The sequence below is a fragment of the Manis javanica genome, chromosome X (genome assembly GCF_040802235.1).
Source record: "Manis javanica isolate MJ-LG chromosome X, MJ_LKY, whole genome shotgun sequence".
In the NCBI taxonomy this organism is placed as follows: Eukaryota; Metazoa; Chordata; class Mammalia; order Pholidota; family Manidae; genus Manis; species Manis javanica.
In genome coordinates, this window is record NC_133174.1 from 40,471,286 (window position 1) to 40,615,464 (window position 144,179).

The following is a 144,179-nucleotide window of genomic DNA, read 5'->3' on the forward strand; positions in this document are numbered from 1 at the left end:
ATTGGTGGCCAAATATATTGGGAAATTGAGTTAAAGACTTTTCAGGATATAATACTAGGAGAAAATGAGTGTCTTGAGAAAGAACTGGATTTAGCTAATCTTCAACTAATTTCTATACTAAATAGTTCTTCACAAGTTTATCATAAGGCACACAGAGAGGTAGATTAAAGGGGAAGAGTAATTGAATAAGTATAAAATATAAAAATGTATAGATAATGGCTTTATAGGATGGATTCATTCTTTACTATTGCAGTATATCATATAAATGCTATAGTAAAAGTAGATGCCCAAATGTATTTTGCTGTACAAAAGCCTTGGCCAAAGGCCAGGGGTGGCCTGTGTAGTAAAGAATTTAACCTTACCCAAGAGAAGTCTGGCCTTTGCCTACAGCTTCACAGAGTAGGTAATCTTCAGGCCCTTGATGTCATGCCTGACCGGAATGTCTTTATCTGGGGCCTTGTGCCATCCGGATAGTAACTGTGATTTAGGGTGGGGGCTCTGAGTCACATCAACAACATAATACAGAGTGGGGCTTTGGCTTATGGATCTTGGACTCTTATGGGTTGGAAACTGAAATCAGCCATGGGAGCAGTCAGCCTGCCTATATGATGGAGCCATATTGAAGCTTCTGGTCACCAAGGCTCAGGTGCGTTTCTCTGGTTGCCACTGTTCTGTGCTGCTGTCACTCATCAACGTCAGGAGAGTAATGCTGTTTTAATTCCATGGGGAGAAGCTCTGCAATTATTGTCTTCCTGGACTTTGCCCTATGTGCTTCTTCACTTGGCTGATTTTAATCTCTATCCTTAGCTGCTTTTAATCTCTATACTTAGCTGCAGTAAAATGTAACTATGAGTATAATAGCTTTCAGTGGGTTCTGTGAGTCTAAGTGAATTATTGAACTTGAAGGTGGTCTTGGACACCCTTGAATTCGCAATTGGTTTCAGAAATGAGGGCAATCTTATGCAGGGACTGTTCCTTCTAACTTCTGCAGAATACAAACAATTAACCATCAGTTCACTTTTCTATATACCAGTAATTAACAATAAAAAATTGAAACTAAAAACCAGTACTACACAATAAAGTGGAAACAAGTCAACACCAAGTAAAATAGCATCAAAGGGAATAATTTGTCAGATGTGAAAGACCTGTCCACTGAAAACTAAAAATTAAATAAAATATTGTAACATTAAAGAATAAAGAAATAGAGATATACCTTATTTATGAGTCAGAAACCCAATATTGTTAAGATTTCAATTCCCCCTTATTGATCTATAGATTCAAACCAATCCCAGTAAAAAATCACAGCGGCTTTTTTTGTTGCTGAAATGGACTTTATTCTACAATTCATATGAAATGTAAAGGACCTAGAATAGCCAAAATAACTCTGAAAAAGAAAACAACTTTGAGATATAATTTACATTCCATATTTAAATTGTACAGTTCAATGACTTTTTTTTTGAGAGGGCATCTCTCATATTTATTGATCAAATGGTTGTTAACAACAATAAAATTCTGTATAGGGGGGTCAATGCTCAATGCACAATCATTAATCCATCTCAAGCCTAATTCTCATCAATGACTTTTTTTTTAAACTAAAGTTTATTCTTAAATGTACAACAGGCTCCAAGACAACACTTCATTCTAGCTCTAGGTGGCATCAGGTGTTACAGCAGGGAATACAGATGTTAAAACAGGATTGGAATCAAGGATCACCTTAATGACCTTTATTAAATTTACCTAGTTGTGCAACCATCATGACAATCAAGTTCTAGAACATTTATATCACCCCAATAAGATCCCTTGTACTAATTTACAGTTAATAACTGTCCCCCTTTTCACCCTTGGACAGCCACTAATCTATAGGTCTCTTATTTGCTTTTTATGGACATTTCACATAAATATAATACACAAATACAATATTTGATCTTTTGTGTCTCACTTCACTCGCTTAGCATTATATTTTTGAGGTTCATCCATGTTGTAGTTTTTATTAGTACTTGTACTTTTTTATTGCTGAATACATTGTGTATCCATTCACCAAGTTGATGGACATTTGGATTGTCTCTACTTTCTGCCTCGTATGAATAATGCTGTTATGAATATTCAAGTGCAAGTGTTTGTGTGAATACGTTATATATCTTTTAGGTAGATACTAGGAGTGACATTGCTCGGTCCTATGGTAAATCTATGGTAAACTTTTTAAGAAACTGCCAAAGTTTTCCATAGTGGCTATATCATTTTGAAGTATTCACACCAGGAATGTGTGGAAGTTCCTAATTCTCTATATCCTTGCCAACATTTATTAGAATCGTTTTGTCTTTTTTATTGAAGTATCATTGATATATAATTGTCTTTTTATTGTAGTCATTTTAGTGCATGTAAAGTGGCATTTCACTGTGGTTTTAATAAGAGTTTCCCTAATGACTGATGATATTGGGCATCTCTTTGATTTGTGTATCTTTTGTGAAATGTCTCTTCACATCTTTTGCCCATTTTAAACTGGGTTGTTTGTGTAGGAGAGTCAAGGGGAAGGCAGTATAGCAAAGAGAAGACAATGACTATACCATCTTACTACGCTGATGGACAGTGAGTGCATTGGGGTTGGCGGGGGGGACTTGGTAATATGGGTGAATGTTGTAAGCACAATGTTGCTCATGTGAAACCTTCATAAGATTGTATATCAATGACACCTTAATAAAATAAAATAAAATAAACTGGGTTGTTTGCTTTCTTTTTATTGAGTTGTAAGAATTCTTTATATTTATTCTGGATGTAAGTCCTTTATCAGATACATGATTTACAAGTGTTTTTTCCCAGTCTCTGTTTTGTGTTTTCATTTTCTTAATGGTGTCTTTTGAAGCACAAACCTTTTTTTGGCTTTTGGTTTGATGAAGTCCAATTTATCATTTTTTCTTTATGGGTCATGCTCTTGGTATCCTAAGAATTCCTTGCCTACTATGAGGTCACAGAAATTTTCTCGTATGTCTTCTATTAAAACTTATATAGTTTTAGCTTCTGTGTCTCTGATCCATTTGAGTTAATTTTTAGTGTGGTGTGAAGTAAAATTTAATCTTTTTGTGTATGGACATTCAGTTATCCCTGCCAAATGTTGAAAATACTTTTCTTTCCCCCATTGTATTACCTTCACACTTTTGTACAAGATATTCACCATAAATATGAGGGTTTATTCCTGGACTTTGTTCTATTCTACTGTCCCCATGCCAGTACCATACTGTCTTAATTATTGTGGCTTTATAGTAACTTTGAAATTGGAAGATAAATGTCCTCCCACTTTGTTCTTTGGCAAATTCCTTTTTGCTATTCTTGATCCTTTCTATTTCTGTGTAAATTTTAGAGCTAGTTTATCAATTTTGGGGGAAGAAAGACTGCTGGAAGTTTAGTAAAGTTGAGTTGAATCTGTAGATGATATGATTTTTCTTCTTTAGCCTGTTAATATGGTAGATTATACTGGTTTTTGAATGTTGAAGCAGTCTTGCATCACTGGAAGAAACCCCACTTGGTCATGATGTATAATCATTTTATGTTACTAGGTTCAATTTGCTAATATTTTGTTGAAGATTTTTATGTCTATATTCATGAGGAATATTGGTCTGTAGTTTTCTTTTCTTGTGATGTGTTTGTATGGCTTAAGGATCAGGGTAATACTGGCCTCACAGAGTTTGGGAATGTTCCTCTTCTGTTTTTTTATAATGATTATAATATTTGTTCATATTATTTCTCCTGTAAATATTAAATGCAATTGACCAGTTAAACCATCTGGCTTTGGGGTTTTTTTGTGTGTGGGAAGATTTAAACTTACTAAATGCTTACTATGGCTGGTGGGATGTAAAATGGTACAGCCACATGAAGACCATGCTTGGGTCTCAGATCTCATATATCAGTAAACCACCTTGTGGAGACACTATGGTGGGATTGGAGGACAAAGAAATAAAAATTAAAACCACACCAAGATATAACTGTATACCCACCATAGGGGCTAAAGTGAAAAAGGTGGAAATTACCAAGTTGGCAAGGATGTGGAGCAACCACAACTCATGTGCTGTGCTGATGGGAGTGCATGCTGGTATAGCCACTTTAGAAAACTAGTTTAAAAACTAAAGCTGAGCATATGGATACTCTATGACCTGGCAGTTCAACTCCTAGAGATAGACCTAACAGAAATGCATAAATATGTTCATCAATAGACAGGTACTGAAATATTTAAAGTAGTACTATTCCTAATAGCCCCAAGCTGCAAACAACCCAAATGTCCATCAACAGTAGAATGGATAAATATATTGCAGCATATTCACACAATGGAATGTAACATGACAGTGAGAATGAATTACCTGCCACTACATTCAACAATATGGGTGAATCTCACATATATATGAGTGAAAGACACTAATGAGTATATTACTAAAATATGAAATTGTTTGACTGAACTATAATAGCAGATAGACAAAACTAATCTATGCTGTTAGAAGTCAGGATAGTGTTCACCTTGGGTTCAGGGAAGGGCCTAGAAAGGGGTACAGGGAGTGCTTCTGGGGTGTTAGTCATCTTCTGTTTCTTGACCTGAGTATGCAGTTTGTGAGAATTCATTGACCTGTATGCTTATGATATGTGCATTTTCTCTATGTATTATACTTTAATAAAAAGGTTTGAAAATAAAATTGAATGGTAGAAAGAATGCCCCTTTTCTTAAGAGTGTTTAACGGAAAATGAGAAAGTGTATATCAGTGTTCAACAAAAGACCAGTGCTCTTTCTAGAGAAGTCTTCCAGTTATTCAACTATAATAAAGTCATTTTTTAGCTACGTAACTAAATACAGTGTAACTTTAAAACTTCACAGCAATCTAAACAAAACTACTCAATGTGTGTGTAGAAAATTATATCTTAACCAAACTGGGAGAAAAACAGAATTGAAACTTTTTGTATTGAAACCCAATTTCTCAACCATTCTTTTTCAACCGGGAATCCCAAAGAGACCAGAAGCTCCAGTGCACAAGGCTAGAGGTCCAGAGTGCTGTGGCTCAGTTCCACTGTCTTGGGTTACTCAAGCTATGGGATGCAGATTATATAAATGATAGCTGTTGGGGCATAGGTTAGAAGGTATGCAGGTATGCATACTTTTTGGGTGTGATTCACCTGCTGCCACAGCATGAAATTAATAAGGGAGCAATTGCCACCTTTAGGTATCTGTAACATTTAATAACTATATTCCTGTAATGCAGGCTAGAGCTATGCCTAATTTGCAGATGCATAGTCAGACTTTAAGTTTAAAAATTAAATTTTTACCATGGTGACTTCTCAAAGGGAAGAGAAAGAATGTTCCTCATGGTAATCCTTTCTGTGCCTTAAATGTCAATGATCACAAAGACTTCTAGCTTCTACTCACAGATCTGCATTCCCAAATAGCTTTTTGGCTCGACTTCAGTGCCTTGCATGTGTTTGGACAATGAAAACTCTTCTCCCCACTCTAGTGATTTGAAAATATTTTGCCCAATATTTAGTACTTTTACATCATCTCAGGGTATGAAGAACTAATAAGAGCTGAATTTATAAAGTTCTTTATCCAAAAAGTGAAACATAAGAGATAAGTTACCTACTGAGGTCTCTCTTTCTACCATTTGCAGGAGTTTGAGAGTCTCTTTATGAGTCTTGAAATCAAATAGTACTATTGCTCAAATGCTTTATCAAAGTGCCTCTCTACACATATAATTGCATATCAGCTGTGGTGATGCAGGTACTTTTATTTCCAACAACTGAGGGATACTTAGCTTTTTTTGCTTTCTGTTCACTTACGCTGTAGTCTGTCTTACCTACTTCCCTCTGAACAATGATCATAGCATCAGGCACTCCTCTTCCCCATTTGGACACATCTGATTTATACCCAGTTGTCAATTCCCCCTGAAGGCTTTTTCAGTCATTGGCCTTATAGAGTTTTTCTCCACTATGAGTTTTCTGATGTTTAATGAGATTTGATCAGTCAGTGAAGGCCTTCTGACATTCTGTACAAGCATAGGGTTTATTGCCTGTATGAGTTATCTGATGCATACTTAGTGTTGCTTTCTGGATAAAAGCTTTCCCACATTTACTGAATTCATAGTGTCTCTCTCCAGTATGTGATTTCTGATGCATAGTGAGGCGTGACTTCCATGTGAAAGTTTTTCCACAATCATTGCATTTATAGGGTTTCTCTCTAGTATGTATTTTCTGGTGTGTTATGAGATTTGACCTGTCAGTGAAGGCCTTCCCACATTCAGCACATACATTAGGTTTCTCACCTGTGTGAATTTTCTGATGTACATGGAGTTGTGACTTCTTAGTGAAGCATTTTCCACAGTCACTGCATTCATAAGGCTTCTCTCCGGTGTGAATTCTATAATGTGCAATGAAGTGTGATTTCTGGATGAAGGCCTTTCCACATTCAGGACAAATGTAGGGCTTCTCTCCTGTATGGATTCTCTGATGCACGCTTAGTGTTGATTTCTGGATAAAGGCTTTCCCACATTCATTGCATTCATAGTGTCTCTCTCCAATATGGGATTTCTGATGTATTTTGAGGCGTGACTTCCATATGAAGGCTTTTCCACAGCCATTGCATTTATAGGGCTTTTCTCCAGTATGAGTTTTCTGGTGTTTAATGAGATTTGACTGATCACTGAAAGCCTTCCCACATTCAGCACACATATAGGGTTTCTCTCCAGTATGAGTTTTCTGATGTGTAGTGAGATTTGTCCTATGAGTGAAGACCTTTCCACATTCTGTACATATATAGGGTTTTTCTCCTGTGTGAATTCTTTGATGCACATGGAGTTGCGACTTCTTAGTGAATGATTTCCCACAGTCACTGCATTCATAAGGCTTTTCTCCAGTATGAATTCTCTGATGTGTATTGAAATGTGATTTCTGGATGAAGGCCTTTCCACATTCGGTACATACATAGGGTTTCTCTCCTGTGTGAATTCGTTGATGCATCCTGAGTGCTGATTTTCTGGTGAAGGCTTTGCCACACTCACTGCATGCATAGTGTTTCTCTCCAGTGTGAGTTTTCTGATGTATAATGAGGTCTGAATTCTGGGAGAAGCCTCTTCCACATTCACTGCACTCATAAGGTTTTTCTCCTGTATGAATTCTCATATGTCTAAAGAGATACGATCTGTGGAAAAAGGCTTTTCCACATTCACTGCATTTATAGGGTTTCAGCCCAGTATGAATTTTCTGATGTGTAATGAGGTTTGACTTGAGAGTAAAGGCCTTCCCACACTGAGTACATATATAGGGTTTCTCTCCTGTATAAACATTCTGAGGTACATCAATTTGTGGCTTCTGAGTGGGGACTGTCTCACTTTTGTTGCATTCATAGGATTTTTCTCCAACATGAGTTCTCTGATGATCAAAGAGATGTGACTTCTGGGTAAAGCTCTTTACACATTCAGTACATACATAAAGTTTCTCTCCAGTATGTATTTTCTGATGGTGGATGAGAACTTGTTTCTTGCCAAGATGCTTTTCACATTTATTATGTTCACAGGAGTTTGTCCCTGTATTAGCATTCTCATTCTTAGTAGAGGAAGAGTTATGGGAAAAATTGTTATTTCCAAAAATCTTATCAAGGTTCTTTGTTGCATTGCTTTTATTATGATTATGTAAGTTTAAAGTATGCTTCAAACTCTTTCCAAATGTGTCACAGTTATGGAGTCTTTTAATTGAAGGAACAAGCTTGGTACTCACAGGTATTATTTTTTCAATATTTTTACATTCATAGCTCCTCTCCTTAACCAATACTTTCACATGACTTACAAGGTTATTTTTGTTTTCCTGACATCTCTCCAGATGGTCATTATCTTGCCACAATTCTTCTAAAATGGAACATAATGAATCGTCTCCTATGGATTGACCAAATTTCTCACAATGGAATAAAACTTCTCCAGAAATTATCTGTTCTGGGGTTTTCCCAACATCCTCATCTATAAAGTAAAAGAAAAAAATGACAATCACTCAAAGGACACTTAGCAGAGGACAAAAGGTACATGTAGTTCAGACAGGATGAACACAAAGAAGTGGAAGAGTCTGACAATAATGAAAATAGTAATAATGTAGTAATACAAAATCTCCTAAAACACTTACTGTATACAAAACAATTAATCTCTTTATGATGCACTGGGCACTGTTCCAAGTGCTTTACACATAATAGGCAATTTAATTCTAACTAAACCCTAAGAAGTAGCTAGCAATATCCAGTGTGTTTCACAGATGAGAAAACAGAAGCAGAGAGAAGTTATGTAACTTGCTGAAGATCAAATAGCTAGATAAGTGAGAGAGATGGGATTTGAACCATGGGAATTCATATCCACTTTGTAGAAGGTCTGGATAGTGAGTAATCAGAAAAAGAAACTGAAGTTTGTTATGGGAAAGGCTGGTATGGAAGAAATATTTCAGATTGTATGTTCTTATTACACACCAGCTCTAAAACCTTGCTAATTGGTCTGCTTCTTCTTGTTTTTCCCTCTGAAGCATCATGAGCATCAACATTAAACTTGTGTGCCTCAAACACCAATTCTTCTATAACTATAGGAAAAACTTGTTGCAACATCAGCCACCCTGACATAGACAAATGATGAAGAGTTATCTGTATTCCAACTCTATAGCCAGCTGCAGGTTTTCCTTGGTCCCAGAAATATATGCTTTCAACAGCTGTCAAATAGAAGGAAAGCCACTATGGAAGAAACTATAAGCCATTTGCCTCTTCTTTTATAGTAACAGAACATAGTTTGGCATTACATTTATCAGCCTCACTTTATTCTCATCAGAGGAGTATGAGCAGACGTGATATGTGCGACTTCTAGACCAGGCCTTAAGGCAGTGGACAAATTTGCTTTATTCCCCTTCCTCTCTCATTAGACTTAACAATGACCCAATATTAACAATGCAGCTGACAACAGTGCCCTAGGAGATGGCAGAGGAATGACTTGGAACTTGGTCCCTGGTGACCTGTCAGGATCAGAGGTGACTTGGTGAATGGATCCATTCACCTCAGAATTCTGGTATAAGAAAGGATGTACTTATGTTTGTTGTTTTGTTCCTCTGTGCACATTCAAAATGCACTGTTCTTAGACTAGAGAGCCCTGATATAAACCCAACCATATATGGTCAATTAATATATGATAAAGGAGCCATGGACATACAATGGGGAATTGGCAGCCTCTTCAACAGCTGGTGTTGGCAAAACTGGACAGCTACATGCAAGAGAATGAAACTGGATTACTGTTGAACCCCATACACAAAAGTAAACTCAAAATGGATCAAAGACCTGAATGTAAGTCTTGAAACCATAAAACTTGTAGAAGAAAACATAGGCAAAAATCTCCTGAATATAAACATGAACAACTTCTTCCTGAACACATCTCCTCGAGCAAGGGAAACAAAAGCAAAAATGAACTCACGGGACTACAACAAACTAAAAAGTTTCTGTATGGCAAAGGACACCATCAGCACAACAAAAAGGCATCCTACAGTATGGGAGAATATATTTGTAAATGACATATCTGACAAGGGGTTAACATCCAAAACATATAAAGAACTTACACGCCTCAACACCCAAAAAGCAAATAATCCGATCAGAAAATGGGCAGAGGATATGAAGAGACAGTTCTCCAAAGAAGAAATTCAGATGGCCAATGGGCACATGAAAAGATGCTCCATGTCACTAATCATCAGGGAAATGCAAATTAAAACCACAATGAGATATCACCTCACACCAGTAAGGATTACCAGCATCGAAAAGACTAAGAACAACAAATGTTGGCGAGGATGCGGAGAAAGGGGAACCCTCCTACACTGCTGGTGGGAATGTAAGCTAGTTCAACCATTGTGGGAAGCAGTATGGAGGTTCCTCAAAAAACTAAAAATAGAAATACCATTTGACCTGGGAATCCCACTCCTTGGAATTTACCCAAATTATACAAGTTCTCAGATTCAAAAAGACATATGCACCCCTATGTTTATCACAGCACTTTTTACAATAGTCAAGATATGGAAGCAACCTAAGTGTCCATCAGTAGATGAATGGATAAAGAAGATGTGGTACATATACACAATGGAACACTATTCAACCATAAGAAAGAAACAAATCCTACCATTTGCAACAACATGGATGGAGTTGGAGGACATTATGCTCAGTGAAATAAGCCAGGCAGAGAAAGACAAGTATCAAGTGATTTCCCTCATTTGTGGAGTATAACAATGAAGCAAAACTGAAGGAACAAAACAGCAGCAGATGCACAGACTCCAAGAAGGGACTAGTGGTTACCAAAGGGGTGGGGTGTGGGAGGGTGGGTGGGGAGGGACGGAGAAGGGGATTGAGGGGTATTGTTTAGTACACATGGTGTGGGGGATTACGGGGAAAACAGTGTAGCACAGAGAAGGCAAATAGTGAATCTGTAGCATATTACTACACTGATGGACAGTGACTACATTGGGGTATGGGTGGGGACTTGATAATATGGGTAAATGTAGTAACCAGATTGTTTTTTCATGTGAAACCTTCATAAGAGTGTACATCAATAATACCTTAATAAAAATTTTTAAAAAATAAAGAAAGTAAAGAGATGGAACATATAAGAAAGAATAAGAATGAGACACTTAGGCTCATGTCATAATATTATCTAGAAGTAGAGCCTGTTCTTGGTGGAAATCTCTGATGCAATTTTTTTCTTATATTATTTTTATTGCATGCTGTCTATAGAACATCTGTATAGTTACATAATTATTACATAGTTATCTGATGTTTATTGGTACTTGTGCCCTGAATACCCATTATATTCAGTTTTAAAGGAAAGTATTGTAAAATAATCTTTACTTTTTAACTTTTTAGAAGAAAAAAGTGATTTACTTTAAAGGAATTCTTTAGGACCCAACTGTTACCTGAAGCTGACGTATGCCTTTTGAGGCTTCCCGATAGGCCAAACACTCATAAAATGATCCCTCATATGGTCTGGATCAGGTTTATCCTATAACCTGCATTCTGACGTTTCCATATCAGTATTCTGTAAGCTGTGTTAGAAACAGCATCTCTAATTGAATTTATATATTTATTGGTAACCCTATAAGGGATGTGTTTAAAATAGCTCCTTCAGATTAAAAAAAAATCCATATGGTTGCAACTATTCTAAGGAAAGCAAATGTAGTCAAAAGCACCTTTATAAGTTACATAGCTGTTCTATTATAATTATTCTGTAAAAACTGGTATATATAGTAGGGTGTCATCTCTCCTACAATTGTTTTTCCAACTTATATAAAAACAGTGAAAATTGATATTTGTAATAATGACCTTGAGGTAATTTTGAAGAATAAAATTAAAACATATTAATTTTGGTTTTAGTGCTCCGCGTATTTTGCTGTATAGGATAATTCTCTTAAAATTGGTAACCCAGCATGTTACTATTAATGCCGAAGCACTTAATACTCAGACCACATTCTATGCCAGAGATTGTACTGCACATTTGTAGTAATTCTTGAGGTGCTGGCAATAAGGATATTATGTTTTGTTTTGTTTTGTTTTGTTTTTGTTATTTTTTTGTGAGGGCATCTCTCATATTTATTGATCAAATGGTTGTTAACCACAATAAAATTCTGTATAGAGGGGTCAATGCTCAATGCACAATCATTAATCCACCCCAAGCCTAATTTTCATCAGTCTCCAATCTTCTGAAACATAACAAACAAGTTCTTACATGGTGAACGAATTCTTACATAGTGAATAAGTTCTTACATGGTGAACAGTACAAGGGCATTCATCACAGAAACTTTTGGTTCTGATCATGCATTATGAACTATAAACAATCAGGTCAAATATGAATATTTGTTTGATTTTTATACTTGATTTATATGTGGATCCCACATTTCTCCCTTTATTATTATTATTATTTTTATTTTTCATAAACTGCTGAAGTGGTAGGTAGATGCAAGATAAAGGTAGAAAACATAGTTTATTGTTGTAAGAGAGCAATTGTAGATGATCAGGTGTGTGCCTGTAGACTATGTGCTAATCCGAGCTAGACAAGGGCAATAAAACATCCATAGATGCAGAAGCTTTCTCTCAACAAGGGGTGGAGGTGAGGTTCTAAGCTTCACCACTGTTGTTCCCTGATTTCTCACCTGATGGCCCCCCTGCGACTGTGCCTGTCTTAGGTTGTTCCTCCCTTGAGGAATCTTACCCGTCTCTGGCTAACCAGTCATCTTCCGGGGCCATACAGGGAGATGTAAAGTTGGTAAGTGAGAGAGAAGCCATATTGTTTGAAAAGTTTAGCTTCTTACTTCTTTGCAGATTTATGCCCTGTGGCTTCTATGCCCAGCACTTGTCTCGAGGTATCTTTACCACCTGGAGGAATTATGATACTCGGTAAATTCGATATGAGGCACGAATTCTATTTAAGAGTTGTAATTAGGAAGGAAGAAGAAAAGCTATAGAGGTAGCATATGGGAGAAAACATGGGAGGATTGATTATTTCGTTGACATACCTTCTTGTAGAGTACCTTAAGCATGTATAGGTTTTAACTACCAACTAACTTGCGCTCACATATTAACATAATAGGAATACGGTGACATAAACAAAGCAAATCTATAATTACCAGCCATCTCCAGTGAAACCAACAAAACCAGTTAGGCACCTTAGGCATTTGTGAAAACTTATCTATAGTATGGTGAATATTGTCCAACTGAACTTGAACAGTCTGAGAGAAATCAGACAAATTAAAACAACCCATTCCTGGGGACTGTTCACATCCCATATGTTCTTTTAACAGTAAATAGTCTGTAGTTGTAAGATTTTGGAGCGCTACAATTTGCACTTCTCCTAATTCTTGGTTGAGTTCCAACAGTTTAGATCCAGTCAAATTTGTTGTTTTGCTGTATGCACAGGCCGGCTTAGATATCTCCTTCTTCATTCCCATGGCAAGTCCAGGAACTGGTGAGATGAGTGCATCTACACCTGTAGCAGTGCATGGATCTTTGTTGGGGTTTTTTGATGGTCATCTTCTGGCATGAGTCTTCCCGAGAGTGCTGATGTTGGAAGTTATTTTTCATATCATATCTTAGTTCATTTTCAGGGTAGCCAAATTAGGCTTTGATCCTCTGTATAAACACAAACAGACCCTTTGCCTACACTTTTATATGCCCTTTATATCACTGTGTAGAACTCATTGGAGGTCACCACACAGGAACTGCTTTTTTTTATCATTAATCTACACTTACATGATGAATATTTTGTTTATTAGGCTCTCCCCTATACCAGGCCCCCCTATATACCCCTTTACAGTCACTGTCCATCAGCGTAGCAAAATGTTGTAGAATCACTACTTGTCTTCTCTGTGTTATAAAGCCCTCCCCTTTCTCCCACCCCCCCATGCATGCTAATCTTAATACCCCCCTTTTTCTCCCGCTCCCTTATCCCTCCCTACCCACCCATCCTCCCCAGTCCCTTTCCCTTTGGTACCTGTTAGTCCATTCTTGAGTTCTGTGATTCTGCTGCTATTTTGTTCCTTCAGTTTTTCCTTTGTTCTTATACTCCACAGATGAGTGAAATCATTTGGTATTTCTCTTTCTCTGCTTGGTTTGTTTCACTGAGCATAATACCCTCCAGCTCCGTCCATGTTGCTGCAAATGGTTGGATTTGCCCTTTTCTTATGGCTGAGTAGTATTCCATTGTGTATATGTACCACATCTTCTTTATCCATTCATCTATCAATGGACATTTAGGTTGCTTCCAATTCTTGGCTATTGTAAATAGTGCTGCGATAAACATAGGGGTGCATTGGTCTTTCTCATACTTGATTGCTGCATTCTTAGGGTAAATTCCTAGGAGTGCAATTCCTGGGTCAAATGGTAAGTCTATTTTGAGCATTTTGATGTACCTCCATACTGCTTTCCACAAGGGTTGAACTAATTTCCATTCCCACCAGCAGTGTAGGAGGGTTCCCCTTTCTCCACAGCCTCACCAACATTTGTTGTTGTTTGTCCTTTGGATGGCAGCTATCCTTACTGGTGTGAGGTGATACCTCATTGTAGTTTTAATTTGCATTGCTCTGATAATTAGCGATGTGGAGCATCTTTTCATGTGTCTCTTGGCCATCTGTATTTCTTTTTTGGAGAACCGTCTGTTCAGTTCCTCTGCCCATTTTTTAATTGGGTTATTTGTTTTTTGTCTGTTGAGGCGTGTGAGCTCTTTATACATTCTGGACATCAAGCCTTTATCAGATGTGTCATTTTCAAATATATTTTCCCATACTGTAGGGTTCCTTTTTGTTCTATTGATGGTGTCTTTTGCTGTGCAGAAGTTTTTCAGCTTAGTATAGTCCCACTTGTTCATTTTTACTGTTGTTTTCCTTGCCCGGGGAGATATGTTCAAGAAGAGGTCACTCATGTTTATGTCTAAGAGGTTTTTGCCTATGTTTTTTTCCAAGAGTTTAATGGTTTCATGACTTACATTCAGGTCTTTGATCCATTTTGAGTTTACCTTTGTATATGGGGTGAGACAATGGTCCAGTTTCATTCTCCTACATGTAGCTGTCCAGTTTTGCCAGCACCATCTGTTGAAGAGACTGTCATTTTGCCATTGTATGTCCATGGCTCCTTTATCAAATATTAATTGATCATATATGTCTGGGTTAATTTCTGGAGTCTCTAATCTGTTCCAATGGTCTGTGGCTCTGTTCTTGTGCCAGTACCAAATTGTCTTGATTACTATGGCTTTGTAGTAGAGCTTGAAGTTGGGGAGTGAGATCCCCCCTACTTTATTCTTCTTTCTCAGGATTACTTTGGCTATTTGGGGTCTTTGGTGGTTCCATATGAATTTTTGAATTATTTGTTCCAATTCATTGAAGAATGTTGCTGGTAATTTGAGAGGGATTGCATCAAATCTGTATATTGCTTTGGGCAGGATGGCCGTTTTGACGATATTAATTCTTCCTAGCCATGAGCATGGGATGCGTTTCCATTTATTAGTGTCCCCTTTAATTTCTCTTAAGAGTGACTTGTAGTTTTCAGAGTATAAGTCTTTCACTTCTTAGGTTAGGTTTATTCCTAGGTATTTTTTTTTGGATGCAATTGTGAATGGAGTTGTTTTCCTGATTTCTCTGTCTGTTGGTTCATTGTTAGTGTATAGGAAAGCCACAGATTTCTGTGTGTTGATTTTGTATCCTGCAACTTTGCTGTATTCCGATATCAGTTCTAGTAGTTTTGGGGTGGAGTCTTTAGGGTTTTTTATGTACAGTATCATGTCATCTGCAAATAGTGACAGTTTAACTTCTTCTTTACCAATCTGGATTCCTTGTATTTCTTTGTTTTGTCTGATTGCCGTGGCTAGGACCTCCAGTACTATGTTAAATAACAGTGGGGAGAGTGGGCATCCCTGTGTAGTTCCTGATCTCAGAGGAAAAGCTTTCAGCTTCTCGCTGTTCATTATAATGTTGGCTGTGGGTTTTTCATAGATGGCCTTTATTATGTTGAGGTACTTGCCCTCTATTCCCATTTTGCTGAGAGTTTTTATCATGAATGGATGTTGAAGTTTGTCAAATGCTTTTTCAGCATCTATGGAGATGATCATGTGGTTTTTGTCTTTCTTTTTGTTGATGTGGTGGATGATGTTGATGGACTTTCGAATGTTGTGCCATCCTTGCATCCCTGGGATGAATTCCACTTGGTCATGGTGTACGATCCTTTTGATGTATTTTTCAATTCGGTTTGCTAATATTTTGTTGAGTATTTTTGCATCTATGTTCATCAGGGATATTGTTCTGTAGTTTTCTTTTTTGGTGGGGTCTTTGCCTGGTTTTGGTATTAGGGTGATGTTAGCTTCATAGAATGAGTTTGGGAGTATCCCCTCCTCTTCTAGTTTTTGGAAAACTTTAAGGAGAATGGGTATTATGTCTTCCCTGTATGTCTGATAAAATTCTGAGGTAAATCCATCTAGCCCGGGGGTTTTGTTCTTTGGTAGTTTTTTGATTACCGTTTTAATTTCGTTGCTAGTAATTGGTCTATTTAGATTTTCTGTTTCTTTCTGGGTGAGTCTTGGAAGGTTGTATTTTTCTAGGACGTTGTCCATTTCTCCTAGGTTTCCCAGCTTGTTAGCATATAGGTTTTCATAGTATTCTCTAATAATTCTTTGTATTTCTGTGGGGTCCGTCGTGATTTTTTCTTTCTCGTTTCTGATACTGTTGATTTGTGTTGACTCTCTTTTCCTCTTAATAAGTTTGGCTAGAGGCTTGTCTATTTTGTTTATTTTCTCGAAGAACCAGCTCTTGGTTTCATTGATTTTTACTATTGTTTTATTCTTCTCAATTTTATTTATTTCTTCTCTGATCTTTATTATTTCCCTCCTTCTGCTGACTTTAGGCCTCATTTGTTCTTCTTTTTCCAATTTCGATAATTGTGACATTAAACCTTTCATTTGGGATTGTTCTTCCTTTTTTAAATATGCTTGGATTGCTATATACTTTCCTCTTAAGACTGCTTTTGCTGTGTCCCACAGAAGTTGGGGCTTAGTGTTGTTGTTTTCATTTGTTTCCATATATTGCTGGATCTCCATTTTGATTTGGTCATTGATCCATTGATTATTTAAGAGCGTGTTGTTAAGCCTCCATGTGTTTGTGAGCCTTTCTGCTTTCTTCGTACAGTTTATTTCTAGTTTTATGCCTTTGTGGTCTGAAAAGTTGGTTGGTAGGATTTCAATCTTTTGGAATTTACTGAAGCTCTTTTTGTGGCCTAGTATGTGGTCTATTCTGGAGAATGTTCCATGTGCACTTGAGAAGAATGTGTATCCTGTTGCTTTTGGATGTAGAGTTCTGTAGATGTCTATTAGGTCCATCTGTTCTAGTGTGTTGTTCAGTGCCTCTGTGTCCTTACTTATTTTCTGTCTGGTGGATCTGTCCTCTGGAGTGAGTGGTGTGTTGAAGTCTCCCAAAATGAATGCACTGCATTCTATTTCCTCCTTTAGTTCTGTTAATATTTGTTTCAGGTATGTTGGTGCTCCTGTATTGGGTGCATATATATTTATAATGGTTATATCCTCTTGTTGGACTGAGCCCTTTATCATTATGTAATGTCCTTCTTTGTCTTTTGTTACTTTCTTTATTTTGAAGTCTGTTTTGTCTGATACCAGAATTGTAACACCTGCTTTCTTCTCTTTGTTGTTTGCCTGAAATATCTTTTTCCATCCCTTGACGTTAAGTCTGTGCATGTCTTTGGGTTTGAGGTGAGTCTCTTGTAAGCAGCATATGGATGGATCTTGCTTTTTTATCCATTCTATTACTCTGTGTCTTTTGATTGGTGCATTCAGTCTATTTACATTTAGGGTGATTATTGAAAGGTATGAACTTATTGCCATTGCAGGCTTTAAGTTTGTGGTTACCAAAGGTTCAGGGTTCACTTCTTTACTATCGTACTGTCTAACTTAACTCGCTTGTTGAGCTATTATAAACGCGGTCTGATGATTCTTTATTTCTCTCCCTTCTTATTCCTCCTCCTCCCTTCTTCATATGTTGGGTGTTTTGTTCTGTGCTCTTTTTAGGAGTGCTCCCATCTAGAGCAGTCCCTGTAAGATGCCCTGAAGAGGTGGTTTGTGGGAGGCAAATTCCCTCAACTTTTGCTTGTCTGGGAATTGTTTAATCCCTCCTTCATATTTAAATGATATTCATGCTGGATACAGCAGTCTTGGTTCAAGGTCCTTCTGTTTCATTGCATTAAGTATATCATGCCATTCTCTTCTGGCCTGTAGGGTTTCTGTTGAGAAGTCTGATGATAGCCTGATGGGTTTTCCTTTGTAGGTAACCTTTTTTTTCTCTCTGGCTGCCTTTAATACTTTGTCCTTGTCTTTGATCTTTGCCATTTTAATTATTATGTGTCTTGGTGTTGCCCTCCTTGGATCCCTTGTCATGGGAATTCTGTGTACCTCTGTGGTCTGACAAGCCATTTCTTCCCCTAGTTTGGGGTAGTTTTCGGCAATTATTTCTTCAAAGTCACTTTCTATCCCTTTTTCTCTCTCTTCTTCTGGTATTCCTATAATCCGTATATTGTTCCTTTTTGATTGGTCACTCTGCTCTCTTAGAATTCTTTAATTCCTGAAGATCCTTTTATCTCTCTCTGCATCAGCTTCTCTGCGTTCCTGTTCTCTGTTTTCTAGACCATTAATGGTCTCTTGCATTTTGTCCATTCTGTTTTGAAGTCCTTCCAGAGTTTGTTTTATTTCTGTATTCTCCTTCCTTAGTTCTTGCATATTTCTCTGCAAGTCCATCAGCATGGTTATGACTTTTGTTTTGAATTCTTTTTCAGGAAGACTGGCTAAATCTATCTCCCCAGGTTCCTTCTCAGGGGAAGATGTAGCAGATGCCGAAGCTGTCTGGGTTAGTCTTGTCTGGATCATATTTTTTTGCCTTTTCATGTTTTTGGGAGGAGATTCCCACTGTCGTACTCACGCCACCATGTTGGCTCTGCCTCCTTATGTTTTTTAACATTGGGAACCCCCCATTTATCCAAATATCATAAAACCATCTCAGTACCTTAGGATAGGACTGTTATTCAGTCAATATATAATATTAGGGTTGTATTGCAGCTACTGAGTATATCACTACCACTTCACCTTACCCTCAAGGTGAAGAAGTATGTTGAGGACTGATCAACTTCAAGGGGTACAATGTCTCATACACACACATTTTCTAGGGGCTGAAACCATAGCAGGAGGAAGTAAATTAGTTACCTGCATTGGAGTAACATGACCCTCATATTTTAAAATAATCTTCTAAATATCTTAGCACAAGTAGAATTTGGGTTGTGTTTCTCTTAAGGGATATCTCAACATTCATTTTCTCTTTGCATCCCCACTTCAGCTCTTCAAAAGCATTTTCTTCCTTAAAGCAGTAGTGGTCATGGGGACTAAGGATGCTGCCACTTAGGAGAAGACTCAGCCATCTCTTTCTCTATTTGAATCTGGGTACTCCCTTCCTGTTTCTTTGTGGTGGAGAAGGGAGAAGGGTAAGAATTTTGTATCTCTTTGCTAGAGAGCTTGGAAGCAACCCCACTCTGGAAAGGTCTAGAATAAACTGTCCATATAAGCTTTCTGTAAATATTGGAGCACTCTCTGCTTCTGGATCTCTGCTCTTGAGCTTACTACTTTTTGATATTAGCCATCTGATTACAAAGGTTTGCAATTTGGCTGTGGTCTTTGTGGAAAATAAAAGTAAACCATTTGACCTGCTTTGACTCTAGGTCTTTGGTGGGCCTTTAGCTTTGATAAAATGATATATTTACTATTAAAAAACAAAGAAGACAAAACAAAATGTACTGTTCTTGATATCAGCTCTGATTTCAGTATACCTCTAGGGAGGTTATATCTGCTGTGAATTTGTAAAGGGACATGGTACCACTCATATTGATACTCAGCATGGTACAATTTTATAACAGAAAAAATTAGTACACAAGGGCTGAAATTGTTAACATGCCATGCAGTTATCTTCCCTTTCCAAATATAATCTATGGTCCTTTGAATTCCTCTGTGCAGACACTTTAAAAATCCTACACTTTAGAGGATGGCGGCGTGAGTAGAGCAGTGGAAATCTCCTCAGAAAAACACATAGAGCTATGAAAATATAACAAAGAAAAATCTTCCTAAAATAGAGACCACAGGACACAGGACAACATCCAGACCACATCCACCCCTGCAAGAACCCAGCGCCTTGCGAAAGGGGTAAGATACAAGCCCTGGCCCGGCGGGACCCGAGCGCCCCTCCCCCCGGCTCCCGGCGGGTGGAGAGAAACCGGAGCGGTTTTTTTTTTTTTTGGCGAGCGCTTTTTGGAAGTCTTAGAGGGACGGGCCCCCGTTGCTGGGGAGGCAGGGTGGCGGGACCGGTGAGCAGGTGCCTGGGAACGGCGCCGGAGGACAAAGAATATCCTGCGTTTCTCCCTGCGGGACCGGCGGGCGGGTGCCTGAGACCAGTGCCTGAGGACGGAGGAGGTCGCGTGTTTCCCCCCCTTTTTTTTTTTTCTCTTTTTGGCGAGCGCTTTTTGGAAGCCTTGAAGGGACGGGGACCCCAGTGCTAGGGAGGCAGGGTGGCGGGACTGGTGAGCGGGTGCCTGGGACCGGTGCCTGAGGACAAAGAATATCCCACGTTTTTCCCTGCGGGACCGGTGGGCAGGTGCCTGAGACTGGCACTTGAGGACAGAGGAAATCGCGCGTTTTCCCCCTTTTTTTTTCTCTTTTCTGCGAGTGCTTTTTGGAAGCCTAAAAGGGACAGGGACCCCGGTGCTAGGGAGGCAGGGCGGCGGGACTGGTGAGCGGGTGCCTGGGACCGGCACCTGAGGACAAAGAATATCCCGCGTTTTTTCCTGTGGGACCGGTGGGTGGGTGCCTGAGACCAGCACCTGAGGACGGAAGAAATCGCGCGTTTTTCCCCTTTTTTTCTCTCTTTTTGGCGAGTGCTTTTTGGAAGCCTTGAAGGGACAGGGACCCTGGTGCTAGGGAGGTAGGGCGGCGGGACTGGTGAGCGGGTGCCTGGGACCAGTGCGTGAGGACAAAGAATATCGAGCGTTCCTTCCCTGTGGGACTGATGGGTGGGTGCTTTTTGGAAGCCTTGAAAGAACAGGGACCCTGGTGCTAGGGAGACAGGGCAGCAGGACCAGTGAGCGGGTGCCAGGGACCAGCACCTGAGGACAAAAAAAAAAAAAAAAAATCGCTTGTTTTTTCCTTTTTTTTTGTTTTTTTTCTTTCTTTCTGTTCCCTCTCTCATTGTTGCTGTTGTTGTTTTGGTTTGGAGAGTGCTTTTTGGAAGTCTTAAAGGGGCAGGACAGGTCACTTAGACCAGAGGCAGGGAATCTGGGGATCTCTGGGCACTCTAACACCCTGGGCAGCAGGGAGCACAGAGGCCCCTTACGGAGATAAATAGCCTCATGGCCACTCCCCCTCCAACGGGGCTCCACCATTTTGGAGGAACAGCCCCAGCCAGGTCAAGCCCACAGCAACAGTGGAGATAAACCCCAAAGCAACTGGGTAGGAAGCAGAAGCCCTGTCTGCGCACAGCTGCCCAGCACAAGCAAGTAGAGGTCGCTATTCTCCCAGGAAAAGGCTACAAACCAACAAGAAGGGAAGCTCTTCCAGCGGTCACTTGTACCAGCTCTGCAAACTATCTCTATCACCATGAAAAGGCAAAACTACAGGCGGACAAAGATCACAGAGACAACACCTGAGAAGGAGACAGACCTAACTAGTCCTCCTGAAAAAGAATTCAAAATAAAAATCATGAACATGCTGACAGAGATGCAGAGAAAAATGCAAGAGCAATGGGATGAGATGCAGAGAAAAATGCAAGAGCAGTGGGATGAGATGCAGAGAAAAATGCAAGAGCAGTGGGATGAAGTCCGGAAGGAGATCACAGATGTCAGGAAAGAGATCACAGAAGTGAAACAATCCCTGGAAGGATTTATAAGCAGAATGGATAAGATGCAAGAGGCCATTGAAGGAATAGAAGCCAGAGAACAGGAACATATAGAAGCTGACATAGAGAGAGATAAAAGGATCTCCAGGAATGAAACAACACTAAGAGAAATATGTGACCAATACAAAAGGAATAACATTCGTATTATAGGGATACCAGAAGAGGAAGAAAGAGGAAAAGGGATAGAAAGTGTCTTTGAAGAAATAATTGCTGAAAACTTCCCCAAACTGGGGGAGGAAATAATCGAACAGACCATGGAATTACACAGAACCCCCAACAGAAAGGATCCAAGGAGGACAACACCAAGACACATAGTAATTAAAATGGCAAGGATCAAGGACAAGGAAAGAGTTTTAAAGGCAGCTAGAGAGAAAAAGGTCACCTATAAAGGAAAACCAATCAGGCTAACATCAGACTTCTCGACAGAAACCCTACAGGCCAGAAGAGAATGGCATGATATACTTAATGCAATGAAACAGAAGGGCCTTGAACCAAGGATACTGTATCCAGCACGACTATCATTTAAATATGATGGTGGGATCAAACAATTCCCAGACAAGCAAAAGCTGAGGGAATTTGCTTCCTACAAACCACCTCTACAGGGCATCCTACAGGGACTGCTCTAGATGGGAGCACCCCTAAAAAGAGCACAGAACAAAACACACAACATATGAAGAATGGAGGAGGAGGAATAAGAAGGGAGAGAAGAAAAGAATCTCCAGACAGTGTATATAACAGCTCAATAAGCGAGCTAAGTTAGGCAGTAAGATACTAAAGAAGCTAACCTTGAACCTTTGGTAACCACGAATCTAAAGCGTGAAATGGCAATAAGTACATATCTCTCAATAGTCACCCTAAATGTAAATGGACTTAATGCACCAATCAAAAGACATAGAGTAATAGAATGGATAAAAAAGCAAGACCCATCTATATGCTGCTTACAAGAAACTCACCTTAAACCCAAAGATAAGCATAGACTAAAAGTCAAGGGATGGAAAAACATATTTCAGGCAAACAACAGTGAGAAGAAAGCAGGGGTTGCAGTACTAATATCAGACAAAATAGACTTCAAAACAAAGAAAGTAACAAGAGATAAAGAAGGCCACTACATAATGATAAAGGGCTCAGTCCAACAAGAGGATATAACCATTCTAAATATATATGCACCCAATACAGGAGAACCAGCATATGTGAAGCAAATACTAACAGAACTAAAGACGGAAATAGACTGCAATGCATTCATTGTAGGAGACTTCAACACACCACTCACCCCAAAGGATAGATCCACCGGGCAGAAAATAAGTAAAGACACACAGGCACTGAACAACACACTAGAACAGATGGACCTAATAGACATCTATAGAACTCTACATCCAAAAGCAACAGGATATACATTCTTCTCAAGTGCACATGGAACATTCTCCAGAATAGACCACTTACTAGCTCACAAAAAGAGCCACAGTAAATTCCAAAACATTGAAATTCTAGCAACCAATTTTTCAGACCACAAAGGTATGAAAGTAGAAATAAATTCTACAAAGAAAACAAAAAGGCTCACAAACACATGGAGGCTTAACAACATGCTACTAAATAATCAATGGATCAATGAACAAATCAAAATAGAGATCAAGGAATATATAGAAACAAATGACAACAACAACACTAAGCCCCAACTTCTGTGGGATGCAGCGAAAGCAGTCTTAAGAGGAAAGTATATAGCAATCCAGGCACACTTGAAGAAGGAAGAACAATCCCAAATGAATAGTCTAACATCACAATTACTAAAACTGGAAAAAGAAGAACAAATGAGGCCTAAAGTCAGCAGAAGGAGGGACATAATAAAGATCAGAGAAGAAATAAACAAAATTGAGAAGAATAAAACAATAGCAAAAATCAACGAAACCAAGAGCTGGTTCTTTGAGAAAATAAACAAAATAGATAAGCCTCTAGCCCAACTTATTAAGAGAAAAAGAGAGTCAACACAAATCAACATAATCAGAAATGAGAATGGAAAAATCACGACAGACTCCACAGAAATACAAAGAATTATTAAAGACTACTATGAAAACCTATATGCCAACAAGCTGGAAAACCTAGAAGAAATGGACAACTTCCTAGAAAAATACAACCTCCCAAGACTGACCAAGGAAGAAACACAAAAGTTAAACAAACCAATTACAAGCAAAGAAATTGAAACAGTAATCAAAAAACTACCCAAGAACAAAACCCCGGGACCGGATGGATTTACCTCGGAATTTTATCAGACACACAGAGAAGACATAATACCCATTCTCCTTAAAGTGTTCCACAAAATAGAAGAAGAGGGAATACTCCCAAACTCATTCTATGAGGCCAACATCACCCTAATACCAAAACCAGGCAAAGACCCCACCAAAAAAGAAAATTACAGACCAATATCCCTGATGAATGTAGATGCAAAAATACTCAATAAAATATTAGCAAACAGAATTCAACAGTATATCAAAAGGATCATACACCATGACCAAGTGGGGTTCATCCCAGGGATGCAAGGATGGTACAACATTCGAAAATCCATCAACATCATCCACCACATCAACAAAAAGAAAGACAAAAACCACATGATCATCTCCATAGATGCTGAAAAAGCATTTGACAAAATTCAACATCTATTCATGATAAAAACTCTCAGCAAAATGGGAATAGAGGGCAAGTACCTCAACATAATAAAGGCCATATATGATAAACCCACAGCCAGCATTATACTGAACAGCGAGAAGCTGAAAGCATTTCCACTGAGATCGGGAACCAGACAGGGATGCCCACTGTCCCCACTGTTATTTAACATAGTACTGGAGGTCCTAGCCACGGCAATCAGACAAAACAAAGAAATACAAGGAATCCAGATTGGTAAAGAAGAAGTTAAACTGTCACTATTTGCAGATGATATGATACTGTACATAAAAAACCCTAAAGACTCCACTCCAAAACTACTAGAACTGATATCGGAATACAGCAAAGTTGCAGGATACAAAATTAACACACAGAAATCTGTAGCTTTCCTATACACTAACAATGAATCAATAGAAAGAGAAATCAGGAAAACAGTTCCATTCACCATTGCATCAAAAAGAATAAAATACCTAGGAATAAACCTAACCAAAGAAGTGAAAGACTTATACTCTGAAAACTACAAGTCACTCTTAAGGGAAATTAAAGGGGACACTAATAAATGGAAACTCATCCCATGCTCATGGCTAGGAAGAATTAATATCGTCAAAATGGCCATCCTGCCCAAAGCAATATACAGATTTGATGCAATCCCTCTCAAATTACCAGCAACATTCTTCAGTGAATTGGAACAAATAATTCAAAAATTCATATGGAAACACCAAAGACCCCGAATAGCCAAAGCAATCCTGAAAAAGAAGAATAAAGTAGGGGGGATCTCACTCCCCAACTTCAAGCTCTACTACAAAGCCATAGTAATCAAGACAATTTGGTACTGGCACAAGAACAGAGCCACAGACCAGTGGAACAGATTAGAGACCCCAGAAATTAACCCAAACATATATGGTCAATTAATATTTGATAAAGGAGCCATGGACATACAATGGCAAAATGACAGTCTCTTCAACAGATGGTGCTGGCAAAACTGGACAGCTACATGTAGGAGAATGAAACTGGACCATTGTCTAACCCCATATACAAAGGTAAACTCAAAATGGATCAAAGACATGAATTTAAGTCATGAAACCATTAAACTCTTGGAAAAAAACATAGGCAAAAACCTCTTAGACATAAACATGAGTGATCTCTTCTTGAACATATCTCCCCGGGCAAGGAAAACAACAGCAAAAATGAGCAAGTGGTACTACATTAAGCTGAAAAGCTTTTGTACAGCGAAAGACACCATCAATAGAACAAAAAGGAACCCTACAGTATGGGAGAATATATTTGAAAATGACAGATCCGATAAAGGCTTGACGTCCAGAATATATAAAGAGATCACACGCCTCAACAAACAAAAAACAAATAACCCAATTAAAAAATGGGCAGAGGAACTGAACAGACAGTTCTCCAAAAAAGAAATACTGATGGCCAAGAGACACATGAAAAGATGCTCCACATCGCTAATTATCAGAGAAATGCAAATTAAAACTACAATGAGGTATCACCTCACACCAGTAAGGATAGCTGCCATCCAAAAGACAAACAACAACAAATGTTGGCGAGGCTGTGGAGAAAGGGGAACCCTCCTACACTGCTGGTGGGAATGTAAATTAGTTCAACCATTGTGGAAAGCAGTATGGAGGTGCATCAAAATGCTCAAAACAGACCTACCATTTGACCCAGGAATTCCACTCCTAGGAATTTACCCTAAGAACACAGCAATCAAGTTTGAGAAAGACAGATGCACTCCTATGTTTATCGCAGCACTATTTACAATAGCCAAGAATTGGAAGCAACCTAAATGTCCATCAGTAGATGAATGGATAAAGAAGATGTGGTACATATACACAATGGAATACTACTCAGCCATAAGAAGTGGAAAAATCCAACCAATGGTTTGCAGCAACATGGATGGAGCTGCAGAGTATTATGCTCAGTGAAATAAGCCAAGCGGAGAAAGAGAAATACCAAATGATTTCACTCATCTGAGGAGTATAGGAACAAAGGAAAAACTGAAGGAACAAAACAGCAGCAGAATTACAGAACCCAAAAATGGACTAACAGGTACCAAAGGGAAAGGAACTGGGGAGGATGGGTGGGCAGGGAGGGATAAGGGGGTGGAAGAAGAAGGGGGGTATTAAGATTAGCATGCATGGGGGGGAGGGAGCAAGGGGAGGGTGGGCTGCACAACACAGAGATGACAATTAGTGACTCTACAACATTTTGCTAAGCTGATGGACAGTAACCGTAATGTGGTTGTTAGGGGGTCCTGATATAGGGGAGAGCATAGTAAACATAGTATTCTTCATGTAAGTGTAGATTAAAAATTTAAAAAAAAAAAAAAAGAAAGAAAGAAAGAAAAGGGGGATTACTTCTTAACAGGATAAAACTATTGGTAAATCAAAGATCAACGCATGCTTTAAATATCCTTAATGTTGATCACTTAAAGTGTGTCAGATGATCAGCTATGGAGGTACTCTTTTCTGATAATATTCCTTTCTCTTAATTAAAAAAAAAAAAAAAGCAGTTACTGTGTGCTGACCTACAATGAGTTCTGCACAGTGGTATAGAGGGCATGTCAAAGTGTGGGCAAAGGGTCTGTTTGTTTCTACGCAGAAGATCAAGGCCTAGCTTGGATACCCAGAAAATGAACTAAGATACTATATGAGGAGGAGCTTCCGGCATCAGCACTCTCTGGAGGACTTGTGCCGGGGGATGATCATCAAAAAGCCTCCACAGGGATCCGGACGATGCTGCGGTTGTGGCTGCATCCAGCCCACCGTTTCCTGGACTTGCCATAAAATGAGGAGGGAGATGTCTAGGCTGGCATGTGCATACAGTGAGACAACGAATTTGACCGGATCTGTACTGTTGGAACTCAACCAGGAGTTGGGAGGGGTGCAAGTTGTAGCACTCCAAAATCTCATGACTATAGACTATCTATGGTTAAAAGAACATATGGGATGTGAACAGATCCCAGAAATGGGCTGCTTTAATTTGTCTGATGGTTCAAGTACAGTTGGACAATATCCATCATGTCATAGATAAATTTTCACAAATGCCTAGGGTGCCTAAATGGTTTTCTTGGCTTCACTGGAGATGGATGGTAATTATAGATTTGCTTTGTTTATGTCACCGTATTCCTATTATGTTAATATGTGTGTGCAAATTAGTTAGTAGTTTAAAACCTATACATACTTAAGGTACTATACAAGAAGATATGTCAAAGAAATAATCAATCCTCCCAAGTTTTCTTCATATGCTACATCTATAGCTTTTCTTCTTCCTTCCTAATTACAACCCTTAAATAGAATTCGTGCCTCATATCGAATTTACCGAGTATCATAATTCCTCCAGGTGGTAAAGATACCTCGAGACAAGTGCGGGGCATAGAAGCCACAGGTCATAAATCTGCAAAGAAGTAAAAAGCTAACCTTTGCAAGCAATATGGCTTCTCTCTCACTTACCAACTTTACATTTCCCTGTATGGCCCCGGAAGATGACTGGTTAGCCAGAGACGGGTAAGATTCCTCAAGGGAGGAACAACCTAAGACAGGCACAGTCACAGGGGGGCCATCAGGTGAGAATTTGGGGATCAACAGAGGTGAGGCTCAGAACCTCACCCCCCCTGCTTTGAGAGAAATCTTCTGCATCCGTGGATGTCTTGCTGCCCTTGTCTAGCCTGGATTAATACTTAGTCCATAGGCACACACCTGATCATCTGATCATCTACATTTGCCTTCTTACAGCACTAAACTATGTTTTCTACCTTTATCTTGCATCTACCTACCACTTCAGCATTTTATTAAAAATAAAAATAATAATAATAATAGGAGAAATGGATCAACATATAAATCAAGTACAAAAATCAAACGAATATTCATATTTGACCTGATTGTTTATAGGTCATATTGCATGATCAAAACCGAAAGTTTCTGTGATGACTGCCCTTGTACTGTTCACCATGTAAGAATTTATTCACTATGTAAGAATTCGTTCACCATGTAAGAACTTGTTCGTTATGCTTCAGAAGATTGGAGACTGACGAGAATTAGGCTTGAGATGGATTAATGATTGTACATTGAGCGTTGACCCCCCTATACTGAATTTTATTGTTGTTAACAACCATTTGATCAATAAATATGAGAGATGCCCTCTCAAAAAAAAAAAATCCTACACTTTAAAAATCCTTCTGAAAGAAAGCAAAATATCCTCCCTTATCTCCCCAAATCCAATAAATTTTTACTAAATATCTTCCATGCTTTGCTTAAGAAAACTGAAGAATAAGTGTGCCAGTTATCAATTTTTTGCCATTTAACTAAAATTCACCCTTCCTTGCCAGCTCCAGAACAATGCATTTAAGTCTCTTTAAAAATATTTCTTCCTTTGCTGTTTGGTATGGTGTTGAGCCTTGTCAGTACAGGGTGATGGAGAAACATTGTACAAGGAAGGGGTTTTGCTTCCTGGTTCTAGGGGGCTCACTCAGCAGACTCCTCCAGCAAGGGCAGCTTGTCTAGTGTCAGGCTCCTGCAGTGCAGGGGCTTCACCAACATCTGGGCCCTGATGGACATGAAGCTTCCCAGGCATCCAGGTCTCACAGTGTGGGTGGCTTCTCTAGACCTCAGTTCCTGCTGTGCATATGGCTTACTAAGCACCCAGCTTCTGCAGCACCAAGAAGTTGACCTGGCACCCCTCTCAGATGATTTGTAGTGGAATATCTCTAGTTAGACACTTCCCCATGATCAGCTTCTCTGAAACCCCCAAGGACAGATTTCCAGCAAGTTCCACCAGCACAACACCAAAGCAACTATCCTGCCATGCTTTGAAAGACAGCTGTGCCCTTCCAACAAGGTCTAGATTCATTCCTGGGATGTAGGGGATGCTTTTGTTTGGTTGCTCCATCACAGCCCTAGAGGTACTGGCTGTTCCTATTATTTGCTATTCCTTTAGTCTTTAGAGTTCTCTTTCCTTTTACTAGCTAATTCCTTGTCACTTCAATCCCATTACAGTTAACAGTTCTTGATGTTAAACTTTCCCTTTTTAAATTAGTATGTGGTTTCTTTCTTCTGATCAGATCCTGATTTATACAATAAGAAACAGGCTGTAAATTCTGGGAACTTCCTAAAAACATAGAGGTAAAAGCCTGTCACCACACAGTCTAAAATCCTATGCTTTTCTCTTGAGTTCCTGTGGGATAGAGGATGAAGAAAAGGAAGGAGTCATATATACTGAAGTAATTAAAAGCCATTCCATGGAACAGTGAAATCTGATCACAAGGTGCAAATGTATCATGTGAATAGACAGAGCACAGAATAAAGAGTGAGGGTCAGGGAACACTATCAAATATGGAAGACATGCTGTGGAATACTATGCAGCAATTTGAAAGAGTGAAAGCAGATGAACACACTGTAATATGGACAGACCTTAGGGATGAGTGAAAAAAGGAACAGAATTAAGATACATTGCACACTATAATTTACATGTACTCAAAATACATATTTATAAACCAATAATACCTCAGGCTTTAAGAGAATACCACATAAATTCAAAGATCATACTCATTAGATCAGTTGCCCATGGGAGGAGGTCTAAGGAATGGATATGGGAAATTAGAATAAAAGAGATGAAATATAAAAATACCTGAATGTACAAGGATAGAATCCAAGATAAGGGGTGGGGTGGAGGTGGGAGTGGAGTAAGAGGAATAAACAGACCCTAGATAAGACAGGCTGGTATGTATGTGATCCAGGATAATGAGATTATCATTTTGACAGGCAGCTCTCAATTTTATCATTTGACAAGCAGCTCTCTTGTCAAAAAGCCAAGCAAAGAAGACACTGGATATTGGCAAGGGTCATATTTGGAAATGGCATTTTTATATCTGAGAGACTTCTGTCAACTATCTTCAATTAAGTCCAAAAATTTAGAATTTTCAAGACACGTTATCATCAGAGCCTTTCAGAGGTATTAGTCTCTCATAGGAAAAGTGAGATTTACTTCCATGTTCCCCATCTGCCAGGGTCACACTTACCTGAACACCTCTGATGTGGGGTTTCCTCCTCCACTGCCCATGGGCCCTCTCCTTGCTCCAACCTGAAGATGACCTCTGGTTTTGGAACCTGGTATCCTGGTAACACAACATGATACAGTATTGGTCTAACTAATTGGGTGTCAGGAGCCTTCCAATGATACTTCCATTTGCTCCTTAAAAAAGCAATCACATTTCACTGGGAACAGAATAATAATCACAGAGGTGAAAAGGGACTCAAGAATCTCAGACAAATCAAGGGTGACACCATCACTCCCGATGTCCCAGAGCATTTAGCAGCTGAGACTGGAAAGAGCCTCACTGAGGCCCCTGGCAGGTGCACAGTGTGCTGTGCTTACCCACTGAGCGCAGGTGGCTGTAGTTCTCCAGGGTCACATCCCAGTACAGGCGTCTTTGAGCAGGATCCAGTTGTTGCCACTCCTCCTTGCTAAAGTCCACAGCGACATCCTCAAATGACAGTGAGACCTGAAACAACAATCCTCTTTAAGGTGACATGGTCAGCCTTGGGGGGTGGAGGGAAGATAAAAAGCAGGCTGTTCTTAATAACTTTTACCATGTTATCATGTAGGGCTTTCACTCAGTAACTAGGTTTGTATTTTACTTTGTGAGAGAAAAAAAACTTACTGAAGTGTCTTGATATTCATTGTGTACTACATTCACTCATCTATTCATTCAAACATTCTTTTCTCAAAAGTGAGGAATAATTCCTAAGTGCGTCTCCTTTGACAAGGGAAACAAAATAAAAAATGAACAAATGAGACTACATAATGCTAAAAAGCTTCTGTACAGCAAAGGACACCATCAGCAGAACAAAAAAGCATCCTACAGTATGGGAGAATATATTTGTAAATGACATATCTGACAAGGGATTAACAACCAAAATATATAAAGAACTCACTCTCAATACCCAAAAAGCAAATAACCCTATTAAAAAATGGGCAGAGGATATGAAGAGACAATTCTCCAAAGAAGAAATTCAGATGGCCAACAGGCACATGAAAAGGTGCTCCACATCGTTAATTAACAGGGAGATGCAAATTAAAACCAAAATAAGATACCACCTCACACCAGTTAGGATGGCCAACATAGAAAAGACTAGGAACAACAAATGCTGGCGGGGATGTGGAGAAAGGGGAACCCTCCTATACTGCTGGTGGGAATGTAAGCTAGTTCAACCATTGTGGAAAGCAGTATGGAGGTTCCTCAAAAAATTAAAAATAGAAATACCATTTGACCCAGGAATTCCACTCCTAGGAATTTACCCTGAGAATTCAGGACCACAGATTCAAAAAGACATATGCACCCCTATGTTTATTGCAGCACTATTTACAATAGCCAAGAAATGGAAGCAACCTAAGTGTCCATCAGTAGATGATTGGATAAAGAAGATGTGGTACATATACACAATGAAATATTATTCAGCCATAAGAAGAAAACACATCCTACCATTTGCAACAACATGGATGGAGCTAGAGGGTATTATGCTCAGTGAAATAAGTCAAGAGGAGAAAGACAAGTACCAAATGATTTCACTCATCTGTGGAGCATAAGAACAAAGCAAAAACTGAAGGAACAAAACAGCAGCAGATTCACAGAACCCAAGAATGGACTAACAGTTACCAAAGGGAAAGGGACTTGGGGAGGGTGGGTGGAAAGGGAGGGAGAAGGGGAATAAGGGGCATTATGATTAGCACACATAATGTGGGGGGAGGGCATGGGGAAGGTTGTACAGCACAGAGAAGACAAGTAGTGACTCTATAGCATCTTACTACGCTAATGGACAGTGACTATAACGGGGTATGTGGTGGGGACTTGATAATGGGGGGAATCTAGTAACCACAATGTTGCTCATGTGATTGTATATTAATGATACCAAAAAAGTGAGGAATAAAGTAGGCTCTCTTTAAGTCTTCTAGTTAATGAAGGACTATACATACATTTACTGATTCAGTATGTGCCAGCTAGTGGCAATATAGAACTGAATAAAGTATAAAACAATTAGACTTGGACAATCAACATAGGAAGACACAAAGGGGGCTAAAAGGCATTTGGAAGAACAAGTATGGGGGGCAAGGCAAAACAATAAAGCCTTTAAAAGATGATACAGAAAAAAATAAGATAATATAGACAAATATCTTCATGATTGTGGGTTAGGAAAATAATCCTCAAATGGGATACAAAAACATTAATCTTAAAGAAAATGATTGACAAGTCTGTCTACACTAAAGTTTAAAACTTCTATTCTTTTAAAAGACAGCATTATAAGAGAAAAAAGGAAAGCCACAGAAGACATCTGCAGCACATACTGACAAAGGGCTCATATCTGGAGGATGTAAAGAACTCTTACAATCTGATAAGAAGAGACCACCTAGTAGAAAAGTGCAAAGGGCAAAGGATTTGAAAAGTGGGTATTTTACAAAAGAGCTATCCAAGGAATCAATAAACTCAAAAAAAGGCTTAACCTCCTTAGTAACCAGGGAATGCAAATTCAAACCACAATGAGATACTACTACACAACCCCTAGAATGTCTTCAATGAAAAAGGCTGACAATATGAAGTGTTGAGAATTGGTGCAATGAGAATTCTCGTATTGCTGATGGCAGTGTAAATTGGTACAACAATGTTGGACAGCATTTTGGCTTTACCTGGTAATGCTGAATCATGCATACACTAGGACACAGTGCTTCCACTCAGAGATATGCCCAGTTGGAATATGTGCAACATGTGCAACAGGAGTCATGCTCAAGAATATTAACAGCAGCATTATTCCAAATGTGTGTGATATTTCATGATAAAAAATTAACAGTAATTTAAAAAATCAGTGTTCCAATGGAATATTACTCAGCCATAAAAAGAAAAGAAATCCTACCCTTTGCAACAACATGGATGGATCTAGAAGGTATTATGCTCAGTGAAATAAGCCAGGTGGAGAAAGACAAATACCAAATGACTTCACTCACTTGTGGAGTATAACAACAAAGCAAAATTGAAGGAACAAAATAGCAGTGGACTCACAGACATTGAGAGGGGACCAGTGATTACCAAAGGGGAGGGGTAAGGGAGGGTGGGTAGAGAGAGAACGGGATTGAGGGGCACTATCATTTGCAATCACAATATGGGTAAGTCACAGGGAAGGCAGTACAGCACAGACAAGACAAGTAATGACTCTACAGCATGTTAATACACTGATAGACAGTGACTACAATAGAGGGGGTGAGGACTTGATAATATGGGTGAATGTTGAAATCACAGTGTTGTTTATGTGAAACCATCATAAGATTATATATCAACAATACTTTAATTTAAAAAAATCAGTGTTCAACAACACTAACAGTATCTACTGTCCTTGTGGAAAAATATTAATGATATTTTCTTAGTTGCTTTTATTTGCATAATCTATAACCATATATCCCAATCACCCACCCACAAACAAATCAAGACTGTTTTTGTGACTATGGAGTTTGGGAAGTTGGAGGAGAAAACCATGCAAATATATTACATATTCAAAAAATTAAGTTAAAAATCACCAATGGGACCACAATGGAAAGGACATGATTTTCTCTGTTTCTCCTGCTAAGACCTACAGAATGACACAATGGTGCTTTCCCTGAGTTTCTTTTTGCTCCATATATCTTGGACTAGGTGCTGGGGAAGCTGGCAACTCAGAATGCCAACTGACACAGACAAAAACAGCCCTGAGAAAGGGGCAACATACCAAGAGAGAAAAATTTACATAATAACAGCCCTACTTTAGCCAAGCATCACAGAAAAAACTGCAGCCCACACTCCCATCTCCAGCAGCAAAGGCTGAGTGGGAAGCCTAGAGTGTCGTCCCTACCTGGGGGTAATGAGGCCCCTTCCCAACAGTGTCAGGTTAGGCTGTGGGGATCTTGGATTTGCATCTCCACTCAGTAATGAGGTGCCCTTCTGCTTCACAACCAGGGTAGTGTTAGAGGCAATCTGGTGGACAGCCTGAAATCCTATCCCCTCCCAGCAGCAACAAGGTTCTTGTCTCCCACTGGGGTGTCAAAGTGTAGAGGAATGCAGGGAACAGGGCTGAGCCACCCAGTTTTCGTAGAAACAATGTGAGGCTAACATTCCTGGACCCTGCCCTAAGTTAGATAACTAGAAGCCAGAAACTACATGAGGCTAACATTCCTGGACCCTACTCTAAGTTAGATAACTAGAAGTAAACGACCCCCCTGGGGTCGAAACTCGTGATAAGTCACATAGGAATGCTTGTGCAAAGGTCAGGCACCTGGTGTATCCCTGTTCCAATTATATTGGCCAAAGTATAGAATGTGTTTCAAATTCATTGGTTGGGGTAATGTGCAGGCTCTGGTGCAATGACTGTAGAAATCCCATATAAACCATACCTAAAGTTGCTTGGGGGTTGGCAGCTCAGACTCAGCCTGCGTGACAGGGGAGGTGCTGTCGACCCCAGCTTGCTGGCTGAATAAAGACTTTGCTTGGATTTTCATCTCCATGTCCGTGTGTCTTGTTCTCTGGGAAACCCCGGAGTCCTGGACCCTAACATTTGGGGGCTCATCCGGGATCCGTGCGGCTTCCCTGAGAACAAAGGACGGCTGGGGGCAAGGTCTAATTGTCCAGACGGGGCGGTGTAATTCGATGGTCGCCCCCTCGTGTCTGCATAAATCCATTATAAAGCGGGAATCACCATCCCGTGTATGGTCTCGGGTTAGTGACCCCGAGTGAGAAAGTCCGGGTTGGTAGTCCCGGCCCCCGGGTTAGTGACCCTGGGTGAAGTCCAGGTGACTAATCCTGGCCCTAGGGTCCGAGTGACTTGGCCTTAGGAAAGCAAGTCCAATCAGCAGGAACCTGGCGCCCGAGGAGGAAGGGATCAAGCTCGTCACCCTGCGGCAGTCCGAATGGACGCCTTTCCGGAGAATCATGAGAGTTTTTGAGGATCCTGAAAGTGGTGAGTGTGGTGCACACCAGAGTGAAAGAAGGACCGGTCCGAACAAGTGCGATCAGATGTGGTGTGTGTGCTTAGTGTTATCATTGATTGTTTTATTGTGTTTTGGTTTCGGTTTATATTTCTTTCTGCGCTTTGCATTTTAAGTCTCCCTGTTCTAAGGTTCCCTGTTCTTTCCGTTCCTCCTCTCTGCCACTAAATCATTCCCCGTGGGCATGGGTCGGGCAATTAAGAGCCATTAGGGCACCCACCGCTAGAAGACTCCCGTGACAGGATAAGGGGGTCACAGCAGTGAATCCCAGATAAATTCGCGTCCCCTGCAGAAGAAAAACTGTGCAACAACAGGCACCCGTTCACAAGCACATACACCAGTCATCTTGTTAGAGTGGCATCTCTACCTTTTAGCCTTGTCTTCCTCGTATTTTTCACTATGGGCCAGATTCAGACTACTCCTAAAGGTCTGATCCTTTCCCACTTTCCGAAGGTTAGGAAACAGGCCCTGAATATGGGTTTTAACATTGAGAAAGGTAGGCTCGATGCTTTTTGCTCGGCCGAGTGGCCTTCCTTTGGAGTAGGCTGGCCGATCCAGGGGTCTCTTTTCAGGGACCTTATTGACAAGGTCAAAGCCGTTACCTCCCGGCCAAACCCTGAGGGACACCCTGACCAACTTCCCTATATACCTGTTTGGGAAAATTTGGCTAAGAATCCCCCTTCATGGCTGAGGCCCTTTTTGGTGGAGAAACCTCACACCGACCTACCAAGAGCCTCCATCCTAGTTACCCAGGAAGATTTAAAGTCCCCTAATCGCAGGGCCAAAAACCCGAGCACGCCGCCTGTCCTCCCTGACAGTTCTCCTCTTTACCCCCTTCTGCCGATTGAGCAGCCATCCCCGTATGCGGAGGAGAGGGGTGAAGCTGCCGGGAGGAAAGAAAACAAGGCTGGGGAACCCAGCGGGAACCAGGCGGCTGCAGCTTCCCCACACTCTTCAGCAGAGGAAGGCAGGAGGCCAGAAAGAGCTTCCCCACACTCCCCCAACCTGGCGCCACGCTGGGCACCAGGTAGAGCAAGAGGAATGTAGTTAAGGCCTCGGGGGGCCAGGGAACAAGAAGGGGAGGCCCCCTCCTCCACCTCAGAAGGAGCAGTGCCGGTTCTGCCTGTGCATGCCATCGGTACAGGCATCGCTCAACTATATCAATACTGGCCCTTTTCATCTAGTGACCTCTATAATTGGAGGACTCAGAACCCTCCCTTCTCAGAGGACCCCAAGTGTCTTATAGGTCTGGTGGAGTCCATTGTGTTTACCCATAATCCCACATGGGACGACTGCCAGCAATTGCTCCGCACTCTCTTCATGATGGAAGAGTGAGAGCGTATCCTCAATGAGGCCAGGAGAAATGTCCTTGGAGAGAATGGAAGACCCACTACCCTCCAGCCCATCATTGACGAGGCGTTCCCACTTACGCACCCGGATTGGGACTTCGGGACTGCAGAAGGTAGGGAGCGTCTCCGGGTCTACCGCCGGACTCTGATGACCGGTCTCCGGGCAGCCGCCAGATGGCCCACTAACCTGGCTAAGATAAAAACTATTGTTCAGGGGGAAATGGAAAGCCCAGCCGCGTATCTGGAAAGGCTCTTTGATGCTTACAGGCAGTATACCACCATAAACCTGGACGCAGAGGAACATAGATCAGCTGTAGTCCTCTCATTCATCAACCAGGCAGCCCCCGATATCCGGAGAAAACTCCACAAGCGGGAGGACCTGGGGGAGATCTCTATTAGGGAACTGCTGCAGCAGGTGGAGAAGGTCTTCAATGCTAGGGAAACTCCGGAGGATAGAGAGGAAAGGCTGATGAAAGAGAAATGGGTAATGCAGGAGAAAAACAGGAAGGAAGACAGATTATTTCAGAAGAGGGAGAACAAGAAGCAGAGGGAGGAGATGGCCAGGATATTCCTGACCGGGGTGAAGGAGGGCCGTAGGCCAACTCGAGGAACAGGACCCCATCAATCCCAACTATGTAACATCAACCCCATCAATGTGCCCTGTGTAAGAGATATGGACATTGGAAGAGGGCGTGCCCCCAAAGGGGGGAACAAGGAGGAGGGAACCCCATTAAAACCCAGCATCTAGGAGAGGAGGATTGAAGGGGATGGGGCTCGGCACCCCCCCCCCCGAGTCCTGGGTAACCCTGTGCATGGAGGGGACTCCCATTGGGTTCATGGTAGATACTGGGGCACAATATTCAGTTCTCAAACAGGCCCACGGTCCCCTGAACCCAGGACGCACAAGTATATTCCAGGGAGCGACAGGGTCCAAGAAATGTGCCTGGACCACTAGCAGAAAAGTGGACCTAGGAAGGCATCAGGTCTCTCACTCATTTCTGGTCATACCTGAGAGCCCCGCACCGTTGTTATGTAGAGACTTACTAACCACGGTTGGGGCGCGCATTCATTTTGAACCCGAAGGGATAAAAATCATGGACAAAGAAGGGCAGCCCCTACAACCAGCGCATGTGTTAACTCTGTACCTGGCCGACGAACATCGTCTGTTTCAGGCGGATCAAGAAAAGAGGGGCCAGGGAGAAATGGACTCTTGGTTGCAGAGGTTCCCTTCCGCATGGGCTGAGACCAGAGGAATTGGTCTCACTAAACATCTATCCCCGGTCGTTGTTCAACTCAAAGCCGCGGCTCTACGCATCCGGGTCCGCCAATATCCAATGCCGGAAGAGGCTAGGAAAGGGATAGCACCCCATATCCATAGACTGTTGGAGACAGGAATCCTTAAAACCTGCCAATCTGCATGGAATACGCCCCTGCTTCCAGTGAGGAAGCTTGGCAGTAGAGATTACAGACCGGTGCAGGACTTGCGAAAGGACAATGAGAGGGTAGAAGACATCCATCCTACAGTGCCCAACCCTTACACCCTACTCAGCCACCTGCCACCTACGCATGTGTGGTATACTACTCTGGACCTGAAAGACGCCTTCTTTAGTATCCCACTCTCTGAAGTTAGTCAGCCTTTGTTTGCCTTTGAGTGGCAAGAGCCGGTGAGGGGGTGGGGGGGGAAGAAAAGGGCAGCTTACCTGGACTAGACTACCACAGGGCTTCAAGAACTCTCCCACCTTATTCAATGAAGCCCTAAGCCAGGACCTGGAGCCCTTTTGCAGGAGCCACCCCTGTGGGGCACTGCTGCAGTATGTGGATGACCTGTTGCTGGCCACGGAAACCCGTGAGGAGTGCGAAGAAGCCACGGGGAACTTGCTGGCTGAACTAGGCAAACTGGGATATCAAGCCATTGCCAAGAAAGCCCACATCTGTCAGAGGTCAGTGGTCTACTTGGGCTACAAAATATCTAATGGGGCCAAGTGGCTAACGCAGGCCATGAAATAAACTATCCTGACTATCCCCGTCCCTTCCTCACCCTGGGGAGTGAGGGAATTTCTTGGCTCAGCCGGGTTTTGCAGGCTCTGGATTCCAGGGTACGCAGAAATAGCCCGACCACTATACGAGGCGACCAAAGAAGGGCCGGGCTGGCAATGGACTCAGGAACAACAGGAGGCTTTTGACAGACTAAAAGAAGCTCTCCTCTGGGTCCCCGCCCTATCTCTGCCAGACCCAGAAAAACCCTTTATCCTGTTTATAGATGAAAAGAAGGGAGTGGCCAAAGGAGTCCTGGCTCAGCAGCTGGGCCCATGGAAAAGACCTGTGGCCTATTTGTCCAAGCGGCTAGACCCAGTGGCCTCCGGGTGGCCACCTTGTCTGCGTATCCTAGCAGCTATTGCTCTACTGGTAAAGGAGGCAGACAAGCGGACTTTTGGCCAGAATCTGAGAGTAACAGCCCCACATACCATAGAGGGGATCCTCAGGCATCCTCCAGGAAAATGGATGACGAACGCAAAACTTACCCACTACCAAGGGCTCCTACTAGATTCTCCACGAATCGCCTTCTCTGACCCGGTAACCCTAAATCCTGCCACCCTTCTGCTGGACCCAGATCTGTTGACCCCCACCCACGACTGTAGAGACATACTTTCCGAAATTATCCAGGTGCGAGCAGACCTGAAAGACAAACCGTTACCAAACTGTGAACTAAATTGGTATATGGATGGGAGCAGCTTTGTGCAGGAGGGGGTCAGGAGAGCAGGGGCAGCAGTAGTAACCCACGAAGGGTAAGTTGTCTGGAGCGCATCTCTGCCCCCTGGCACCTCAGCACAGAAGGCGGAACTTATTGCTCTCGCTGAGGCCCTGGAAAGAGCAGAAGGCAAGCGGGCCAACATTTACACAGATAGCAGATATGCCTTTGGCACTGTCCATGTCCACGGTGCCATCTAACGAGAAAGAGGATTCCGTTCTGTGGAAGGGAAGGGACTGAGGAATCTGCAAGAAGTCCAAAGACTACTAGCTGCTGTCGAAAAACCCAAAGCGGTAGCAGTTATACATGTACCGGGCCACCAATCAAGGAAGACACCTGAGGCCATCAGCAACAGCCATGCTGATGCGGAAGCTAAGAGGGCGGCCCTCTCGGACTCCCTTGTACTTGCAGCCCTCGAAATACCCATACCTGAACTGCCCGCCTTGCCACCCAAACCTGAGTATTCCCCCCAGGATCTTGAGTGGATTAGGAAACAAGTATCAGGAGAAGTGTCTGAAGAGGGAAACTGGAGTAGAGACCAAGAAGGTAGGTTGATCCTGCCAGAAGCATTAGGACAGTACATGCTTGCTAATCTGCATAAGTCCACCCATCTAGGCTGGAAAAAGCTGCTCAGCCTTTTTCAGTCTGCGCAGTTAGTGTTTCCCCACCAAAATGAGGCAGCTCGTCAGATCACAAAAGAATGCGGTAGCTGTGCAATGCTAAGACCAACCCGAAGATGGCTGCACCCGGCAGGTACCCGGGAAAGGGGGAGGGCTCCAGGGAGGAACTGGGAAATAGACTTCACTGAAGTAAAACCAGGAAAGTATGGATATAAGTATTTGCTGGTTATGGTAGATACCTTCTCTGGGTGGGTGGAGGCTTTTCCAACCAAGCATGAGACTAGCCAGGTAGTAGCAAAAAGATTAATTGAGGAAATCATCCCCAGGTATGGGTCCCTGAAGCTATAGGTTCCGATAACGGCCCAGCTTTCATAAGCAAAATCCTGCAAGGATTAGCCCGAGCTTTGGGAATAGATTGGAAGTTACACTGTGCTTATAACCCACAAAGCTCTGGGCAGGTAGAAAGAATGAATCAGACCCTAAAGGAGACCCTTTCTAAATTGGTATTGGAGACTGGCGGGGACTGGGTGACCCTCCTTCCCTTAGCCATCTTCCGCGCTCGGAACTCCCCCTATGTACATGGTTTAACTCCATTTGAGATAATGTACGGGGCTCCTCCACCCATAATTCGGCGAGTGCAGCTTCCCGGTGCAGAGAACCCAGCCCCTGACTATCTGAATGTGTTGCAGGCTCTTGCCAAAGTGCAGCAGGAAATCTGGCCCCTGATCAGAGCATATTATGAGGGCGGGAAAATTCCGAGCCCGGAACATGGCATAGTCCCAGGGGATACGGTATGGGTCAAAAGACACCAAGTAAGGACTCTTGAACCCAGGTGGAAGGGACCTTACGTTGTATTGTTTACCACCCCCACTGCTCTCAAGGTTGATGGTATCGCTCCTTGGGTGCATCACACCCATGTTCGGAAAATCCTGCCTCACAAAAACCCGGGTGATCACGAGGAAGAGTGGGAAGTGCAGCAGCATCCTGCGAATCCACTAAAAATACACCTAAGCCGAAGATGAAGGGGATCCTGCTGATAAGTGCCTTCGTATGGAGTCTTGAGGAAGCTACATTGGTGAAGCTGATTCCAGGGCCCGCAAGAAAACCGGGTTCGGGTCTCTCCGGGTTAGGTAACCCCTTATGGGAAATGGTGCAGGCATTCACAGAGACTCTGAACCCACCACTCCCTCCCTCACCGATCCCTGTTGGTTATGCTATACAGGTTCACCCCCCTTCTATGAGGCAATCAGGATCAATGGCTCCTACACCATTAACGACTCCTATCCCACTTATTGGGACAGGGGGCCAAGGGGACTTACAGTTGCTCAGGTCTCAGTCACGGGAACGTGTGTAAGCTCAGTCCCGATAGTCCGGAGCCAGTTATGCTCGTCCTACACGTACAATACATGGAAGCAGGACAAGTGGATTATACCCTCCTCGGGTTGGTGGCTCTGTTTAAAGACAGGCCTCACCCCGGCCATATCCACCTCTGTGTTTAATGTTAACAGTGAGTTTTGTGTACTTGTGGCCATTCTACCATGCCTAGTATATCGTTCTCATGAGACCCTCCTTTCTTATTGGGAAGAATGGCCAAACCCCCACAGGGAAAAAAGGGAAGTTATTACCGCCTTGACCACTGGGGCCCTTTTTGCCCTAGGGATGGCAGGGGCTGGCACAGAGGTCACAGCCCTTGTAAGTCGAAAACAGGGGCTCACAGCTCTGAGGCAGGCTGTTGACAGGGACCTAGAACAACTTCGGCAGACAATATCAGACTTGGAACAATCTCTTACTTCCTTAGCTGAGGCGGTCCTACAAAACAGAAGGGGCCTGGACCTCCTGTTCTTAAAAGAAGGTGGACTGTGCACAGCCTTAAAGGAAGAGTGTTGCTTCTATGTACACAAAACGGGTGCAGTCAGAGATTCCCTGGCCAAACTAAAGAAAGATCTAGAGAAGAGACGTAAAGAATATGACAGTAGCGAAAGCTGGTTTGACTTGGTTCAAATACAAACCTTTGTTCGCTACCCTACTCTCAGCTGTTACAGGGCCACTGGTCATCCTGCTGTTATTGCTTACGATTGGTCTGTGCATAGTAAATGGGCTGCTTAGGTTTGTGCGGGAAAGGGTTAACGCCATCCAACTTCTGGTCCTTCGACAGAGATATCAGGCCTTGGATGCCGCTGTGGAAGATTCCTCAGTTTAATCAAGAAAAGGGGGGAATGTAGAGGAATGCAGGGAACAGGGCTGAGCCACCCAGTTTTCGTAGAAACTACGTGAGGCTAACATTCCTGGACCCTACCCTAAGTTAGATAACTAGAAGTAAACGACCCCCCTGGGGTCGAAACTCGTGATAAGTCACATAGGAATGCTTGTGCAAAGGTCAGGCACCTGGTGTATCCCTGTTCCAATTTTATTGGCCAAAGTATAGACTGTGTTTCAAATTCATTGGTTGGGGTAATGTGCAGGCTCCAGTGCAATGACTCTAGAAATCCCATATAAACCATACCTAAAGTTGCTTGGGGGTCGGCAGCTCGGACTCAGCCTGCGTGTCAGGGGAGGTGCTGTCGACCCCAGCTTGCTGGCTGAATAAAGACTTTGCTTGGATTTTCATCTCCATGTCCGTGTGTCTTGTTCTCTGGGAAACCCTGGAGTCCTGGACCCTAACAAAAGGAGGCCAAATGGAGAACCTGAACTTCCACTTCCACCAGGCAGCAAGGAGGAGAATGTCATTTGCTAGCAGAACAGTGTCACAGAAGGCCAGCTGAACACAAATTTAAATATACCCATGTCTCATAGTTCCCCAAATATCCAGCACATAACTGGAAATCAGGCATCATGCAAAGAAGCAGGAAAATCTCAACTGGAGTGAGAAAAAACAGTCAACAGACACCAACATTGAGATGACACATATGTTAGAATTATCTGACAAGAAATTTAAAGCAGTCATCATAAAAATGTTTCAGTATACTTAAAAGATATGCAAAAATAGAAAGTCTCAGCAAAGAAATAAAAGATATAAAGAAGAACCAAACAGAAAGTTAAGAGCTGAAAAATACAATAACTAAAATTGAAAAACTCAGTAGGTGAGCTCAACAGCAGAATAGAGAGGACAGAGGAAAAAAAATCATAGAACTTGATGATAGAACAACAGAAACAATCTGATCTGAACATCAGAAAGAAAATCGACTGAAAAAAAAATGAGCAGAGTCTTAGAGACCTGTGAGACTATAATGATACATCTGGTATTCAAGTCATCAAAGTCCCAGGAGAGGAGAAAGAGTGTGTAGCTGAAAAAGTATTTGAAAACTGGCTGAAAATTTCTCAAATTTGGTAGAAGATATCACCTAGAGATTCAAGAAGCGGAGCAAACCCCAAAAGGATAAACCAAAAGCCTGTATCAAGACACATTATAATCAAACTTGGAAAATTAAAGACAAAGAAAAAATCTTAAAATCTGCAAGAGAAATGACATCTTACCTATAGGGGATAAACAAAAGGACAGCGGATTTCTCATCAGAAAATGTGTAGGAGAGAAGTGGCACAGCATTCTTCAAGTGCTGAAAGAAAAGAACTGTCAACCCTGAATTCCATATCTGGCAAAATTATCCTTAAGAAATGAAGCAGTAATGGCCAATAAGTATATGGAAAGATGCTTGACATCATTAATTATCAGAGAAATGCAAATCAAACTACAATGAGATACTATCTCACACCCACTAGGATGCCTAGAATCAAAAAGTCAGATACTAGCAAGTGTTGATAAATATGAAGAGAAATTGTAAACCTCATATGCTGCTAGTGGGAATGTACAATGGTGTGGCTGCTATGGAAAACAGTCTGACAGGTCCTCAGACATTTAAACACAGAGTTACCATTTGATCCAGCAATTCTACTCCTGGGTATACTCAAGATAAATGAAAATATATGTCCTCATAAAAAGGTGTACACAAATGTCTATAGCAGCATTACTCATAATAGCCAAAAGATGTCAACAACCCAAGTGTACATTAGTTGACTTGGATAAACAAAATGTGCACATCTGTATAACAGAATATTATTCAACCATAAAAAAGAATTAAGTACTGATAACACTACAACCCATACATGTACAATGTGCTCTGCTTCTTCCCTATCTCTCTGCCTACACACATACACACATACCTACCTATTATGTGGACTGGTGACTTCCTACTTTATTCCCTGGGTTATCATTGATTACTGTCATTTATATTTCACTACTCATTATATTTTGCTACAGATTTGGCCAGAGGGAGCTCCTTGAAAACATTATGCTGAGTGAAAGACACTAGACGCAATCACCATAGATGATATGGTTCTACTGATGTGAAACTTCCAGAATAGTGAAGTATATAGAAACAGAAAGTATATTAGTAGTTGCTTAGGGTTGGGGGGAGGCAGGCAGAGGGGTAGTAGGGTGAGGGGGTTGAGGGCTAAAGGATATGGGGTTTCTTTTTGAGGTGATGAAAATGTTCTACAATCGATTGTGGTAATGATTGCATGTATCCATAAATATACAAAACGCCACTGGACTGTACAGTTTAAATGGGTAAATTGTATGGTATGTGAATTATATCTCAATACATTTGTTATAAAGAAAGAAGAGATGAGGGGGAAATCAAGGTATTTTCAGATTAAGGAAAACTGAGAAAATCTATTGCCAGCAAACCTACCTTAAAAGAATGGTTAACACAAGTTCCCTGAACAGAAAGGATGATGAAAGAAGGAATCTTGGAACATCAGGGAAGAAGAAAAAGCAGAAAGAACAAAACTGTTGTTAAATACAATAGACTTTCCTTTTCTTCTTGAGTTTTCTAAATTCTGTTTGAAGGTCAAAGCAGAAAGTATAGCAATGCCTGATGTGGGACTCCATGTCTGTAGAGGAAATATTTAAGACAATTATATTATAAACTGGGGAGAATAAAGGAATTGGAGCTAAGTTTTCTACATTTCACTCTAACTAGTAGAAGGTCAACACCAGTAGACCTATGCAGTGATGGAATGGTTCTGTGCCTGGATTATCGTACAGCAATCTACACATGCGTAAAATGGCAGAGAACTACACACATGCTGTTGCAATGTCAGTTTCCTGTTTGTGGTATTGTACTCCAGTGGTGCAGGAAGTAACCTCTAGGGAAACTGGGGTAAGGGTACATGAGACCTCCCTGTACCATCTTTGCAACTCCTTGTAAATCTGCAATTATTTCAAAATAAAAATTTTTTAACAAACTACCAGTATTATCCTCAGAAAGACTGGAGGAGTGAAGGCACCAAAAAGAGATCAGAATGCTAATTAAAAAGGAGCATTTACTTCTTCCCTATCTATATGCCTACCTAAGTACCTACCTATTATATAGACTAGTGACTTCTTACTTTTCTATTACTATCATTATTTATTTTGCTACTCAAATTATCCCAGATTTGGCCAGAGGGAGCTCTTTCAGGTGGTTCCTGTGTCCTTTGTGCCCCCATCTTCTGAGCACTTCATTACTTTCTAGCACAATGACTTCAGGATCATTGGGTACTTTCTCTGTTCTAACCTTGGAGTGATTCACTTCTCCAAGCAGCTCTAGTTCCTATTAGTGGCAAATCAAGGGGTGCTCATTGTGCCTGGCATATAGTTGTCCTTTCAGAATCACACAGAGGAGTGTTTCTCCTTGTACTAGAACACCAACTAATTCATGTAGAAGAAATAATGGAATTCAAAAAACCCCATTAGGGAAACAGCACAGTAATTAATTGTTACAGGCAAGAATCACCACTGGATGCTAAAATCAGTGGACAAAAGCATGAGATATTAGGCTCAAAGTATCTCCCCATAAGTTATTAATTACAAAGGGAAGATAGTAACTTTATATCGTATCTGACAGACACCATGTTAGCTAGGTGATCAAAGTTAATATTATTAATAAAAGACAAATTGATGTTTGAAAGTCTATTGACAATGAGGCATTGAGAAAAACACATCATTTCTGTGATATTCCTGACAAAAATTAATGACCTGAATTTAATTATGAGGAAGCAAGAAACAAACCCAAACTGAGGGACATTTTCCCATACAGTCAGTGTCAAGAAAGTCAAGGGAAGGCTAAGGAACTGTTCAGATTCAAGACTAAAGGGACATGACAACTAAATACAGTGCATGAACGTGGACTAGATCCTGGATCAGAGGAAACTGTGAGAAAGGATGTTATTGTGCCAAGTGGGGAAACTATATCACACCTTGTATACTAGGTAATTAGATAATATACACTGTATATTAGACAATACTATATCAATACGAACTTTCTTGATTTGGATAACTATACTGTAGTTATATAAGAACCTTGCTCTTAAGAGATACACGTTGAAGTATTTAGGGGTAGAGGGAATTATGTCTGAAAATACTCTCAAATGGCTCCAAAAATTAAGTTTTAAATATATCTGTGTGTATACACACTTACACACATGTACATACATATGTAAACTGAGAAGAGAATGAAAATAAATGTGGCAAATTGTTCACAAGTGGTGACTGAATGAAGGGCATATGTAATTCTTTGTACAACTCTTGTAACTTCACTTTAATTTTGAAATTATTTCAAAAGAATCAAGACTTTAAAAGTCTTAATAGAAAATTTAGCTAAGTATTTATTTAGGCTTTGGGGTAGGTAAGGATTTCCTAAACAAAACAGAAAATGTGCTAAGTATCAGAAAAAAAGGTCCAATGATTTAACTATGAGGAAATGAGGAAACTTTATTCATCAAAAGACCCTTTGGTCTTTGAAGGCACTGGTCATCCTCCCCTTGCTGGTGAGTGTTCAGTAGCCCAGGGCAGGAAGGGAACTCACAGGACCTGCTCCACTACCAGCAGCTCCCCGAGGCAGATCTGCCAACACCCTGGGCACTTCTCCACCCATCAGCTCTCCTGGGCACAGCCCTGAGGGTTGCTGAGAGCAGGACCTCCACCTGAGCCTCTAGCAACAGCCCTGGTCTGCCCTCCTTCATTACTCAAGGGCAATCATCCAGGGAGAGCCCTGGAGTCAGGCTGGAGGGAATTCTTATTCTGCCAGCCCGCCCTCCTGACCTTGCTCTATTGCCAGTAAGCCCAGGGCAGACCAGCAGGTTTTTGGTGATGGGGGCTATTTACCAACCAGTATGGAAGATAAAACATACTATCTTTTGAGGTTGTGCAACATTTTAACAACTCCAGGCAGCCCAAGTGGAAAGATTCTCCTCACCTGTCTTTCCCTCCCTCTCTGGGAGTCACCAAGGCCACATTTGCAGGGGAAGCATAAGAAGACCATGCCAGGCATTGTGATCATTAACGGACACAAAATGATTATATACAAGGTATACTGCACATGGATGCCTCTCTTTGATCCCTTTCCCCACCAAATAGAAGCTTTGGACCCCATCCTGGCTGGCTAGACAGGTGTGGAGTAATGCAGGGAGATTGGGGGACAAAGTTGCTATAACAGACACCCAGATTCCAGCCTCACTCACCACATATGAAAAGGTTTGATTTTCTGGCCTGTTTCTACCATGGAGGATGGCCTATGTCCCTACCACCACCAGGACCCCTATAAGGACTTCCTCATCCTAGGGGAGGTTTCCCACTCCAGCTCCTCACGACTCTCCAGCAAACCACAAGGCCAGTACCTCCCTTCAGGGTCCTCTCAGTCCTAGCTCATTTTGAGCTCTCACCTCCAGGGTGCAGTGGGCTGCCAGAATTGGCCTCTCCTTGGCCATCTGCTCTGTGGCACCCTGCTATCTGCTTGGGGCTCAGTCCTCCCCATTCTGGGCTGCTCTCACTCCTGCCCTAGCATACATCTACATCCCCTCCTGCGAGATGAACCTGCCCTTCTTCACCCTACCCCAGCCTGGCAGGTGGGCTTCCAGGGCCCATACTGGACTGCCTCAAGTGTTCCTGAGCACTTGTTCTCTTGCTCTTATCCACGGCTAGTTACCCAGCCTCTCTGCAACGTCGCCCTTGGCTGGGGGTGCCAGGATCCGTCCTGCTCCCTCTGCCTGTTTCCCATCCGGGTTTCCTGTTCTGACTGTTCTGTTCAGCCCCAAAGCTCCTCCCCCTGGCTCCCCCTACCCACTCTGTCCCGACTTCTCCCTGCTCCCTTTGCTGGTTCCCTGTGATTGGTCCCCTTAGGCTCTTCCTTGGTCCCTCTGTTTACTGTTGCCTCTAAATGTTTGTTTCTTCTGACTGTCCCCTGATCTCTTTCTCTTTCCTGATGCCCCGTTTACTGCTTCCTCTGATTGTCCCTGGTCCAACTGTTTTATGCCTCCCATTTCGTCTTCCCTCTGACTGATCCCTGGTGCCTTGGACTGTCCTGTGTTCCCTTCAACAGTTGTCCATCTAGCTGATCCTTAGTCTGTGGCACTGTGTGTCTGATTGTGCCCTAGTCCATCTGGCTGTTCCCTGGTCCTGACTAGTCTCATTCCTTCTAGCTGATGCAAATCAACTTCCCTTTAAGTCCTCTGAGTGCTCTCCAGTCCAGTTCTCTGCTCCTTGGGCAGTCCTGGAATGCATTTCTAATACACTTGCATGTGCCTGATGCTCCTGTGTCTGGTCCATGGACACTTCACAGAGTGCTGATATACCTGGCTCCAATCCTAGGCTTGACCACCAGAGTGTACTTCTGTGTGCTCTGTGCTGCAGCTGGATTCTGTACTTTCACCTTCTCCATCACTTACATCACATCTGAATGTTGGTAGGTTTCTCTGGTTGTTTCCTGTACAGGTGATCAACTGTCCCAGTTTGCCTAGGACTTTCCTTGTTTGAGCACTGAAGTCCCATGTCCCAGGGAACCCCTGTCACTGTGTCTGAGGGAACTCTGGCTGTTCCCCAGCCTCTCCCTGGCTTCTGCAACTGTCCCTTAACCCCAGTGCCTGCTACATGGGATCTCTGACTGCTAACCAGTTTCAGGAACAGATACTCTGCTTTCTGGATGTTCTCTCTCCATCTAGCTGTTACCTGGTCCCTCAGGCTGCTATCCAACACCAGATGCATTTTCAGGGCTCACTTTGCTGTTTCCTAGTCCTCTGGTTAGGCCCTGGGAAATCCAGGAAACTCCCAGCACCCAGCATAGCTTTGCTGTTCCCCATCCTCAACGACTGTTCCTTGTTCCATATGGCCCATGGAAGACGTTCTCTCTCTTCAACAGGTCCGTGGGTCTGTCCCTTCCCTGCTCTTCCACCTGTTCTACAGCCTCAGCAGCTGGACCCTCCTTCCTCTGGCTGCTACCACCTCCCAGGCTCATCTTTCCCATTTTTCCTATTTCTTGCTCCCTGGTGCCTCAGCTTCTCCCCATGCCTTAGATTCTCCTCTGGACCCTGGTGCCCCACAAAGTTGCTTATCCTACAGGCTCTTCCCCAGCACACCAAACCTTTTTGATCTTTCCAGTTTAGCCAGATCTTCTGTTTCCTCATCCCTCTGGATGGTCTCTGCTCCCTCTGACTGTTGTCTGGTTTCTCTATCTCCTGGTCTTTCCTATTTTGATATTCCCCTGTTCTAGGACCCTCAGCTTGTCCATACTCTGCACTATTACCACTTCTCAAGCCCTGATAACTGTTTCTTGGTCTCTCTGCTGTGGCCCAGCCTCCTGACACATGTTTCCCATATCCTGTTTGTTCCATTACACTCCTGCTTGCCCCTGGGCCCCCCAGCTGTTCTCCATCTTCAGGAAGTACACCAGGGTCCCGCCAGCTGTTCCCTGTTCTTTCTCTTACTGACCTCTGCTTGTTTTCCAGTTTCAGCCACCATTTTCTGGTCCAACTGGCTGCTCTCCACCCCTGGGGATAATTTTACTTGTTCCTTGGTATCTCTGCCCATTCACTGCTCCTTAAATTCTAATGAAAAAAACAAGAACCTAACAAATAAATAAGTGAACAAAAAATATTCACCAGGGTCTGGGTCATTTCCATCTCTTCTTGCAAAGAAGCAGAGATCTGGGGCTGGGAAGGAAGAAATGAATGGGGAAATGTGCCTTGCAGAGCCCAGAATCATTCATCCAGAAATTTCCACACATTGGCTAGGCTCAAGGCCATGTGCAGAAGGACTTGGGAGGACTACATTGTTGTGGCTCCAACCTGTGGGTCTATGAGAACCTAGACAAAGGTGATTTTCCACTGGACAGAAGCGCACTGCTGTGTGGCAGCAGTTTATTTACCATTCAGTGCCCCTATACCTTGGCCAAAGACATTTCAATGACTTAGGCAAAAGGATTTAAGTGTAGGAATTTTACCACAGCAATGTTAACTACAACAAAAAACCTGAAACACCCTAAATGCACATATAGTGGATTGCTTAATTATAGTTTATCCCAGGGCCATAATACTATGCATCATGTGTATATGAAGAAAAATATTTATTGCCTAGAAAACTATGCCAAACTGTTAAGTTAAAAAGGAGGCAACCAAATACCATGATTCCTTTTTAAACTGGGGCTGTATAACGCAAATGTGTGGTATGCATGCAGACTCACAGCCTCACACGTGCACCCACATACATGCATGCATGCACATACAAAGGAAACATCAACTGAAAGGGAGGATAGCTGTATGTTAACAACGGTCAATTTGGGGTAGTGCTGGAATTACAAGATGTGTTTTATGCTCTTCTATTTGTTTACTTGCATTTTCTAATATTTTATTATGATATAATGAAATTATTAAATAAAAAATCAAAATAAATTAAAAATTTTTAATACCCTAATGAAGACATGGCCTTGAGCCCCTTGACAACAAGCCTGTCCCAGAGGTGACAGCATCCACAGGAGGGTCTGAAGGAAGAAGCTATCGGGCAGGGTCTAGGGTCTGGCTCTCTCATTGTCTTCCTCTGTTTACAGAATCTCCAGGGAAACTTTTAGTGGGAAATTTGGTCTTGGCTGTAGTGTGGTTAGGGTGGAGGACACATTCAGGAGACCTGGTTCTGGTCCAGTGCTGTCACTCACAGTCAGCTGCCGGGGCAAGTCATGTCCCTTCTTAGGCCATGTAACTCATCTTTGAAAGGAGGAAGAACTAGAAGAGGCCTAGAAACTGTTGTCACCCTCCTACCCTGCCATCCTCTAAGTTCCAAAGAAAGGGATTTTCTGCCCTAGATCAGGATAGAGGAGAAATTAGCAAACCCCAGGGACCAGGGGGAAAGGAGGCTCTGGTGAGGACAGGGTGAGCACCTGCAAAAGGCTGATAGAGAGTGAAGGGCCAGTGCTGGGGGTCAAGGGTAGCATTTCCTGGCTAGGGCTGGTGGCCACCCCCACCTGAACATCCACTGCAGACCCCCTGCAGGGAGCTGCCTCCCCCTTCCCCAGCTGTGGGGCTGAGCCTCCCACCCCACCTTTCCTCCATCAGCCACATCACGTTTTTCACTGCAATGCACAAGGCTCTGGCTGTGGGGCACCACCCACATGGTGCTCACACCTCAGGAGGATGGTGAGCTGTCTTAGGAGCAGCAAGTCCACAGTCTGTGGCTCCTGTGAGCCACCTGGCCCTGCCTGGAGGCCTGGTGACAGGTTGGGTCTATCTCCTCACTGAATGAATTCCTACCCTGAGGTCCTCTGCCTGCTCACCTCACACAAGCCGCCATGGCCCCCTGCAGCCAGGCCCAGGGACCATGGGGGCGAGCTCCTGTTTGCTGGCATGTTCCCGCTGGGCCTCAGCCCTCAGGCTCTCTTGCTGACAATGCTGCTCTTCCCAGGAGCTCGATGCCAGGCAGGCACCTATGGGCTCAGGCAGCTGCCGGGGTGGGAAGGAAGAGCCTGCAGCCTTCACTAGGGTGTCTGGCCCAGGGGCTCCACAGAGATTCCACTTGGTCAGTCATTCAGCATTCACCCCACAAATGCTTCCTGGGGACACCAAGAGGCAGCTCTCTGTGCTGGGCACTGTGGAAGAGAAATGTTCAGTAAAACCAACACCAAGTATCAGTGTTGAGTATGCTGAAAACTCATGAGATTTAGAATAAAATGAATGAGGGTCTGAATTCTAGCTCTAGTTCTTCTATGTTCCAGCTAGAGTGTGAGCAAATCACTTTAGTCTGAGTTTCTTCATCTTAAAACGAGGGTGAGAACACCATCTCATGGGGTTGTCAGAGTTAGATGGCATGATGCCTCTAAAGCGTTCACTTATTTGGCACCTGGAAAACACTCCATTGATATTAAATATTGCTATTATCATAAGGTGCAAGGCATATCTTATTAGGTATCTCATTTAATTTTCACACTCACCCTGTGAGCTAGGTATTACTATTATTCTTATTCCCACTTACCATCAGATAGTGCTGTTCATAAATAATAAGAAATTTGCCCTAAGGTCACTCAGATTAGGAGGAAGTATGGACAGATTCAAACCCAAGTATGCCTAGTTTCAAAGTGCATTTTCTTAACACCTGCGCCATATGGTATTCTATACATGGCAGAATCACAATAAACATTATTTCTGTTTCCTGCTACCATCAAAGTACTCCAGCTGAGGAGTGACCATGTCACATATGTATAAACCAAGCTTCTGTATAACTCAGTGTACATTCTGGGCAACTTATAGAACTAACATTCTTCTGCCAAGGATGAAAATGTACAGTGTTTGCTTCCCTCCCCCAGCTCCCACCTGGGCCCTGAAACCTAGCATGTCTGCACAGGCTGCGAAAGCATAACCCACACTGCTTGATGGAACCTGTGTCCCAGTTGGTGTAGACTCCTTAAATCATCACCAACACAGGCAACACATCCTTAATAGAAAGCCAACCACTGGCAAGGTCAATGGCCCTTGGGGGCCAAACGTGACCTCCTACAGAACCTCATAACTCATAGCCCATACACGGAATCAGTGACTCTCATAAAACCCTGTGATGGGCCTTCCGGTCCCTCATGTACTAACTCACAGTTCTGCCATTACCGATGTCCACAGGTCCTAATCAGTGACCCCTGTAGGGACCCAAAACTGACTCCCAAAGACATGCAACCCCAGGCTTGCAATCAATCATTCACCACCTCAGTGTCCCAATCAATAACTCATGTGCTGATAGATGACTTCAGATATTCGTATCTCCCAACTCTTAAAAAACTTCAAGAATTTCTACAGTATCCCAATCACTTACCCACATACGTTTCTAATTATTTTTCTTCAGGAATCCCCCAAGATTGCTGCTCACTGCCCCAATATGAATGATAACTACAAGCCCTGGGTTATCTAATCCTCTTGGACCCTAACTCACTGATCCTTCCCCACAGAAATCCCCTGAGTCCTTGACTCCCAGAGGAACCCAGTCAACCCAATCTGGTTTGGCATTGAATTTAAAGGATAAAAAGGAAACCTAAAACACATCCATGCTATTTACAGTGGAGAGGGATCACAATGGCACTAGACTTAACTTACAACACTAGGAGCCATATTAGAAGAAAACGTCTAGAGAGAAAGGAACTGAGATTCAAGAATTTTAAACCCACCCTAGCTTGATACCATTCTTCTGTCAGAGCAAAAGAGACAACTTTAGCTATAAAAGCATGTATAACATTATATGCCAATATTCCTATCTCAGGAATATACTCAAGGGAATAGTCTAAACAATTATAAATTGAATAGTAACAGAAACCTCAAAACTGGAGTAAAGCAGTTTTGAGAAGTGATTCTTGCAATTTATATATAGTTGTACCTGAATAAAGAAAAATAACATAACTGGGCATTTGGAATAAATAAAATTATTACTATTACTAAGTGGAAAATTTAAAATAACCTGAGAAAACCTACTGAGTGAAATGAGAAGGTAAATTACACATCTCTATTACTAGATACATATAGTATTACAACACTATATGGATCTAGTAATAGTGAAAATATAGACAATCATATTTGTAAGGAACATGAAGGCGACTACTATAAGAAATTAATTAAAAAATTAAATTTCCAATCTCTCAGAAATCCAAAATAACAAGAGCATAGAGGGAATTAAGAGAAGTGTGACCAAACCAGAAAAATAGGAAAAGGGAAGGAATGATAATATCAACTAAATAAAATAAATGGTAAATATAAAATAATAGGAGGCACAAAATCCAATATATTATAATTCAATTAAACTGAATGAGCTGAATTCTCCTATAGAAGACAAAGACTATGGGATTGGGTGAAAAAACCAAAATATAATTGTTACATATCTAAAACAAAAAGATAAAGATGTGAAATGTGAAAGCATTGGACAGAAATATGCCATGTTGTTTATCCTTCTTCCTGTTATGGTTGGCACTTGTTATGTCTTAGGAAATTTTTGCCTATGTCAGGGTGAGAAAGATGTTTAATGCTGTCTTCTAAAAGTTTTCTTTTTCTCTTTTTCACATTTAGATCTATAATCTTCCTAGAAAGGATTTTTGTGCGTGGTATGTGTTAGGGTCAAGATTCATTTCTTTCATGTGGATGTCAAGATGATCCAGCACCACTTATTCAAAAGACTATCCTCTTTTTGCTGCTCCTCAGTGTCATTTTGTGACCATATATGTGGGGGTTCATTCCCAAAGTCTGTATTTCCATTGGCCTATTTGTCTATTTGTGAACCAGTACTACTCTACCTTAATTAATGTGCTTCATAGTAAGTGTTGATAGCTGGTAGAGTAAAAGATTATTAAATTGGACTACCTTAAAATTAAGGACTTCTGTTCATCAGAAGACAAAATTAAGAGTGTAAAGGCAAATCCCAGTGGAAGAAGATAACTGTGATACTTTTATCTGAAAAACAATTCATATCTTAAATATATCAAGAATTCTTAGAAAGCAGTAGGAGCAATAGAAAAAGAGTGAAAGGAACAGGCACTTCACAAAGAAGATATTCAAATGGCAAATAAGCATAGCTCAACATCATTAGTTAGCAAAGAAATGTAAATTAAACTACAATCAGATATTCCTCCATATGGACTAGAAATGGCTAAAATGAAAAAGATGGAAAACAACCAAGAGCTGGTGAGGATATGAACACCTGAGACTCTTGTTTTTTAGGAACATTTGGCAGAAACTTTGGTAGTGTCTATTAAAGCTGAACATATGCAATATTCTATGCTCCAGCTATTCTACCCCTAGGTGTATACTCAAGATAAATGTGAACATATATTTACCAAAAGATGGGGATGATGGTGTTCTTAGTGGCTTTATTCAAAACCTAAAATTATGTAAATGCCCATTAACATTACAATGGATAAATAAGCTGTCCTATATTCATATAAGGTAATACTATATAACAACAAGAAAGAACAAACTGCTACACATAACATGCATGAACCTCATCTTGTGAATATTATGTTGGCCAAAGAAGCCAATCCCAAAAGAGCAATGAATCAAAATTGTACGATTACATTTATATAAATTTCAAAAATAAAACTAACCTATGCCATTAGAAGTCAGGATATTGGTGGTACTCCTTGAGAAGAAGTTAGTGACTGGAAAAAAACACAGTGGGTGCTTCTTGAGTGTTAGTAGAATGCTTTATTTCTTGATCTAGGTGGTGGTTGTACAGGTTTGCTCTGTCTGCTAAAAAATCATTGAGCTAAATGTGCATGTGTGTACTTTTCTATATTATGTTACAATTCAATAACATTTTAAAAAATATACAATATACCAGACAAATGCAAGAAAATGGAAGCTGGTCTAGAAATAATATTAAGGTGGAAATTAAGGCCCAAAGTGCTCAAAAGATGAGCAAAAAATGGGGACCTCTTTTAATAATAAAATACATAATAAAGAAGTACTAACCTGCATAAACCTTTAGGGTTGTTCAACATATATAAGTAAAACTAGCACAAATGCATGGAACCACATGAAGTCTTAAAAATCATAATTATGGGGACTTACTCTTCTGGAAGATGAAGTAGATATAATTTTACCTATTACCTTTTCTTCCTGCTAAATACAACTGAAAACTCTGGACATTATATGTAAAACTTAGGAAGACTCTGAAACTTGGAGTGAAGAATGCAGATTGCTAGGGATCGTGACATCCAAAAAGTGCTGAGGCAGTGATTTCTCTGGGTTTTCTTTCAGCCTCACATATACTAAGTGGCTCGGTGAGTGAGAGCTGGCAACCCACAAAGGCCAACAGTGCAGACAAAAGCTGCCCCAAGAAATTCCTGCTCACTCTAGTCAAAGGACCAGGAAAGGGGCAGTCCAGCAAGACAGAAAACTTTTAGACAGTAATGGCTATACTCAAGTCAAACACCACAGAAAACACTGCAGCGTCACCCCCAGGACTAACATCTGTGGCCTAGTGGAGAGTCTAGATTTACTTCCACCTTTTTCAGGCTATAAGAAGCACCTGCGGCCCCAGTCTCCAGCCCCCTGCTCCAGCCCCTCAGTGACAGTGGAGACCATGTGGGGATTCTGGGCTTCCATCCTCACCCAGAGATAACAAAGCATCCTTCCCCCGCCCCACTGAGGCAATGTCAGAGGAGGCCTACTGCAGCTCTCACCAAGGCTAAGCAGTGACAAGGGCACTTCTGCCACCAGTGTCAGTGGACATCACTGGGAAAGCAACAGGAGCTAACTACTCCCCTCTCAACCAGGGTGGTATCTTCACAGGTATAGTGCAGAGGCTGAACTCCTATTCCCACTGATCAATAATAAGCCCCCACCACCACCCTGGAACCCACCAAAGAGGCCAAGTGGAGAAGCTGGACTTCCATCCCTACCTGGTAATGAGGTGACATCTCACTTCACCAAACAGAGCTCTGTCAAAGAAGGCCTGTAAAACATGAGAGTTAAATAAATTCCAGAGCCTTATAATACCCAAAATACCTAGACATAATAAAAAATCAGATGCCACACCAACAACAAGGAAAATCTCAACCTGAATGAGAAAAGACAATGAAGAGATGCCAACACTGAGAGAACACAGATGTTGGAATTATCTGACAAAGATTTTAGAGCAGCCATCATAAAAATGCTTCACTCAGCAATTATGAAAATGCTTAAGATAGATGAAACCATAGAAAATCTCAGCAAAGAAACAGAGGATATAAAGGAGAAACAAACAGAAATTTAACAACTAAAAAATATAGTAACTGAAACAAAAAATTCAATGGATAGGCTCAAGAATAGAATGGGGAGGACAAAGAATCAGTGTACTTGAACACAGAATAGAAATAAACAAATCTGAACAATGGAAAGATTAACTGGAAAAAAATGAACAGAGCCTCAGGGACATGTGAGACTATAACAAAAGATTTGACATTGAGTTATGGGTGTCCCAGAGGAGAGGAGAAAGAGTGTGGAGATAAAGAAGTATTTGAAGAAATAATAGCTGAAAATATACAAATTTAGCAAATGACATCAACTTAGAGATTTAAGAAGCTGAATGAACCCAAACAGAATAAAACAACAACAAAAATCCACACCAAGACACATCATAGTCATACTTCTGAAAGCTAAAGACAAAGAAAATATCTTCAAAACAGCCAGAGAAATGACACATTACCTATAAAAGATAAACAATTTGGGAGACAGTAAGATTCTCATCAGAAACCAGAAGGAAGTGGCACAACATTTTCTAAATGCCAACAAAAACTGTTAGCCCAGGATCCAATATCCATAGAAAATGTCTTTCAGAAATGAAGGAGATATCAAGATATTCTCAGATAAAGGAAAACTAAGAGAATTTGTTACCAATAGACCTACATAAAAGACTGGCTACAGGAAATTCTCAAAACAGAAAGAAAATGATAAAAGAAGGAACCTTGGAACATCAATAAAGAAGAAAGAACATGGAAAGAGCAAAAATATATGGAAATGTAATATACTTTCCTTCTCCAAATTATGTTTTACAGTTGAAGTAAACATTATAATACCACTGATGTGGTGCTCAATGTATGTAATATTTATTTAACAAAATTATAAATAGGGGAGAATAAAAGGATGCAAAGTAGGTGAGGTTTCCACACTTCTCTGGAAGTGGTAAAAGGATGCAGTAGACTTTGATAAGTTGTTCATATGTTACATGAGACATAGAACATCTAGTTAAAAAGCTATATAGAGATCCCCTGGAAAACAATATAGGTATATCAAAATGAATTCTTTAAAATGTTCACATGCCCCAAAGAAATGTAGGAAAAAGAGAAAAACAAAAAGAAAACACAAAGTATGACAGACTTAAACCCTAACATATAAATATAAAATAAGGTGTAAAAGTTATAAATACACCAATTATACAAGAAAGATTGGCAGATTAGGTTTAAAAAATCATGACCACAGGAGGCAACATGACAGCGTGAGCAGGGCAGTGGAAATCTCCTCCAAAAACCATATATATTTATGAAAATGCAACAAATACAATTATTCCTAAAAGAGAGACCAGAAGATACAGTACAACAGCCAGGCTACATCTACATCTGCGAGAACTCAGCACCTCATGAAGGGGGTAAGATACAAGCCACGGCCTGGCAGGAACCCAGTACCACCCCCAACCCCAGCTCCCCAGCAGGAGGAAAGGAGTCAGAGTAGGGAGGGAGTGGAAGCCAAGGACTGCTAAACAACCAGCTCTAGTAATTTGCACCGGGAGCGCAGACACACACGGCGTGGTGTGCTGGATATTAGGGAAACGGAACAGTAAAATCTGCGAGCGGGTCCCCGCAGTTGGCACCCCTGGGACAGAAGAAAAGCGAGTGCTTTTTGAAAGTCTTAAAGGGATAGGGGCCTCACAGCTGGATGGAAGCATCCTGGCACACTCAGTGCAGCAGCTGGGAATCCTGGGGAAATTCAGGCGCTCCAGCCCCCTGGGAGGCAGCACAGCTCTGAAGTCCCTCACAGTGATAAACAGTCTCCCATCCATTCCTCCTCCACTGTGGCCCCGCCATAGCAGGGGAGCAGCCTGAGAGTGGCTGTGCCCACAGCAACTGCGCAGAGCCTCCTCCGCAGCCACCCAGGCCAGACTCAGAGGCCCCGCTGGCACGCACAGACAGAGGAAGCCGGGACAGGGCACCAAGGGTTGCCGTTCTCACAGGAGAGCACATCTGGAGCACCTGCCCCTCCCCTCAGGGCTCTGGGCTGCCCAGACAACTGCCCGACCTGCGGCAGCTCAAGAAATAAAACTGGAAGCTGCTCCGAGAAGGACAAGGTGACCAGCAAGCAGGAAGGGACTTTGTAATCCCAGCTAACACATGTGCCAATTGCCCACGACTACCTCTATAGCCATGAAAAGGCAGAAGAATCTGATCCACTCCAGAATCACCCAGACAACCCCTGAGAGGGAGCCTGCAGAGATAGATTTAACCAATGTTCCTGAAAAAGAATTCAAAATAAAGGTCATAACCATGCTGACGGACCTGCAGAGAACTATACAAGAGCTAAAGGATCAAGAATACAGAAAAAAAACAATCTCTGGAAGGACTTAAGACCAGACTGGATGAGGTGCAAGAGGCCGTTAATGGAACAGAAATCAGAGAACAGGAAAACAGAGAAGCTGAGTCAGAGAGAGATAAAAGGATCTCCAGGAATGAGAGAATACTAAGAGAACTGTGTGATCAATCCAAACGGAACAATATTCGCATTATAGAGGTACCAGAAGAAGGAGAAGAGAAAAAAGGGGATAGAAAGTGTCTTATAATTGCTGAAAACTTCCCAAACTGAGGGAGGAAACAGTCTCTCAGACCATGGAAGCTCACAGAACTTCCAATACAAGGGACCCAAGGAAGACAACACAAAGACACATAGTAATTAAAATGGCAAAGATCAAAGACAAGGACAGAGTACTAAAGGCAGCCAGAGACAGAAAAAACGTCACCTACAAAGGAAAAGCCATCAGGCTATCATCAGACTTCTCAACAGAAACCGTACAGGTCAGAAGAGAATGGCATGATATATTTAATGCAATGAAACAGAAGGGCCCTGAACCAAGAATACTATATCCAGCACGATTATCATTTAAATATGAAGGAAGGATTAAACAATTCCCAGACAAGCAAAAGTTGAGGGAATTTGCCTCCCACAAACCACCTCTACAGGGTATTTTAGAAGGACTGCTCTAGATGGAAGAACTCCTAAGGCAAAATAGATGTCACCAGAGAAAATAAAATCACAACAAAGAAAGCAGACCAACCAAATACTAACTAAAGGCAAAACATAAAATCAACTACTCACAAAAGCAGTCAAAGGAGACACAAAAGAGCACAGAATAAAACACCTAACATGTAAAGAATGGAGGAGGAAGAATAAGAAGGCAGAGAAAAAAGAATCATCAGACTGCATTTATAATAGATTCATAAGTGAGTTAAGTTAGATGGTTACATAGTAAAAAAAGCAACCCTTGAACCTTTTATAACCACGAATCTAAAGCCTGCAATGGCAATAAGTACATATCTTTCAATAATCACCCTAAATGTAAATGTATTGAATGCACCAATCAAAAGACACAGAGTAATAGAATGGATAAAAAAGCAAAACCCATCAATATGCTGCTTACAAGAGACTCACCTCAAATCCAAAGACAAGTACAGACCAAAAGTGAAGGGATGGAAAAAGATATTTCATGCAAACAATAGGGGAAAAAAAGCAGATGTTGCAGTACTTGTATCAGACAAAATAGACTTCAAAACAAAGAAAGTAACAAGAGGTAAAGAAGGACATTACATAATGATAAAAGGGTTGGTCCAACAAGAGGATACAACCATTACAAATATATATGCACCCAATACAGGAGCACCAACATATGTGAAACAAATACTAAGAGAATTAAAGGAGGAAATAGAATGCAATGTATTCGTTCTAGGAGACTTCAACACACCACTCACTCCAAAGGACAGATCCACCAGATAGAAAATAAGTAAGGAACACAGAGGCACTGAACAACACACTAGAACAGATGGACTTAACAGACATCTACAGAATTCTACACCCAAAAGCAGCAGGATACACATTCTTTTCAAGTGCACATGGAACAGTTTCCACAATAGACTACATAGTAGGCCACAAAACGAGCCTCAGTGGGAGCGGAGCCAGGATGGCACCATGAGTAGAGCAGCGGAACTCTCCTCCCAAAACCACATAGAATTATGAAAATATAGCAAAGACAACTCTTCCTAAAATAGAGACCAGAGGACACAGGACAACATCCAGACCACATCCACACCTGCGAGAACCCAGCGCCTCACGAAGGGGGTAGGATACAAGCCCTGGCCCGGTGGGACCCGAGCGCCCCTCCGCCCGGCTCCCAGCGGGTGGAAAGAAACAGGAGCGGTTTTTTTCTCTTTCTTGGTGAGTGCTTTTTGGAAGCCTTAAAGGGACAGGGACCCCAATACCAGGGAAACACAGCAGTAAGACCAGTGAGCGGGTGCCTGAGACCGGCGCCTGAGCACAAAGAAAATCGCGCGTTATTCCCCTTTTTTTTTTTTTTCGCGAGCGCTTTTTAGAAGCCTTAAAGGGACAGGAACCCCAATACCAGGGAAACAGGGCAGCAAGAACGCTGAGCGGGTGCCTGAGACAGGCGCCTGAGGATAAAGAAAATCACGCGTTTTTCCCTTTCCTTTTTTTTGGCGAGTGCTTTTTGGAAGCCTTAAAGGGACAGGGACCCCAATACTAGGGAAACAAGGCAGCAAGACCAGTGAGAGGGTGCCTGAGACTGGCACCTGAGGACAATCAATACCGTGAATTTTTCCCATTTTCTTTGGTGAGTGCTTCTTGGAAGCCTTAAACGGACAGGGACCCCAATACTAGGGAAATAGGGCAGCAAGACCGGTGAGCGGGTGCCTGAGAATGGAACCTGAGGACAAAGAAAATCACGCGTTTTTCCCTTTTTTTTTTGGCGAGGGCTTATTGGAAGCCTTAAAGGGACAGGGACCCCAATACTAGGGAAACAGGGCAGCAAGACCGGTGAGCGGGCGCCTGAGACTGGTGCCTGAGGACAAAGACAATCGCGCGATTTTCCCTTTTTTTTTGGTGAGTGCTTTTTGGAAGCCTTAAAGGGACAGGGACCCCCAATACTAGGGAAACAGGGCAGCAAGACCAGTGAGCGGGTGCCTGAGACCAACGCCTGAGGACAAAGAATATCGTGCAATATTCCCTTTTTTTTTGTGAGTGTTTTTGGAAGCCTTAAAGGGACAGGGACCTCAATACTAGGGAAACAGGGCAGCAAGACCGGTGAGCGGGTGCCTGAGACCAGTGGCTGAGGACAAAGAAAAACACGCGTTTTTCCCTTTTTTTTTGGTGAGTGCTTTTTGGAAGCCTTAAAGGGACAGGGACCCCAATACTAGGGAAACAGGGCAGCAAGACCGGTGAGCGGGTGCCTGAGACCGGCGCCTGAGGACAAAGAAAATTGTGCATTTTTCCCTTTTTTTTTGGTGAGAGCTTCTTGGAAGCCTTAAGGGGACAGGGATCCCAATACTAGGGAAACAGGGCAGCAAGACCAGTGAGCAGGGGCCTGAGACGGGCACCTGAGGACAAACAATGTCGCGCGTTTCTCCCTTTTTTTTTTTTTTTGGCGAGTGCTTTTTGGAAGCCTTAAAGGGACAGGGACCCAATACCAGGGAAACAAGGCAGCAAGACTGGTGAGCGGGTGCCTGAGACCGGCGCCTGAGGACAAAGAAAACGCGCGTTTTTTCCTCTTCTTTTTTTTCCTCTTTCGTTGTTGCTGTTGTCGTTTTGGTTTGGAGAGTGCTTTTTGGAAGTCTTAAAGGGGCAGGACAGGACACATAGCCCAGAGGCAGGGAATCTGAGGATCTCTGGGGACTCTAACCCCCTGGGCAACAGGGAGCACAGAGGCCCCTTACAGAGATAAATACCTTCCCGGCTCCTCCCCCTCCAACAGGGCTCCACGATTTTGGAGGAGCAGCCCCAGCCAGGCCACACCCACAGTAACAGCAGAGATAAACCCCATTGAAACCTGGCAGGTAGAAGAAGCCCTGTCTGCGCACAGCTGCCAAGCATAAGCCACTAGAGGTTGCTATTCTCCCAGGAGAGGAAGGCCACAAACCAACAAGAAGGAAAGCTCTCCCAGCTGTCACTCATACCAGCTCTGCAAACTATCTCTATCACCATGAAAAGGAAAAACTACAGGCAGACAAAGATCACAGAGACAACACCTGAGAAGGAGACAGACCTAACCAGTCTTCCTGAAAAAGAATTCAAAATAAAAATCATGAACATGCTGACAGAGATGCAGAGAAAAATGCAAGAGCAATGGGATGAAGTCTGGAGGGAGATCACAGATGTCAGGAAGGAGATCACAGAAGTGAAACAATCCCTGGAAGGATTTATAAGCAGAATGGACAAGATGCAAGAGGCCATTGAAGGAATAGAAACCAGAGAACAGGAACTGTATAGAAGCTGACACTGAGAGAGATAAAAGGATCTCCAGGAACGAAACAACACTAGGAGAACTATGTGACCAATCCAGAAGGAATGATATTCGTATTGTAGGGGTACCAGAAGAAGAAGAAAGAGGAAAAGGGATAGAAAGTCTCTTTGAAGAAATAATTGCTGAAAACTTCCCCAAACTGGGGGAGGAAATAATCGAACAGACCATGGAAATACACAGAACCCCCAACAGAAAGGATCCAAGGAGGACAACACCAAGACACATAATAATTAAAATGGCAAGGATCAAGGACAAGGAAAGAGTTTTAAAGGCAGCTAGAGAGAAAAAGGTCACCTATAAAGGAAAACCCAGCAGGCTAACATCACAATTCTCGACAGAAACCCTACAGGCCAGAAGAGAATGGCATGATATATTTAATGCAATGAAACAGAAGGGCCTTGAACCAAGGGTACTGTATCCAGCACGACTATCATTTAAATATGATGATGGGATTAAACAATTCCCAGACAAGCAAAAGCTGAGGGAATTTGCTTCCCAAAAACCACCTCTACAGGGCATCTTACAGGGACTGCTCTAGATGGGAGCACTCCTAAAAAGAGCACAGAAAAAAACACACAACATATGAAGAATGGAGGAGGAGGAATAAGAAGGGAGAGAAGAAAAGAATCTCCAGACAGTGTATATAACAGCTCAATAAGCGAGCTAAGTTGGGCAGTGAGATACTAAAGAAGCTAACCTTGAACCCTTGGTAACCATGAATCTAACGCCTGGAATGGCAATAAGTACATACCTCTCAATAGTCACCCTAAATGTAAATGGACTTAATGCACCAATCGAAAGACACAGAGTAATAGAATAGATAAAAAAGCAAGACCCATGTATATGCTGCTTACAAGAAACTCACCTCAAACCCAAAGACAAGCACAGACTAAAAATCAAAGGATGGAAAAACATATTTCAGGCAAACAACAGTGAGAAGAAAGCAGGGGTTGCAGTACTAATATCAGACAAAATAGACTTCAAAACAAAGAAAGTAACAAGAGATAAAGAAGGACACTACATAATGATAAAGGGCTCAGTCCAACAAGAGGATATAACCATTCTAAATATATATGCACCCAACACAGGAGCACCAGCATTTGTGAAACTAATACTAACAGAACTAAAGAGGGAAATAGACTGCAATGCATTCATCTTAGGAGACTTCAACACACCACTCACCCCAAAAGATAGATCCACGAGGCAGAAAAAAAGTAAGGACACAGAAGCACTGAACAACACACTAGAAGAGATGGACCTACCAGACATCTATAGAACTCTACATCCAAAAGCAACAGGATATACATTCCTCTCACGTGCACATGGAACATTTTCCAGAGTAGACCACATACTAGCCCACAAAAAGAGCCTCAGCAAAACCCAAAATATTGAAATTCTACCAACCAATTTTTCAGACCACAAAGGTATAAAACTAGAAATAAATTCTACAAAGAAAACAAAAAGGCTCACAAACACATGGAGGCATAACAACATGCTTCTAAATAATCAATGGATCAATGAACAAATCAAAATAGAGATCAAGGAATATATAGAAACAAATGACTACAACAACACTAAGACCCAACTTCTCTGGGACGCAGCAAAAGCAGTCTTAAGAGTAAAGTATATAGTAATCCAGGCACACTTGAAGATGGAAGAATAATCCCAAATGAATAGTCTAACATCACAATTATCGAAAATGGAAAAAGAAGAACAAATGAGGCCTAAAGTCAGCAGAAGGAGGGACATAATAAAGATCAGAGAAGAAATAAACAAAATTGAGAAGAATAACACAATAGCAAAAATCAATGAAACCAAGAGCTGGTTCCTTGAGAAAATAAACAAAATAGATAAGCCTCTTGCCAAACTTATTAAGAGAAACAGAGAATCAACACAAATCAACATAATCAGAAATGAGAATGGAAAAATCACGACAGACCCCACAGAAATACAAATAATTATTAAAGACTACTATGAAAACCTATATGCCAACAAGCTGGAAAACCTAGAAGAAATGGACAACTTCCTAGAAAAATACAACCTCCCAAGACTGACCAAGGAAGAAACACACACAAAAAAAATTGGTAAACAAACCAATTACGAGCAAAGAAATTGAAACAGTAATCAAAAAACTACCCAAGAACAAAACCCCGGGGCCGGACGGATTTACCTCGGAATTTTATCAGACACACAGAGAAGACATAATACCCATTCTCTTTAAAGTGTTCCACAAAATAGAAGAAGAGGGAATACTCCCAAACTCATTCTATGAAGCCAACATCACCCTAATACCAAAACCAGGCAAAGACCCCACCAAAAAAGAAAATTACAGACCAATATCCCTGATGAATGTAGATGCAAAAATACTCAACCAAATATTAGCAAACCAAATTCAAAAACACATCAAGAGGATCATACACCATGACCAAGTGGGGTTCATCCCAGGGATGCAAGGACGGTACAACATTCGAAAATCCATCAACATCATCCACCACATCAACAAAAAGAAAGACAAAAACCACATGATCATCTCCATAGATGCTGAAAAAGCATTTGACAAAATTCAACATCCATTCATGATAAAAACTCTCAGCAAAATGGGAATAGAGGGCAAGTACCTCAACATAATAAAGGCCATATATGATAAACCCACAGCCAGCATTATACTGAACAGCGAGAAGCTGAAAGCATTTCCTCTGAGATCGGGAACCAGACAGGGATGCCCACTCTCCCCACTGTTATTTAACATAGAACTGGAGGTCCTAGCCACGGCAATCAGACAAAACAAAGAAATACAAGGAATCCAGATTGGTAAAGAAGAAGTTAAACTGTCACTATTTGCAGACGATATGATACTGTACATAAAAAACCCTAAAGACTCCACTCCAAAACTACGGGAACTGATATCGGAATACAGCAAAGTTGCAGGATACAAAATTAACACACAGAAATCTGTAGCTTTCCTATACACTAACAATGAACTACCAGACAGAGATATAAGGGAAACAATTCCATTCACAATTGCATCAAAAAGAATAAAATACCTAGGAATAAACCTAGCCAAAGAAGTGAAAGACTTACACTCTGAAAACTACAAGTCACTCTTAAGAGAAATTAAAGGGGACACTAACAAATGGAAACTCATTCCCTGCTCATGGCTAGGAAGAATTAATATAGTCAAAATGGCCATCCTGCCTAAAGCAATATACAGATGTGATGCAATCCCTATGAAACTACCAGCAACATTCTTCAATGAACTGGAACAAATAATTCAAAAATTCATATGGAAACACCAAAGACCCCGAATAGCCAAAGCAATCCTGAGAAAGAAGAATAAAGTAGGGGGGATCTCACTCCCCAACTTCAAGCTCTACTACAAAGCCATAGTAATCAAGACAATTTGATACTGGCACAAGAACAGAGCCCCAGACCAGTGGAACAGATTAGAGACTCCAGAAATTAACCCAAACATATATGGTCAATCAATATTTGATAAAGCAGCCATGGACATACAATGGCAAAATGACAGTCTCTTCAACAGATGGTGCTGGCAAAACTGGACAGCTACATATAGGAGAATGAAGCTGGACCTTTGTCTAACCCTATATACAAAGGTGAACTCAAAATGCATCAAAGATCTGAATGTAAGTCATGAAACCATTAAACTCTTGGAAAAAAAACATAGGCAAAAACCTCTTAGACATAAACATGAGTGATCTCTTCTTGAACATATCTCCCCGGGCAAGGAAAACAACAGCAAAAATGAACAAGTGGGATTATACTAACCTGAAAAGCTTCTGTACAGCAAAAGACACCATCAATAGAACAAAAAGGAACCCTACAGTATGGGAGAATATATTTGAAAATGACAGATCTGATAAAGGCTTGATGTCCAGAATATATAAAGAGCTCACACACCTCAACAAACAAAAAACAAATAACCCAATTAAAAAATGGGCAGAGGAACTGAACAGACAGTTCTCTAAAAAAGAAATACAGATGGCCAACAGACACATGAAAAGATGCTCCACATCACTAATTATCAGAGAAATGCAAATTAAAATTACAATGTGGTATCACCTCACACCAGTAAGGATAGCTGCCATCCAAAAGACAAACAACAAATGTTGGCGAGGCTGTGGAGAAAGAGGAACCCTCCTACACTGCTGTTGGGAATGTAAATTAGTTCAACCATTGTGGAAAGCAGTATGGAGGTTCATCAAAATGCTCAAAACAGACTTACCATTTGACCCAGGAATTCCACTCCTAGGAATTTACCCTAAGAACGCAGCAATCAAGTTTGAGAAAGACAGATGCACCCCTATGTTTATCGCAGCACTATTTACAATAGCCAAGAATTGGAAGCAACCTAAATGTCCATCGGTAGATGAATGGATAAAGAAGATGTGGTACCTATACACAATGGAATACTACTCAGCCATAAGAAGAGGAAAAATCCTACCATTTTCAGCAACATGGATGAAGCTGGAGAGTATTATGCCCAGTGAAATAAGCCAAGCGGAGAAAGAGAAATACCAAATGATTTCACTCTTCTGAGGAGTATAAGAACAAAGGAAAAACTGAAGGAACAAAACAGCAGCGGAATTACAGAACCCAAAAATGGACTAACAGGTACCAAAGGGGAAGGAACTGGGGAGCATGGGTGGGCAGGGGGGGATAAGGGGGGAAGGAAGAAGAAGGGGGGTATTAAGATTAGCATGCATGGGGGCGAGGCAGAAAGGGGAGGGAGGTCTCTACAACACAGAGAGGACATGTAGTGATTCTACATTTTGCTATGCTGATGAACAGTGACTGTAAGGTGGTTTTTAGGGGGGACCTGATATAAGGGAGATCATAGTAAACATAGTATTCTTCATGTAAGTGTAAATTAAAGATTAAAAAAAAAGAAAAGAAAGAAAGAAAAGGGGGATTACTCCTTGATAGGATAAAACAATTGGTAAATCAAAGATTAACGCATGCTTTAAATATCCTTAATGTCGATCACTTGAAGGGTGTCAGATGATCAGCTATGGAGGTACTCTTTTCTGATAATATTGCTTTCTCTTAATAAAAGTAAAAAAAAAAAAAAGCAGTTCCTGTGTGCTGACCTCCAATGAGTTCTACACAGTGGTATAGAGGGCATGTCAAAGTGTGGGCAAAGGGTCTGTTTGTTTCTATGCAGGAGATCAAGGCCTAGCTTGGATACCCAGAAAATGAACTAAGATACGATATGAGGAGGAGCTTCCGGCATCAGCACTCTCTGGAGGACTTGTGCCGGGGGATGATCATCAAAAAGCCTCCACAGGGATTCGGACGATGCTGCGGTTGTGGCTGCATCCAGCCCACCATCTCCTGGACTTGCCATAAGAATGAGGAGGGAGATGTCTAGGCTGGCATGTGCATACAGTGAGACAACGAATTTGACCGGATCTGTACTGTTGGAACTCAACCAGGAGTTGGGAGGGGTGCAAGTTGTAGCACTCCAAAATCTCATGACTATAGACTATCTATGGTTAAAAGAACATATGGGATGTGAACAGATCCCAGAAATGGGCTGCTTTAATTTGTCTGATGGTTCAAGTACAGTTGGACAATATCCATCATATCATAGATAAATTTTCACAAATGCCTACGGTGCCTAAATGGTTTTCTTGGCTTCACTGGAGATGGATGGTAATTATAGATTTGCTTTGTTTATGTCACCGTATTCCTATTATGTTAATATATGTGTGCAAATTAGTTAGTAGTTTAAAACCTATACATACTTAAGGTACTATACAAGAAGATATGTCAAAGAAATAATCAATCCTCCCAAGTTTCCTTCGTATGCTACATCTATAGCTTTTCTTCTTCCTTCCTAATTACAACCCTTAAATAGAATTCGTGCCTCATATCGAATTTACCGAGTATCATAATTCCTCCAGGTGGTAAAGATACCTTGAGACAAGTGCTGGGCATAGAAGCCACAGGGCATAAATCTGCAAAGAAGTAAAAAGCTAACCTTTGCAAACAATATGGCTTCTCTCTCACTTACCAACTTTACATTTCCCTGTATGGCCCCGGAAGATGACTGGTTAGCCAGAGACGGGTAAGATTCCTCAAGGGAGGAACAACCTAAGACAGGCACAGTCACAGGGGGGCCATCAGGTGAGAATTTGGGGATCAACAGAGGTGAGGCTCAGAACCTCACCCCCCCTGCTTTGAGAGAAATCTTCTGCATCCATGGATGTCTTGATGCCCTTGTCTAGCCTGGATTAATACTTAGTCCATAGGCACACACCTGATCATCTGATCATCTACATTTGCCTTCTTACAGCACTAAACTATGTTTTCTACCTTTATCTTGCATCTACCTACCACTTCAGCATTTTATTAAAAATAAAAAAAATAATAATAGTAGGAGAAATGGGGGACCAACATATAGATCAAGTACAAAAATCAAACGAATATTCATATTTGACCTGATTGTTTATAGGTCATATTGCATGATCAAAACCGAAAGTTTCTGTGATGACTGCCCTTGTACTGTTCACCATGTAAGAATTTATTCACTATGTAAGAATTCGTTCACCATGTAAGAACTTGTTCGTTATGCTTCAGAAGATTGGAGACTGACGAGAATTAGGCTTGAGATGGATTAATGATTGTACATTGAGCGTTGACCCCCCTATACTGAATTTTATTGTTGTTAACAACCATTTGATCAATAAATATGAGAGATGCCCTCTCAAAAAAATAAAATAAAATAAATAAATAAATAAAAATTAAAAAAAAAAAAAAAAGCCTCCACAGGGATCCGGGCAATGCTGCGATTGTGGCTGCGTCCACCCTACCGTTTCCTGGACTTGCCATTGGAATGAGGAGGGAGATGTCTAGGCTGGCATGTGCATAGAGTGAGACAACTAATTTGACCGGATCTGTACTGTTGGAACTCAGTGAGGAGTTGGGAGGGGTGCAAGTCATAGCGCTACAAAATCTTACAACCATAGACTATCTACGGTTAAAAGAACATATGGGATGTGAACAGATCCCAGAAATGTGTTGCTTTAATTTGTCTGATCTCTCTCAGACTGTTCAAGTACAGTTGGACAATATCCATCATATCATAGACTAATTTTCACAAATGCCTAGGGTGCCTAAATGGTTTTCTTGGCTTCACTGGAGATGGATGGTAATTATAGATTTGCTTTGTTTATGTCACCATATTCCTATTATGTTAATATGTGTGTGCAAGTTAGTAGTTTAAAACCTATACATACTTAAGGTACTCTACAAGAAGATATGCCAAAGAAATAATCAATCCTCCCATGTTTTCTTCCATATGCTATCTCTATAGCTTTTCTTCTTCCTTCCTAATACAACCCTTAAATAGAATTCGTGCCTCATATCGAATTTACTGAGTATCATAATTCCTCCAGGTGGTAAAGATACCTCGAGACAAGTGCTGGGCATAGAAGCCACTGGGCATAAATCTGAAAAGAAGTAAAAAGCTAACCTTTTCAAACAATATGGCTTCTCTCTCACTTACCAACTTTACATTTTCCTGTATGGCTCCGGAAGATGACTGGTTAGCCAGAGACGGGTAAGATTCCTCAACGGAGGAACAACCTAAGACAGGCACAGTCGTGGGGGCCATTAGGTGAGAAATTTGGGAACAGTGGTGAAGCTTAGAACCTCACTCCTCCCCCTGTGTTGAGAGAAAGCTTCTGCATCCATGGATGTTTTATTGCCCTTGTCTAGCTCGGATTAGCACATAGTCTACAGGCACACACCTGATCATCTACAATTGCTCTCTTACAACAACAAACTATGTTTTCTACCTTTATCTTGCATCTACCTACCACTTCAGCAGTTTATTAAAAATAAAAATAATAATAATAATAAAGGGAGAAATGTGGGATCCACATATAAAGTATAAAAATCAAACGAATATTCATATTTGACCTGATTATTTATAGTTCATAATGCGTGATCAGAACCAAAAGTTTCTGTGATGAATGCCCTTGTACTGTTCACCATGTAAGAACTTTTTCACTATGTAAGAATTCGTTCACCATGTAAGAACTTGTTCGTTTTGCTTCAGAAGATTGGAGACTGACAAGAACTAGGCTTGAGATGGATTAATGATTGTGCATTGAGCATTGATCCCCCCTATACAGAATTTTATTGTTGTTAACAAACACTTGATCAATAAATATGAGATGCCCTCTCAAAAAAAAAAAGAGCCTCAGTAAATTCAAAAAGATTGAAATTCTACCAACCAACTTCTCAGACCACAAAGGCATAAAACTAGAAATAAATTATACAAAGAAAACAAAAAGCTCACAAAAAATGGAGGCTTAATAACATGATCCTAAATAAGAAATGGATCAATGACCAAATTAAAACAGAGGTCATGCAATATATAGAGACAAATGACAGTGACAGCATAAAGCCCCAACTTCTATAGGATGCAGCGAAGGCAGTTTTAAGAGGAAAGTATATAGCAATCCAGGCCTACTTAGAGAAGGAAAAACAATCCCAAATGAATAGTCTAAAGTCACATTTATTGAAATTGGAAAAAGAAGAACAAATGAGGACTAAAGTCAGCAGAAGGAGGGACATAATAAAGATCAGAGAAGAAATAAATATAATTGAGAAGAATAAAACAATAGAAAAAAATCAATGAAACCAAGAGCTGGTTCTTTGAGAAAATAAACAAAATAGATAAGCCTCTAGCCAGACTTGTCAAGAAAAAAAGAGAATCTACACACATCAACAGAATCAGAAATGGGAAAGGAAAAATCATGATGGACCCCATAGAAATACAAAGAACTATGAGAGAATACTATGAGAATCTATATACTAACACACTGGAAAACCTAGAAGAAATGTACAACTTCCTAGAAAAATACAACCTTCCAAGACTGACCAAGGAAGAAACAGAAAATCTAAACAGACAATTAACAGCAATGAAACTGAATCAGTAATCAAAAAACTACCCAAGAACAAAACCCCTGGGCCAGACGGATTCACCGCTGAATTTTATCAGACATATAGAGAAGACATAATACTCACTCTCCTCAAAGTTTTTGAAAAAATAGAAGAGGGAATACTTCCAAACTCATTCCATGAAGCCAGCATGACCCTAAAACCAAAGAACCCACCAAAAAAGAAAATTACAGACCAATATCCCTGATGAACATAGATGCAAAAATACTCAACAAAATAACAGCAAACCAAATTCAAAATTACATCAAGAGGATCATACACCATGATCAAGTGGGATTCATCTCAGGGATGCAAGGATGGTACAACATTCGAAAATACATCAACATCATCCACCACACCTATAAAAAGAAGGACAGAAACCACGTGATCATTTCCATAGACGCTGAAAAAGCATTTGACAAAATTCAACACCCATTCATGATAAAAACTCTCAACAAAATGGCAAGTACCTCAACATAATAAAGGCCATATACGACAAACTCGCAGCCAACATCATACTTAACAGTGAGAAGCTGAAAGGTTTTCCTCTAAGATTGGGAACAAGAGAGGGACGCCCACTCTCTCCACTGTTATTCAGCATACTACTGGAGGTCCTAGCCATGACAATCAGGCAAAACAAAGAAATACAAGAAATCCAGATTGGTAAAGAAGAAGTCAAACTGTCACTATTTGCAGATGACATAATATTGTACATAAAAAACCCTAAAGAGTCCATTCCAAAACTACTACAACTAATATCTGAACCAGCAAAGTTGCAGGATACAAAATTAATACACAGAAATCTGTTGCTTTCCTATACACTAACAATGAACTACCAGACAGAGATATAAGGGAAACAATTCCATTCACAATTGCATCAAAAAGAATAAAATACCCAATAATAAACCTAACCAAGGAAGTGAAAGACCTATACCCTGACAACTACAGGACACTCTTAAGGGAAATTAGGGAGGACACTAACAAATGGAAACTCATTCCATGCTCTTGGCTAGGAAGAATTAATATTGTCAAAATGGCCATCCGGCCAAAAGCACTCTACAGATTCAGTGCAATGCCTATCAAAATACCAACAACATTCTTCAATGAACTGGAACAAATAGTTTAAAAATTTGTATGGAACCACAGAAGACCTCAAATAGCCAAAGTAATCCTGAGAAGGAAGAATAAAGCAGGGGGCATCTCGCTTCCCAACTTCAAGCTCTACTACAAAGCCATAGTAATCAATACAATTTGGTACTGGCACAAGAACAGACCCATAGACCAGTGGAACTGAATAGAGAGTCCAAATATTAACCCAAACATATGCGGTCAATTAATATATGATAAAGGAGCCATGGACATATAATGGGGAAATGACAGCCTCTTCAACAGTTGGTGTTGGCAAAACTGGACAGCTACACATAAGAGAATGAAACTGGATCATTGTCTAACCCCATACACAAAAGTAAATTAGAAATGGATCAAAGACCTGAATGTAAGTCATGAAAACATAAAACTCTTAGAAGAAAACATAGGCAAAAACCTCTTGGACATAAACATGAGTGACTTCTTCATGAACATATCTCCGGGCAAGGGAAACAAAAGCAAAACTGAACAAGTGTGGCTATATCAAGCTGAAAAGTTTCTGTACAGAAAAGTACACCACCAAAAGAACAAAAAGGGATCCTACAGTATGGGAGAATATATTCATAAATGACAGATCCGATAAAGGCTTGACATCCAAAATATACAGAGCTCATGCACCTCCACAAACAAAAAGCAAATAATCCAATTAAAAAATGGGCAGAGAAGCTGAACAGACACTTCTCCAAAGAAGAAATTCAGATGGCCAACAGACACATGAAAAGATGCTCCACACCACTTGTCATCAGAGAGATGCAAATTAAAACCACAATGAGATATCACCTCACACCAGTAAGGATGGCCACCATCCAAAAAACAAACAAGAAATGTTGGCGAGGTTGTGGAAAAAGGGGAACCCTCCTACACTGCTGGTGGGAATGTAAATTAGTTCAACCATTTGTGTAAAGCAATATGTAGGTTCCTCATAAAGCTCAAATTAGAAATACCATTTGACCCAGGAATTCCACTTCTAGGAATTTACCCTAAGAATGCAGCAGCCCAGGTTGAAAAAGACAGATGCACCCCTATGTTTATTGCAGCACTGTTTACAATAGCCAAGAAATGGAAGCAACCTAAGTGTCCATCAGTAGATTAATGGATAAAGAAGTTGTGGTACATATACACAATGGAATATTACTCAGCCATAAGAAAAAAACAGATCCTACCATTTGCAACAACATGGATGGAGCTAGAGGGTATTATGCTCAGTGAAATAAGGCAGGTGGAGAAAGACAAGTACCAAATGATTTCACTTATATGTGGAGAATAAGAACAAAGAAAAAACTGAAGGAACAAAACAGCAGTAGACTCACAGAACCCAAGAATGGACTAACAGTTACCAAAGGGAAAGGGACTGGGGAGGATAGGTGGGAAGGGAGGGATAAGAGTGGGGAAAAAGAAAGGGGGCATTATGATTAGCATGTATAATGTGGTGGGGGACACGGGGAGGGCTGTGCAACACAGAGAAGACAAGTAGTGATTCTACAGCTTCTTACTATGATGATGGACAGTGACTGTAATGGGGTTTGTGGGGGGGACTTGGTGATGGGGGGAGTCTAGTAAACATAATGTTCCTCATGTAATTATAGATTAATGATACCAAAAAAAAATCATGACCCAGCTACAAAGGTCTACAAGAAATTCACTTCAAATATAATGATATATATAGGTTGATCGTAGAAGAATGAAAAATATATGTCAAGCAAACAATAATTGAAAGGAAGAAGTGGATTTATTAATATTGAATAGAGTACACTTCAGAATAAAGAAAATTACCCAGGGACAGACTAGGACATTACATAATGATTAAGGGTCAACCCACCAAGAAGATATAGCAATCCTAAATGTGTATGCACCATGCAACAGAATTATAAAATATGTGCAGGAATTTTTGATAGAGCTGATAAGAGAAATAAACAAATTCACAATCATGGTTAGAGACTTTAAAACCCTTCTTTCAATGGATGGACCTAGATAGAAAATCAGCAAGGTTATAAAAGAATGCAAGAACAGGATCTAAATGACATTTATAGAACACACCACCCAACAATAGCAGAATAAACATTCTTTTCAAGTGTGTGCAGAATGTATACCATATAGACCATATAATAAACCTCAACAAATGTAAAAGAATTGCAACGACACATAGTATGTTCTCTGACAATAATGCAATCAAACTAGTAATCAATAACAAAAAGGTAGGAGGAACTAAACAACAAAATTCTAAATAATCCAAGCACCAGGAATAATCTAAGGAAGAGGAGGTGTCAAGGTAAATTAAAACAATACATTCAATTGAATGAAAATGAAAATACAACATATCAAAATTTGTGAGACACAGCTATGTTGGAAAGGCAGTCTCATGCCTGTAGACTCAACTCTGACATGGCCTCATAAGCATGGGCCTTGGGCCTGGAACACTTCCTTAACAAGAGATTAAAGAGCCCATACATGCTGTGTTGTGCTTATCAACTTGTATGGGGATATCTTTCCCTATTTCAGACTGAATGTGTGTTATTTTGATCTGCTAAAGTTTGTACATCAATCGTCCTTAGGCATGCCGGAAGCTTTCAGTATTTCAGACTCCAAAGGAGAGTGACTGGGATCTATCCACCACAGCTTGAGGGGGTGTGAGTAGTATCTTAGTTTAATTTCTCTTTCCTGGCTAACTAGTGGAGTTGAGTCTCTTTACTATGTTTATTTCTGATTTGGCTGCCAGGGGACCCACTAGCCATGAGGGACTGATGCACACTACTGACAATAATCTTGTTGATCTTGTTCTGTCTCTTCTCTATGTGAGTAAAGTGGTGTTCCATCTAATGCTTGACTGTAATGTGTTTTCCTTGGTGACTGTGATACAAAGATGCATTGGGTAAAAGTGTTGGGAACCCCCCCCCTGGGATTGATAACTGGTGCATAATAACTGCTCAAGGCTAAAAACAGTGTTGTGATGAAAATTTGTAGCACTAAATGTTTACATTTGAAAAGGGAAAAAGCTTCAAATCAATCATCTAAATTCTCATCTCAAGAAACTATGATATCAACTATACTCCAATAGAAAAGAACAAAATAAACCCAACGACAGCAGAAAAAAGGAAATAATAAAAGCAGGAGCAGAAATCAATGAAACTGAAAACAGAAAAAAAGAAAGGACCAATGAAACAAAAGGCTGGTTCTCCAAAAAGAACAATAAAAGAAACAAACCTCTAGTAAGACTGACAAAGAAAAAAATCAGAGAAGACATAAATGATTAATATTAAGAGTGAAATAAGGGCTATCATTACAGACCCTGCAGACATCAAAAGGATAGTAAAGAATACAATGACATTAAATTTGAAAATTTAGATTAAATAGACCAGTTCCTCAAAAAATACAAACTACCACAACGCTTCCAATATGAAATAGTTCACTTGAATAACTTCTTAACTATTAAGGAAATTAAATATTCAATTTAAAAAACAATTCCTGAAAAAGAAATTTCTAGGCCTAAATGATTTCACTGATTTCCATAAACTTTTCAAGAAGAATTGACACTAATTCCACACCATCTCTTTCAGAAAATAGAAGACAGAATTCTTCTTAGCTCATTCCATAAATCCTGATACCAAAACTATACAAAGAGTACAAAAATATATTACCTTACTGATCATGTTAATGTTTTCCTGCCGGGTTGATATGTGGTTTGCATAGCAAATTTTGCACATTTTGTTATCACTTGTATTTGAAAATAGAATGTTTCTTCACAAATTATCCCATTATCTAACGAAAAAAAGTACAATAAAACACCTACAGACTAGTATTTTTCATGAACATAGATGCAAAAATTCTTTTTTATTTTTTTCACTTTGGTATCATTAATCTACAATTAGATGAAGGACATTATGTTTACTAGGCTCCCCCCTTCACCAAGTCCCCCACATATACCCCTTCACAGTCACTGTCCATCAGCGTAGTAAGATGCTGTAGACTCACTACTTGTCTTCTCTGTGTTGCACAGCCCTCCCCGTGCCGCCCCCCACATTATACATGCTAATCGTAATGCCCCCATTCTTTTTCCCTACCCTTATCCCTCCCTTCCCACCCATCCTCCCCAGTCCCTTTCCGTTTGGTAACTATTAGTCCATTCTTCGATTCTGTGATTCTGCTGCTTGTTTTGTTCCTTCAGTTTTTCTTTGTTCTTATACTCCTCCACAAATGAGTGAAGTCATTTGGTACTTGTCTTTCTCCACCTGGCTTATTTCACTGAGGATAATACCCTCTAGTTCCATCCATGTTGTTGGCAAATGGTAGGATCAATTTTTTTCTTATGGCTGAATTATATTCCTTTGTGTATATGTACCACATCTTCTTTATCCATTCATCTACTGATGGACATTTAGGTTGCTTCCATATCTTGACTATTGTAAATAGTGCAGCGATAAACATAGGGGTGCATCTGTCTTTTTCAATCTGGAGTGCTGCATTCTTAGGGTAAAGTCCTAGAAGTGGAATTCCTGGATCAAATGGTAGTTCTGTTTTGAGCATTTTGAGGAACTTCCATACTGCTTTCCACAATGGTTGAACTAATTTACATTCCCACCAGCAGTGTAAGAGGGTTCCCCTTTCTCCACAACCTCGCCAACATTTGTTGTTTGTCTTTTGGATAGTGGCCATCCTTACTGATATGAGGTGGTATCTCGTGATTTTAATTTGCATTTCTCTGATGACAAACGATGTGGAGCATCTTTTCATGTGTCTGTTGGCCATCTGAATTTCTTCTTTAGAGAACTGTATATTCAGTACTATACCAGTACTGCTTTTTGTTTGTTGAGGTGTGTGAGCTCTTTATATATCTTGGATGTCAGCCCTTTATCGGATCTGTCATTTATGAATATATTCTTCCATATTGTAGGATACCTTTTTGTTCTATTGATGGTGTCCTTTGCTGTACAGAAGCTTTTTAGCTTGATATAGTCCCACTTGTTCATTTTTGCCTTTGTTTCCCTTGCCCAGTGAGATATGTTCAAGAAGAGGTCACTCATGTCTATGTCCAAGAGATTTTTGCATATGTTTTTTTCTAAGAGTTTTATAGTTTCATGACTTACATTCAAGTCTTTGATCCATTTTGAATTTACTTTTGTGTATGGGGTTAGACAGTGATCCAGTTTCATTCTCTTACATGTAGCTGTCCAGTTTTGCCAGCACCATCTGTTGAAGAGACTGTTATTTCTCCATTGTATGTCCATGGCTCCTTTATCAAATATTAATTGACCATATATGTTTGGATTAATGTATGGAGTCACTATTCTGTTCCATTGGTTTGTGGCTCTGTTCTTGTGCCAGTACCAAATTGTCTTGATTACTGTGGCTTTGTAGTAGAGCTTGAAGTTGGGGAGTGAGATCCACCCCATTTTATTCTTCCTTCTCAGGATTGCTTTAGCTATTCAAGGTCTTTGGTGTTTCCATATGAATTTTTGAACTATTTGTTCCAGTTTGTTGAAGAATGCTGTTGGTAATTTGATAGGGATTGCATCGAATCTGTATATTGTTTTGGGCAGGATGGCCATTTTGACAATATTAATTCTTCCTAGCCAGGAACATGGGATGAGTTTCCATTTTTTAGTGACCTCTTTAATTTATCTTGAGTGCTTTATAGTTTTCAGGGTATAGGTCTTTCACTTCTTTGGTTAGGTTTATTCCTAAGTATTTTATTCTTTTTGATGCAATTGTGGATGGAATTGCTTTCCTGATTTCTCTTTCTATTAGTTCATTGTTAGTGTATAGTAAAGCCACAGATTTCTTTGTGTTAATTTTGCATCCTGCAACTTTGTTGAATTCCGATATTAGTTCTAGTAGTTTTGGAGTGGAGTCTTTAGGGATTTTTTATGTACAATATCATGTTACCTGCAAATAGTGACAGTTTGACTTCTTTACCAATCTGGATTCCTTGTATGTCTTTATTTTGTCTAACTGTCGTGGCTAGGACCTCCAGTACTATGTTGAGTAATAGTGGAAAGAGTGGGCATCCCTGTCTTGTTCCCGATCATAGTGGAAAAGCTTTCAGTTTCTCGCTGTTCAGTATGATATTGGCTGTGGGTTTATCATATATGGCCTTTATTACATTGAGGTACTTGCCCTCTTTACCCATTTTGTTGAGAGTTTTTATCATGAATGGATATTGAATTTTGTCGAATGCTTTTTCAACACCTATGGAGATGATCATGTGATTTTTGTCCTTCTTTTTGGTTATGTGGTGGATGATGTTGATGGATTTTCGAATGTTGTATCATCCTTGCATCCCTGGAATGAATCCCAATTGGTCATGGTGTGTGATCCTTTTGATGTGTTTTCTAATTCGGTTTGCTAATATTTTGTTGAGTATTTTTGCATCTACGTTCATCAGGGATATTGGTCTGTAGTTTTCTTTTTTGGTGGGGTCTTTGCCTGGTTTTGGTATTAAGGTGATGTTGCCTTCAAAGAATGAGTTTGGGAGTATTCCGTCCTCTTCTATTTTTTGGAAAACTTTAAGGAGAGTGGGTATTATGTCTTCTCTGTATGTCTGATAAAATTCCGAGGTAAATCCATCTGGCCCGGGGGGTTTGTTCTTTGGTAGTTTTTTTTATTACCACCTCAATTCTTTGCTGGTAATTGGTCTGCTTACATTTTCTGTTTCTTTCTGGGCCAGTCTTGAAAGTTGTATTTTTCTAGGAAGTTGTCCATTTCTCCTAGGTCTTCCAGCTTGTTAGCATATAGGTTTTCACAACAGTCTCTAATAATTCTTTGTATTTCTGTGCGGTCCATCATGATTTTTCCTTTATCGTTTCTGATTCTGTTGATGTGTGTTGATTCTCCTTTTCTCTTAATAAGTCTGGCTAGAGGCTTATCTATTTTGTGTACTCTCTCGAAGAACCAGCTCTTGGTTTCATTGATTTTTTCTATTGTTTTATTCTTCTCAATTTTATTTATTTCTTCTCTGATCTTTATTATGTCCCTCCTTCTGCTGACCTTAGGCCTCATTTGTTCTTCTTTTTCCAATTTCGATAATTGTGACATTAGACTATTCATTTGGGATTGTTCTTCCTTATTGTTCTTCCTTCTTTAAATATGCCTGGATTGCTATATACTTTCCTCTTAAGACTGCTTTGCTGTGTCCCACAGAAGTTGGGGCTTTGTGTTGTTTTTGTCCTTTGTTTCCATATATTGCTGGATCTCCATTTTAATTTGGTCATTGATCTACTGATTATTTAGGAGCATGTTGTTAAGCCTCCATGTGTTTGTGAGCCTTTTTGCTTTCTTTGTAGAATTTATTTCTAGTTTTATATACCTTTGTGGTCTGAAAAATTGGTTGGTAGGATTTCAATCTTTTTGAATTTACTGAGGCTCTTGTTGTGGCCTAGTATGTGGTCTATTCTGGAGAATGTTCCAGGTGCACTTGAGAAAAATGTGTATCCTGTTGCTTTTGGATGTAGAGTTCTATAGATGTCTATTAGGTCCATCTGTTCTAGTGTGTTGTTCAGTGCCTGTGTGTCCTTACTTATTTTCTGTCTGGTGGATCTGTCCTTTGGACTGAGTGGTATGTTGAAGTCTCACAAAATGAATATATTGCATTCTATTTCCTCCTTTAATTCTGCTAGTATTTGTTTCACATATGTTGGTGCTCCTGTATTGGGTGCATATATGTTTATAATGGTTATATCCTCTTGTTGGACTGAGCCCTTTATCATTATGTAATGTCCTTTTTTATCTCATTACTTTCTTTGTTTTGAAGTCTATTTTGTCTGATACTAGTATTGCAACACCTGCTTTTTTTTCCCTGTTGTTTGCATGAAATATCTTTTTCCAACCCTTGACTTTTAATCTGAGCATGTCTTTGGGTTTGAGGTGAATCTCTTGTAGGCAGCATATATAAGGGTCTTGCTTTTTTATCCATTCTATTACTCTGTGTCTTTTGATAGGTGCATTCAATCCATTTACATTTAGGGTGATTACTGAAAGATATGTACTTATTGCCATTCCAGGCTTTAAGTTTGTGCCTACCAAAGCTTCAAGGTTAACTTCTTTGCTATCTTACTGCCTAACTCAACTTGCTTATTGAGCTATTATAAACACTGTCTGATGATTCTTTATTTCTCTCCCTTCTTATTCCTCCTCCTCCATTCTTCATATGTTGGGTGTTTTGTTCTGTGCTCTTTTTAGTAGTGTTCCCATCTAGAGCAGTCCCTCTAAGAGGTGGTTTGTGTGAGCCAAATTCCCTCAACTTTTGCTTGTCTGGGAATTGTTTAATCCCTCCTTTATATTTAAATGATAATCATGCTGGATACAGTATTTTTGGTTCAAGGCCCTTCTGTTTCATTGCATTAAATACATCATGCCATTCTCTTCTGTCCTGTAAGGTTTTTTTTGAGAAGTCTGATGATAGCCTGATGGGTTTTCCTTTGTAGGTTACCTTTTTTTTCTCTCTGGCTGCCTTTAATACTCTGTCCTTGTCTTTGATCTTTGCCATTTTAGTTGTTATGTGTCTTGATGTTGCCCTCCTTAGGTCCCTTGTCATGGGAGTTCTGTGTGCTTCTGTGATCTGAGAGGCTATTTCCTCCCCCAGTTTGGGGAAGTTTTCAGCAATTATTTCTTCAAAGACACTTTCTATCCCTTTTTCTCTCTCTTCTTCTTCTGGTACTCCTATAATGCGAATATTGTTCCGTTTCGATTGGTCACACAGTTCTTAATATTCTTTCATTCCTGGAGATACTTTTATCTTTCTGTGTCAGCTTCTCTGTGTTCCCATTCTCTGATTTCTAGTCCATTAATGGTCTCTTGCATCTCATCCATTCTGCTTTGAAGTCCTTCCAGAGATTGTTTTATTTCTGTATTCTCCCTCCTTAGTTCTTGCATATTTTTCTGCAAGTCCATCAGCATGGTTATGACTTTTGTTTTGAATTCTTTTTCAGGAAGATTGGTTAAATCTATCTCTCCAGAGTCCTTCTCAGGGGAGGATGTATAAGATGTGTGGGTTAGTCTGGTCTCCATCAAATTTCTTTGCCTTTTCATGTTGATAGATGCAGTGATATGCTGTTGACTCATCTGTCAGCTGGAAGAACCAAGACCCTTTCCACTTGCTCCTGGCCTTTCTTTACTGGGACAACGGTGAACCCTAGCGGCTTGTGTTGGGCAGTTGTCCATAGACTGGGTCTCTGTTTCTTGCCCGGCTGCTATGGAGGAAGCTCCCTTGATGTGGGCATGGCCAGCCTCAGGCTGCTACTTTGCTATGGTGGGGCGCCAGAGGGGGATCAGGCAGGGGGCTGTTTATCACCGTGAGGGCTCTCAGAGCTGCTGCCCAGGGGGTTAGGGCACCTGGAGTTTCCTGGGATTCCCAGCTGCTAGGCTAAGTGTCCCGGGATGCTTCCGTCCAGCTGTGGGTTCCCTGTCCCTTTAGGACTTTCAAGAAGCACTCGCTTTTCTTTGTCTCAGGGGCGCTGGCTGCAGGGACCTGCTCACAGGTTCTTACTGTCCCATTTTGCTAGTTTCCCACGCTCGTTGCACTGTGTGTCTGCACTCTGGGTGTGGATGGCTAGGGCTGGGTAATTAACAGTCTTAGGCTCTCTCTCCCTCCCCGCTCAGACTCCTCTCCTCCTGCCAGGAGCTGGGGTGAGGGGCGCTCGCGTCCCGCCAGGCCGCAGCTTGTATCTTACACCTTTCACCAGGCGCTCGCTGGGTTTTTGCAGGTGTTGATGTAGTCTGGCTCTTGTCCTGTATCTTCTGGTCTCTCTTTTAGGGATAGTTGTATTTGTTGTATTTTCAAATATATATCTGTTTTTGGGAGGAGACCTCCCACTGTCCTACTCACGCCGCCATCTTGGCTCCATCCCCGATGCAAAAATTCTTAACAAAATATTTAAAATATAAATCAGCAATATATGAATTATAATGCCATAACCAAGTGTGGCTTATTCCAGGAATGCAAGACTACTTCATATTTGAAATATCAATGTAATCCACCATATAAACAGGCTAAAGAGAAATTACATGATCATGTCAATTGGGGCAGAAAATGGTTTTGAAAAACTCCAACACCCATTCATGATAAAAACTCTCAGAAAACGAAAAAAGGGGAAACTTTGTCAACCTGATTTTTTAAAATCTATAAAATACCTACAACTAACATCATATTTAATAGTAAAAAACTGAATGTTTGCCCCCTAAGATAAGGAACAAGGAAGTCAATTATCACCACTCTTATTTAACATATTAATGAAAGTTCTTGTCAGTGCAATGAGGCAAGAAAACAAAGTAAAAGGCATACAAATTGAAAAAGAAGAAATAATTGTCCCCATTTGCAGGTGGCATTATGGTCTACACAGAAAATCCCTGGGAACTACACAAAAACTTTTAGAAGTAATAAGTAAGTGACTTTAGTAAGGTTACTGGATACAAGAACAAAACACAAAAAGCAGTTGTATTTTTTTAACTCTTCCTCTTATTTATTTATTTTTATTGATATTATTGATATACACTCTTATGAAGGTTTCTCATGAAAAACAATGTGGTTACTACATTCATCCATATTATTGAGTCCCCCCCATACCCTACTGCAGTCATTGTCCATCAGTGTAGTAAGATGCCACAGAGTCACTACTTGTCTTCTCTGTGCTATACTGTCTTCCCCATGATCCCCCCACTCACCATGTGTGCTAATCATAATACCCCTCAATCCCCTTCTCCCTCCCTCCCCACCCACCCTCCCATACCTCCCCTTTGGTAACTGCTAGTCCCTTCTTGGACTCTGTGAGTCTATGCTGTTTTGTTCCCTCAGATTTGCTTTATTGTTATACTCCACAAATGAGGGAAATCATTTGGTACTTGTCTTTCTCCACCTGGCTTATTTCACTGAGCATAATACCCTCTAGCTCCATCCATGTTGTTGCAAATGGTAGGATTTGTTTAAAAGCAGTTGTACTTTTTTTTATATATCAACACTTTTATTTTGCAATCAGTGTACAGTCTATAAAGTACCATGTTGCTCACAATTCCAAACAAATCTCTTTGTTTAACTGTTGTTTTAGTCATCTTTGGCTAGGTTATAATATGGTAACAAATAACTCTGTGGCTTACAAGTGGAAAATTGATTACTTGTTCCATCTGTGTGTTCACCATGAGGTATTGTCTTTATTCCTGGTTCCAGATTTAAGGAGAATATTCAGTGTGGGACATTTTTTATATACTACAAATAAACATGATGAAACAAATAAAAAATGTAACATACTACATCACTCAGAAAATGAAACACTTAGGTATAAATGTAACAAAATATATACAGGGCTTGTATTCTGAAAACTACAAAATGTTAATGAAAGGAATCAACAAAGATCTAAATGAGGAGAGATACTATGTTTATGGCTTGGTAGCCTCAAAATAGTAAAAATAGTAATTCTATACAAGTTGATATACAGACTTAATAAAATTCCTATCAAAATCTCAGCAAAAACTCTTTGTAGATATAGGCAAAATTATTCTAAGATTTATGTGGGAAGACAAAGAATCTACAATAGCTAAAACAATTCTGACAAAGAATAAAGTGAGATGAATCATACCTGATTTCAAGACTTTTTGCTTAACTATAAGAATCAAGATAATGTGGTATTATTGATGAAGGGACAGACACATAGATCAATGGAGCAGAATAGAGGGCCCAGAAATAGCCCCACAGAAGTTCAGCCAACTAATTGTTTTCACAAAGGTACAAAAACAATTCAGTGAATGAAGGACAGTCTTTTCAACAAATGGTGCTGGAATAATCAAATATTCATAAGCAAAAAAAAGCAAAATGAATCTCAATCTAAATGTAACACTTTATACAAATTTAACCCAAAATAGATCATATATTTAAATGTAAAATATAAAACTATAAACTGTTAGAGCCAGTATAGGAGAAAGTCATGAGGGATTAGGGCTTAGTGGAGAGTTCTTAGATGTGACACCAAAAACATCTATAAAAGAAAAAATAGATAAATTTGAATTCATCAACACTGAAAACAGTAGCTCTTCAAAAGACACTGTTAAGAGGATGAAATGACAAGCTACAAACTGAGAGAAAATATTCACAAACCACTTATCTTATGAAAGACTCATTTATAACATACAAAAAACTCTCAAAACTCACCACTGAAGAAACAACTAGTCAATTAGAAAATGGGCAAAAGAGATGAAGACACATTTCACTGAAGCGTATATATGGAGGCCAAATAAGTACATGAGAATACGTTCAACATGCACAGACAAGAAGCATATTCTAAAATTTATAGGGAAAGGCACAGCCTCCAGAATAGCTAAACCAGTCTTGATGAAGAAGAATAAAGTGGGTGAATCACTCTAATAGATAGTAAAGCTGACTGCATAGGTACAGTAATCAAGACTGTGTTTTTGGCAGAGGGATAGACACATAGATCAATGGAACAAAACAGGGGACCCAGAAATTACCTCACATAAATATGACCAACTGATTTTTGACAAAGGTGCAAAGCAATTCAGTGGTACTGGAACAACTGCACATATATAAGTGAAAAGCACCTCAACCTAAACCTCACTCCTTACATAAAAATTAATTCAAAAAGGATCATAGACTTCTAAAATTTTTAGATAAAACATAGGAGAAAATCTTTAGGATCTAGGGCTAGGCAGAGCATGGTATAATAAGAAATATGTATTTAGTCTTTGTCCCCAGTTCTAATAAAATCCCTGGAATTTCCTGAGTGATAGGAACATCTATTGTTATTTTGCTCTTCCTGACAAACCCATTTCGACCATACCGCAGTTTATGATGATAAGGTGACTGTTGGTGGGTTCCTAGATAGCTTCAGGGTTGGGGCTGGTTGCCAAAGGAACCAGTCATGTGATCAGAGGGTTGGATTAGGGAGCCGGAACTTTCAGCCAAACACCTCAACTCTCTCCTAGGGAGGGGAGAGGGGCTGGAGATTGAGTTCAATCACCAATGGCCAATTATTGCATCAATGTGTCTACTAATGGAACTTCCATATAAACCCCTTCATAAAAATCCCTAAATGATGAGTTTTGGAGAACTTCCAGGTTGAACAGATAGACATGCTGGAAAGAAAGCATATCCAGAGAGGGCATGAAGCTCTGTGCCTCTCCCCCCATACCTTGCCCTATGTGTCCCTTCCATTTGGCTGTTTCTGAGTTGGATCTTTTGTAATAAACATACATAAGTGTTTCCTGAGCTTTATGAACTGTTATAGGAAATTATCAAATGTGAGGAGGTCATGGGAACCCTCAATTTATAGCCTATAAATCAGAAGTATAGATGATCTACTTGTAACTAGCATCTCAAATGGGGGCAGTCTTGTGGGACTAAGCTCTTTAACTTGTGGGATCTGATGCTTACTCCAGGTAGACAGTGTCAGAATTGAATTAAAGTATTGGACATTCAGTTGGTGTCAGAGAATCAGAAGAATCAAAAGTTTTCAGATGGGATACCAAAAGCATAATCCATAAAAGGAAACAGCGATAAACCAGACCTTGTCAAAAAATTTAAAACTTTTGTTCTGAAAAAGACCAGAGGATGGAAAGGATGAAGAGGATGAAAAAACAAACTACTGATTGGAAAAAATATTTGCAAACAACAGATCTGTCAAAAGATTGGTATATAGAATATGTAATGAACTTTCAAAACTGAACAGTAAAAAAATCCAAACAATTCAGTTAGAAAATATGCAAAGTGTACAAATAAATATTTCACCAAAGAGGATATACAGATGGCAAACAAGCATATGAAAAGGCATTTAATATTATTAGTCATCAGGGAAATGGGAGTGAAAACCACAATGAGTTATCATTGCACATCTACCAGAAGGCCAAAATAAAAAATAGTGACAAAACAAAATGCTGGTGAAGATGCAGAAAAACTAGATCTCTCCTACATCGCAAGTGGAAAATGGCACAGCAACTCTTGGAAACAGTTTTGTACTTTCTTCCAAAACTAAGCATGCAACTATCTTATGACGCAGCAATTGTATTCTTGGGCATTTATCTCAGAGACATGAGAACTTATGTTGATGTAAAAACCTGTACATGAATGTTCATAGCAGCTTCATTGGTATTAGTCAAAAACTAGAATCAGTCCAGATGTCCTTCAACAAGTGGCTGGTTAAACTTATACATCCACCCCATGGAATGCTACTCAGCAATAAAAAGGAATGAACTATTGATACTTGGAACAACTTGGACAGTTTTTAAGAACATTATGTTAAGTAAATAAATACAGCCCCAGAAGTATTTATATAGTGCAGGATTTCTTTTGTGAATGACATTTTGCATGCAGGATGACATTTTTGAAATGACAAAATTTTAGAACTGGAGGACAGATTGATTAGTGGTTTCCAAGGGTTAGTTGGGGGCAGAAAGGAAACTAGTGTGGTTATTAAAGGACAACACCAGGGATCCTTGTGATATTGGAACTGTTCATTGTTTGTTTGACTATGACATGGATACACAAACCCACACAGGTGATAAAATTGTATAAAATTTAATACACACAAGTACTGAGGAAAACTGAATAAGGTAGATAAATTGTATCAAGGTCAAAATTCTGATTGGCATACTATATTTTAATTTTGTAAAATGTTACCAATGGAGAAAACTGGGCAAAGTACACAAGGGATTGCTTTGTATTAATTCTTGCAATGCACATGAATCTATAATTATCTCAATAAATATTTCAATTTAAAAAAATAAAAGGGGGGCGGAGCCAAGATGGCGGCGTGAGTAGAGCAGTGGAAATCTCCTCCCAAAAACACATAGAGCTATGAAAATATAACAAAGAAAAATCTTCCTAAAATAGAGACCACAGGACACAGGACAACATCCAGACCACATCCACACCTGCAAGAACCCAGCGCCTTGTGAAGGGGGTAAGATACAAGCCCCAGCCCGGCGGGAACCGAGCGCCCCTCCCCCCGGCTCCCGGCGGGTGGAGAGAAACCAGAGCGGTTTTTTTTTTTTTTTTTTTTTTTGGCGAGCGCTTTTTGGAAGCCTTAGAGGGACGGGCCCCCGTTGCTGGGGAGGCAGGGTGGCGGGACCAGTGAGGAGGTGCCTGGGAACGGCGCCGGAGGACAAAGAATATCCCGCGTTTCTCCCTGCGAGACCTGGGGGCGGGTGCCTGAGACCGGTGCCTGAGGACGGAGGAGGTCGCGCGTTTTTCCCCTTTTTTTTTTTCTCTTTTTGGCGAGCGCTTTTTGGAAGCCTTGAAGGGACGGGGACCCCAGTGCTAGGGAGGCACGGTGGCAGGACTGGTGAGCAGGTGGCTGGGACCAGCGCCTGAGGACAAAGAATATCCCCCGTTTTTCCCTGCGGGACCAGTGGGCGGGTGCCTGAGACCGGCACTTGAGGACTGAGGAAATCGCGCGTTTTTCCCCTTTTTTTTTTTTTTTTTCTCTTTTCTGCGAGTGCTTTTTGGAAGCCTAAAAGGGACAGGGACCCCGGTGCTAGGGAGGCAGGGCGGCGGGACTGGTGAGCGGGTGCCTGGGACCGGCACCTGAGGACAAAGAATATCCCGCATTTTTCCCTGTGGGACCGGTGGGTGGGTGCCTGAGACCAGCACCTGAGGAGGACGGAAGAAATCGCGCGTTTTTCCCCTTTTTTTTCTCTCTTTTTGCCGAGTGCTTTTTGGAAGCCTTGAAGGAACAGGGACCCCGGTGCTAGGGAGGCAGGGCGGCGGGACTGGTGAGCGGGTGCGTGGGACCAGTGCATGAGGACAAAGAATATTGAGCGTTCCTTCCCTGCGGGACCGGTGGGTGGGTGCTTTTTGGAAGCCTTGAAAGGACAGGGACACTGGTGCTAGGGAGACAGGGCAGCAGGACCAGTGAGCGGGTGCCTGGGACCGGCACCTGAGGACAAAAAAAAAAAAAAAAAATCGCTTGTTTTTTCCTTTTTTTTCCTTTTTTTTTCTCTTTCTTTCTGTTCCCTCTCTCATTGTTGCTGTTGTTGTTTTGGTTTGGAGAGTGCTTTTTGGAAATCTTAAAGGGGCAGGACAGGTCACTTAGACCAGAAGCAGGGAATCTGGGGATCTCTGGGCACTCTAACCCCCTGGGCAGCAGGGAGCACAGAGGCCCCTTACGGAGATAAATAGTCTCCTGGCTGCTCCCCCTCCAACGGGGCTCCACCATTTTGGAGGAACAGCCCCAGCCAGGCCAAGCCCACAGCAACAGCGGAGATAAACCCCAAAGCAACTGGGCAGGAAGCAGAAGCCCTGTCTGCGCACAGCTGCCCAGCACAAGCCACTAGAGGTCGCTATTCTCCCAGGAAAAGGCTACAAACCAACAAGAAGGGAAGCTCTTCCAGCGGTCACTTGTACCAGCTCTGCAAACTATCTCTATCACCATGAAAAGGCAAAACTACAGGCAGACAAAGATCACAGAGACAACACCTGAGAAGGAGACAGACCTAACTAGTCCTCCTGAAAAAGAATTCAAAATAAAAATCATGAACATGCTGACAGAGATGCAGAAAAAAATGCAAGAGCAATGGGATGAGATGCAGAGAAAAATGCAAGAGCAGTGGGATGAAGTCCGGAAGGAGATCACAGATGTCAGGAAAGAGATCACAGAAGTGAAACAATCCCTGGAAGGATTTATAAGCAGAATGGATAAGATGCAAGAGGCCATTGAAGGAATAGAAGCCAGAGAACAGGAACGTATAGAAGCTGACATAGAGAGAGATAAAAGGATCTCCAGGAATGAAACAACACTAAGAGAAATATGTGACCAATACAAAAGGAAAAACATTCGTATTATAGGGATACCAGAAGAGGAAGAAAGAGGAAAAGGGATAGAAAGTGTCTTTGAAGAAATAATTGCTGAAAACTTCCCCAAACTGGGGGAGGAAACAATCGAACAGACCATGGAATTATACAGAACCCCCAACAGAAAGGATCCAAGGAGGACAACACCAAGACACATAATAATTAAAATGGCAAGGATCAAGGACAAGGAAAGAGTTTTAAAGGCAGCTAGAGAGAAAAAGGTCACCTATAAAGGAAAACCAATCAGGCTAACATCAGACTTCTCAACAGAAACCCTACAGGCCAGAAGAGAATGGCATGATATACTTAATGCAATTAAACAGAAGGGCCTTGAACCAAGGATACTGTATCCAGCACGACTATCATTTAAATATGATGGTGGGATCAAACAATTCCCAGACAAGCAAAAGCTGAGGGAATTTGCTTCCCACAAACCACCTCTACAGGGCATCCTACAAGGACTGCTCTAGATGGGAGCACCCCTAAAAAGAGCACAGAACAAAACACACAACATATGAAGAATGGAGGAGGAGGAATAAGAAGGGAGAGAAGAAAAGACTCTCCAGACAGTGTATATAACAGCTCAATAAGCGAGCTAAGTTAGGCAGTAAGATACTAAAGAAGCTAACCTTGAACCTTTGGTAACCACGAATCTAAAGCCTGCAATGGCAATAAGTACATATCTTTCAATAGTCACCCTAAATGTAAATGGACTTAATGCACCAATCAAAAGACATAGAGTAATAGAATGGATAAAAAAGCAAGACCCATCTATATGCTGCTTACAAGAAACTCACCTTAAACCCAAAGATAAGCATAGACTAAAAGTCAAGGGATGGAAAAACATATTTCAGGCAAACAACAGTGAGAAGAAAGCAGGGGTTGCAGTACTAATATCAGACAAAATAGACTTCAAAACAAAGAAAGTAACAAGAGATAAAGAAGGCCACTACATAATGATAAAGGGCTTAGTCCAACAAGAGGATATAACCATTCTAAATATATATGCACCCAATACAGGAGCACCAGCATATGTGAAGCAAATACTAACAGAACTAAAGAGGGAAATAGACTGCAATGCATTCATTGTAGGAGACTTCAACACACCACTCACCCCAAAGGATAGATCCACCGGGCAGAAAATAAGTAAAGACACACAGGCACTGAACAACACACTAGAACAGATGGACCTAATAGACATCTATAGAACTTTACATCCAAAAGCAACAGGATATACATTCTTCTCAAGTGCACATGGAACATTCTCCAGAATAGACCACATACTAGCTCACAAAAAGAGCCTCAGTAAATTCCACAATATTGAAATTCTACCAACCAATTTTTCAGACCACAAAGGTATGAAAGTAGAAATAAATTCTACAAAGAAAACAAAAAGGCTCACAAACACATGGAGGCTTAACAACATGCTACTAAATAATCAATGGATCAATGAACAAATCAAAATAGAGATCAAGGAATATATAGAAACAAATGACAACAACAACACTAAGCCCCAACTTCTGTGGGATGCAGCGAAAGCAGTCTTAAGAGGAAAGTATATAGCAATCCAGGCACACTTGAAGAAGGAAGAATAATCCCAAATGAATAGTCTAACATCACAATTATTAAAACTGGAAAAAGAAGAACAAATGAGGCCTAAAGTCAGCAGAAGGAGGGACATAATAAAGATCAGAGAAGAAATAAACAAAATTGAGAAGAATAAAACAATAGCAAAAATCAACGAAACCAAGAGCTGGTTCTTTGAGAAAATAAACAAAATAGATAAGCCTCTAGCCCAACTTATTAAGAGAAAAAGAGAGTCAACACAAATCAACATAATCAGAAATGAGAATGGAAAAATCACGACAGACTCCACAGAAATACAAAGAATTATTAAAGACTACTATGAAAACCTATATGCCAACAAGCTGGAAAACCTAGAAGAAATGGACAACTTCCTAGAAAAATACAACCTCCCAAGACTGACCAAGGAAGAAACACAAAAGTTAAACAAACCAATTACAAGCAAAGAAATTGAAACAGTAATCAAAAAACTACCCAAGAACAAAACCCCGGGGCCGGACGGATTTACCTCGGAATTTTATCAGACACACAGAGAAGACATAATACCCATTCTCCTTAAAGTGTTCCACAAAATAGAAGAAGAGGGAATACTCCCAAACTCATTCTATGAAGCCAACATCACCCTAATACCAAAACCAGGAAAAGACCCCACCAAAAAAGAAAATTACAGACCAATATCCCTGATGAATGTAGATGCAAAAATACTCAATAAAATATTAGCAAACAGAATTCAACAGTATATCAAAAGGATCATACACCATGACCAAGTGGGGTTCATCCCAGGGATGCAAGGATGGTACAACATTCGAAAATCCATCAACATCATCCACCACATCAACAAAAAGAAAGACAAAAACCACATGATCATCTCCATAGATGCTGAAAAAGCATTTGACAAAATTCAACATCCATTCATGATAAAAACTCTCAGCAAAATGGGAATAGAGGGCAAGTACCTCAACATAATAAAGGCCATATATGATAAACCCACAGCCAGCATTATACTGAACAGCGAGAAGCTGAAAGCATTTCCACTGAGATCGGGAACCAGACAGGGATGCCCACTCTCCCCACTGTTATTTAACATAGTACTGGAGGTCCTAGCCACGGCAATCAGACAAAACAAAGAAATACAAGGAATCCAGATTGGTAAAGAAGAAGTTAAACTGTCACTATTTGCAGATGATATGATACTGTACATAAAAAAACCCTAAAGACTCCACTCCAAAACTACTAGAACTGATATCGGAATACAGCAAAGTTGCAGGATACAAAATCAACACACAGAAATCTGTAGCTTTCCTATACACTAACAACGAATCAATAGAAAGAGAAATCAGGAAAACAATTCCATTCACCATTGCATCAAAAAGAATAAAATACCTAGGAATAAACCTAACCAAGGAAGTGAAAGACTTATACTCTGAAAACTACAAGTCACTCTTAAGAGAAATTAAAGGGGACACTAATAAATGGAAACTCATCCCATGCTCATGGCTAGGAAGAATTAATATCGTCAAAATGGCCATCCTGCCGAAAGCAATATACAAATTTGATGCAATCCCTCTCAAATTACCAGCAACATTCTTCAATGAATTGGAACAAATAATTCAAAAATTCATATGGAAACACCAAAGACCCCGAATAGCCAAAGCAATCCTGAAAAAGAAGAATAAAGTAGGGGGGATCTCACTCCCCAACTTCAAGCTCTACTACAAAGCCATAGTAATGAAGACAATTTGGTACTGGCACAAGAACAGAGCCACAGACCAGTGGAACAGATTAGAGACCCCAGAAATTAACCCAAACATATATGGTCAATTAATATTTGATAAAGGAGCCATGGACATACAATGGCAAAATGACAGTCTCTTCAACAGATGGTGCTGGCAAAACTGGACAGCTACATGTAGGAGAATGAAACTGGACCATTGTCTAACCCCATATACAAAGGTAAACTCAAAATGGATCAAAGACCTGAATGTAAGTCACGAAACCATTAAACTCTTGGAAAAAAACATAGGCAAAAACCTCTTAGACATAAACATGAGTGATCTCTTCTTGAACATATCTCCCCGGGCAAGGAAAACAACAGCAAAAATGAGCAAGTGGGACTACATTAAGCTGAAAAGCTTCTGTACAGCGAAAGACACCATCAATAGAACAAAAAGGAACCCTACAGTATGGGAGAATATATTTGAAAATGACAGATCTGATAAAGGCTTGACGTCCAGAATATATAAAGAGCTCACACGCCTCAACAAACAAAAAACAAATAACCCAATTAAAAAATGGGCAGAGGAACTGAACAGACAGTTCTCCAAAAAAGAAATACAGATGGCCAAGAGACACATGAAAAGATGCTCCACATCGCTAATTATCAGAGAAATGCAAATTAAAACTACAATGAGGTATCACCTCACACCAGTAAGGATAGCTGCCATCCAAAAGACAAACAACAACAAATGTTGGCGAGGCTGTGGTGAAAGGGGAACCCTCCTACACTGCTGGTGGGAATGTAAATTAGTTCAACCATTGTGGAAAGCAGTATGGAGGTGCATCAAAATGCTCAAAACAGACCTACCATTTGACCCAGGAATTCCACTCCTAGGAATTTACCCTAAGAACGCAGCAATCAAGTTTGAGAAAGACAGATGCACTCCTATGTTTATCGCAGCACTATTTACAATAGCCAAGAATTGGAAGCAACCTAAATGTCCATCTGTAGATGAACGGATAAAGAAGATGTGGTACATATACACAATGGAATACTACTCAGCCATAAGAAGTGGAAAAATCCAACCATTTGCAGCAACATGGATGGAGCTGGAGAGTATTATGCTCAATGAAATAAGCCAAGCGGAGAAAGAGAAATACCAAATGATTTCACTCATCTGAGGAGTATAGGAACAAAGGAAAAACTGAAGGAACAAAACAGCAGCAGAATTACAGAACCCAAAAATGGACTAACAGGTACCAAAGGGAAAGGAACTGGGGAGGATGGGTGGGCAGGGAGGGATAAGGGGGGGGAAGAAGAAGGGGGGTATTAAGATTAGCATGCATGGGGGGGAGGGAGAAAGGGGAGGGTGGGCTGCACAACACAGAGAGGACAAGTAGTGACTCTACCACATTTTGCTAAGCTGATGGACAGTAACCGTAATGTGGTTGTTAGGGGGGACCTGATATAGGGGAGAGCATAGTAAACATAGTATTCTTCAGGTAAGTGTAGATTAAAAATTTAAAAAAAAAAAGAAAGAAAGAAAGAAAAGGGGGATTACTCCTTAACAGGATAAAACTATTGGTAAATCAAAGATCAACGCATGCTTTAAATATCCTTAATGTTGATCACTTAAAGGGTGTCAGATGATCAGCTATGGAGGTACTCTTTTCTGATAATATTCCTTTCTCTTAATTAAAAAAAAAAAAAAAAGCAGTTACTGTGTGCTGACCTCCAATGAGTTCTGCACAGTGGTATAGAGGGCATGTCAAAGTGTGGGCAAAGGGTCTGTTTGTTTCTACGCAGAAGATCAAGGCCTAGCTTGGATACCCAGAAAATGAACTAAGATACGATATGAGGAGGAGCTTCCGGCATCAGCACTCTCTGGAGGACTCGTGCCGGGGGATGATCATCAAAAAGCCTCCACAGGGATCCGGACGATGCTGCGGTTGTGGCTGCATCCAGCCCACCGTCTCCTGGACTTGCCATAAAATGAGGAGGGAGATGTCTAGGCTGGCATGTGCATACAGTGAGACAACGAATTTGACTGGATCTGTACTGTTGGAACTCAACCAGGAGTTGGGAGGGGTGCAAGTTGTAGCACCCCAAAATCTCATGACTATAGACTATCTATGGTTAAAAGAACATATGGGATGTGAACAGATCCCAGAAATGGGCTGCTTTAATTTGTCTGATGGTTCAAGTACAGTTGGAAAATATCCATCATATCATAGATAAATTTTCACAAATGCCTAGGGTGCCTAAATGGTTTTCTTGGCTTCACTGGAGATGGATGGTAATTATAGATTTGCTTTGTTTATGTCACCGTATTCCTATTATGTTAATATGTGTGTGCAAATTAGTTAGTAGTTTAAAACCTATACATACTTAAGGTACTATACAAGAAGATATGTCAAAGAAATAATCAATCCTCCCAAGTTTCCTTCATATGCTACATCTATAGCTTTTCTTCTTCCTTCCTAATTACAAACCTTAAATAGAATTCGTGCCTCATATCGAATTTACCGAGTATCATAATTCCTCCAGGTGGTAAAGATACCTCGAGACAAGTGCTGGGCATAGAAGCCACAGGGCATAAATCTGCAAAGAAGTAAAAAGCTAACCTTTGCAAACAATATGGCTTCTCTCTCACTTACCAACTTTACATTTCCCTGTATGGCCCCGGAAGATGACTGGTTAGCCAGAGACGGGTAAGATTCCTCAAGGGAGGAACAACCTAAGACAGGCACAGTCGCAGGGGGCCATCAGGTGAGAATTTGGGGATCAACAGAGGTGAGGCTCAGAACCTCACCCCCCCCTGCTTTGAGAGAAATCTTCTGCATCCGTGGATGTCTTGCTGCCCTTGTCTAGCCTGGATTAATACTTAGTCCATAGGCACACACCTGATCATCTGATCATCTACATTTGCCTTCTTACAGCACTAAACTATGTTTTCTACCTTTATCTTGCATCTACCTACCACTTCAGCATTTTATTAAAAATAAAAATAATAATAATAATAGGAGAAATGTGGGATCAACATATAAATCAAGTACAAAAATCAAATGAATATTCATATTTGACCTGATGGTTTATAGGTCATATTGCATGATCAAAACCGAAAGTTTCTGTGATGAATGCCCTTGTACTGTTCACCATGTAAGAATTTATTCACTCTGTAAGAATTCGTTCACCATGTAAGAACTTGTTCGTTATGCTTCAGAAGATTGGAGACTGACGAGAATTAGGCTTGAGATGGATTAATGATTGTACATTGAGCATTGACCCCCCTATACTGAATTTTATTGTTGTTAACAACCATTTGATCAATAAATATGAGAGATGCCCTCTCAAAAAAAAAAATAAAATAAAAAATAAAAAAATAAAAGAAGATGTTCGATGTCACTAGCCATTAGGGAAATGAAAATTAAGACAATGATGAGATACTCACTACACACCTGTTAGAGCAGCTAAATTTTTTTTTTAATATGGACAAAACCAAACAGTGAAAAAGATGCAGAGAACTAGATCTCTCATTCATTACCATGAGAATTTTAAGTGGTATAGCCACTCTTAAAAATAGTTTGGCAGTTTCTTTAAAAACTAAACAAATACCGCAAGGCCCAGAAATTGCACCTATGGGAATTTATTCTAGAGAAATGCACAAAAACCTGTATAAGATTGTTCATGGCAGCTTTATTTGTAATAGCCCCCAACTGGAGACAACCAAAATGTCCCTCAGTAGGTGAATAAACTGTAGTACAGCTCTAGTATGGAATACTACTGAGCAATAAAAAGAAATGAACTGTTGTTACTTCCAACGACCTGAATGGTTTTCAAGGACATTATGCTGAGTAAAAAAGCCTACCTCCAAAGGTTACATACTATATGGTTCCATTTATACAACATTGTCAAAATGACAAAATTATAGAGATGGAAAACAGATGACTAGCTGCCAGAAGTTAGGAATGATGGCGGGGGTAAAGACTATAAAAGGGGTGATAGTTCTGTATCTTGACTATGGTAGTTATTACACAAATCTACACACATGACAAAATGACAAAGAATCATGTATAAACACTGTACCAATGTCAACTTTTTATATTGTATTATGATTTTATAAGATGTAACAATTGGGGGAAACTGGGTAAGGGTACATGGGACCTCTCTGTACTATGTTTGCAAATTCCTATAATTTATATTTGTAACTTCTTATATAAGTATTCAAAATAAAAAGGTTTTAAAAATCAAAATTCACATGGTATGGGGGGTCACGGGAGGCAGTGTAGCACAGAGAAGGCAAATAGTGAATAGTAAGAAGGCTTCTTACTACACTGATGGACAGTGACTGCAATGGGGTATGGGGGTGGACTCGATAATAAGGGTGAATGTAATAACCACATTGTTTTTCTAGTGAAACCTTCATAAGACTGTATATCAATGATACCTTAATAAAAAAATCATAATTATGCTGGGAAATTTTTATTATACCTCTTCTATAATGAAATGATCAGTAGACCAAAAAAACAAGGAAAGATTTGAAATATATAAAATCAATAAGCTAGATTTAAGACATATAGCTTTATTATAGCCATGAATATGCTCTTCTCTTAGATCCATGGCATAAATTTTTTTTAGTTACATAACTTGGACTTAAAGGAAAAAATATTAATTTTTTTAAAAATTAGAGTTTTAGCAGTCTATACTGACTACAGTCCCATAAAATCAGAGGTATAGATTCAAAATTGCTAAGAGACTGGATTTCAATGTTCTCACATTGTCACTATGACAATTATATTAATTAAAAAAAGAAATATAGAATAAATAAGATAACCAAACTACCAAAATTAAGAAATATTCTCTAAACAGATGAGTGGTTACCAGGGTTTGGGGAGTAAGGGAAATGGGGAGATGTTGGTCAAGGGGTAAAAACTTTCAGTTTTAAAATGAATATGTTCTGGAAATCTATTCTACAGCATTGTGATTTAATAAAACTGTGTTATATACTTGAAAATTACTGAGTAGATCTTAAATGTTCTTATCACAAAAAAGGTAATTATGTGATATGATGGATATGTTAGCTAACACTGATGATAATCATTTCACAATATATAAATGTATCAAACCAATGCATTGTACACCTTAAACTTATACAGTGTTATATGTCAATTATGTCTCAATAGGGCAGGAAAAAATAAACATTCTCTAAACATGCAGAACTGTAGATAAATTCAATAATAAAATTATAGACCTCATACCTATTCTTGAGATATGGCTAAAGCTATATTTAAAAGAAATTTTAGTCTAAAATGCTTTTAATATTTAAAAAGAAAAGCCAAAGATAAATGAACTAAGTGTTAAACCTATGACATTAAGAAAAAAATATATATTCATGAGAAAACTGATAAAGGTAAAAGAGAAGGAAAAAAATACATACATACACATCACACATATATTCACACAATTTTAGGAATGAAAAAGGAGCTATTACAACAGATGTGTAAGTGATCAAAATAATTTAACTATGCATTATGTGCAGTTCTATGAAAATATAAACTCATTAGCAAACATAAACTTCCAAAATTAATCCCCCCAAAAGTAGAAATCTATAAGGATCAGTAATCAGAGAAAAGAAAATAATTAAAACTTACCATTTTAAAAGGCACCTGCTCTAAATATGTTTATATAGCTGAATTTTAAAGCAAATAATTTCTATACCACTTCAACATATAAAAAGAAATCTCCTAAAAACAACTCCATTTACAATTGCATCAAAAAGAATAAAATACCTAGGAATAAACCTAACCAAGGAAGTGAAAGACCTTTATTCTGAAAACTACAAGACACTCATGAGAGAAATTAAAGATAACACCAAAAAATGGAAATCTATCCTGTGCTCATGGATAGAAAGAATTAATATTATCAAAATAGCCATCCTGCCTAAAGCAATCTATAGATTCAATGCAATCTCTATCAAAATACCAACAGCATTATTAAATGAACTATAACAAGTAGTTCAAAAATTCATATGGAACCACAAAAGACCCTGAATAGCCAAAGCAATCTTGAGAAGGAAGAATAAAGCAGGGGGCATCTCGCTTCCCAACTTCAAGCTCTACTACAAAGCCACAGTAATCAAAACAATTTGGTAGTGGCACAAGAACAGACCCATAGATCAATGGAATAGAACAGAGAGCCCAGATATAAACCCACACATATATGGCCAATTAATATAAGATAAAGGAGTCATGGATATACAGTGGGGAAAAGACACTGCAATAACTGGTGTTGGCAAAACTGGACAGCTACATGTAAGAGCCTGAAACTGTATTATTGTCTAACTCCATACACAAAAGTAAACTCGAAATGGATCAAAGAGCTGAATCCAAAAAAAGTCATGAAACCATAAAACTCTTAGAAGAAAACATAGGCAAAAATCTCTTTAATATAAACATCAGCAACTTTTTCCTGAAATCTCCTCAGGCAAGGGAAACAAAATAAAAAATGAACAAGTGGAACTACATCAAACTAAAAAGCTTCTGTATAGCAAAGGACACCATCAGCAGAACAAAAAGGCAATCTACAGTACAGGAGAATATATTTGTAAATGATTTATCTGATTAAGGGTTAACATCCAAAATACATAAAGAACTTATATGCCTCAACACCCAAAAAACAAATAACCCAATTAAAAAATGGGTGGAGGACCTGAACAGACACTTCTCCAAAGAAGAAATATGGATGGCCAACAAGCACATGAAAAGATGCTCCATATCACTAATTATCAGGGAAATGCAACTTAAAACCACAATGAGATATCACCTCACACCAGTTAGGATAGCCAACATTCAAAAGACAAGGAACAACAAATGCTGGTGAAGCTGCAGAGAAAGGGAAACCCTCCTGTTCAACCATTGTGGAAAGCAGTATGGAGGTTCCTCTAAAAAGTAAAAATAGAAATACCATTTAATCCAGTAATTCCACTCCTAGGAATGTACCCAAAGAAAACAAGATCCCTGCTTCGGAAAGACATATGCACCCCTATGTTTATCACAGCACTATTTACAATAGCCAAGATATGGAAGCAACCTAAGTGTCCATCAATAGATGAATGATTTAAAAAGATGTGGTATACACAATGGAATATTATTCAGCCATAAAAAGAAAAGAAATCTTGCCATTTGCAACAACATGGATGGATTTGGAGGGATTCTCAGAGAAACAAATGACTTCACTCATTTGTGGAGTATAACAACAAAGCAAAAGAGTAGGAACAAAATAGTAGTGGACTCACAGACACGAGAAGGGACTAGTGGTTACCAAAGGGGAGGAGTTGGAGAAGGTGGGGAGGGAGGGAGAAGGGGATTAAGGGGCACTATAATTCACAGTCACAATATAGGCAGGTCACAAGGATGGCAGCAGAGCACAGAGAATACAATTAATGACTCTCTAACATTTTACTATGTTGATAGACAGTGACTGCAATGGGGGGCAGGTAAGGACTTGATACTATGCATGAATATTGAAACCACAATGCTGTTCGTGTGAAACCATCATAAGATTGTATATCAATGATACTTCAATTTTTAAAAAATTGTAATACCCTAGGGGGAAAAAAAACAGCACAAAGGACCCAGCAAAGAGCGGCTGCAGTCAGTTTGTGTTAATGCTTCCTCTGTCTTGGTCTGGACAATATTGTGTTTGGTTGTAAAGCCTATAGGACTATCTTCTGCTGTGTAGTAGCTGCCAATAACAATAGCTAGCATTTATTGAGCACATTCTATGTCCTAGGCACTGTGCTAAGCCCTTTCCATGTGTTACTTTATTTAATCCTTAAAAGGCTGAGAAAGAGAGATGAATTTATTATCTCATTTTACAGGTAAGGGAAAGGAGGTTTTGGCTTGACCATAAAAATTAACTATTAATTTGTGAAACAAATACTGTAAAATCCATTCTTTTCTCCCTCCCTTCCTTTCTTAAGATGTAAAAATATAATGTCTACAGAAACTCAACTGTTTGAAAATAGAGGCACCAGGAAAAGATTTGATCAGTCAAATGATGTGAGGATTCCATAAGACACTGCATTTGCCCTGATGAATGTGGTAAGACATGGCTGACCTCAAAATACATGGTTTTTATAGAAAAGAACGCATCAAATTTGATGTCAAAAGCCCTGGAATTGAGTCCCAGCTCCATGACTAACTGTGTTTCTTTGGCGATCCTTAACCTTGAGGATTCTCAACTTTCTCACATGTGAAACGGAGAAAATACAAATCCTTTATCCATGGGCTTGTTCTAAGTGTCAAAAGAAGGAATGTGACTTTGATAGAGTGAACCCATTTATGAACGATAACTGTTCTTCCTGTATGGAGATGAGCTGGGCTTCTCCAGAATGCTCAAAGATCAGGGTCACCATGCAGCCCCAGCAGAGTGTTCCTTGCTGTCAGAGCTGGTGCTAGTGAGCTTATGTCCAGACTGGCCACAACAGTGCTGAGACTATCAGGAGCTGTTTCTGTGTAGAGTTCTAGTTCTTTCTTCTTATACAAACATTTGTTTACAGCAATGAAGAACTGGAGGCAGAAAGGTTTCTGAGGCACCAGGACTTAGGTTCCAGGTAGGGTACTATATCCAGAGCAGTGAGAAGCAAGGTGAAGAAGACAGTCTAAACATGGTATACTTCTCCGTTTATTTATTTCTTCTTTAATGTCTCTGAACACAGTTTTAAATCTAAATCTTCCTTCTAGAGATAGACCTACCTTTTGTTAGATTATTCCAAGGTACTTGATATTTTTATAAATACCTACTGTAGGTTGCCTGTTTTGGATGCTTTTTAAAATTGTGGCTGGTATATAAAAATGCAATTGATTTTTATTCATTAGTCTTATATCCAATAAACTTTCTAAGCTCTTAGTAAGTCTAACAGTTAAAAAAAGAAATCTCCTGAATTCCTTTTGAAAATTGGCATAACCTTAATACCAACACATGTTAAATACAGCACAAAAACAAGAAAACTGTAACCAGTTTTCTTACAGTGGCCAAAATTTTAAATAAAATATTACTAAGTCAAATCCAACCTTATCTCATAAGAAAAATTCCCCTTCACCAAATAGAATTATCCCAGGAAGGCAAAGATGGGACCACATTATATATCAATATATTCATTATAACAACCAATTAAAGAGAGTAACACCATAAGACTATTAATAACAAAAAGCATCTGACAGCCAGAGACGGGTAAGATTCCTCAAGGGAGGAACAAACTAAGACAGACACAGTCGCAGGGGGGCCATCAGGAGAGAAATTGGGGACCAACAGAGGGGAGGCTTAGAACCTCACCCCCCCCCTGTTTTGAGAGAAATCTTCTGCATCCGTGGATGTCTTGTTGCCCTTGTCTAGCTTGGATTAATACTTAGTCTATAAGCACAGACCTGATCATCTACATTTGCCCTCTTACAGCACTAAATTATGTTTTCTACCTTTATCTTGCATTTATCTACCACTTCAGTATTTTATTAAAAATAATAATAATAATAATAATAAGGGAGAAATGTGGGATTCACATATAAATCATGTATAAAAATCAAACAAATAATCATATCTGACTTGATTATTTATAGTTCATGATGCGTGACCAAAACCGAAAGTTTCTGTGATATGACTGCCCTTGCACTGTTCACCATGTAAGAACTTATTCACTATGTAAGACCTTGTTCACCATGTAAGAACTTGTTTGTTATGCTTCAGAAGATTGGAGACTGTTGAGATATAGGCTTGGGGTTGATTAATGACTGTGCATTGAGTCCCCTATACAGAATTTTATGGTTGTTAATAACCATTTGATCAATAAATATGAGAGATGCCCTCTCAAAAAAAAAACCTTTTTGAAGAGGTAATACATACATAGGTTCACAAGTAAATACTGCATACAGTATCTAAGTAGTTCAAAGGGCATTTTCAATGGGTTAACTTACAGTTAAATTTGAAACCACTTTTGATATATACTCACTTCTAAACATGATACAGTTTTTGAATGTTTCTGTCAACAAAACGTGTTTTTCCTTATGTAATATAAAGAAAAATAATCATTTGCTGTTTAGGAAAAAGCTAAGGTTTACTTTTTAAACATTATGAATATTTAAACTTGTGTCAAAACCAAATAAATAATGTATTGATCTAAATTTTAAAAAAAAGCATCTGACACTGTTCAGGAGTCATTCTTAAATCAAAATACAAATTAAAATAGGAACATAAAAAATTAGTTAAATATTACAATGACTATCAAAAAATCAGCAGAAAACATTATGCTAAAAAAAGGCCCAGATCAGAAGACTTAGTATCGTTAAGATGGCAATATTCCCCCAAATGACATACAGATTCAACATGATCCCTATCAAAATCCCATCTGGTATTTTTGCAAAGGGTAACAAGTAATCCTAAAATTCATATAGGAATGCAAGAGAACAGCCAAACAGCCAAAACATTGAATAAGAAAATGGAAGACACACATTCCCATTTCAAAACTTTCTACAAAGATACACAAATCAACACAAAGTGGTACTGTCATAAGGGTAGACATACAGATGAACGAAACAGAATTGAGAGTTCAGAAATAAACCCTTACATTTATGGTCAACAGATTTTAGTACTGTTCCAATACTATTTAACAGAGCAAGAAAAGTCTATGACATCAAAAGCATAAGCAACAGAAGAAAAATATGGATAAACTGGACTTCATCAAAGTTAAAAACTTTTGTGCTACAAAGTCACCATCCAAAAACTGAAAATGCACCCACAAAGTAGCAGAAGATATATGCAAATCACAAGTCTGACAAGGGACTTGTATCCAGAATATATAAAGAACGCTTACAATTCAATAATACAAAGACAAATAACCCAATTTAAAAAAACAGGCAAAGGATTTGAATAGCTATTTCTCCAAAGAAGATATACAAATGGCCAATAAGCACACTGTCTTGGAGTGTTTGGGCTGCTATAATGAACGGCCATGTTTATGGTCACTTAAACAACATTCATTTCTCACAGTTCTAGAAGCTGAGAAACCCAAAATCACAGCACCAGCAGTTTTGGTGTCTGGTGAGAACCTGCTTCCTGGTTCACAGGTGGCTGTCTTCTTGCTGTGTCCTCCTCACATGGCAAAAGGGACAAGGAGGTTCTTTGGGGTCTCTTTTATAAGGGTACTAATCCCATTCATGTGGTCTCCACCCTCATAACCTAATCTCCTCCAAAAGGCCTTATGTCCTATTACTGTCACATTGAGAATTAGGATTTCATCATATGGGTTTTGGGGGGATATAAACATGTAGTCCACTGCATACACAAAAAGATGGTCAACATCAATAGTCATTAGGGAAATAGAAATCAAAACCACAATGATATACCATTTTCACATCCACTAGGATTGCTAGAATCAAAAAGACAGCAACAAGTGGTGAGGATGTGACAAATTAGAGCCTTCACACATTGCTGGGAGTATGTAAAGTGGTTGTGCCATTTTGAAAAGCAATTTGGCAGTTCTTTAAAATTTTAAACATAGAGGTACCATATGATCTGGCAATTCTACTCCCAAGAGAAAAGAAAACATATATCCACACAAAAACTTGTACCCAAATGTTCACAGCTGCATTATTCATAGTCAAAAAGTAGAAACCCAAATGTCCATCAGCTGATGAGTGGATAAACAAATGTGGTATATCTGTATATAAAGCAGTATTATTCACTAATAAAAAAGAATGAAGTACTGATACATACTATAGCATGGATAAATCTTGAAAAACTATGCTAAGCAAAAGAAGATAGCCACAAAAGATAACATATTATATGATTCCATTTATATGAAGAGTCTAGAACTGGCACATCTATAGAGACAGAAAGTAAATTAGTGGTTGTCTATAGAGAGGGGTATTGGGTGGGAATGAGGAAGGAGCACAATGTTTCCTTTTGGGGTGATGAGATGTTCTAAAACTAGATTGTGGTGGTAGTTGTACAACTATGAATATACTAAAAAACAATGAATTGTAAGCTTTAAATGGGTGAGGATTATAGTAGGTGAATTATATCAATAAAGCTGTTAGAAAAAAAAGATCATGTAGCTAGTAAGTGGCCATGCAGGATTTCAAACCCATATCTGGCAAGGGGAAAGTAACTCAATATTTGTTGAATGCATGAACGAACACCTTTCACTCTTAAATTAGCAACAAGATAGGCAAACCCTCTATCAAGTATCACTCAACATTGTTTTGAAAGCTCTAGCTAATGCAATAGAAGATGATATAATCAGAATAAATATTTGAAAGGGAGAGTATCATTGTTAATTGAATGTGATATGATATATAGGAAACTTAAACTATAAAAAGCAACTAGAATTCACATGAGAATTTGAAATTGTATTGGATAAGATGTAAAAACAATAAAATTACAAAGTTTGATGGATATTTTCTATGAAAAAAGAAAAAAAATGCTATTCCCTATGATAAAAAAGTAAAATATCTAAGAATGAAAATATCTAAGAAAAACATGCTGGATCTATAAGAAGAAAACTGTAAAATATTATAGTGTTAATGGCTGTTTTTGAAATGAAATAAAATGGGTTTTAACATTCATATGGATAATAAATGCTAAGGAATATGAAAGAAAAACAGCCTAAAAAAAGAATAGCGAAGGAACTAACATTATTCAATATTCAAAGTATTTCTAAAGTCAATACAATTTTTTGAAATGGAGTAGATACATACACCAGAAGAAAAAATCGAGTTCATAAATAGAACAATATACATTTGGGAATTTATGTGACAAAGATGGCATTTAACTGAGTTAGAAAAAGGTATTGATTTAATGACTTGTGCTGGCAAATTTTCTACCCAAATAGAAAATACCAACTTTGATCTCATCTCACACCACACACCAGAATAAATCCAGTTGAATTAAAATTTAACTTTAAAAATTAAGACAGTAAAAATGTTAAGTTTAAGGCATATATTTGTTTAAGCACAAAGCAAGGAGAACTCACTTGGAAAGACAAGATACTCAGAAGGAAAAAGACAGACATATCTAATCAAATGATTATTTTTTCTAATTATATGAGAAGACATCTTTCAAAATTCAAGATATAAGGAGAGATAAAGAAAAAAAGATTACAAATGATAAAAGGTTGGTAAGAAAGACAAACCATCTAAAGCATAAAAGGAGCAAAGGATATGAAATTTTAGGAAATACCAATAGAAATGGCCAATAAATATGAGATGTTCAACCACTAGTTGTCAGAAAAATGCACATTAAAGTAAACTAGATACTTTTGTGTTTGGCCGTTACAGTGGAGAACGATAAAAAAGCAGCAATATTAGTGTGGGAGAGGATCTTGGAATAGGCCCTTTTATATGTTGCTGGTGGGAGTTCCACATTTACAAAAGTTTTAGAAAATAACTTAACGTTCAATACATACCATCTACTTTTAAGGAACATCCATTCCTGCACCTGATGATCACTGAGGTGACAGTCTGATTGTCATTTAGAAATCAATGACAAAAATTTCAATTTGGGGGGAATCAAACTCTCCTATCTAAATAACTAAGGAGTCAGAGAGACGACAGATATTAGAAAACATTAGGAGTAAACTACAGTGAAAATGTCATATCAAACTTGTGATGTGGCGCTAAAGTGTTCAAGAAAAATTCATTAACTTAATAGACTTATAAAAGAAAATGATTTAATATTAGTTAGATAAGCATTCGATTTAGGAATTTGAAAATAATATATTTGACAAATCCCAAAGAAAATAAATAATGAAACCAAGGGCAGAAATTAATGACACAGCAAAGACACAGGAAGACCAACGAAGTCAAAGTAGGTTTTTGACACAATGCCATCCCAGTCCTCCGACCACCTATCCCTGAGCCCAGGAAGCAGCATATCTGATTCCAAAGGCCCATCCATCACTAGTCCCGAATAAATGCATCACTCACACCCCAGAAACCTTAACCATCACCCAATAAACCCCATCATAGACCCTGCAACACTCAACCTAGGGTCCTCATCACTCCACTCAAAACCTCTGCCTCACTCACTCATAGACTTTCCAGTACTCAACCCAGACTCTCCACCATTCACTTCCCAGACCACCCATTAGTTTCCTCAAAGACCCTCATCACTCACCCCACTGAACCCATCATTCATTTTACAGACCCATCACTTACCCCGCTAACCCCCTATGACTCACTCCATAGACCCCATCAGTGAGGTTCCTCCTCACTCGCCCCAGACTCCTCATCGCTCACCCTGGGGACCCCGCATCAGTGACCGCCACAGACTACCCGTTACCTTCCCCACTGACTCCAACACTCATGCACAAACCCGTCACTCACTCTGCGAACCCCCTCCTGAGGGACTCCAGAGAAGCCCCTTCACTCACCCTACAGAGTCCCACCACTGAGTACGGAATCCAGGTCACAACACACCCATAATTATGTCAAGGCTTTCCTGGCCCTAAGCCGCGGAACCCTAAGTGCTGAAACTGCCTCGGAGGGAGGGGCTCTTCTGTTCCTGGACTTCATCCTGCACATGCTCAGTGTCAGCTCGACAGCGGCCGCCCCCTACAATTAAACGGTGTCTGCATGCGTGTGCGGGTGTGTTATGCTGGAGGAGAGGCGGGCTTTCAAATTTTCTTTCGTGACTTTGTCAGGCAGCTAACATGGCTGGCCCCTCGGAAGTCTGCACGGGAGCCGCCATCTTGGAAGGGTGGTCACTCCTGCCGCAGAGCCAGCAGGCCCCGTCCGGTCTTCCCTGGCGGAGCTGTCCAGTAGCCAGCCGGTGGGGTCAGCCCGCGGCCACAGCCCTCGCCTTGTCTCGCCGCCGCTGCCGCCGTCCCCATAGCGGCCGCCCAAGAGCAGGCCCGGCGCCTTCCCTTCCCCGCGCGCAGAGGCCCCGCCCTCAGGCCGTATCCCGGAGAGCCGCGGCTTCTCCACGCGTCGCTACGCCACCCCCGCCCCGCCGGCCGGCGCCTGCGAGAAAGTCCCCTCCGAGCAACGGTCCCAGAAATTGGCACGCCCGCACGCCCGCACGCCCGGCCCCGCCTCCGCTGCTCCCGGCTTCCGAACGGCTCCCGGTGGGCGCGGGCGGCTGGCGGCGGCAGGGCCCAGGGAGGCGTGGCGTGCCCACCTGACTGCGCCTCGCTCCATCCGTCGGTGGTGGGAATGGCCCGGCTCCCCGTCTGTCACCGGCCCCCGGGAGCTGCCACGGAAGAATAGAACGTGTCAGATTTAGACCAGGAAACCGAAGTCGTCCGCAGCGAGACTTTAACCACTGTGGGGGCGGGGGAAGCTGAGGTGATGTAGCGCGTGGAGGGAGTAACTGGGGGATCTGAGACATCAGTGGTGGTGCATTTCATTCATTTTTTTTAAAGCAGGTCACCAACCTTTCTGGTTTTCCTATATAATCATTAAGGCTAAAGTTCTCTCTAAAGATCAAGTTTTGATTAGTGTTCTGGTGTCAATTGCTAATTGCAACTTTTTGCTTTTTAGAAAGTCACTGATATACAGTCTTATGTTGGTTTCAAATATACAACACAGTGGTTCAACTGTTAACATTATTTTTTATTAAGGTTTTGATATACACTCTTATGAAGGTTTCACATGAAAAAACAATGTGGTTACTTCATTTACTCTTACTATCAAGTCCCCACCCATACCCTATTGTACTCACCATCCATCAGTGTAGTAAAATGCCACAGATTCACTATTTGCCGTCTCTGTGCTACACTGTCTTCCCTGTGACCCCTCACACCATGTGTACTAAACATAATACCCCTCAATCCCCTTCTCCATCCCTCCGCACCTGCCCCCCCTCACCCCTCCCCTTTGGAAACCACTGAAGGGCCCCCACCAGTAAGATGGCAAACTTCCGGCTTCTCTTCGGGGGGTCCTCGGTTCCCGCCGGCGCCACCTGAAGCCCAATCACCTCTCGCTCCCCTCCCAATCCCAGCACCTAGCCACCAGCCACCAGCCCCATAGAAGTGACACCTCAATCAATTCATGCCCCTTCCTATATAACCCAGCACCTTTCCCTAATAAAGCAGAATTCTCCGGTGAATTGCTGCTGTGTGTCGCTCCTTTCCTTTCATTGGTGCCGAAACCCAGGAGACGGGACACACCAACTGGGCCCCATCTTCCCCCCGACACCAGCAGCAGCTTGCCCTCATCCTCTTTTTCTGGCGCTGGCTCATCACACTCACCACTCCTCTCTGGCCTTTAGGTAAGTTTCCCCCCCCCCCAACCCCCAACCCCCCGGAGTGGGCCACTCTTCCCCGAGCTATCGCAGTGCCATTGACCGTGATCATCCGGCAAGGCCCTGACGCTTGGGGATGAGGAGGGAGCTCTCCCCGCCTCAGGCCTTCACGGCTGTGGCGGACCCTCAGGCCCCTCCTCCAACAGCCATAAATCCCCACCTCAAGCCTTTATGGCTGCAGCGGACCCTCAGGCCCCTCCTCCGACAGCCATAAATCCCCACCTCAGGCCTTCACGGCTGTGGCAGACTCGCAGGCACCCCCCCTCCAAGAGCCATAAACGAGGTGACTCCTTTGCGGAAGAGAACGCTCCCTTTTCCCCCCCTCCTCCTTCTGCTCCGTCCGCTGAAATCTGTTCTGTCTGCCGAAAACTCCTAGGGCTAGATACCTCGTGACTCCGGCAAACTGCCTTCTTAGGGAAGTCTGGGTGACGACCCACACTTCCTAAGAAATTCTGACTCGTATACGAGTTTCCGAAGACCACCAAGGATCATCGGAGACGCCCTTTGTCTCGCGGTCTGCTTCCAGTCCGAGGATCTCCATTCATCTTCCCCTGTTTGTCTCCTTCTCTGACCTTTAGCCATGGGAGCCTCCTCATCCCTCCCTGAAAGTTCACCTCTTGAATGCCTGCTTAAGCATCTGGCTACCCTCTCCCTGACGCCTGATATAAAACCAAAACTTCTCCGTAAATATTGCTCCCAAGATTGGCCGACATACCCCCTAGACAATAACAACCAATGGCCCGCAGGGGGAACTCTTGATCCTAACATCACTCGCGAACTTTTTAACTACTGCCAGCGCCTGAAAAAATGGAAGGAGATTCCCTATATCAAAGCTTTCCGCCTCTTCCTCCCCCCGCCCCCTCCCAAGTTCTCCTAGCCTCCAAGCCGCTGCCCCCGCAGAAGCCTCCTGTTCACTCCCTTCCCCTTCTTCTCCTACAACAGCCCTTCTCCCTTCCTCCCCCACCATCTCCTCCCCCATCTCACCTCCTCCGCCTTCGTCCCCTGAAGATTAGGCCTGAGCCTCTCAGTAACCCCTTTAACTTGGTCCCAGGGGCCTCCTCCGTCTTTGCCCTCATCACCTGTTTATCCCCTGTTAGGGACCGCCTTTGTCTTCTCACATGTTTGTAGGGAGAATGAGAAAGCACCTTCCCCCATGTCTGAACACAGCATGGGAAAGCACAAGCTACAGAACAACCGGTGCAGTCCTTAGAAGTTATCTGTCCACAAAAACATATCTTGCCAAGACTCCTCACTCTGAAAATAGGGAGACCTTGAAGATGTGTAGAAATACCGCCCCTGCTTCTAAATATGCCCTTCCCCCACTTGCGGATGTGGCAGGAAAGGAGAACAAAGAACATTCTGTTTACGCATTCCATAAGCAATTAACTGGAGCCCTGCTGTAACTCAGTTGGTAGAGCATGGGACTCTTAACCTCAGAGTCATGAGATCAAGCCCAACTAGAGCAGCAGAGGCAAGCAGCTGGGCTGCTAGCTGGCAACACGTGGGTCCGATTCTATCTTTCTTTATTTTCTTTGCCCCCCTTCTGCACTTCAGGACCTGCTCGACTAAGCATGGCTAAACCGCGTCACTCCCCCACAGACTGAGCCCGAACCCTTCAGTCCCCCTCAGCCTCTGTCCCGAGGACCTCCCAAAATTATTGCCCCCCTCCGGGAGGTAGCAGGATCCAAAGGCATCGTGTGCGTTCACGTCCCTTTCTCCTTAGGAGATTTAGCCCAACTAGAGAAATGCCTAGGCTCCTTTTCCACTGATTCCACGATATACATCAGAGAGTTTCAATAGACCCTCCAGTCTTACAGCCTCACACATCATGACATTTTCATGCTCCTGGCCAATACTCTCCTCCCTGAAGAGCATAGACGAGTTTGGGGCTTCGCCCAAACACACGCTACCGAAACCCACAGGACTCACACCACCTATCCACCTGGCCCCACTGCTGTCCTGGAACAAGACCCACACTGAGATTATAACACCACCATGGGTCTCTGCTCTCAAGATATTTTTGCCTACTGCTTAATAGCAGGTCTGAAAAAGGCAGCTCGTAAAGTAGTCAATTTTCAAAAGCTCCAAGACATAATTCAAAAGAGAGACAAAACCCCCTCCGAGTTCTTAAACAGACTCACTCAAGGCCTATTACAGTATACCAGCCTGGATCCAGAAACACCTGAAGGAAGACATGTCCTTATGACATACTTCCTAGCTCAAGGCTACCCCTACATTAAAGCTAAACTCAAAAAGTTAGAACAGGGCCCCGCTACCCCACAGACTGAGATCCTAACAGTGGCCTTTAAAGTCTTCCATAAGCGGGAAGAAGAGAAAGAACGCTGTAAACAAAAGGCTGATCAGGCCAATTTCCAAATGTTGGCCCAGCTGATAAAACCACAACCTGGGCGCCCCTCCACAAACAAGCCCCCCCCCGCCCAGGAGCTTGTTTCAAGTGTGGAAAAGAGGGACATTGGTCAAGGGCGTGCCCCTCCCCCAGATCTCCTACCACCCCATGCCCCAGATGCCACAAAAAGGGCCACTGGGGGTCTGATTGCCCAACCACCCGAAGGGGAGGCTGGACGAACAACCCCCATCCTAAGCCCGCCATAGTGGGGCTGGCAGAAGAAGATTGATGGGGCCCGGGGCTTCTCGCCTGACCATTTCCATCACCAAACAGGAGCCCAGGGCTACTTTAACAATAGACGGTCGCCCCATCTCCTTCCTCCTAGATACAGGAGCCACCTTCTCAGTCTTGCGAGAATACCAGGGCCCTACCACGCCAGCCATTACTCCTATAGTCGGGGTAGGAGGTAAACACATTTTCCCATTAAACCCCGCCCCCTTTTATGCACAATCCTAGACAATCCCATACCTTTCTCCCACTCCTTCCTGGTTATGCCCCAGTGTCCCATCCCTTTACTAGGACGAGACATCCTTTCCCTCCTCCATGTTTCCATAACTATATCCACTCCCACAGACTCCCTTTCTGATGGCCCTCATAGCCGATGACTCCCCTCTACCCAATGAAAGCTCCGGTTCCGCCCTCATACACCCTGTAAATCGACCCCTCTCAGTATATCTGTCAGGCCCAATATACCCTAACCACTTCAGACCTCATAGGCCTCCAACCCATCATTCAACATCTCTTAAACAAAAATTACCTCAGACCCACTCACTTCCATTTAATACCCCCATATTAGCTGTTAAAAAAACCAACAGATCTTTCCGCCTTGTCCAAGACCTTCACCTCATCAACATAGCCGTTGTCCCTATCCATCCCTTACTTCCAAATCCATACAGCCTTTTATCGCAGATCCCTGCCTCGGCATCCCACTTCTCAGTCCTAGATCTCAGGGACCCATTTTTCTATCCCTCTAGACCTCTGCTCCCAAGATTTTCTCATCTTCACCTGGACGGACCCATACACAAGACATTCTGAACAACTCACTTGGACAGTTTTGCCACAAAGCTTCCGAGATAGTCCCCATATTTTTAGACAGGTCCTAGCTCAGGACCTCAAACAGTTTCATCATGATCACTCCATGTCCACCTTATTACAATACATAGACAATCTTCTACTCTGCAGTCCCTCATGGGAACACTCTCAACTTGACACTGCCTCCCTTCTTAACCTTCTAGCTTCCAGAGGTTACTGAGTATCCCCCGTCAAAGCTCAAATCTCTTCCCCTCCTGTCACTTACCTCAGATTCTTTCTATCTCAACAAAGAAAGTCCATTACCTTAGACAGAAAATGGATCCTCTCTGACCTGCCCGTTCCCAAAACCAAGACAGAAATCCTTTCCTTTCTAGGCCTGGCTAGATATTTTAGAGCGTAGATCCCTAACTTCTCCCCGTTGGCAAGACCCCTATATGACCTCAGCAAGAGCCCCCCTAAAGAACCATTATCCTCCTCACCCCGACACTCCTTCATTAAGCTCCGACAAGCCCTTGTGGAAGCCCCAGCTCTCCATCTTCCTGATTTGTAGAAGCCCTTCTCATTATACATTCATGAGAGGTCCAGTCAAGCTCTAGGAGTCCTAGGCCAATATTATGGCCCATCCTTTGCCCCAGTAGCTTATCTCTCCAAGCAATTAGACCCCACAGTTCGGATATGGGCCCCCTGCCTACGAGCATTAGCCGCTAGACAGCTCTTGCAGAAAGAAGCTCATAAACTGACATTCAGAGCGCCCCTTACCATTCTGTCCCCACATCACCTAAAAGATCTCTTAACCTACAAAAGTTTACAGACTCTCCCTCCCTCCAGACTCCTGACCTTACTGTCCTCTTTCCTCCAAAATCCCGTTCACCCCCTTTGCCATCCATACCCGAATCATGACTTTTTCCTCCTTTACTGCGCTCTCGCTTTTTTCCCCCTAATTCCTATTGTCTTCCCCACCACCCCAGCCTCCTTTGTATGGCGATTCAAAGTCAGACAGACTTACACAGAGCATCAAACAAAAGTTACTGCCCTCATTGCCACACCAGACTGCCCTCTGAAAAGCTGCTCTGAGCCTTTATACCTCCACTTTCCTCCCTCCACTGAAGTGTTCACTAGCAGCTACCCTTATTCTCCCTACCTCTGCTTCCTCTATGACCAAAAACAAGCCTACTGCAGGCGATAGCCAGACACCTACAGGAGATGTCCCTACTGGTCTTGCGCCATTCACTACATGAGTAACTTCCAGTACCCACAGTATTACTCCTCCAACCGTTTCATGAAATATCCCAATGCTTCATTCTCCTTATGAATTCCAGGTCCCTGGGACTCTCGATGGGCCACTGGAGTCACAGCCTCAGTTTACAATGGGGGGTCCTTGATCCCCCACGGTACCCTTCATATCTCTCGAAAGTATGTTCCCTCTCATTCCCAGATCTCTCAAGTTGCATCAGATATCAGACATTCCAAATAAGTCATTATCCAAACTCATGATGGCGCCTCTTCATCTTCTTATCCCCGCCCCTCTTCTCATTTCTCCTACTCTTTGTTACAGCTCATTCAGGACACCACCATCTTTCTCAACCACACCCTTAACACCGCCAATTGTTTCTTGTGCGCATCACTACAGCGCCCACTGCTGGCCGCCGTGCCCCTTAATATTTCCAACTACTCCTTCCATGCAGAAAGACAACCCCTCTGCCCCCTGGCAGACATACCCCTATGGGAACCAGAATACGCAGATAATCTCACCATCCACCACTGTGTAGGCCCAACTCCACCCCCCTCCAGCGCACTTCACTGCCTCTCTATCAACACCCCTACCTCTGGCTCTAAGACTTTTACGCAACCGGGACACTTCTTTTGGTGTAATGGCAGTCTTTTCAACTCACTGCCTCTCAGCTCTGATACACCCTGCATTCTCATCACCCTAATCCCACAGCTTACAGTTTACAGCATGGCAGAATTTCTTGAGCTCCAACCTCCCTTGCCCTCGCACACAAAAAGAGCTGCTTTCCTTCTCATCCTATCTCTTTGATCACCTCAGCCACTGGGGCACGGTTTTCAGGAGAAGCCTTAGGTCACTCTCTATGGGCAGTTAGAGATCTCAACGCCAAACCTGAGGGAGCCCTGACATCCACTGCCAATTCCCTAGCCTCTCTCCAAAGACAGGTCCCTTCGCTAGCTAAAGTCACCCTTCAAAACCGGTGCGCCCTAGATCTGCTTACAGCCAAGAAGGGCGGCACCTGCATCTTCCTCCAGGAAGATGCTGCTATTACATCAACGAATCCAGCATTGTAGAAACTGACATCACCAAACTCACTGACCTTGCCTCCAGTCTCCACTCTGCTTCCAATTCCAACCCATTCTCTTCAATACTAACAAACCCCCTCCTCACCTGGCTCTGGTCCATTGCAGGCCCCATAATAATCATTCTTCTCGCCTGTCTCTTCTTACCCTGTATAATAAAGTTCATCAAATGCCAAGTCGGAAAAATCTCTAATCAAGCTTTCAACCAGCTTTTACTCAGGAACTACCAGCTTCTGGCCACAGAAGATCCCTCACCCTCACGTGACCTCCTCACCACAGGCTGAGATGGACCCCTCTCTCCACTGGAAACTGTTCCTGGAAAGAATGGCTGCAGACACCTGGCTCCTGACACCCATATCCTCTTGGCACCATTGGAATCAACAAGTCCTCAACCTATGGTTACAGGGAACCTTCATTAATTTCCAAACCTGAAGAAGTCCACATCTACTCATCCTTACTGTGGGGAGTCCTATCAACCCTTTCCTCCCAATCCTCAAGCCCTCAATCCCTTCTCTGCCCCTGTTCAGCAGGAAGCAGCCAGAGAGAAAGCAACGTCCACAACCCCATAGAGGAGAAAGGGGGGAATAAAGGGCCCCCACCAGTAAGATGGCAAACTTCTGGCTTCTCTTCGGGGTCCTCGGTTCCCGCCGGCACCACCTGAAGCCCAATTACCTCTCGCTCCCCTCCCAATCCCAGCACCTAGCCAACAGCCACCAGCCCCATAGAAGTGACACCTCAATCAATTCATGCCCCTTCCTATATAACCCAGCACCTTTCCCTAATAAAGCGGAATTCTCCGGTGAATTGCTGCTGTGTGTTGCTCCTTTCCTTTCAACCACTAGTCCCTTCTTGGACTCTGTGAGTCTGCTGCTGTTTTGCTTCTTCAGTTTTGCTTCATTGTTATACTCCACAAATGAGTGAAATCATTTGGCGCTTGTCTTTCTCTGCCTGGATTATTACACTGAGCATAATATCCTCCAGCTCTATCCATGTGGTTGCAAATGTGTTACCAATATTAAATCCTCACCCAATCTAGTGGAGTTAGTATCTATCAAGGTAGTAATATGTTACAGAGTCACAGACTACATTCCCCATGCGGTACTACCGTCCCCCACATGCACCCCCACCAATTTAAGTTGTGATTGAGAATTATGCTGCCCTTTATCCCCTTACCCCTACCACCACCAGTCTCAAACCCTCCTCCTTTTGGTAACCACTAGTCCCTTCTCGGTCTCCATGAGTCTACTATTTTGTTCCTTCTGTTTTGCTTTTTTTTATATATTCCACAAATAAGTGAAATCATATGGTATTTGTCTTCCTCCACCTGGTTTATTTCACTGAGCATAATACCCTCTAGCTCCATCCATGTTTTTGCAAATTGTAGGATTTGTTTTCTTCTTATGGCTGAATAATATTCCATTGTGTATATGTACCACCTCTTCTTTACCCATTCATCTACTGATGGACACTTAGGTTACTTCCATTTCTTGACTATTTTAAAGAGTGCTGCAGTAAACATAGGGGTGCATATATCTTTTTGAATCTAAGAAATTGTTTCCTCTGGGTAAAATCCTAGGAGTGGGGAGCAGAACCAAGATGGTGGCATGAGTAGAGCAGTGGAAATCTCCTCCCAAAACCACATATATTTTTGAAAATACAACAAATACAACTCTTCCTTAAAGAGAGACCAGAAGACACAGGACAACAGCCAGACTACATCCACACCTGCGACAATCCAGTACCTTGCGAAGGGGGTAAGATACAAGCCACAGTCCAGCGGGACCCGAGCGCCCCTCACCCCAACTCCCGGAAGGAGGAGAGGAGTCGGAGTGGGGAGGGAGAGGGAGCCCAGGACTGCTAAATAGCCAGCCCTAGCCATCCGAACCAGAGTGCAGACACAGTGCATGCATGGGGTGCTGGAAACTAGGGAAACAGGACAGTAAGACCTGTGAGCTGGTGCCTGCAGCTGGCACCCAGGGGAAAAAGGAAAGGAAGTGCTTTTTGAAAGTCTTAAAGGGTCAGGGACCCCACTGCTGGATGAAAGCATCCCGGGACACATAGCCTAGCAGCAGGGAACCCCAGGGAAATCCGGACACCCTAACCCCTTGGGCAGCAGCGCACCTCAGAGGCCCTTTAAAATCCTCCCGGCCATTTCCCCTCTGACAGAGCTCCCCCATATTGGAGCAGCAGCCTGAGGAAGGTCACGCCCACAGCAACTGTGGAGCTAAACTCCATAGTGGCTCGGCAAGAATCAGAAGCCCCTTCTGTGCACAGCTGCTCAGCACATGCTGCTAGAGGTCATTGTTCTCCCAGGAAAGGAAGGCCACAAACCAACAAGAAGGGACATTCTCCCAGCCATCACTCGCACCAGCTCCACAAACTATCTCAATCACCATGAAAAGGCAGGATTTGAGAAAGACCAAAATCACAGAGTCAACCCCTGAGAAGGAGATAGACCTAACCAGTCTTTCTGAAAAAGGATTCAAAATAAAGGTCATAACCATCCTGATGGAGATGCAGAGAAATATACAAGAGCTAAGGGATGACGTCTGGAGGGAGATTACAGAAGTGAAACAATCTCTGGAAGCATTTATAAGCACAATGGATAGGATGCAAGAGGCCATTGATGGAATAGAAACCAGAGAACAGGAACGCATAGAAGCTGATGCAGAGACAGATAAAAGGATCTCCAGGAATGAAACAATATTAAGAGAACTGTGTGACTGATCCAAAAGGAACAATATCCACATTAGAGGGGTACCAGAAGAAAAAGGGAGAAAAAGGGATAGAAAGTGTCTTTGAAGAAATAATTGCTAAAAACTTCCCCAAACTGGGGAAGGAAATAATCGATCAGACGATGAAAGTAGACAGAACTCTCAACAGAAGGGACCCAAGGAGGACAACACCAAGACACATAAAAATTAAAATGGCAAAGATCAAGGACAAGGACAGAGTTTTAAAGGCAGCTAGAGAGACGAAAAAGTTCACCTACAAAGGAAAACCCATCAGGCTATCATCAAACTTCTCAACAGAAACCTTACAGGCCAGAAGAGAATGGCATGATATATTTAATGCAATGAAACAGAAGGGCCTTGAACCAAGAATACTGTATCCAGCACGATTATCATTTAAATACGAAGGAGGGATTAAACAATTCCCAGACAAGCAAAAGTTGAGGGAATTTGCCCCACACAAACCACCTCTACAGGGTATTTAGAGGGACTGCTCTAGACAAGGCACTCCTAAGACTAAACAGATGTCACCAGTAAAAATAAAATCACAGCAAAGAAAGCAGACCAACCAAATACTAACAAAAGGCAAAAAATAAAATCAACTACCCACAAAAGCAGTTAAAGGAAACACAAAAGAGCACAGAATAAAACGACCAACATATAAGGAATGCAGGAGGAGGAATAACAAGGGAGAGAAATAAAGAATCACTAGTGTTTATAACAGCTCAATAAGCGAGTTAAATTAGACAGTAAGATACTAAAGAAGCTGATGTTGAGACTTTGGTAACCATGAATTGAAAGTCTGCAATAGCAATAAGTACATATATCCCAATAGTAACACTAAATGTAAATGGACTGAATGCACCAATCAAAAGACACAGAGTAATAGAATGGATAAAAAACAAGACCCATCTATATGCTGCTTACAAGAAACTCACCTCAAACGCAAAGACATGCACAGAATAACACTCAAGGGATGGAAAAAGATATTTCATGCAAACAACAGGGAGAAGAAAGCAGGGATTGCAGTACTAGTATAAGACAAAATAAACTTCAAAACAAAGAAAGTAAGGAGAGATAAAGACGGATATTACATAATGATAAACGGCTCAGTCCAACAAGAGGATATAACAACTACAAATACATATGCACCCAACACAGGAGCACCAGCATATGTGAAACAAATACTAACAGAATTAAAGGAGGAAATAGAATGCAATGCATTCATTTTGGGAGACTTCAACATGCCACTCACCCCAAAGGACAGATTCACTGGACAGAAAATAAGTAAGGACACGGAGGCACTGAACACTCACTAGAAGAGATGGACCTACTAGAAATCTATAGAACACTAAATCCAAAAGCAACAGCATACACATTCTTCTCAAGTGCACATAGAACATTCTCCAGAATAGACCATATACTAGGCCACAAAAAGAGCCTCAGTAAATTCAAAGAGATTGAAATTCCACCAACCAACTTTTAGGACCACAAAGGTATAAAACTAGAAATAAATTGTATGAAGAAAATAAAAAGGCTCACAAACACATGGAGGCTTACCAACATGCTCCTAAATAATCAATGGATCAATGAACAAATTAAAATAGAGATCAACGAATGTATGGAAACAAACGACAACAACAACACAAAGACCCAACTTCTATGCAATGCAGCGAAAGCAGTCTTAGGAGGAAAGTATATAGCAATCCAGGCATACTTAAAGAAGGAAGAACAATCCCAAATGAATAGTCTAACATCACAATTATTGAAACCGGAAAAAGATGAACAAATGAGGCCTAAAGTCAGCAGGAGAGGCATAATAAAGATCAGAGAAGAAATAAACAAAATTGAGAAGAATAAAACAATAGAAAAAAATCAATGAAACCAAGAGCTGATTCCTTGAGAAAATAAACAAAATAGATAAGCCTCTAGCCAAACTTATAAAGAGAAAAACAGAATCAACACACATCAACAGAATCAGAAACGAGAATGGAAAAATCAAGACAGACTCCACAGAAATACAAAGAATTATTAAAGACTACTATGAAAACCTATATGCTAACAAGCTGGAAAACCTAGAAGAAATGAACAACTTCCTACAAAAATGCAACCTTCCAAGACTGACCAAGGAAGAAACACAAAAGTTAAACAAACCAATTACGAGCAAGGAAATTGAAACGGTAATCAAAAAACTACCCAAGAGCAAAACCCCCAGGCCAGATGGACTTACCTCGGAATTTTATCAGACATACAGAGAAGACATAACACCCATTCTCCTTAAAGTTTTCCGAAAAATAGAAGAGGAGGGAATACTCCCAAACTCGTTCTATGAAGCCAACATCACCCTAATACCAAAACCAGGCAAAGACCCCACCAAAAAAGAAAACTACAGACCAATATCCCTGATGAACGTAGATGCAACAATACTCAACAAAATATTAGCAAACCAAATTCAAAAATATATCAAAAATATCATACACCATGACCAAGTGGGATTCATCCCAGGGATGCAAGGATGGTACAACATTTGAAAATTCATCAACATCATCCACCACATTAAAAAAAAAGAACAAAAACCACATGATCATCTCCATTGATGCTGAAAGAGCATTCGACAAAATTCAACATCCATTCATGATAAAAACTCAGCAAAATGAGTAGAGAGGGCAAGTACCTCAACATTATAAAGGCCATATATGATAAACCCACAGCTAGCATCATACTGAACAGTGAAAAGCTGAAAGATTTTCCACTGTGATCGGGAACAAGACAGGGATGCCCACTGTTCCCACTGTTATTCAACATAGTACTGGAGGTCCTAGCCATGGCAATTAGACAAAACAAAGAAATACAAGGAATCCAGATTGGAAAAGAAGAAGTCAAACTGTCACTATTTGCAGATGACGTGATATTGTACATAAAAAACTCTAAAGACTCCACTGCAAAACTACTAGAACTAATATTGGAATTCAGCAAAGTTGCAGGATACAAAATTAACATACAGAAATCTGTATCTTCCCTATACACTAACAATGAATTGATAGAAAGAGAAATCAGGAAAACAATTCCATTCACAATAGCATCAAAAAGAATAAAATACCTAGGAATAAACCTAACCAAGGAAGTGAAAGACCTATACCCTGAAAACTACAAGACACTCTTAAGAGAAATTAAAGAGGTCACTAACAAGTGGAAACTCATCCCATGCTCCTGGCTAGGAAGAATTAATATCGTCAAAATGGCCATCCTGCCCAAAGCAATATACAGATTTGATGTAATCCCTATCAAATTACCAACAGCATTCTTCAATGAACTGGAACAAATAGTTCAAAAATTCATATGGAACTGTCAAAAACCCCAAATAGCCAAAGCTATCCTGATAGAGAAGAATAAAGTCGGGGGATCTCACTCCCCAACTTCAGGCTCTACTACAAAACCATATTAGTCAAGGTAGTTTGGTACGGGCACAGGAGCACAGCCGCAGAACAGTGGAACAGATTAGAGATTCCAGACATTAACCCAAACATATATGATCAATTAATATTCAATGATGGAGCTGTGGACATACAATGGGGGAATCACAGTCGCTTCAACAGATGTTGCTGGCAGGGCTGGGCATCTGTAAGTGAGAGAATGAAACTGGATCACTGTTTGACCCATGCATAAAAGTAGATTCAGGATGGATCGAGGACCTGAGTGTAAGTCATGAAACCATAAAACTCTTAGAAAAAAAACATAGGAAAAATCTCCTGGATATAAACATTAGCGACTTCTTTATGAACATAAAGAAAAATGAAAACATTTTCTTGCAAGGAAACAAAAGCAAAAATGAACATGTGGGACTATATCAACCTGAAAAGCTTCTATACAGCAAAGGACACCATCAATAGAACAAAAAGGTACCCTACAATATGGAGGATATATTCGTAAATGACAGATCCAAAAAAGGTTGACACCCAAAATATATAAACAGCTCATGCACTTCAACAAACATAAAGCAAATATTCCAATTAAAAATAGGCAGAGGAGCTGAACAGACAGTTCTCCAAAGAAGAAATTCAGCAAAAAGACACATGAAAAAGATGCTCCACATCACTAGTTATCAGAGAAATGCAAATTAACCAGTATGAGATATCACCTCACACCAGTAAGGATGGCTACCATCCTAAAGACAAACAACAACAAATGTTGGTGAGGTTGTGGAGAAAGGGGAACCCTCCTACATTGCTGGTGGGAATGTAAATTAGTTCAACTGTTGTGGAAAGCAGTATGCAGGTTCCTCAAAATGCTCAAAATATACTTACCATTTGACCCAGGAATTACACTTCTAGGAATTTACCCTAAAAATGCAGAAGCCCAGTTTAAAAAAGACAGATGCACCCCTATGTTTATCACAGCACTATTTACAATAGCCAAGAGATGGAAGCAACCTAAGTGTCCATCAGTACAGGAATGGATAAAGAAGATGTCGTACATATAAACAATGGAATATTATTCAGCCATAAGAAGAAAACAAATCCTACAATTTGCAAAAACATGGATGGAGCTAGAGGATATTATGCTCAGTGAAATAAGCCAAGCAAAGAAAGACAAATACCAAACGATTTCATTCATCTGTGGGGTATAAGAACAAAGGAAAAACTGAAGGAACAAAACAGCAGCAGAATCACAGAATCCAAGAAGGAACTAACATTACCAAAGGGAAAGGGACTGGGGAGAATGGGAGGGTAGGGAGGGATAAGGGTGGGGAAGAAGAAAGGGGGTATTATGATTAGCATGTATAATGTGGGGGGTGGGGGAAAGGGGAGGACTGTGCAACACAGAGAAGACAAGTAGTGAGTCTACAGCATCTTGCTATGCTGATGGACAGTGACTGTAATGGGGTTTGTGGGGGGGACATGGTGCAGGGGAGAGCCTAGTAAACATAATGTTCTTCATGTAATTGTAGATTAATGATAACAAAAAAAAATCCTAGGAGTGGAATTCCTGGGTCAAATGGTATTTCTATTTTTAGTTTTTTGAAGAACCTCCATATTGCTTTCCACAATGGTTGAACTAATGCACATTCCCACCATGAGTGTAGGAGGGTTCCCCTTTCTCCAAATCCTCACCAGCATTTGCAGATCCTAGTCTTTTCTGTAGGCCATCCTAACTGGTGTGAGGTGGTTTTAATTTGCATTTCTCTCATGATTAGCAATGTGGAGCATCTTTTCATGTGCCTGTTGGCCATCTGAATTTCTTCTTTGAAGAATTGTCTGTTCATATTCTCTGCCCATATTGTAATAGGGTTCTTTGCTTTTTTGGTGTTGAGGCGTGTGAGTTCTTTATGTATTTTGGATTTTAAACCCTTGTTGGATACGTCATTTACAAATATATTCTCCCATACTGTAGGATGCCATTTTGTTGTACTGATAATGTCCTTTGCTGTACAGAAGCTCTTTTGCTTGATGTAGTCTCATTTGTTCATTTTTGCTTTTGTTTCCCTTGCCTGGGGAGATGTGTTCAGGAAAAAGTTTCTCATATTTATGTCCAAGAGATTTTTGCCTATGTTTTCTTCTAAGAGTTTTACGGTTTCATGACTGACATTCAGCTCACTGATCCATTTCGAGTTTGCTTTTGTGTATGTGGTTAGACAATAATACAGTTTCATTCTCTTACATGTAGCTGTCCAGTTTTGCCAACACCAGCTGTTGAAGAGGCTGTCATTTCCCCATTGTATGTCCATGGCTCCTTTATTGTATCTTAATTGACCATTTATGCTTGGGTTTATATCTGGGCTCTCTAGTCTGTTCCATTGGTCTATGGGTCTGTTCTTGTGCCAGTACCAAATTGTTTTGATTATTGTGGCTTTGTAGTAGAGCCTGAAGTTGGGAAGCGAGATCCCCCTTGCTTTATTCTTCCTTCTCAGGATTGCTTTGGTTATTTGGGGTCTTTTGTGGATCCATATGTATTTTAGAACTATTTGCTCCAGTTTCTTGAAGAATGCCATTGGTATTTTGATAGGGATTGCATTTAATCTGTAGATTGCTTTAGGCAGGATGGCCATTTTCACAATATTAATTCTTCCTATCCATGAGCATGGGCTGTATTTCCATTTATTGGCATTTAACTTCTTTCATGATTGTCTTCGAGTTTTCAGAGTATAGGTCTTTCACTTCCTTGGTTAGATTTATTCCTAGGTATTTTATTCTTTTTGATGCAATTGTGAATGGAATTGTTTTTCTGATTTCTCTTTCTGGTCCTTCATAATTACTATATAAGAATGCAACATATTTCTGTGTATTAATTTTGTATCCTGCAACTTTGCTGAATTCAGATATTAGATCTAGTGGTTTTGAAGTGGATTCTTTAGGGTTTTTTATCTACAATATCATGTCATCTGCAAACAGGGACAGTTAGACTTCTTCCTTGCCAACCTTGATGCCTTTTATATTCTGTTGCCTGATTGCCAGGGCTAGCACCTCTAGAACTATGTTGAATAAAAGTGGGGAGAGAGGTCATCCGTGCATGTGCCTGATCCTAAAGGAAATGCTTTCAGCTTCTCACTGTTAAGCATAATGTTGGCTGTGGGTTTGTCATATATGGCCTTTATTATGTTGAGGTACTTGCCCTCTATAACCATTTTGTTGAGAGTGTTTAACATGAATGGATGTTGAATTTTGTCAAATGCTTTTACAGCATCTATGGAGATGATCATGTGGTTTTTGTCCTTCTTTTCTGTTGATGTGGTGGATGATGTTGATGGATTTTCTATTGTACCATCCTTGCATTACTGGAATAAATCCTACATGACTATGATGGATGATCTTTTTGATGTATTTTTGAATTCGGTTTGCTAATATTTTGTTGTCAATTTTTGCATCTATGTTATTCAAGGATATCCATCTGTAGTTTTCTTTTTTGTGGTGTCTTTGCCTGGTTTCAGTATTAGAGTGATGCTGGCCTCATAGAATGAGTTTGGAAGTATTCCTTCCTCTTCTACTTTTTGAAAAACAAGGAGGATGGGTATTAGGTCTTCACTAAATGTTTGATAAAATTCATCGGTTAAGCTATCTGGTCCTGGAAGTTTGTTCTTAGGAAGTTTTTTCATTACCAATTCAGTTTCATTGCTGGTAATTGCTCTGTTCAGATTTTCTGTGTCTTCCTGGGTCAGTCTTGGAAGGTTGTATTTTTCTAGAAAGTTGCCCATTACTTCTAGGTTATCCAGTTTGTTAGCATATAATTTTTTGTAGTATTCTCTAATAATTCTTTGTATTTCTGTGGTGCCTGTAGTGATTTTTTATTTCTAATTTCTGTATATACAGAGAGGACAAGTAGTGATTCTATAGAATCTTACTACGCTGATGGACAGTGTCTTGGGGTAAGTCGGGGAGGGCACTTGATAATAGAGGGAGTCTACTAACCATAATGTTGTATAAGTAATTGTACATTAATGATACCAAAATTTTAAAAATGCGTCAAAAAGCACAATCCCTATCAAATTACCAGCAACATTCTTCAATGAACTGGAACAAATAATTCAAAAATTCATATGGAAACACCAAAGACCACAAATAGCCAAAGCAATCCTGAGAAAGAAGAATAAAGTAGGGGGATCTCACTCCCCAATTTCAAGCTCTACTACAAAGCCATAGTAATCAAGACAATTTGGTACTGTCACAAGAACAGAGCCACAGACCAGTGGAACAGCCTGGAGACTCCAGACATTAACCCAAACATATATGGTCAATTAATATTTGATAAAGGAGCCATGGACATACAATGGTGAAATGACAGTCTCTTCAACAGATGGTGCTGGCAAAACTGGACAGCTACATGTAGGAGAATGAAACTGGACCATTGTCTAACCCCATACACAAAAGTACATTCAAAATGGATCAAAGACCTGAATGGAAGTCATGAAACCATAAAAGTCTTAGAAAAAAACAAAGGCAAAAATCTTTTAGACATAAACATGAGTGACCTCTTCTTGAACATATCTCCCTGGGCAAGGAAAACAACAGCAAAAATGAACAAGTGGGACTATATTAAGCTGAAAAACTTCTGTACAGCAAAAGACACCATCAATAGAACAAAAAGGAACCCTACAGTATGGGAGAATATATTTGTAAATGACAGATCCGATAAAGGCTTGACGTCCAAAATATATAAAAAGCTCACATGCCTCAACAAACAAAAAACAAATAATCCAATTAAAAAATGGGCAGAGGAACTGAACAGACAGTTCTCCAAAAAAGAAATACAGATGGCCAACAGACACATGAAAAGATTCTCCACATCACTAATTATCAGAGAAATGCAAATTAAAACCACAATGAGATATCACCTCACACCAGTAAGGATGGCTGCCATCCAAAAGAGAAACAACAACAAATGTTGGTGAGGCTGCGGAGAAAGGGGAATCCTCCTACACTGCTGGTGGGAATGTAAATTAGTTCAACCATTGTGGAAAGCAGTATGGAGGTTCATCAAAATGCTCAAAACAGACCTACCATTTGACCCAGGAATTCCACTCCTAGGAATTTACCCTAAGAAGGCAGCAATCAAGTTTGAGAAAGACAGATGCACCCCTATGTTTATCGCATCACTATTTACAATAGCCAAGAATTGGAAGCAACCTAAATGTCCATCGGTAGATTGAATGGATAAAGAAGATGTGGTACATATACACAATGGAATACTACTCAGCCATAAGAAGAGGGCAAATCCTACCATTTGCAGCAACATGGATGGAGCTGGAGGGTATTATGCTCAGTGAAATAAGCCAAGCGGAGAAAGAGAAACACCAAATGATTTCACTCATCTGTGGAGTATAAGAACAAAGGAAAAACTGAAGGAACAAAACAGCAGCGGAATTACAGAACCCAAAAGTGGACTAACAGTTCCTGTGTGGTGACCTCCAGGGAGTTCTACACAATGGTATAAAGGGCATATCAAAGTGTGGGCAAAGGGTCTGTTTGTGTTAATACAGAGTATCAGAGCCTAACTTGGCTACCCAGAAAATGAACTAAGATACGATATGAAGAAGAACGTCCAACGTCAGCACTCTCTGGAAGAGTCATACCAGAACATGATCATCAAAAAACCACAACAAAGATCCAGGCGATGCTGCAGTTGTAGCTGCATCCATCCCACCGGTTCCTGGACTTGCCATTGGAATGAAGAAGGAGATATCTAAGCTGGCCTGTGCTTTTAGTAAAACAACAAATTTGACTGGATCTATACTGTTGGAACTCAACCAAGAATTAGGAGAAGTGCAAGTTGTAGCACTCCAAAATCTTACAACTACAGACTATCTACTGTTAAAAGAACATATGGGATGTGAACAGTTCCCAGGAATGGGTTGTTTTAATTTTTCTGATTTCTCTCAGACTGTTCAAGTTCAGTTGGACAATATCCATCATATCATAGACAAATTTTCACAAATGCCTAGGGTGCCTAACTGGTTTTCTTGGCTTCACTGGAGATGGCTGGTAATTATAGATCTGCTTTGGTTATGTAAAAAAAATGCATCAAAAAGATAATCCATTATGTTAAAGTAGGATTTATTCCAGGGATGCAAGGATGGGACAACTTTCAAAAATCCATCAACATCATCCACCACATCAACAGAAAAGAAGGACAAAAACCACATGATCATCTCCATAGATGCTGTAAAAGCATTTGACAAAATTCAACATCCATTCATGTTAAACACTCTCAACAAAATGGTTATAGAGGGCAAGTACCTCAACATAATAAAGGCCATATATGACAAACCCACAGCCAACATTATGCTTAACAGTGAGAAGCTGAAAGCATTTCCTTTAGGATCAGGCACATGCACGGATGACCTCTCTCCCCACTTTTATTCAACATAGTTCTAGAGGTGCTAGCCCTGGCAATCAGGCAACAGAATATAAAAGGCATCAAGGTTGGCAAGGAAGAAGTCTAACTGTCCCTGTTTGCAGATGACATGATATTGTAGATAAAAACCCTAAAGAATCCACTTCAAAACCACTAGATCTAATATCTGAATTCAGCAAAGTTGCAGGATACAAAATTAATACACAGAAATATGTTGCATTCTTATATAGTAATTATGAAGGACCAGAAAGAGAAATCAGAAAAACAATTCCATTCACAATTGCATCAAAAAGAATAAAATACCTAGGAATAAATCTAACCAAGGAAGTGAAAGACCTATACTCTGAAAACTCGAAGACAATCATGAAAGAAGTTAAATGCCAATAAATGGAAATACAGCCCATGCTCATGGATAGGAAGAATTAATATTGTGAAAATGGCCATCCTGCCTAAAGCAATCTACAGATTAAATGCAATCCCTATCAAAATACCAATGGCATTCTTCAAGAAACTGGAGCAAATAGTTCTAAAATACATATGGATCCACAAAAGACCCCAAATAACCAAAGCAATCCTGAGAAGGAAGAATAAAGCAAGGGGGATCTCGCTTCCCAACTTCAGGCTCTACTACAAAGCCACAATAATCAAAACAATTTGGTACTGGCACAAGAACAAACCCATAGACCAATGGAACAGACTAGAGAGCCCAGATATAAACCCAAGCATAAATGGTCAATTAAGATACAATAAAGGAGCCATGGACATACAATGGGGAAATGACAGCCTCTTCAACAGCTGGTGTTGGCAAAACTGGACAGCTACATGTAAGAGAATGAAACTGTATTATTGTCTAACCACATACACAAAAGTAAACTCAAAGTGGATCAAAGAGCTGAATGTAAGTCATGAAACCATAAAACTTTTGGAAGACAACATAGGCAATGTCGGCCTCCTCTCTGTCTCTGACATTGCAGATGACTTGATGCGATGAGATATCAAGGACCTTAATGGACCAGCCAGGGGACTCAAAGCGTAACAGCTCAAGAGTGATGCCAAGAAGGCATTCCTCACATTTATTGAGTAAATGAACATCTGAGAAAATCTGAGTAGGGGGTTCAGCACATGACCATTATCTATCCTTGAGTCCAGCCCAAGGGCGGGATACTCCTCAAAGACACTGAAACCATGTGAGGGTGGTCATGAGCTGCAGCAACTTTTTATGGCTTTAATCATCCTGTCCTTGACTAAACATCAGAGGTCATAGAAGAGACAATCAAGTCACATATCTTCATACATTTGATTTCTATATTACTTGATTTATATATTAAGCCCATTAATCCCACAGGTAAAAATCTCTTTAATATAAAAATGAGGAACTTTTTCCTGAACGCATCTCCTCGGGCAAGCGAAACAAATAAAAAATGATCAAATGGTACTATATCATGCTAAAAAGCTTCTGTACAGAAAAGGACACCATCAGTAGAACAAAAAGGCATCCTACAATATGGGAGAATATATTCATAAATGACATATCTGATAAGAGGTTCACATCCAAAATATATAAAGAGCTCATGTGCCTCAACAACCAAGAAGCAAATAACCTGATTAAAATATGGGTAGAGTATCTGAATAGACACTTCTCCAAAGAAGAAATTCAGATGGCCAACAGGCACATGAAAATATGCTCCACATCACTAATCATCAGAGAAACTCAAATTAAAAAGCACAATAAGATATTACCTCATATCATTTAGGAAGGCCACCATCCAAAAGACAATCAACAAATATTGGCGAGGATATGGAGAAAGGGAAACCTTCCTACACTGCTGGTGGGAATGTTAATTAGTTCAACCATTGTGGAAAGCAGGTTGGAGCTTCCTCAAATAACTAAAAATAGAAATACCATTTGACCCAGAATTCCACTCCTAGGAATTTACTTGAAGGAAAAACTATCCCAGTTTGAAAAAGACAGATGCACTCCTATGTTTATCACAGCACTATTTACAATAGCCAAGATATGGAAACAACCTAAGTGTCCATCAGTGGATGAATGGATAAAGAAGATGTGGTACATATACACAACGGAATATTATTCAGCCATGAGGAGAAAACAAATCCTAGCATTTGCAACAACATGGATGGAGTTAGAGGGCATTATACTCAGTGAAATAAGCCAGGCAGAGAAAGACAAGTAGCAAATGATTTCACTCATCTGTGGAATATAAGAACAAAGCAAAAATTGAAGGAACAAAACAGCAGCAGACTCACAGAACCCAAGAATTGACTAACAGTTACCAAAGAGAACGGGACTGGGTATAAGAATATAGTAATTTATCCTCCATTTACCCCATGGTCCCAAGCACACAAGCCGGTGTGAATCATGCCTGGGCTTGCTCACCTTATCTCTAAACATCATGACCCTTCCCCAAGGCAACAGGCCAAGTGGATCCACCACAATAAAAGGCACAACTCTGCTCTCTCTGCTCTCTCTGTCCTCTCTGTCTCTCTGTCACCCTGCTCCTCTGCTCCTGCCCCCTCTCTCTATCTCTGTCTCTCTCTCTCTCCCCCTCTGGGACAGCCACTTTCTCATTCAGATAATAAAATCTCTTGCGTGGGCCTGTGTCTCCTGAGTCGTCCTGGGTAAGGAGGGTCATGGCGAGATACCCTTTCAGTGGGGAGGGTGGGTGGGAAGGGAGGAGGAAGAGGAATAATGGGCATTACGATTAGCACACATAACATGGGGAAGGGCTCAGAGAAGGCAGTATAGCACAGAGAAGACAAGTAGTGACTCTATACCATCTTACTATGCTGATGGACAGTGAGTATAATGGGGTATGTGGTGGGGACTTGATAATGGGGGGAATTTAGTAACCACAATGTTGCTCATATGATTTTATGTTAATGATACCAAAATAAAATAAGTAAATAAATAAATAAATAACATACTAGAATTCCTAGAATCATAATGGTTATAGTGTATTTTTTCTTGGAACATATCTGAATTTGTTATGCTGATATTTTATTTAGAAATTTTCATCTACACTCATGAAAGATTGTCTCTAGTTTTCTTTTTTGGGCAATATATTTCAGTTTTGGTATTAGGTTATTATTTTATAGAATGGGAAATTTCTATCTTTCTCTATAGACAGGTGGAATTGATATAAGATAGACCCATTCAGTCCTGATATATTTAGGAACGTATTCTCAATTTCCAACTGATGAAGATGTTTGGGTAATATTTTAATTTATTTCTGTGTTGATTGGATCTTATCAGAGACTAATCTGTCAAAAGCTTGAAAAAAATGTGTCAGTCATTTCTCTGAGGCAACATTACACAATTGAATGTTTTGTAATGTTACAAGGAAACAGGAGTAGACTGTTAATAGTCTCGTAAGATACTAAGTTCTTTTTATGTCTATTAAATATACCTAATTGGTTATAATTTTTCATATCCTTTTTACCTTTAATTATTTTTGTTAACTTGATCCATCATATTCTAAAAGAGGGATACTCTCCCACTATAAATTATGATTTTTAGGTTTTGTTACCTTTCTATCAATTTTTGCTGGTCTTATTTGTGTTTGTATTTGTATAAAGGTTTATACATATTATATCTTCATCTAATATATACCTTATTATTACATAATGTCTCTCTTTTACCTGCTGAATGCTTTTGGCCTTGGATTTTAACTTTATAATTATATCATCAGACCTTTTATTCTGCTGTATTTAACTGATGTATCTTACATAGCGTTTAGTTTTGCCTCTTTATTTTAAATGTGTTTTCAGTAAACAACACATAACTCTTTTTTTAACCCAATTTCACAGTCTTTGTTAGGAGAACCCAATCAATTTCATTTGTTAATGATATGCCTGATGTGTTTTCTACTGGACTGTTTCCCTTTTTCTACTTTTTGTCATTTACTCATTTTCAATTTCTTTACATTTGCTGTCTGTCAAGTTTCTGTTCATTCTCCTTCTCCCTTAGTAATTTGGAAGTTTGACTCTCAATTCTGCTGTTGATTATCCTTCCATTACTTACACCATGATTCAAATTTTCTCTATTGGTAGATTAAACGCACACACACACAGATGAGTTATTTGCACTTACTCCAAAAAATAGGAGAATGAACCATTTAGAATGTTTTTACTTCTTCATTCTAGTTTTACCTACATTTTCTGTTCTTTTCTAAGATTTTTTTTAATTAGAAGGATTGGGGGGAACATGGTGGCAACAGAGCAATTTAAAAAATCTCTCTTCATTCCAATATACAAACAGACAGAGCAACCAGATAGCAAAATCAAAACCCATGGACAATATTCACAATTAAAAAAGGGGACCCAGTATCCCCAGTTTGATAGAGTTTCTGCAGATATGAATGCCAACAACATTTTCATCCCTGTATGTGCTTGACACTCCTCCCATTAAGATGTGGAGTATATTTTTTTCAATCTTTATCTGAACTGGCCTGTTGTTCGGTTTCACCAATAGAATATGGCAGAAATGGCATTCTGGGACTTCTGAGCCCAGGCCTTAAGAGGCTTTGAACTTCTGCATTAGTGTGAGCACATGCTAGACACCCTATAAAAGAGTCTATGCTATACTTTTGAAGACAGAGGGTCTGGAGGATGAGACACCATTTTTAAATAAAGGCAATGTGCATGAGAACTGAGGCCCCAGCTGACAACTAACACCAAGATCCCAATCATGAGATGAAGCCATCTTGGATCCTCCAATCTCATTCCAGCTGCCTCATACATGGAGAAGAAATGAGCTATCCCCACCAGGCCCTCCCCAAGTTCTTGATCCATAGAATTGTGAGCAATAAAACGGTTGTTATTATTTTGTGTGTGTGTGTGTGTGTGTGTGTTTGTGCCTGGCTTCTTTTTTTTTGTTGTTGTTGTTATCATTAATCTACAATTACATGAAGAACATTATGTTTACTAGAGTCCCCCCTTCACCAAGTCCCCCCCACAAACCCCATTACAGTCATTGTCCATCAGCGTAGTAAGATGTTGTAGAATCACTACTTGTATTCTCTAAAATGATTATTATTTTAAGGCACTAAGTTTTGTTGTGGCTTATTTACACAGCAATAGATAGCTGAAATATCCATGAATCTCAAAATACTTGTCGAGGAGGACAAGACACACACAGCCACAATAGCTCCATAGTTATCTGTGTAGGAAGAATCAGAAGGAAATAGGGGGCATTTGACAGACCTCAGAACAGGAGAATGCTAAAACAGTTGACTGGAATGGCAGGCCAACTTGAATTCAGCAGCTGAAAGGGAGTTTTGCTCCATTCAGTAATGAGTGGAAGGGGTCTGCAGTTAAGGTCTGGATGGGGAGGAACAGCTGAATCCCTATGAATTTTTAAGACTGACTGTGCTTGGTGATCCCCAAGACCATGCTTAGGTTCAGTGATTCACTAGAAGAATTCACAGAACTTACTAAAGCTTCTAGATTCCTGCTCACAGTTCATTACAATAAAGGATAGAAATTTAAATCCACAATGGAAAAGAGCACATAGAGCAGAGTCCGGGAGAGCCCAGGAGTAGGAATCCAGTTCTCTTCTCCCAGTGAGCCATCTGGCAAGGGCTTAATTCTCCCAGCAAGCTTTGGAATTCTCCCAGCAAGCTTTGGAATAAAACACAGGAAGTACTGCCAACCAGGGAAGCTCACCTGAGCCTTCAGAGTTATTAAGCTATAGAGCCTGTCCAGAGTTTTTATTTGGTGTCAATCACAAAGGCATGGCTGACCTTAGTTACTCAGTCCTTCCAAAGTTCAAGCCAATATTGCACGGCTCAAGGCCCCCACCATAAATCATAGTTTTAGAATAAACTGTCTGGTATGGCTCATGAGCTCAGATAAACAAAGATATTCTTAACAAGCAAGATATTCCAAGGGTTTAAGGTTGTCTCCTAGCTGCTGAGCAAGGGCCAACCCTGTCTTAGGAATGCACAAGATTTGGACAACCCAGACCTACTGAGTTAACCTGTTACTGTACACTGATCCACCAGGGCTCTCTTCTAGGATAGGGATCTATACCGAAGAAAAACTGCTGGGGGTGAAATAATAATTGAGCAGTTTGGGACAACAGAGAGTAACTGTATTCATTTCCTTTGGCTGCTGTGACAAAGTACCTCAAACTTGGTGGCTTTAAACAACAGAAATTTATTCTCTCACAGTTCTGGAGGCAACAAGTCTAAAATCAGGATCACTGGGCCAAAATCAAGGTCTCAGCATGGCCCTGCTCCTTCCAGAGGTTGCCAGCATTCCTTGGCTTGTGGACACATCACTTCAATCTTTGTCTCATGGTCACATTTTCTTCTCCTCTTCTGTCTGTGCCATCACTTTCTGTCTCTCATAAGAACACTTGTGATTATTTAGGGCCCATCTGGATAATCCAAGGTAATCTCCCATTCAAGACCCTTAACTTAAACACATGAGTAAAGTCCTTTTTTGCAAAATGATCTAGCATTCACAGGTTCCAGGAGTTAACACATGGATAGCTTTTGAAAGGCATTATACAATCTAATAGCCTACTCCCTGACCCCCTAAAATTGACATGCATCTCACATACAAAATACATTCACCCTACCCCAATACCCTCAAGAGTGTCAACACACTCAAGTCCAAAATTTCACCTAAATATCATCAGCTCAGGTGTACCAAATATCACTATCTAAATCAGGTATGGATGGGACTCAGAGTATGCCATCCTGGGGCAGAATTCCTCTCTATCTGTGGACTTGTGAAACAAGAAAATGAGTTACCTGTTCCTGAAATACAATGGTGGAACAGTCATAGGATAGCAGTTTATAACCATTCCCATTCCAAAAGAGAGAGAAATGGAAGGGACAAGGAGGTCTTTGTTGCTGGGCCATTTTGAAACCCAGCAGGGCAAATGCCTCTAGACTTCAAGGCCTGGGACTAATCCTTTGTAGCTTGAGGATCTATCCTATGGGCCCAAAACTCCATACTTGGAGTCATTCTTGCTTTTTCTTGAAGAGTAACATGTTTGAAGCTGAGTAGTTTTAAAACCCTATTTCCTATTTTAGGAGTCTGACGGCCATCCTTCATTTCATCCTGTCTTTATCCCTTTCAATCCTCATTGTCAGTGTTTCTGATGGTATAATATTCTAAAAAAGACTTTCAGGTCTTCACTGGAATTCAGATCATTAGATGTTGGGAGCCACACAAAGACAACAAGATGGCCACAGTTCATGAGGTTCCTGCTTCACTTCTTGGAGATTAGCTACGAGCCCGCGCGCGCCAACAAGGAAGCCCGCGCGCGCCAAGAGATACTCTTCTCCCCCTCCTTCCCCATTATCATATACCAATCAGAATGTAACTCTCTGCGCCACCCCTGCTATGCAGCCAATCCCCTGCCTAAAGTATCCTATGGCCCACTCTGCCCCTGAACACTGGTGTATATCTACCCCCGTCTCACAATAAAATTTGAAGGCTTGATCAGAATACTGTCTTGCCTTCGCTCTTCTCTCGCCCCCATTTTCTTTCAGGTCGGATCCCCCTCGTCCCCACGAATAACTAAGTCCCGCTGGACGGGACAAGTGGCGCCCAACGTGGGGCCAGAGGCGCGGATCCTTCGCAGGCGGACCCCCGAGTAAGATATCGTCTGGCCAGACCCCTTCTTGATGAAACAATAGGAGACGCCTTTCGCCGCTCACGGAGGTCGTCATCCCTGGTGAGTACCGGCCGCCTTATAAGAAAATGGGAACTAGATTAAGTAAAGAAGCGGTCTTCATAAGAGACCTAAAAAGTTCGCTTAGGGAGAGAGGAGTTCGAGTTAAAAAGAAAGACTTGGTAAAGTTTTTTATTTTTGTTGATGAAGTCTGTCCGTGGTTTATTGTTAATGGCCCCGAAATTCATCCTAAAAAATGGCAGAAAGTAGGTAGAGATTTAAATGATTATCTTATCAAAAACGGCCCTGACTCTGTTCCTGTTTCAGTATTTTCCTATTGGAGTCTTATCAGAGATATTGTTGAAAATACTGACCCTGATAAACGTCAACTCTTGTCAGTGGCAGAATATTGCCTCCGCCCCCTATCTCGGGCGGCCTCAAAATCGTCTCTTTCGAGTGATCCCCCTGCTCCAAAATCAGCTAAATCCCCCTCCCCTAGCCTGACACCATCTTTGCTCGGTGCCCTCCATGATACCCCTCCCAAATGTTGCATTTATCCGCCTCTCCCTCGAGATTCGGACTTTGTCGATACACAAAAGGTTTTTCCGGTCGTGACTAAGAGCCAAAATAGCGAACCTTTAGATCCGGGAGACGCGGCCGAACTAGAAGACGAGGCGGCCAGGTATCACAACCCAGATTGGCCCCTTGCCGCCCCGTCGCTTAACCCCCCTTCTTACACTCCCCCTATTCGGCCTCCCAATGTTTGCGCCCCGGCCTTTTTGCCCCCGTCGGCCCCTCCGCTACCCCCTCCGGCTCCCGGTCCTGTTAGCCCCCCTACCAGCACTGAAGACCTAATAGCACAGATAGTAGAACAAAGAATAACTTGCCATCTCCAAAAATTGGTTGTCTCCCAACCAGTTCGTCCCTCATTATCTTCGCAAAGGAGCCTCTCTAAGAAACCGCTTACAGCCACAAAACCTAAAAAACTGCTCTTTCCTGTTCTTACCCGGGCCTCCGCCCGCTCTGGCCCCACCTCCACAACACGTAGCCCAGAAGAGGGCGATCTTGAAAGCGATGGTGAAGACGCCCCTGCTGCTCAGGAATTAGAAAGTGAGGGGGAAGAGCAGGCTGAGCCAGAGCCGGCCGAGCCTGCCGATGGCCCTAGAGAATTTCACAAAATCCATTTCAAAAGCTTAAAAGAGCTGAACGCGGCCGTTAAAGCTTATGGCCCCAATGCCCCTTTTACCCTTTCTGTTCTTGATTCGCTGTCTCGAGGAGGACATTTACTCCCAGGTGAATGGCTGCGTATAGTCCAGGCTGTGCTTACCCGTGGTCAGTTTCTAACTTGGAAGGCAGATTTTGCTGACCGCTGTCAGACCATCGCTGCTGCCAATGTAAAAGACCCTCATTCCCCAACAGCGTCCTGGACGTTTGATAAGCTTACGGGACAGGGCAGATATATCTCTGAAACCAGGCAGCAGCGCCTTCCCCTTGGTCTTTTATCTCAAGTGAAAGATGCCGCTTTGGGCGCTTGGATATCACTCCCTGCTTCCGGGACTGCTAACACTCCTCTAACTAAGATCACTCAAAGCTCGCAAGAAGACTATAGCGAATTTGTTAGCAGACTGTTAGAGGCCGCCGAAAGGACCCTTGGTTCCGCGGCTGCCAATGATAAGATTGTAAAACAGCTAGCCTATGAAAACGCCAATTCGGCATGTCGAGCCGTCCTCCGCGGTAAGACTCGAGACAAAACTCTTGATGAAATGCTGAGAATGTGTAGAGATGTCGATCCTTTTACATCCAAAGTCCAAGCCCTTTTAGCTGTAGGTGCCGCTGTTCAGACTCCCCCGGCTTCTTATCCTCTTTCCTTCCCCAGGGGCGCACCGCCTATGCGTAACTGCTTTAAATGTGGACAGCCAGGCCATTTCGCTCGCCAATGCCCTACCTCAGCTCCTCCTCCTAGAGTTGGGTCAGTCCCCGGTATTTGCCCTCGCTGCCATAAGGGGCGGCACTGGGCCAAAGAGTGCCGTAACAATCCAACAAATCCTTTTTATAGTACCACAAATCCTTTCACCCCCCCTTTTCAGGGAAACGGGCTGAGGGGCCAGCCCCGGGCCCCCCAGCCAATTCCATTTCAGCCGGCCTCGGGGAACAGCCTAGCTGTAGCACTCCCGCCCTCTATCGGGCCACACCCGGGAGTGCAGGACTTGACCTCTGTGCCTCCTCCTCAACAATATTAACGCCTGAAGAGGGAGTTACAATTATTTCCACAGGAATTTATGGCCCACCTCCCAAAGATACTTATTTTCTAATTTTAGGGCGAGCTTCCACCACAATAAACGGCCTTATTGTCCACCCTTCCTTAGTTGACAATGACTATACTGGAGAAATAAAAATTCTTGCTAGTGCTCCCCAGTGCCCTGTCAGCATTATGAAAGGTCAGCGCCTTGCGCAGGCACTCCCCCTCCCTTTAAGTACATCTCACCCTGCTATTCATAAGAAGCGAGGCTCCTCTACCCCAGGTTCTTCAGACTTATATTGGATCCAAGCTATTACTAAAGAACGCCCCACTCTTAAGCTTAAGATCCAAGGAAAAGTATTTGAAGGAATTTTAGATTCGGGGGCCGACTCTACGGTCATATCTCAGGCTTCATGGCCCTCCAGCTGGCCCTTACACGCTTCCTTGACCCATCTACAAGGAATTGGGCAGTCAAGAAACACCTTACAGAGCTCACAGTTACTAAACTGGGAAGATGAAGAAGGAAATACCGGATTCATTCAACCCTTCGTAGTTCCTGGGTTGCCAGTAAATCTTTGGGGAAGAGATATCCTTTCTCAAATGAAAGTCATCATGTGTAGCCCTAATGAAGTTGTAACACAGCAGATGCTCTCACAGGGTTACCTCCCTGGTCAGGGGTTGGGCAAACTAAAACAGGGAGATCCCAACCCGATACTGGCCACGCCTAAGATAGACCGCTCAGGTTTAGGGTTTGAAAAACATTTTTCGTAAGGGCCGTTGCTCCTCCTGCACTCCAGGCAGACAAGATTACTTGGAAAAGTGATGTTCCTGTCTGGATCGATCAATGGCCCCTTACCACTACAAAATTAAATGCAGCCATAGAGTTAGTGCAGGAACAGCTGGCTGCTGGACATATTGAACCTTCTACATCCCCTTGGAACACCCCAATCTTTGTAATTCAAAAGAAATCAGGCAAGTGGAGGCTCCTACAAGACCTCAGGGCGGTCAATAAGACCATGGTCCCTATGGGCGCATTACAACCGGGAATTCCCTCTCCAATAGCCATTCCTAAAGGGTATGTCAAATTAGTAATTGATCTAAAAGATTGCTTTTTCTCCATACCTTTGCATCCTGATGATTGCAAACGTTTTGCCTTTAGTATACCCATTACCAATTGTGTAGGGCCTTCTCCCCGGTTTCAGTGGAGAGTTCTCCCACAAGGAATGGCCAACAGCCCTACTCTTTGCCAAAAGTTTGTAGCCCAGACTATAGACCCCTTTAGGTTGCTCTTCCCCACTTTGTATATTATCCATTATATGGACGATATTCTTCTTGCCGGTCCTGACCAGCAACAGCTCTATGCGGCCAGTCAACAGCTAGTCACTGCCCTCCGAGATCGAGGACTACAAATTTCCCCAGAAAAGGTCCAGGTCCACCCCCCCCAACTATTTTTAGGCTTTGAATTATTTTCTAATAAAATCCTCACTCAAAAAATTCAGTTAAAGAGAAGCTCCTTAAACACTCTTAATGATTTTCAGCGTCTGCTAGGAGACATCAACTGGCTCAGGCCTTATTTAAAGCTGACCACCGGAGAGTTAAAGCCTTTGTTTGATGTCCTACGTGGAGACCCTGATCCTTCCTCCCCCCGCTCGCTCTCATCAGAAGCACAAAGGGCATTAACCATTGTAGAGCGGGCTATTTCTGAACAGACCATTAGCTACTTCTCTCCACATCTAAGTTTGTGGCTGCTCATTTTCCCTACCCCCTTCTCCCCTACAGGAGTCCTTTGGCAAAACCATCCACTATTTTGGGTTCATTTGCCAGCCTCCCCCCCTAGAGTCTTAGCTACCTATCCTCAATTAGTTGCTGCCCTCTTACGTTTAGGCCGAGAGGCAGCTCTCAAGTTGTTTGGGAGAGACCCTGAAGTTATAACCCTCCCATACAATACATCTCAATTACAATGGCTTATTCAACATGATGATGATTGGGCAATTAGCTGCACCTCCTTCCAGGGGACAATAGACAATCATTACCCTGCAGACAGATTAGTCCAGTTCCTTCAAAAGACCCCGGTTGTCTTTCCCAAAAGGACTAAAACCACGCCAATTGCTGGGGCCGTAATGGTGTTCTCTGATGGGTCCTCCTCCGGTATAGCCGCTTTCAGTATTAATGGGCAAGTTACTCGAATACAGACAGACCTCTCTTCTGCACAGCTTGTTGAACTAACTGCAATAATCAAAGTTTTTGAGCTTTTAATAGATGCCCCCTTTAACCTTTACACTGATAGTGCCTATGTAGCAACCTCTGTTCCCCTATTAGAGACAGTGCCTTACATACGTCCCTCTACAAATGCTTCCCCCCTATTCGCAAAATTGCAAAAATTAATTTTAAGCCGCGATGCCCCTTTTTTCATCGGGCACATACGCGCTCACACTGGCCTTCCAGGGCCGCTTGCCAAAGGCAATGACAGGGTTGATCTGGCGACTCAATTAGTAGCCTCTGTCACGCCAGACTCACCCTTGGCTGCAGCCCAACGGGCTCATGAACTACATCATCTCAATGCTCACACTCTTAGACTCAAATTTTCAATCACCCGAGAACAGGCCCGCCAAATAGTTCGGCAATGTCAAGGATGTCTAACTCTCCTCCCAGAGCCTCATAACGGAATCAACCCCCGGGGGTTAGTTCCAGGAGAGATATGGCAAATGGATGTCACTCATTACCCTCCCTTTGGTAAATTAAAATATATCCATGTGTCTATTGACACATGTAGTGGTTTCCTATGTGCATCCTTGCAAACGGGAGAGGCAACTAAAAATGTTATTACCCATGTTCTCTCATGCCTGGCATATCTACCACAACCTAAAATCTTAAAAACTGACAATGGGCCTGGATACGCCAGCTCTAGCTTTAAACAGTTCTGTGCGCAGTTAGATATTAAGCACGTAACAGGAATTCCCTATAATCCCCAAGGCCAAGGCATTGTTGAAAGAGCCCACTTAACCCTTAAAAACATGTTATTCAAACTTCAGTCGGGGGGAGAAGTACTCTATCCGAAAACAGGTAATGCAAAGACACTCCTAAATCATGCACTGTTTGTTCTCAATTTCCTTACTTATGACTCCGCGGGTAAAACCGCTGCTGATCGCCTTTGGCATCCCTCCACGGCAGATAATTATGCACAGGCTATGTGGAGAGATCCGATGACCAACACATGGCACGGGCCTGACCCTGTGCTCATATGGGGGAAAGGACATGCTTGTATATATGATGCTAAGGCACAAAATGCCCGATGGCTCCCAGATAGGCTCATTAAACTCCTAGACACAAATAGAGGCAAAAACAATAATAATTCCAGTCCAGGGCATATTAACCCCTGAGAAGCCTTCCCCTTCTGTTTATTTTCAGGAGGCAAAAATGAAGATATGTACACTATTGACCCTCGTCATGACCTTTCGCCCCGTTTGGACCCATCAGATTTCCAATTTCACCTGGACAGTCACCAATGAAGCAGGAGACGTCGTTTTCAGTTCTTCCACCTTAGCAAGTACCCCCCCCATGGCCTGTTCTTGCCCCTGATCTCTGTGACTTGGCCGCTGGAGCTTCTGCGGCCTGGGGGACCCCAGACATTTACTTTCCTTTTTCCACCTCCCCTGAGACCTACCCTGAGGGACAATCTACCACTTCTCCTGGGTGTAACAACACCCCTAGGAGAACCTACCTCAGAGAAACAGAATTTTATGTCTGCCCGGGAGCTCATAGAGATCGAGCCCTTAACTATAAATGTGGATATAGAGACTCCTATTTCTGTGACTCCTGGGGGTGTGAGACTACGGGAGATGCTAGTTGGAAGCCTAGCTCCACCTGGGATTATATAACTGTAAGTAGGGCTTGGAATCCCAAGCCTAACTCAACTGTTACCCCAGAATGTCAAAGCACCCAATCCACAAGGGGGCGATGTACACCGCTCTCCATTGCCTTTACTGACAAGGGAAAAAGGGCCCCTATTGATGGATGGCTCAGGGGACATGAATGGGGGCTAAGGCTTTATGTTTCAGGAAAGGACCCTGGGCTCACTTTTAAAATTAAATTAATTCGATCCATTCCAAACGCCAACAAGCACGTTGTCCTTGGCCCTATTGCCCCTAAGGCAAGAGACCCAAGACCTTCTAACCCTTCTCCCCTGTCTACTAGTACTGTTTTCCAGGCCTTGCTCCCCCCGGTTTTACCCTCCACAGGCGAAATCCTTAAAGGCCTAGCTAATGTGACTGCAAAATCCCTTAACTCCACTGGATATAGCGAGTGCTGGTTATGTTTCTCCCCCGTTCCCCCGTTTTACGAAGGGATAGCAGTTTTAGTAAACACCTCAGCAGACCTCATACTTACCAATGACTCCAGCAAGACTCGCTGGTCAGACCCCTCCCGTTTTTCAGAGACCTCTCCGGGTCTCACATTGACGCAGCTTTCGGGAATAGGCCTCTGTATACATAGCCCCCTCTTGCGTCTACCCCCTCAGCTAGTACCCATTTGTAACAGCTCCTTCTCACCCCTGCTGTCCTATGAATTCCTTGTCGCGCCCAACGGTACTTATTTTGCTTGCTCCTTTGGCATAACGCCCTCCGTTAACCCGCGCTTATTAATATCTAACAATGAATATTGTGTTTTAGTCATGCTCATGCCCAAGATTTCCATACATCCCACCGAAGACCTCCTTCCATATTACTCGGGCTCTACTCGCACTAAGCGTGAGCCAGTAACCGCCATTACCTTATCTGTATTATTAGGATTAGGAGCAGCTGGGGCTGGAACAGGCATTGCCTCCATAATTACTTCTAAACAACAATATTATGCTCTTAGTCAAGCTATTGATAAAGACATACAAAATCTGCAAGAGGGTTTAGACAGCCTGAAAGAATCTGTTGTCTCTCTCTCTGAGGTAGTGCTCCAAAATCGCCGAGGGTTAGACCTCCTTTTCCTGAAAGAAGGAGGCCTCTGCGCTGCTCTTAAAGAAGAATGTTGCTTCTATAAAGACAAAACAGGGTTAGTGCAAGATAGCATTGATAAAGTTAAGAAAAACCTAGAAGCCAGGCAAAAACAAAGAGAAAAGGATGAGGCCTGGTATAAAAACTGGACCTCTGCCACCCCTTGGTTAACTACTCTGATCCCCACCATCCTTGGACCCTTGGCAGGATTCTTCCTTTTAGTGTCTCTTGGCCCTTGGGCCTTAAGAAAACTGACAGTTTTTATTCGAGAGCAAGTTGACCAGCTCGTCAAGCCAGCGGTTGCTGTTCATTATCACAGACTTACGGCCTGTGATGAAGAGTCTTACACCGAGCCAACCAATGCTCCCGGTCTCCGGTTTTCAACTTTACAGGCGCCTCAACCATGGTACCATCGATTCTGGCACCGTACTTAATGTGGCCCATATGCTGGTCAGCCAGAGCCAGACATACCCCTAACTATGAGGGTATGGGCATCGAGATGAGTGCGAGACAAAGTACCGCAAGGGAGGGTTCTTCCTAGAACCTCTCTGGTCCTCCCTGAGAATACGCCTGGCTTGCATAGAGGTTGGTATCCATATGTACATAAAGCCTTGATATATTAAGGTCAATTTGGCTTTCAGCTCTGCCTCTCCTCCCTAAAAGATACCGAGAGCATTTGCAGGATGTTACCCTGCTGGAGGAGCCAGGCCTCTATTCCCTCACTCGATTAAGGCCCACCTTTCTAAAATAAATAGAAAGAGAGGAGATGTTGGGAGCCACACAAAGACAACAAGATGGCCACAGTTCATGAGGTTCCTGCTTCACTTCTTGGAGATTAGCTACGAGCCCGCGCGCGCCAACAAGGAAGCCCGCGCGCGCCAAGAGATACTCTTCTCCCCCTCCTTCCCCATTATCATATACCAATCAGAATGTAACTCTCTGCGCCACCCCTGCTATGCAGCCAATCCCCTGCCTAAAGTATCCTATGGCCCACTCTGCCCCTGAACACTGGTGTATATCTACCCCCGTCTCACAATAAAATTTGAAGGCTTGATCAGAATACTGTCTTGCCTTCGCTCTTCTCTCACCCCCATTTTCTTTCAGGTCGGATCCCCCTCGTCCCCACGAATAACTAAGTCCCGCTGGACGGGACAATTAGACAAGAGGATCCTCTACAGATTTCCCTTATTAATCCCACCTCTATTCCTGGCTTCTGTTGTGAAGGTTGAGGGGAACCATGGATTATATGCCTAATCTCTTCAGTACTAGCAAAAGGTTGTCAGGCCACACAC

General features: G+C 41.3%; 1 protein-coding gene across 1 annotated transcript; it reads right to left on the reverse strand.

The window, feature by feature from the left end:
• Window positions 1–1,476: 1,476 nt before the first annotated feature.
• On the reverse strand, window positions 1,477–109,488 carry ZNF41 (zinc finger protein 41). The gene is made up of 6 exons (XM_036996358.2): window positions 108,567–109,488; window positions 56,543–56,595; window positions 36,592–36,697; window positions 30,529–30,655; window positions 30,173–30,268; window positions 1,477–7,976 (listed from the first exon to the last, which is right to left on the reverse strand). Exons 1-6 carry the CDS (start codon window positions 108,774–108,776, stop codon window positions 5,989–5,991), a joined length of 2,580 nt encoding a protein of 859 aa, XP_036852253.1. The 5' UTR covers window positions 108,777–109,488; the 3' UTR covers window positions 1,477–5,988.
• Between the last annotated feature and the right edge of the window lie 34,691 nt (window positions 109,489–144,179).

Excerpts from the sequence above, each read along its gene's own strand:
- ZNF41 (XM_036996358.2), bottom strand. The coding sequence starts at position 108,776 with ATGTCTCAGATCCCCCAGTTACTCCCTCCACGCGCTACATCACCTCAG. Across the intron at positions 30,656-36,591 it reads GTCCCGAAGTCCCAATCCGG|GTCTCACTGTCATTTGAGGA; the intron begins GTGCGTAAGTGG and ends TTGTTGTTTCAG. Across the intron at positions 30,269-30,528 it reads CAGCCACCTGCGCTCAGTGG|GATACCAGGTTCCAAAACCA; the intron begins GTAAGCACAGCA and ends TTGTGTTACCAG.